Source organism: Ovis aries, chromosome 10, assembly GCF_016772045.2.
Source record: "Ovis aries strain OAR_USU_Benz2616 breed Rambouillet chromosome 10, ARS-UI_Ramb_v3.0, whole genome shotgun sequence".
NCBI lineage: Eukaryota > Metazoa > Chordata > Mammalia > Artiodactyla > Bovidae > Ovis > Ovis aries.
In genome coordinates, this window is record NC_056063.1 from 33345184 (window position 1) to 33489362 (window position 144179).

General features: G+C 41.9%; 2 protein-coding genes and 1 non-coding gene across 14 annotated transcripts; 2 read left to right on the top strand and 1 right to left on the bottom strand.

The window, feature by feature from the left end:
* Positions 1 to 16135: 16135 nt before the first annotated feature.
* Positions 16136 to 94586, bottom strand: CDK8 (cyclin dependent kinase 8). Of its 6 annotated transcripts, none has more exons than XM_042254876.1 (13): positions 93933 to 94586; positions 70121 to 70196; positions 59517 to 59627; positions 55643 to 55783; positions 38103 to 38160; positions 35703 to 35834; positions 27884 to 27997; positions 25342 to 25411; positions 24451 to 24523; positions 20634 to 20731; positions 19898 to 19976; positions 19622 to 19780; positions 16136 to 17416 (listed from the first exon to the last, which is right to left on the bottom strand). In XM_042254876.1, exons 1-13 carry the CDS (start codon positions 94058 to 94060, stop codon positions 17291 to 17293), a joined length of 1365 nt encoding a protein of 454 aa, XP_042110810.1. In that variant the 5' UTR covers positions 94061 to 94586; the 3' UTR covers positions 16136 to 17290. The 6 variants fall into 6 exon arrangements, with proteins under 6 accessions (XP_042110810.1, XP_042110809.1, XP_014953660.2 ...); XM_042254875.1 differs by having other exon boundaries at positions 27884 to 28012; XM_015098174.3 differs by having other exon boundaries at positions 19622 to 19777; positions 27884 to 28027.
* On the top strand, positions 44749 to 44855 carry LOC121820501 (U6 spliceosomal RNA). The gene has a single exon (XR_006061065.1). It is a non-coding gene; the product is annotated as a U6 spliceosomal RNA (small nuclear RNA).
* A 5448-nt stretch (positions 94587 to 100034) lies between the features above and the next one.
* RNF6 (ring finger protein 6) lies at positions 100035 to 117472 on the top strand. 7 transcript variants are annotated; one of them, XM_042254878.2, is made up of 5 exons: positions 100035 to 100256; positions 108543 to 108628; positions 110646 to 110856; positions 111931 to 112026; positions 114662 to 117472. In XM_042254878.2, the coding sequence occupies exons 3-5, from the start codon at positions 110664 to 110666 to the stop codon at positions 116380 to 116382; spliced, it is 2010 nt and encodes a 669-aa protein (XP_042110812.1). In that variant the 5' UTR covers positions 100035 to 100256; positions 108543 to 108628; positions 110646 to 110663; the 3' UTR covers positions 116383 to 117472. The 7 variants fall into 7 exon arrangements, with proteins under 7 accessions (XP_042110812.1, XP_042110813.1, XP_027829449.1 ...); XM_042254879.2 differs by having other exon boundaries at positions 100035 to 100252; XM_027973648.3 differs by lacking the exon at positions 100035 to 100256 and adding an exon at positions 107647 to 107883.
* The last annotated feature ends 26707 nt before the right edge of the window (positions 117473 to 144179 follow it).

Here is a 144179-nt window from a genome sequence, read left to right on the forward strand (position 1 = left end):
TGAGATATGAAACACATGACAACTTCCCTCAGGGACTGACCACCCCCTGCCATTCCTTTAAAAATATCCTTAACTCTCGGTGAATAATAAGAAATTCGGATCTCATGGGAGTCAGATAAATTCATAACAGGAAACAGTTCGGGATTATTTCGTCCAATTTCTTATCTCTAGATCGGAAAACTGAAGTCCTCTGAGGCTGATGACTGCGTCACCACTGTTCCCTGCTCTCCACCCCCAGATGGGGCAGAGCCAGGGTTGGACTCCCCTCAAGGCTCTTTCCACTGCTCTGTGCAGCCTGAGCCATTCACTCACTTGTTTATGGGGCCTGCTGGGTTAAGGGGCTAATTTCTGGGGTGTTAGGACCACTGGCTGGGAAGAGTTGACTCATTAGAAAAGAACCTGATGCTGGGAAAGATTGAGGGCAGGAGGAGAAGGGGACAGAGCTTGAGATGGTTAGATAGCATCACCAACTCAATGGACATGAGTTTGGGCAAACTCCGGGAGATGTTAAAGGACAGGGAAGCCCGGCGTGCTGCAGTCCATGGCGTTGCAGAGAGTCAGATCCAACTGAGTGGCTGAACAACAACAACAAAGGGCCACTGGCTCCCAAGCCTTGGTGCATCTAATCACCGGGGAAGTTAAAATAGAGATTCCTGATAGGGGCGAGACTAGGAATCTGAGTCACACTGTTCCCCACTCTTTCTTTGCTCTTTCTGGGTCTGTTTTAAGTGTTTGTGAATTCCAAGGTCTGCAGGGTCTGACACTGCAGTCCTTGGCAACCCCTGGGTTTAGTGATTACCTGTGAATTCACTTCCCTAGTGGCTCAGACAGAAAAGAGTCCACCTGCAATATGGGAGACCTGGGTTTGATCCCTGGGATGGGAAGATACTTTGGAGGAGGGCATAGCAATCCATTCCAGTATTCTTACCTGGAGAATCCCCATGGACAGAGGAGCCTGGCAGGCTACAGTCCATGGGGTCACAAAGAGTCAGACATGATTGAGCAACTAAGCACAACACTGCCGCCACTGCCATTCAGTCAATTCAGTCACTCAGTCATGTCTGACTCTGCGACCCCAAGCACTGCAGCACGCCAGGCTTCCCTGTCCATCACCAACTCTCTGAGCTTACTTAAACTCATGTCTGTCTAGTTGGTGATAGTCGAGTCACTATCTGCAGTGATTTTAGAGCCCCCCAAATAAAGTCTGTCACTGTTTTCATTGTTTCCCCATCTATTTGCCATGAAGTGATGGGACTGGATGCCAAGATTTTAGTTTTCTGAATGTTGAGTTTTCAACCAACTTTTTCACTCTCCTCTTTCATTTTCATCAAGAGGCCATTGCCATTAGGAGTGAACAACACTAGATTTACAGCCTGATGCAACCAGGATTTTCCCCTCATTTTCACAAGAGCTAAAATACAAACTGAACATGGCAATCATTTTAAGGCCACACAGAAGCTGATGCTGTGACCAGAACTTTGGGCAGCCACAGAAAGGGCAGGCCCTGCCCAGTGCTGTGTATCTGTTTTGCAAGGTGGACGGGTACTGCCCAGATGGTGGGCACCCCCTGCCTCCCAGCTTGAGACTTTTGGGACCACCAACCCCCTTCCAGGCCCCGTGCAGGACTCCCAGCTGGGGCCTGTGGGTGTTCACCCTGGGTTCAAGTCCCCACACTGTAGCTGGTCAGTGGCACCTCTCAGGTCCCCATCTGTGGGGGCCTCGCCTGTAAGAGGGGTGTTGAACTATAGCTGAGCTGTCAGGCTCGGCCATCACAGTGTCCTTGGAGCCTGCTCTTGAAGCCACCTGGCTGAAGGCCCCAGGGCCACAGAAGTAACGCATGCATCCCTCCCCACACCAGGCCTGACCATGGTAGGTCTGAATCCACGTTCTACCCACAGTCTGGGGGGAGACACCATGTTCTACCCACAGTCTGGGGGGAGACAGGTGGGAGTACGATCCATTATAATCCAGTGACCTGGTGCCAAACTAACAGGTTGGAAGATCAACACGTGAGGGGTGGGCATGCTGGACAGGGGGGCCACGTGTGACCCAGGACAGGTTCCTAAGGCGTGGGGGTTGAGAACGCACAGTCCTGGGGCTCAAGGTCCCTGTAGGCTCCGCCGGACCCAACGAGGGTGGCTGGAGAGTGTGCGTACCTGGCAGGCGGTGCTCTGTCATCCCCAGAAAACCAAACAGACAAACGGTTTAGCAGCGGGGCTGGGGGGTGGGGGCGGGCACGGGGTGAGAGACGCTGCGGACTTGGAGGTTAACCAGGGCTGAAACATCACGGGAGCTCTGACTGGGACCTGTTGGTTCGTGGACGTGGATCTTGCCCTGTAACCCCCAGAGTTACAAGAAAGGGTGCTCTCGACAACCAGGTTAACCTAAGGGAAGGCCACCTACACAAGGAAAGCATCCCAAGTGGTTAAAATGGTAACTCTTCTGTTCCATATGTTTAACCACAATGAAAAGGCGCAGGAAGGAGGTGCAGTCTGAGGGAGGCGGAGGCTGGTTCCCCGGCAGGACAGAGGGGAAGGCAGCTGCTTCCAGCCGGCCTGACTCACTGCTGCTCACCCTCCACACTTTCTCAGGGTCACCAGCAAAGCACCCGCAAAGAGGTGCTGCCTGGGACGTGATGGTGAAAAGCCTCGGGTTATTTCCTTGATTCTGCGAGCTTCCTTCCTAGCCTAGAGCAGAGCCTCATCTATGGGGGGAGAGACCTGTGTGCGGCAGCTGAGTCTGGGCCGCCCGGCAGGGTCCTTGCTGTCACGTCCCAGGAGGCACCTCTGTGGGTGCTTTGCTGGTGACCCTGAGCGCGCTGGGCTTTGGGAAGAGAAAATGAAGGGTGAGCAGCAGTGAGTCAGGCCGGCCAGAGAGAGCTGCCTTCCCCTCTGTCCTGCCCACAGACTGCACCTCCTTCCTCCTTCATTGTGGTAAAACATACATAACAGAAAAGTTACCATCTTAACCACTCGGGATGCTTTCCTTGGGTAACCATCACCCGCTCCGTCCCCAGGACTCTCGCCAAACTGTAACTCCATCCCCGATCTCCAGCCCCTAGTGACCACCACCCTACTCTCTCTACATTTGACTTCTAACACAAGAAAGAAAGCAAATTTCTGAAAAATTTTTATTGACAAAATTTACAATGTCCCAGGGTAAACTGGGTATGTATACCCAATATACGAAGTATAATTTCTCAGTGAATGGGGCAGGAGTGACTGGATCTGGGAGCCCAACTCTCCACAGCCTTTGTCTTTCTCTGGTGGGGGTGGGGGCGCTCACACCTTCACTCCAAACAGCGAGCACTCAAAGGGAGTTGCCACTGAGTCCAGACAGGATCTCTTTGAAGTTCAAAAAGGCCAAGCCCATTTCCTTTCTTTTTTTTTTTAAATTAAATCACCTGATATATTTTTTAAAAATGAGGAATGTCAAAACAGTTACAAAAATATTGGCATATTTTAGCATTTCACAGTTTAACAAATTAACGAGTTTGTCATGCCTGCACACATACAATGCATTTAACTGTGCCAGTCATGAAATAATTACTGCATTAAAGAGGGAAGGAAAAAACATTAATTCCTAGGGTCTGGTAGGTGTGAGGAGTGGGGACAGAAGCAATTTTAAGATTGCAGGATGAGCAGTTTCTATCCTTCATCAGTTTCTTCAGGGGCTGGACTTGTGACTTCACTGGGAGAAGGGTGGAAGGGTCTGCACTGGACGCTCCTTGGGCACCAGGGAGCCTGGGGGGTGGGGGTTGCTGCAGGAGCCTGTGCACACCCTTGGTGAGCGAGGCCAAGAGCCCAGAGGCCTGGCTTTCTAGCTGCCCTGGTTCACATACTAGTATCCCCATTTGGAAGCATCTGGAGGCCCTTGTGACCATCACATGTCATGTCTACTTCCTCCAGGAGGTCCTGGCCCTCTTTCACCCGCAGGGGTGTGGGCTGACTCTGGCTTCCGCTGGATGTGGCGGGACTTGTCACAGAGAGCAGGATTCACACGGAAGCCACCAGAGGGGCCAGGGGCCCGTGCGGGTCTGGCCCACACCTGCCGCTCTAGGCAGCCCCTCTGTGGGCCTGTTTCTCAAGCCCCCAGTGTTTAAAAACAGGATGAGTTTGCATCACAAAATTTCTCATTTTAGAAAAATGAATTATGACAACATTTCTATGAGTAAGAAGTTGGTTTAGAAAAACTTAAAATATTATTCAACTTGCAACACAGACCATTTCCCCTCCACCCCCAGATACACACAGGTATTTGCCTTCATCCCGGGAACCTAACTCAACGTCTGGGTGGTCTCAAGGAAAGAATGGGGTTTCAAGAGCAGACCAAGGAGACTCGAACATCATGGATTTTGGCCATCTTCCATCTTCACCCTGCCAACTGCGTGGGAATCGGACCCTCTGAAACCCTCAGGGTGCGGGCACGTCGGGGCCATGGGCAGAGTCATCTCTCTTGGTCAAGACTCCATCAGGATGTCTGTCCCCCGAGCACACCTGTCCAGTTCACTGGCTGTCCTTGTCGCTTGACGAAATCTAAGCCACAGCTTGAGGGGACTTGGTCTTCCGTGCGCCCTGGGGCCTGAGGCACTCCACCCGCAGAACCCGAGGGTGCTGTGAGAACCTTTGTTCACCGTCGTCTGTAGGTCTGTCTTCTCCAGGCCGCCTGCACCCTGGGCACTACCCCCTCACGACTGTCCCCCCTCGCCCACCAGGACAATTAGAGCCACCTCGAGTGTCCCCTTCTGCAAGTGTCCGAGCCCTTTCCTGCCTGCACATGCAGTTTCCCAAGCAGGGTTGAGCAGCCTCCTCAGGAACAGGCTGGCTGGATACCGAAGCTTTTCAGCATTCAAGCCCACCCTCTCCCCAGCCACAGCTCACCTGGCTGTGTGACCACCCTCCGAGAGTGGCTGCCTCCCATCCTCGGGGCGGGGACACAAATCAAGTGCTTCCTGGTGGGCTGAGAAAGCGGGTTGTGTGTGAGGATAACAGCATCATTGAGATGTAATCAGGGATGCAGGGGAGACTTCGGCTGGGAAAAAGACAGACCTTTCTAACCCATGGCTGCTGTCTGGAGTGGCGGACTCTCCGCACAAGGCTGCGATTGTACAGCTTGAGAAGAAATAAATTACTTGGAAGGGACTGTGAGAGGGCTTTGTAACTAGAGAGCACGCTTGTGAGGCACCACCAAGGAATAAACGTTACCTCTTTCTCCACATAGAGCAGGACAGCCTCATAAACACCCAGGGGCAAGAGAGAAACACGGAAGTTAAAAGAGGGGAAAGAAAATATATATTCAAGAAAATAAAAGCGAGTGAACATTTAATCATCTACTGATATAGTTTGATTTTCAACTCATACGTGATAAATATCAGTGAACACTTCATTCATGTATATAACCCTGCAGAAATGAAGCGCATCTGTAAATAGTAAATGGAAGAGGCAGGATGGTAGGAGGGTCCCACACCCAGCTTGCCGGAGGACCCCACGTGCGGCTTGCTGGTGTATTCAGAGTCCTTTCCGCTGCAAATAGCCAAAAACCAACTCAGAAATGGCTTCAGGAGTACATCTGTTTACTGTTTACACATGAACCTCTTTACGAAACAGAAACAGACTCACGGACATAGAGAACAGTCTTGTGGTTGCCCAGGAGGAGGGGGATGAAGGAGGGACGGACTGGGAGGCTGGGGTTCGCAGATGCAAGCTTTTATCTACAGGATGGATAAGCAACAAGGCCCTACTGCATAGGACAGGGAACTATATTCAGTATCCTGTGGTAAATATAATGGAAAAGTGTATTTTAAGGAGTGTATATGTATGTATAACTGAATCATGTTGCTGTACAGCAGAAATTAACATATTGAAAATCAACTATACTTCAATTAAATATAAATAAAATTTTTTAAAAAGCAGGAAAGCAAGAAAGAATTTCCTTGACTCAAAGGGAGAAGAATACTTTTTTTTTCCAACATGAAGGGACACAACATTTTTCTAGGATCGGAGACCAAAGCGACCACACCTAGATCAGGCCCTGAGAACCTGCGTGCTGCGGGCCTTGCGAGGCGACAGGAGCAGGGGGAGTTGTGTCCCTAGTTATCTATTTTGAATGACGTGAGGGAAAATTCTTAACTGTGCTTGGAAATGTCCAATGCTTTTAGTAGATAGCGACAATAGAAAGATTTTTGATATCGAAGCAACGTCCCCCAGGAAGAGAAAAAGCAGTCAAAATCTGTTTCAAATGACTGTAGAAGTGAAGACACTTGACCTCTCAGAATTTTTAGTTGCGTCTGCTACTCCCTGCTGCTTGTGGGGGGAAAAGTCAACCAGAAACTAGCTGTCAACACTGCCGTCACAGATGAACTCGGTTCACTGACAGGTAATCATCCAGTGCCTCTCTTGGCCCGCTGCCATGCGGGTCCCACCCCTCGGGGAGGCACCCCAGGCTGGGTTCCTGCTCCGGTGAAACTCCAGGAGGTAGGCTGGTGATGTGGACTGGGGGTGCTGTGAGCTCGGGAGGGAGACCCGTTCCAGACCCTCTGGAGGCTCGGTTCACCCACACAGATGGTACCAGGGCTCTGGGGAGGTGCCAGCCGCAGCCTGGGATTCGCCCGGCAGCCCTGGAGTTGCGGCGCATGTGTCACTCCCCACGCTCCCTGCTTCACACGGGGAAACCTGAGCCCCTCACCACCCACCCCCCAACACTGCCCCAAGAGCCCAGCCCGGGTCAGAACACAGGTCCACGTTTCTTCCTCTAGAATGTGCCATCCCCTCAGGCACAGAGCTGATGTCCCATTTTCAGCCTGACTCTGGACCACGGGTCATCCCTCAGTATAAAACACTGTGAAAGAAATTAAGTTACAAAGGAGAGAGCCCCGGGCATCATTTCAGGTTGGGCTGATAGTTACTGGATGAGAGGGGACGCTGTGAACACATTGGCCCTGGGTGCACTTTCCCTTAAGGACGGAGAAACCAGAGCCCAAGAAAATGCCATTTGTTAATGTTTCAAAAAATTATTTAAGAATGCTTGGCTCAGCACACATGAAATCTCCTTTCGTATAAAAATGAGTAACTGGTGTGGGAGAGGGTGACAAGGCTGGTTGAGCTCTGGTTAACGTCAGTTTTCTGGCCAGTAGGGAAAGAATTGTGCTGGAGAGCAGAGCAGGGATGTGCTTTAGGGACAGGAATGCGTTGGCAGAAATAACTTTTTAAGCCAGGGCATGAAGACATTCCTGGACCAAGCGCTTGACTGCCCCCACCTTGCACTAGCCTCCAAGGCAGGGAGCTCTCTCAACTTTTCCTCAGGACCAGAGGTGTCCTCTGCCAACAAGACCAGCAGCTGCTTTTCTACATTAAAAGGAGGAGGAGGAAGGGAAGGAGAAGAAGAGAGCAAACAGGGAAGCAAGAGAAGAAACACTGAATTACAGAAGGTGGTGGATATTTTCATAGTGTGGAGAGGATATTTCCAGCACATCTGGGCAAGATCTTAAACTCACAGACGGGTTAATCTAAGATTCTCATGCTTCCTAGGGATGCCTTATTGCATTACTTCCAAGTTTCATCACTTTATTTCCAATTTGCATCCTTGGGGAATGGAACAAAAAAGATCTTCTGAATCACAGGAAATGATTCCAGCTGGGTACAATTTGATATTAACCGAGGGTATCCAGGAGCCACAGATGAACTTGGCACTTTTTCGTGGATTCTAAAACAGGATTCAAAGTGGCAAGCATTATTCTTCCCCCCGCTAATTCAATAAAGTGACAGAATGAGTTAAGTTATTAAAGATCTGACACCCTGCCAGGATTCCACAGTGCTGAGGTGAATTGAATTACTCTTTCTAAATAATATAGTGAAGGGAAATGAAGGCATCATTGTTACCATGCCCAAGAAAAGAGCGAAGGAAACAAGTTTAGTTTTATGAAGAAATTCAGCCCTCTAGACTTCTGTTTTTGTAAATAAATAAATTTAAAAAACTAAAACCCCATCAATTTCATTAAACAGATACTTTAATCCTACATTTCTTCTTGGATCCTAGGACTGCCATTTAAATTGTCTCACAAGCAGGTGTAGCTTAGGAAGGACCTGTACTCTGTGGGTCAGGATGCTGGTGATAAAAATGACATTTGCCTCTGAAAAATGTAGGTGTGCCAAAGACTCAGGGAAAATGAAGCTGAAAATATGAAAAGAAAAATGAACATACTCACCCAGTCCAAACCCATGTTAAGCACATAATGTTTTTATGGGTTCTGGTAGCATATTCAGAGAACTGGTGAATTGAGTCTTCTCAAATTTTATTCTCTGAATTAATTTCCACCTTCCAATGAAGGAAAATGCTTGGAAATACATTTAAGAGGGTTTATGGTTCTATATACTCAGGAAGAAAATGATGGAGGAAATTAAAGCCGAAATATAAAGTGAGACTGTCTCTCAGTCTTATCCCTCAAAATAGAAGGAATCATCTGAAAAGATTAGTTGAGGCAGGCACTGTTCTCAAATAGGGTTGTCAGAGTTAACAAAGAAAAATCGGTATTCTTATTTTAACTGGGCATTTTGTATGCTCAGATAAATCTAAATTTCAGATATACAATATTTTTTTTAGTATGTTTCAAACAATATTCGGGGCATTATTACATTAAAATTTATTGGTTATCTGAAATTCAAGTTTAAGTGGACACCCTATAATTTATCTTGCAAGTCGAGTCTAAAATGACCTTAAAATGATAGTTTTGGATGGTTATAGAGGTCATTTGATGGAATGATTTTTAAAAACAGAGACAAAGAAATTGAACAGGTTTAGTATTTAGTAATTATTCTTGGGGTTGTAACACACTTGATTACAGTTGTCAGGTATACATATTGTAAACAAGCCTTATATAAATCACATATGACCCTGTGGACTGCAGCCCATCAGGCTTCTCTGTCCATGGGATTGCCCAAGCAAGATTACTGCAGTGGGTTGCCATTTCTTTCTCCAGGGGATCTTCCCAGATCAGGGATTGAATCCATGTCTCCGGCACTGGCAGGCAGATTCTTTACCAGTGAGCCACCAGGGAAGCCCCAAGGATATCTATATCAATGTCTGAATCTCCATCTATATATCATCTGTCTGTGCATCTAAGCTCTTCCTTTTGTAACCTTCTCACTCACTGGGAAACTAGAGGATCACATTATATACCAGGTTGCCTTATGTGGCACAAAGTACACAAGTTCTAGGAAAATGTATGGACTGTCTTATCAAGGTCAAACTCACTTATATCACAATACCAATAAATCCAGTCAATCTGCCTAATGTTCTACCTGCCCAACCATCTCCGCGTGCAGACCATGCTTCCAGCCAAGATGGAGTAATGGGACCAGATTTCCCCTTCTCCTTTACACACTCCAAAAATTGGACAAAATACATTTTAAAACTGGTTTTCAGACATCAGTGGACAGCACGGTACTGTTTCCCTGAGAAACGGAAGAGTTTTGCTGGTGCGTGAGAAGCTCCCAGTACAGGAAAGAAGAATCCATGTGAAGTCCAGTGGTCTTGGGGTTCTGAGCAGATAACAGCTACAGTGCATGGAAGCGGAGGAGGAGCGAATTTAAGAGCAATGGACTGGAGAGTGGGAGGGGCAAGGAGAGGATGCTTTGGAGATCTGCATGGAGGGCCACTCAAGCCAGTGCGGGCCTGAGAGGCCTCCGCCAGCTGAGACTTGCACAGGCTGGAAATCGTCTGTGTTCCCACCAGTCAGAGCGGCAGCTGGGCCTTCTGGCAGAATTCTCAGAAGGACATTTCTTTAGTAGTGGGGCCTAATTTGCTCTAGACTGAAAGGCATGCTAGACTTGATATACAAGCTTAGAAACAAGTGTCCAAAAGATACAGTTAATTTAACAGTGTGCCAAAACAAAATTTAACCCTAAGCAAATATAACCCTAGCAACCAACAGAGCAAAATTCAAAACATCCAGCATCCAATGTAAAAAACTACTAGGTTGAGAAATTAAGAAGAAAATTCCATTACAGTGCACCAAAAAGAATAAAACACCTAGGAATAAAGTTAACCAAGGAAGTGAAAGATCTGTATACTGAAAACTATACACAATTTGATGAAAGAAAGTTAAGAAAAAAAATAAATGGAAGGATACTCCATGCTCATGGTTTGAAAGGATTAATATTGTTAACATGTTCATACTACCTGAGGAATCTGCAATCCCTGTCAAAATACCAAAGGCATTTTTTCCCCACAAACAGTGAAAAATAATCCCCAAATTTGTATGGAACCACAAAAGATCCCGAATTGCCAAAGCAATCTTGAGAAAGAAGAGCAAAGGTAAAGGCATCATACATTCTGATACATTGCAAAGCTACAATAATGACAGCAATATGGTGCTGGCATGAAAACAGACATAGAAGTAAATGTAACAGAACTCAGCAATAAACCCGTGCACAGTCAACTGATCTACCACACGGGAGCCCAGAACACAGAATGAACGCGGGAAGGACTGTCTCAACAAATGGGGTCAGGAAAGCTGGACAGCCACATGCAAAAGAATGAAACTGGATCCCTACTGCCCACCAGACACAAACAAATGATCTTGGTGATCATTTTTTGGATTTGACACCCACCAAAAGCAAAGACAACAAAAGAAAATGAAAGTGGACGTATACCACACTAAATAGCTGAAGCTCTGGTATTCTGCCCACCTGATGTGAGGAGCCAACTCATTGGAAAAGACCTTGATGCTGGGGAAGATTGAGGGCAGGAAGAGAAGGGGACAACAGAGGATGAGATGGTTGGATGGCATCACTGACTCAATGGACATGGGTTTGAGCAAGCTCCAGGAGACAGTAAAGGACAGGGAAGCCTGGTGTGTTGCAGTCCGTGGGGTTGCAGAGTCAGACATGACTGAGCGACTGAACAAAAACAAACCCTGTAAGCATCAGCTGCCCCTCCCGAGTTTGGAGGGGGTCCTATGAGCGTTCTGTGCTGATGCATCAGAGAATTCATGGCAGGGAGGGAAGGGGGTCCCAACAGAGCACCTGTCCAAAATGTGGCTGCAGCCCATGTGGCCAGCCACTGTCGCAGTGGCTGGAGGAAGCAGCAGCCCACAAGGGCACAGGGAGTCCAGTATAACTTGGTGCAGTGAGAGCCTCTGACTGCATCAGAGACAAATTGTACTTGTCTGTTTTTGCCTATGTGGAGCCTCTTTTTGCCAATGCAGAAACTCAACTGGAAAAGCAATTACCACTTATTAATCAAGCTGATTTTAGGGCCTATTAATTAAACCTGCCTCAGTTTTTAAAATCCATTATATTGTTGAGTATGCTTTCAAGAGACATTATCAGTAACTAGTAAAATACAAATCCTTTTTGTACTTTGTAATTTAAATGGGAAAGAACACTGAGAAATGACTTTATTTGAGAAAGCTCATTAATTTCATCTCTGGCTCCATGCCAGAGGACATGTTCTGTGCTCTGGACAGAGTGGACACTTCAGCAGCATCCTGGGCTCATCCCTTTCTCTGAGGCCTGGAAGCTGAGATAAAGCAAATCTGACTTTGTCACATAGTTGACTATGAGCAGGGCATGGTCTCTCCAAACTTCATTTTTCTCATTTGCAAAATGCGGGAAATGATACTTAACTCACAAAACTTCTGTGAGTATATAACAGGCTTCACGCAGCACCTGGTACAGGGTGGGCATTGAGTGTTACTTTAGGGTCCAGTTGAGATAATAGAGATAATCGTGCAACTCTGAAGAAGTAGATGTAGTTTGCTTTACACACTGCCTTCCAGCATTTCTACGACAGTGAAAGCATCGCTGTTTCTATGACTATTCTTATTATTGACAGGGGCTTGGGGAAGCTGAATAACTTGACCAAAGCCAGAGCCAAGACCTAGGTCTTCTGACCCCAAGCCCTCTGTTCTGCTGCTTCACACCAATCCTCGCCCGCCAGGACACCCCTCCCGCACGCTGCTTCCCCTCCTTAGGCGAGGACAGTTCGTTCTCGACCCTCCATGCAGCCACTAACGGCTCCCACTGCCGAGTATTCTGACTCCTCGACTAAGGTAAGTTCCCTGAGGATTTGACGACGTCGACTACGGCCTGTTTCAGTTGTTTGGCTCCAAGTCCTCCCAGGCTACCAAACGTTCAAAAAATGTCTAATGAGTTCCATACTTCTGACCCCTCAAAGAACATCTGGTTATGAGAGAGCACACAGCTGTCCCCACATGAGAGAAAGACTATTAACTGTTCAGTGACATTTTTTAGTGTTTTGGCTGTGCTGTGTGGCATGTGGGATCTTAGTTCCCTGACCAGGGATGGAACCTGTGCCCCTGCATTGCAAGTGTAGAGTCTTAACCACTGGACTGCCGGGTAAGTCTTGTTCAGTAGTATTTCAGAAAAGTTGGAGCCCTAGCCTTTGCAGACTTAAAAAAGAAAACTTAATAAAAACTGAATTCAGGGGGATCTTTATATAATTTTGGCCTTGGGATTGTTGAACTAACTCCACGTCTGCTCATTTAAACACTCTACTCTGATCATGAGAGGTGAGGAAATGATTGGTCATGAAAGGACTTCAGATTTAACTTACCTGTGAGAACTAGGTCATATTATAAGTCTTAAGAAAAAAATATTTCCATATGGAGAGGACACTAATAATAATTAACATTTAACATATGCTTATAAATTTGGTATGTGTTAAAAGGTTTACAAATACTGGGTTTTAAGTCAAGTTTAAGGTGGAATTGATATACAAATCACCAATTTAAACTGTATTTTGATGTGTTTTGAAAAATGTATAATGTGTACACAGAATCACCATACAGTCAAGATTCTACCAAATGCTCACTTTTATTGCTGAATATTTTATTTCACTGAATTTATCTTGTTGTTGTTCAGTCGCTAAATCGTGTCTGACTCTTTGCAACCTGATGGACTGCAGCGCAACAGGCTTCCCTATCCTTCACTATCTCCTGGAGTTTACTCGGATTCATGTCTATTGAGTTGGTGATGTTACCTAACCATTTTATCCTCTGCCACCCGGTTCTTCTCCTGCCCTCAATCTTTGAAAGCATCAGGGTCTTTTCCAATGAGTCGGTTCTTTGCATGAGGTGGCCAGAGTATTAAAGCTTCAGCATCAGTCCTTCCAACGAATATTCAGGGTTGATTTCCTTTAGGATTGGCTGGTTTTTTTCTCCTTGGTGTCCAAGGGACTCTCAAGAGTCTTCTCCAGCACTATAATTCAAAAGCATCAATTCTGTACTCAGCCTTCTTTATGGTCCAGCTCTCACATCTGTACACAACTACTGGCAAAGCCACAGCTTTCACTATGTGGACCTTTGCAGGCAACGTGATGTCTCTGCTTTTGAATACACTGTCTAGGTCAGTCGTAGTTTTCCTTCCAAGGAGCAAGTGTCTTTTAATTTCATGGCTGCAGTCACTGTCTGCAGTGATTTTGGAGGCCAAGAAAATAAAATCTGTCAGTGTTTACACTTTACCCCCATTTATTTATCTATTCCTCTATAAACAGACATCCATTTGTGGGCTATAATATAAAGGTGTTTTGAACATGTATCTACAGGCTACTGTGGACATGCTTTGATTTCTGTTGGTTAAATAACTAAAGTGCGACTCCAAGGTCATATGGTAAGTATATGTTTAACTTTATAAGGAACCATTAAATTGTTTTCCAGAGTGACTGTTCTAGTTTATATTCCTACCAGTAATGTATGAGAATTCCAGTTGTTTCTTATCCTTGCCAACACTAGATTTGTTGGTCTTTTTTTCCCTCTTCTATTTAATTTTTATTAAGGAAAAATTTAAAACCACTAAGATGCACCTGCTCAGTTCTGCAGGTTTTCACATTCACTTGTGCTGCAGAAATCAGGACACAGAACAGTTTCATCACCCAAAGAAACCCCCACATGTCCTTTTGTGGTCCATCCCAATCTTGCCTGGTGGTCCTGTGGTTAAGACTCGTGCCTCCAAGGCAGGGATTGTGGGTTCAATCCCTAGTTGGGGAACTGAGATCCCACATGTGGCAGCCAAAAGTTAAACGAAAAAACCCCCAAAACACAAATCCCTTTCTCACTCTTGTCCCTGCTGACCAGTTTTGTTTTCTGACCTCGTGCTTCTGCCTCTTCCATTATGTCATACAGGCGTGCTCATGGGCATCCAATCAAAAGACTGTACACTTCAATTTTACAGTGTGTGTGTTGATTATACTTCTATTGGAAAAAAAAAAAAAAGCTGTCTTTGTAGAGTTTATCTTCAAGGAGTAGAAAAAGCATGACACAAGTATGTGTTGGTGACAATAAGTGCTATGCAGGAAAACAAAGCCACGCCAAGGGGTTGGGATGCTGGCTGGTGGGGAAGGCAGGGACAGGCTGAGTTTTACAGAGAGAGCAATCTGGGGGGTGTTGGGGGTGGGGGAGAGGGGAACCTCTGATAAGGTACAATTCGAGCTGACCTCAGAGAGGTGAGGGAGAAAGCCAAGAAGCTGGGGAAAGACAGATGCAGTGGAACAGAAGGTGTCAAAGTCTCGAGACGACCCCTGTGAGGCAGGCTCCAGGGACAGCCAGGACTGCACTGGAGCTGGAGCAGGCAGGTGAGAGGCAGGGGGCACGCGGGAGGACGTGCAGGGCCTGGTGGGGAGTTAGGGGTCTGGCTGTCTTGAGGTGGTGAGCAGAGAAGACGGGGTGCAGGGAAGGGGAGGAGGTGTTGGCTAGGAGTCCCTTCAGGAAAAGTCACATGTGGGGTGGACAGGGCTCACAAGTGGGCATGTGCGTGCGTGAAGATGCGCCAAGGCTGCCGTGCTGCCCAGACAGCTGGGCGGGAGGATCTGTCATGGAGGTGCAGGCGGGACAGTTGGAGGCGGGAGTCTGCACTTGGATGTGCTCAGTCCAGAGAGAACCTAGTAACAGCTCAGATGTGCTGGTGAGGTCTAGGGTGGAAACCTGGGCATCACAGCCAGGGAGCAAGTGTGAAGAGGGGAGGCCTGGGATGGAGGGGAAAGGGACAGAAAACAGCTATGTGTCAGAGGTGCTCTACAGAGACACGGGGCCAGGGGGCCAGCCAGAGAACCACGGCGGGCGTGTGTGTGTGTCATCTGTCACAGATGCAACAAAGTACAGGAATCTGCAGCCTGGGGAGGACACTGGCAAGCCTGGGCAGCACCACCCAGAGAACCAAGGTTGATAAAGAAATAAAGGCATCTGAGAACTGTGTCCACGGAGTTTCCAGCACCCAGAGAGGAACCTGTTGTCATGGGTTTGGCTTTTTGAAGTTCATGCAGGAGGAAAAGACAGCGGAGCTGCCTTCTCTCCAAGTCACTTAGCTGCTACATTTGCTCAGGCTTTAGGGCAGTCTGGGGGCATTCTTCTTTCTGTGCAACCCTCAACAAGGGCATCAGAACCAACTGGGGTCCTGGTTAAAATCAAAGACTCCGTGTTCCACCCAAGCCTACCGAATCAACCTCAGATACCAGCCCTGAGAAGACAGAAAGCTCTCAATGATTCTCGTGTGCATGAGTTTCAAAAGCACAGCACTGAGGGCAGGGAGAAAAAAACAGACCATGAGAGTAGAAGGGAAATTCAGGTACAAGGTCTATGGAAGTGACCCAGAGAAGGGGGCCCTGCTCTCAGATCTGTGCCTTGTGTGAGTGAAGAACTAACAGGGAAACACAAACTTAGCTTCCAAAAATTATCCATCCTGTGAGAGTCAGGCCACTCAGTTTTAGGATCCCTCAGTTCTTAAAATGTTCTAGAATGTTTTTATTTCAATGCATTCAGTTTTAAATAAAAGAATGTTAGTTTTTTAATCTTCTGTATTTTGTGAAGGAGGTACTCCCTCTCAAATAATTATCTGGGATAAAACAAAATGGGCTCAGCATAACATAGATTCTGGCATTATTCTAGAAAGGGAAGGCTCATGGTAATATCTTTCAGTTAGAAAAGTGTCTATTTCTCATCTTATATTATTGCACTAAGTGTATAGAGAAACTAATTTGTATCTAAACCTTAGGCCACCACTTCACTGTGGAGGCAGAAGGTATTATCAATGAAAACACCTGAAAAGGTTTCCTCAGGGGCCACTTGTTAGGGCACATTTTAAAATAAAACACCTGTGTGTACATAAAAATACTTGACTCCATATTTTGATTTATGAAAAATAAATTTATTACATAACACCTTGTTTTTAACAATGTTCAATTTTTTTAAATTCAGAATACTTGTGTCATTCATGTAAAATAGTTTGATACAGTACATTGTATGTTATAGGTTTTCTTTTTTCCTCAAAAACTCTAAGGCTCTCCTACTCCTTCTCCTTTGCTGAAGTAAGGGCACCCTAAACAACGTGCGAACAAGTTTTAAAAAAAGAAAATGAACTGAACGAAATTTTAGTAGCACTACACCAACCAGCTTTAAAATCAGGACAAAATATCTGAATCGGATGCCGCACCTTTTTAAGGAAGTTATCACTCATGCTTTTTTCATCTTAAAGCATGCTCACAAATCAGCAACACCAACAGGAAAATAAAACACTGTCTATGACAATCATTTTAGTTTGTTTGCTGAACCAAACAGGTTTATATCAATGACAACATATTTCATTACTATCAATAGCAGCTTTAATACCAGTCAAGTCATAGATTGAAAATAAAAACAAACTCAGAAGTTGGAAATTAATCTTTGGGAGTTTTGAAACCTTCCTGGAAAAGCTATGTGGCTTCTTGTACTTTCCAAAACAATCCAAGCAATATTCTTGGTCAAAGAACACTGATTAATGTAGAAAATGAATCAACCCACTGATAAGACATTGAAATGAAAGGTGTACCGAAATAATCTCATGTTGAGTCTTGGTTACTTCGTTAATGTATACTGCATGTTTCAAGTACCAGTTAAACTTCTGTGTGTGTGTGTGTGTACTATTGGTCAGATAATGTTGTTACACTGGAAGAATTCACCACATACGACGACAAATGCTTGCCCCTAGCACGTTTCACAGCTTCAACTGCTACAGACTGTCACTGAAAAAAATGCATTGGTCAGTCTGAACCATGTCAAGTAAACTATGGAAGTAGCAAACCCACAACACAAACTGTGCTAGCACTTTCTTCTCAAGCCTAACTCCAGACAGCGACAACGTGGAAGCCACTACCCCAATCTGCGAAAAGCGGTGGAACTCGGCTACCGGACATCTGACTGCGTGGCTGCACAGTACATTCTCACGGCCCATCCCAGGCTCCCGCCGAGAGCTGCAGGCGGCCTGCGGCACCGCGACAGTGCATGGACGGTGTCCGACGCAGCTCAGTACCGATGTGTCTGGTGGGAGTACTGTGGAGGCTGCTGGGAGGTAGTTGAGTACCCCATGCTGCTCTGCGGCTGTGATGTGCTTGGTCCGGGGTTGGGGTAGGCAGCATGCGGATTGGAACGCTGCGAAAGCAGAGGAAGAGGAGACGTGACTCGGTGTTGCTGTGGGCTGGCTGCACCCCAGGCCAGCAAGGCTTCTGTGTGTTTGAAATGTCACTTATTTTATTGCAGTAATGTCACTTATTTTATGCTAATAAGAACTTTAAAGGTCTTGTGCTAGGTATTGGCTTTAGAATTAAAATGACAAAACCCTCAAAATTTTTTAGTGTCAGTCTTTCTCTATGAAGGTCAGAAGTACTGCTGATAAAATAACACTAAAGTGAGTCTTACTCCTGTGCTGTGTGGTTCATTCTATTAACAGGAACGCCCTTTCATGCTATTTGTATCTACCTCATAAATAAGCTGTCTGGGACACATACTCTTGAACTCAATGATGTATACATAGAAGAAATTCAAAGCTAATCTACATACTTGTTTTTTCAGTAGAAAACTCCCAACACCCATGCATGACTGAGGAATAAATAATGAGTAAGACAAGAAACTATAGAATTATTTCTTCAGCATTAGATATTTTTATGCTCTATAAATTAATGAACCTTGTTTTTCAGCTACAAGCGACACACAAAGGTAAAGCTACAGTCATTGAAATGCAGGAAGAGTGGTATTCTCAATTCTAGAAGCAGCACAAGAGATAGAGTCAAATACCTCTAGTTTCAATCAGTTATATTCTTATTCTCAGCCCTGCATGTCTCTCTCATGCTATTAGCTCCCCAAAACACACACTATGGAAGATTAACTATAATTTAATACTTTCCTCTTTCAAAGATATCTAATAAATCATATAACTCGAAATTCCGCCAACCCTAGCAAAAACATTTTAAAGAGAGTGGACATGTAAAACTAGGCAGAAATACTATTTTTGAAATCACTCATAAAAACCACCACAATAACGTCAACAAAAACACACACAGCAGCATTTCCTTGGTTTCAGTGGCAAAGGTTAGAGCCTGCCTGCCCTGCCCCGCTCAGGACGCACACCTTGTGTGCAAACACACCCGTGTGCCAGAGATGTGCTCGTGGCTCGTGTCCCAGGTGGGGAGGGAAGCAGCAACCATGAGCTCGCAAGACGCCTGCCTTGGAGCCCCTGCTCGCTGAGCTCATCGCAGGACAGCCACCACACAGCAGTGGTCCCCAGGGCTTGCTAGGCTGCACCTGCCATGAACCATGCAAAGAGTTCTGATCTAATTCCTGACGTGGAGTCACAGGCTCTGGGAGCCTTATCCATTTATTACAATCTCTCTCTTTCAGTAGGCAAATAATTCTCATGGGTCAAGTTTTCAGGACACTTCCTCAGTGAATCCAGACCACATGGGAACAGGATCAGAACAAGGTATAGTTATCAGAACGGGTCTGTCTGTGAAGGAACTGCTGTTGTCACTGGAGAGAATGCACAGGGAGCCGCCTAGCAGGTCTGAGTCTGCGTCCTGAGTCCACCCTGGCTTGAGGGGTGAACGAGGGAAGGGGCTCAACCTCCATGAACCCCAGTTTCCTGCCAATAGCGCTTACCTCACAGCTATCATACTGCCTGAAGAAAGGAAGGTCTGTCCCACACTGACAGAAGAGCTGGCACACGTAAGTCCTGACAAGCTCTTCCTATGATCGCATCACCCCCAGCACCACCTCTGACACTCAGCAAGTACTCACTGCACACTGTGAACGCTACTAAGAGTTTTAAGGAAGATAATAATGAACACAGTGACTGGTGTCATCTATCAAACGACTGTTGGTCCGGCTGGCCATTGCCATTAGCTCACACTGTCTCATTTCATCCTGACTGCAGCCTCACACTGACCATCACCCACACCCAACAAATGAAGACACTGAGAAGATCTGAACCACCCCCTTGAGGCTGGATGGGGCTGCAGAAATGAGACCCACCACTTCCTGAGCACCCCCGTGGGTCAGATGCTGAGGGTCACCACAGTTGCCCCACGGCAGCGGCAGGGTAGGTATGCCCGGCTCATGATACAGATAAGAAACTCGAGCAGTGTCCAGGGTCACAGAGCCAACCAGCGGCACAATTTAGGTCCAATCACCCCAAGTCTGGCTAAGCCCCTCTACTGTACCACCGGGCACCTTCCACGCCCATAGCTCTTCCCATCAATGTGTTGACATACACGGGCAGGTCTTAGCTACATCGCATTTCCCAGCGCTCACAAGCCCACAGGCAGTACTGAAACGCAGGTCACTGAGAGACAGCCTGAGTACCTGATAGTCTGAGGTCATGATCAGTCCACCTGAGGTAGTGGTAGGAGGGACGACTCTCACTTTCTTCAACGGGGGTCCCTGGGTGTGACTGCTGTCTTGGTTCCCTGGGTGGCCGGTCCCATTCGTGTGGTTATTGCCCGGCTGCTGCTGCTGGTTCTTCTCAATTGGTTAAACAGAGAGACACAGCTCAACTCAGAGGGAGAACCAAAGATGTTCATGCCAGAAGTCATGGGAGCACCAAACAAAGCCAGATGCCAAATGTACTTTAACACTTACTTTGTCTCCTTTGTCATCAGGTTCTTCTTCTGTTAAAAATTCTCGTTTGGGGTAAGGGATCTGACAACCGGCGAAAACACTGATCACAAGAGAAAAGGAAAAGGAAAATGATTCCTGGGATGCTAACCAGTATTTCAAACGCTGTAAGTAGTTTCTTGCTTTCCTCTTTTAGTCTGGACTCTACCCCCCATCTGTGATGTAATAAGCATCTTTCGTGCAGCTGTGACACAGCAAGTCCCTTCTTCTAACCACTGCCATGAGGGCAGGCCACGGAGGGCGGCTCCCTGTATAAATAATAACACTCCGATAGGACTCTGCTTTCTTCTTTGATCACAGTGGTCCTTTTTTATCATCACAAACAAGAGATAGATTCTGGCAGGAATGTGATTAGTCAAACAAAAATTTCTCTTTTACTCTCCATGCTACATTTAAAAGGAAAGAAAGAATGGAAACATAAATGTACTTGGGATGGAGTTTGCAACCGTAACTGCAAGCAGTGAGGCAGACAGTGTGTGGAACCAACCCATCACTAACCAAATGACAGAGGCAAATGATGCCAGCACCATGCCAGCTGTAAAACCTGAGGACACTTCCGTCATCAGAGCTCACTTTCTGCCTCTCATAAGGATTCCCCTGGGTCCCCATAAGAGCGATGGTGACTTAGAGCTGACAATTAGAGGAAAGCAGGCACCAAAAATGTCTATACAGCTGGTGAGTGAACAAACTGATCACTTACTCTGATGTAGGAAGTGGGTCTTCTAGGAAATAGGGATCCTGCATAGCCTGTTCTGAGGTAATTCGCTTTATTGGGTCCATGGTAAGCAACTTCTGAAGCTGAAACCACAAGTCATAAACACATCACTGTTTTACTTCTCATAGTCACACCTGTGGCACACTGTGGGATGCATTTTTTTAAATTAATAATACCTCAAAATAGGGAGAGCATTTATTGCCCCAAATTACTACCCCCTCCAAGCTCCCCAATTATTCCACTTAATGTAATAATTCACACTTTAGTCATTCTAATATTCATTATCTCAGTTGGTTCTCCTGTAAGAACTAACTAAACTCATGTCTTCTTATTCTAAACCAATGATCTTTTCCCTATGTTATCTAAATTGCTATATCCAATTTAGAACAGGACTAAAATTCTTCAAGTTATTATTTTTCTATTAAAGGGAAAACTTATAATATAAATACACTAGTCACATGTGGCTATTCAGATGTAAATCCAAATGAATCAAAACTATATTAAATTTTAAGTCAGTTTCTCAGTCCTATCAGGTCCATTTCTAGAGCTTGGCAGCCGCGCACGGCTCAGGACTGCACTACTGGACAGCATGGATGGTCGGACAGTGCTCTCCTGCAGTGCACACCAGTCTACAGACAGACGCGGGGACTGGCACAGAACCACAGAGTACAGGGGTGTGCTTATGAGTGGAGCCTCTAAGGAGACCATATGGCTTCAAATCCTGACCTTACGTTTATTAGCTGAGTGACTCTGAAACAAGTTACTTAACCGCTTTGTAGCCCGGTTTGTCAAAGAGGGGTTAAAAACAGTACCTTTTATCGATAAGTTTATTTTCAGAATTAAATGAGTTAACATGTAGAAAGCAACTATAATGGTGCTGGGCACAAAGAAAGCACTATATAAGTCTTAGCCATTACTATCATCATCATCATAACTAATATTACTTATAGAAATGTCACACTAATATGAAAATTCAGTATCTTCTGGTTGAAAAATAATTTACTGAAGGCTCTATGAAGTAGAATATTTGATGTAACATGTTATTTAAGACAGTATCTAAATGGTGGTCTCTTTGGCTTATAATCTCTGACCTCACACCATGATTTCCAGGCTTCAGAGCATTCCAGAATCAGCCCGGGAGCACTTCCTAACAGCCCCAGATGACTCTGGTGCTGCTGGACTAGGACATACTCTGAAAACCATGGAACATGTGGAGACGGTGGGAGATGAGACAATCGAGAACAAAATGGCAGAAGGTATGTTTAAATGCAGATGAAATGCTGGGATGGTGAGAGTTTAATTTCAATGAGCTGATATTTCAGTAGAAGCATAATTTTATTTTGAGACTGAAAGGAAAAGCATGGATTTGCTACTTAAAACACTCAACAGGTTTAATGAAATTACATTAGAGCTTTCAGATGGGACTGTGCAAGACAGTTACCCTAGTAAAGACAAGCAGGTGAGTGGAAAAGAAAGCTGGTCTCCGGAGTGTCAGTGGTGCAGGTGGTGAGAGTCCTCAGGCTAGAAGGAGCAGCAGTGAGCAGCGGGGTGGTAAGGCAATCCCCCTGAAGCGGGACTTCTGCTCTACCACTGTCACCACTATTTTGTTAGAATAAATAAGGCCGTAACTTTGAAGGATCTAACTTACCTTCCAATTGGGGCACTAATATGGTCAGTTGAGCACTGTCTTTTAAGTTGCTGATTAGATATGAAATGTATGATAGAGGACATGATAAAACATTACTGCAGAAGTAGAACAGTAGAAGGAGAAGAAAAAGCAGAAATGGAAGAAGTATTTGCCAAGTGGCCTGGTATTAAAGGAAATTTTAATCCTTTCAAAGTAGAAATTCCTGTTTAATGAACTCACTTAAATATACTGGGAAAAAAGGATTAAAAGAATTTTAAGCCAAGCAAAATACAACTTGTTTCCCTCAATCCTCCTTTATATTACTTTCTTTTGAAAAACATAAAACTGAAAAACATTTTTAATTGCTATAATGTTAAAAATGGAAATGTCAATAAATCACAGCAGGATCCTCTATGATCAAAAATAAAACAAAATGGGATCTAATTAAAATTAAAAGCTTCTGCACAACAAAGGAAAATATAAGCAAGGTGAAAAGACAGCCTTCTGAATGGGAGAAAATAATAGCAAATGAAGCAACTGACAAACAACTAATCTCAAAATATACAAGCAACTTATGCAGCTCAATTCCAGAAAATAAACGACCCAATCAAAAAATGGGCCAAAGAACTAAATAGACATTTCTCCAAAGAAGACATACGGATGGCTAACAAACACATGAAAAGATGCTCAACATCACTCATTATTAGAGAAATGCAAATCAAAACCACAATGAGGTACTACTTCACACCAGTCAGAATGGCTGCAATCCAAAAATCTGCAAGCAATAAATGCTGGAGAGGGTGTGGAAAAGGAACCCTCCTACACTGTTGGTGGGAATGCAAACTAGTACAGCCACTATGGAGAACAGTGTGGAGATTCCTTAAAAATTGCAAATAGAACTACCTTATGACCCAGCAATCCCACTTCTGGGCATACACACCGAGAAACCAGAATTGAAAGAGACACATGTACCCCAATGTTCATCGCAGCACTGTTTATAATAGCCAGGACATGGAAACAACCTAGATGTCCATCAGCAGATGAATGGATAAGAAAGCTGTGGTACATATACACAATGGAGTATTACTCAGCCATTAAAAGAATTCATTTGAATCAGTTCTGATGAGATGGATGAAACTGGAGCCGATTATACAGAGTGAAGTAAGCCAGAAAGAAAAACACCAATACAGTATACTAACACATATATATGGAATTTAGGAAGATGGCAATGACGACCCTGTATGCAAGACAGGAAAGAGACACAGATGTGTATAACGGACTTTTGGACTCAGAGGGAGAGGAGAGGGTGGGATGATTTGGGAGAATGACATTCTAACATGTATACTATCATGTGAATTGAATCGCCAGTCTATGTCTGACGCAGGATGCAGCATGCTTGGGGCTGGTGCATGGGGATGACCCAGAAAGATGTTATGGGGAGGGAGGTGGAGGGGGGTTCATGTTTGGGAATGCATGTAAGAATTAAAGATTTTAAAATTTAAAAAATAAAAACTAAAATTAAAAAAAAAAAACTCTATTAAAAAAAAATTGAAGATTAAAAAAAAAAAAATGGAAATGTCATTGTAAACAAATTTGACAATAGTTGACTATAATGTCAAAAGTCACCTTGAGAGTGCACAGCTAGATCCTAGCTCAAATCATGTTTCTACTATGCACTATCTACACATGCATCTCTCATACTCTTCCAGAAAAAGCACACGATGCACAGCGTCCCTGAAGGACCTTTAACAGCCAAGTTTATACGTGGCACCTTGGGAATTAAAATTCTATAAACAAACTTTCAAAGGACTGCAATAAAAAATAATCTCTAAACCTTATTTCTCAACAGTAAGACTGTTTTCATTTTGATTCTTTGAAATTTTAAAATAACTGATGAAAACCAATAAACAGAATTTTTAAAAAGTGACAGACTTGGTTCAATGACCGTCTATAGAAAATTAAATGTAACCAAACATTAAGGCTGTCAAACCTGGGTTTGGAAAAACCTGGGTTTTGATATCATTACTAGTAGGCACCGACAAGAACTCTCCGTTAGTATTACTATTAAAGAACTCTAAGAATACTGAGTAACCACAGAAATTGAGTCAAAAAAGTCAGGTTGGGTTAAACAGGTGGGAAAAATATAGTTCATTAGTGCTGTTCTCTAAAACTTACCAAGTGGAATGCTTTACTATCTGGTTTAACTTTATGTTTTTCCATATACTTGATAAGGCTGCAGTTGGTATACCTGAAAGAGAAACACTATGAAATATCTATATAAGATTTGAGATTGATTTTACATTGGGTGAAATTCTCTGAACAGAATTATTTTAATCATAACCAACACAGAACATACACTGAAAATGGTATTAAATCAATTTTACACTTCATTCAGGACTCCCACGAGTCACTTTTAAGTGGACACCACTGATTAAATGCCAAGATAATTTCATGAATAACATACAGACTGCTTAGCTTTTGTTCACATGAATGCTATCGCAACAATGATCTTAAATAACATATGGGTCAAGAGTTGAACTCAGCCTTACTAGTAAGCTTAAAATAAATACAAAATTTTAAAACACTGTCACATGTCATATAGGTCTGTAAACTGCATGTCCCAATCCCCTGATCCTGCTGTAAAAATAGATGAACTATTCCTCCTTCTCTATTAAAAAACTTGTTTAAATTTACAACCCAACCCAGGAGAAGGAGGCAGGTGGCTACTAGCAAAGGTTGGTTTCTTTCAGTCTCTTACTGCTTCAGTTGTGATACCCTTCACAGACGCAAGCTTCCAGAAAGTAACAAATATGCAAAGAAATGAACTGACTTTTTTCCTCATAGCCAAATCAGCTGCTGATATTAGATATTCACCTTCTTGTATCACCATTCAAACATCTTAAGAAATGAAGACTACCACAATGCAAAAACATTTATTAGAGTAAATAAGTAAAATTATTTAACAGACTAGTCTTCTGTCAACTATTCTATCATGCTGAGTATTCAATCTTATCCTGAGTATTCTAGAAAAGCAAAAATCAACAGTCTATTTTCTTGCCAACTTACGTATTTCTTCTGAAATCTTTCATTAATGTTGAATGTTCAGGCATCTTTTTTATATCTTCCCAATCTTTATCTGTGAAACACATTGATACAATTTTATATTGTCTAGGTTCCTATTATTAAGAACTTTAATAAAGGTGACTTCACTTCTCATTACATGTCCTACATTTTAACCTCCCTGAAAGCACAGACTTCGAATAAATGGTGAGCTGCAATAAACATCTTTAACTGTAAATGCATTCTCCATATGCTGTTTTTAAATGTCTATTTTCTCTATGTTTTACTATAAGTTATCTCAGTTTTTATACTAAGACACCAACAAGTTATAAACAAATATTTCCATTATTAAATACTTTTATTTTTATCTGTAAAACCACTTTTGTCCCACCATGTCTTGGTTAATCCAGCAACCAATCTTTTCAACAATAAATGCAGTATCTTCCCCCTCAGCAGCTGTAAGCTGTCCTTTTTATACGGCCCTCCTTACGCTCCCCTTATTAAATACACTGCTTTACATGGTAATCAAGGTAAGCAGTTACAGCTGTCTGAAACACAGAGTCGGATGTACTAGCATATGAACAAGTCAGCTAGTATCTGGGCTAGTTTCAATAATAATAACAAAAGCAATCCCAGCTACCAGACCCATCAGGTGGAAACATCTTGGTCAGTTTTGCTGACATTAGAGTTACTCAAACACCACACGCGGTTTGAGAAGCTTGCTGTGTCCATTGGAGGAGTTACTGAGAGTCCACAGGTGCCCACATTCTCTACCAGGTAGCTTCATGGCACCTCAGCTTTTAAATGACCTCCAGAGGTTAGCTTCTCTCTCAACTGGCTTATAAAAATATCTGCTATCTAGCCTCCAGATACCACATATTGTAAACTAAATACATACTTTAAACTCCTAAGAGGAATTTTCTCCTTGACTACTTCCTTGTTCCAATTTCTTTATTTCTGTCAATTTCTCAAGTAGAAATCCTAAGATAATCTTTTATTTTTTTCTCCCAATTACAGGCTTACTCTAAAAAATTATACCATTATCCTTTCTTCTCCATCCAAATCACTTTACACGTGGAGTACTGCTGCAGGTAAAAGATGGTTTCCTGACTTCAGTTACCCCTCTTAAATTTTTACATACCCCTGCCATAGAAACCATTCTAAAGTAGAACACAAATCACAGCACTAGTTCTCAAGAACTTATCACAGATTCTCCTTCTTTAGCACATCAAATCTAAATTCTATTGCTTGGTTTTCAGATTCCCTATAAGCAGATCCCAAACGTGGAACCACGCCCTAAGAACCATTTCAGAACCATCTCCTGTGGAGGCCACCCCTCCTCCAAGGCCCTGTAAGTCAGGCTCCTTCCCCGGGGGACCCCTGAATTGATGAGTGCATTCAGAAGTGGGAAGAAAAGGTCATTCTTCTCCATCTACTCAAACTACTCCTATTCTTTCAACATTCTACTTAGAGCAGCTGAGTGTCAACTCCAAGAGGGCAAGAATCACGTCTGTTATATCAACAATATTTTACACTTAACACAGTGCCTGAAACATGGCAGGTGCTCAATAAATCTTTAGTGAATAAATGAAACTCCCATCTCAACAAAGCAATCTTTGTAGAAATGTTGGTCAATTCTGGACAAAGGTAGCTACTTTGCACTTACTGATAATTAAAGGGAATGTGAAATTATAACTCCCAGATATTTCTGTATTAGTTTTGAGCCACTGATCTGAGAAAAATTCCTAATAAGAAACAACGTATTGTTTCTTATTATTATTTCAATAAGTTATTGATATTTTAAATTATTAACATATTTATTAATAATAAACTTATTGTTTATCATTTCAATAAGAAGTACTTGACTAGCCAAAACTATGCAGGCGTTTCAAATGGAGAGTAATGGACTTCTGTTCTGCGGCACAAGGACTGGGCTGGGGCTGGAGCTCTAAAGCCCGTGACGAAATGCCCCAACCACCACCTCCCAGCGGCAGTCAGAGCAGGCTCACTTGCTGTGCAGGGCTGGGCCTTCACTCACATCCTGCCTGTTCTAACTGGAAAGGATGTTCTTACTGACAAGGGTTATAGAGCAAAAAATGCTACGATTCAATACAATGTGTTTCAAGTAGAAACAGTCTTCAAAATCTGTATTCAAATACCAAACAATGACATTATTATTAAGTGCTATCAGACAAAAAGACATGCTCCTGAATTCTATTCAGTTGCCAATGGTGAGAGCTAAAGGCACTTTTTAAACACAGATATTGCAAATATTTTATCATTTTAAATATTAAACAAAACAAAACCAAAAACCAAAATGAAACAAAAATACACTCCTCAAATTCAAGAAACCCATAAATATTTTTATGCTAATATGTGAACTCTACAAATTTTGCTATTTCTAAGGGTCTTTGATTAATGCAAGTCGTAAATATAAAGAACTGAGTAAGAGTAGCTTTCATCAGCTAAAAATACACATCCTTTCAATGAAGACATCTAAGTTCAAACAACAGTGATTTAAAAACAAAAACAAAAATATAATGTGTACCTGCAGGAAATCCCATTACATTGAATATTCTGTCCAGCTGGTCATGGTGATAAGGATTACTAGTTTTGATGTCCTCTTGTCGACAGTGAAATATTGGTTCTGACGTTAGTAGTTCTGCAAATATACACCCTATAGCCCAAATATCTTTAAAACAAAAACAAACAAAAAAAAAGAGAAAAGAAAAAAAAAAAAAAGAAAGGAAAAAAGAAAAAGAAAGGAGGAAAATAAAGTGGTTCTTTCCAAAAGAAAATGCATCTTTATCTTGGCAGGGAGTGTTTTTTCATTCTTTTTCTCCCCTAATAAGTCATATTAAATCCTAAGCAATTATAAATATAAAAAATGTTGTTTGTAAATATATATTCCCACCCCATCCACCCGTATTTCATTCCTTGTTATACCTCCATCCCACCCAGTGGTTTCATTCCAAGTTCAATCAAATTTATTATCTAAAATTTTTGGTGAGTTTAAGTGCTTCAAACATTACCTTATCTGTGAAATACATACAAAGCTGCACACAGGGCACAGGAACCATAAATAAATAAAACTAAACAAACAAACAAAAAAAAACAGAAAACCCAAACAGCCTTGGAAATTGGGCATACTTGCTGAAAACAATCAGCACCGTTTTTTGAGGTAAAAAACATTTTTTATTTTTTATCTAGTTTATGGACTTATTAGCTTGTAAAGTTTAATAATTATCCTCCTGTGTTAGCACTAGTTAGCAAGGTGCTGTTCCAACAGGAAAAAGATGACGCCTGACCTCAAATATTCTAACAAAATAGCATTTCTCCTGAAAGGACTTTCTGTTCAAAGGGTTTCTCCATGCTATAGCAGTGTCAGACTTCGCAAGTTTAGGTGTTTAAAAGACAAGAAAATATGGGGCAAAATACTACCTTTCAACAGGCACAGAGGCTATAACTTCATAAGAATTATTTAAGAGCCAGGCAAATGGATTCCTCTGTATACAACAGTTTTCCTTCACTTACTTTAAGATACAGGCTAACTTTCATTCATATTAAATTCCTACTAACAGAACTATTAGAAGATAAATATGCTAATTTATAATCTGAAGCTGCAGATACTCCATCTCTACCCTTAACAAATCCCTAAACTAGCAATGGCAACTTCCCTACACTCAGGACAGTGCTATGCACACAGCAGACAGTAAACGGTGTCTCACTGATGTAACCAATACCTGTGGCAAACATAAAAACTATGTGCAGTGTTAAGTTGCTCAGTCGTGTCCGACTCTTTGTGACTCCATGGGCTTTACAGTCCTTGGAATTCTCCAGGCCAGAATCCTACAGTGGGTAGCCTTTCCCTTCTCCAAGGGATGTTCCCAACCCAGGGATCAAACCCAGGTCTCCCCACATTGCAGGCGGATTCTTTACCAGCTGAACCACATGGGAAGCCCTAAATAACTATAGGAGGACAGTTAAAACCACTGTTAAAGCTAATTATTCAGACCTGTTAATAATGGTCACTTAAATAGAAAGTGAAGAAAAAAAAATGTCAATTAATAAATAACTGGGAATTCCTAAAATCTAAAACTGGAATATACACATTTCATCTAAAATTGCCACACTTATATTTCAAAATAACTAGTTAAACCTCTATTTACTTTAAGATTACAAGCAAGACTATAAGCAAGTGATTTAAAAAATGACGCTGTCTGCTCATCAGTTTGCTCCCCCATCAGAGAACCAAATCAGGCCACCACCACCTTATGAAAAAGTCTCCTCAAGAAATATAAGCCAGGATATCTTCGTTTTACCATCAGAAAGTAAATGGCAAAGTTAATTATTTTGTGATTATTCTTTTTATGCGGGAACACCACAGAAAGCTGACCTTTGATCATCTCAATCCAAGGGAAGAAGGTAGGCAAGCTAAGGGGGGGTCACCAAGAGGGCCTGTGGGTCAGTGTGCATCTTTAAAACCCTACTCATGGCGCCCAAGAGACACTGTGTCCACTCAGCCTGGTAATGAAAACCCCAACAAAGAAAATAAAACACGTAAAGGAAGATGAACAGTAAGTAAAGAGTTTAGCCACCCTCACTCGACATTGCTTTAAAAGAAAAATCAAGAAAGCAGGAAAAATACTGAAACGTGTTTGACTTTACCCTATATAACTTCTCTCTTCAGGTCTTTTCTATTATTTTTCACCTGTTATCAATTTTACCATCCTTCCCTCCTTCAAATCCTGACCCAGTCAATAATCATGAATTTGAGTTTGCTGATCAGGCTGTTACTTCAGATAAATTTCTGAATCTTTGTCAACAAGTCTCTCCTACCTTGCCTATTTTTTCAGATTGTGCTGAAATCATAAGAAAGTCCTTTCTTGCTCACCTACCTGTCAAATTTCTTCTAGAAAAACTTTTCAAATTAAAAACACACAAACCCCATATACTTCTAAAATTCTGTAATGCTTGTGTGTAGCTACGGAGCTAACCAGGCAAAGTAGACACCAACTGGCAGGCTACGCAGACCCAAATGGGGGAAAGCAGAGATATAGATTAAATTTGTTTTAATCCGTAATTATAAGCCTCTACCTTAATGCAAGAGTAAATTCTCATTCTCCCCGTTTTATTGAAGTTTATGTTATAAAAACTTTTAAGACTGCCCTAGTGACAATTAATTAAAGAGCTGATTCCCCTCTTTCACCCTTCTCCACAAAGTCAATCAAACAAAACCCTCAACACTCAAAACTGAATTAAACTTTGTCCCCATGAGTAACGAGCCTATCTCCATTGACTAATCTATCATTTTCTCTTGGGTTTAATGACTCGGCTGGCAGTCTCCTACAAGGGAGTGAATGACCACGGCACTAAGACCTATTTGCAGCAAGGCTGGGATCAGGCGGGCTCATGTGCTCAGATTTCCCCCACGCTCTCTGGCTGCCTGTTAGTACCTTAGTATTAACACGACCCACCTAACTCCACTGGCAGGTTTAAGCCTTCTCAGTGATGTCACTAAAATGAACATATTCAGCTAATAATATGTAAGTTCAACCACAAAGGTTTCTCTATCTGCTTCAGGAAGTCCAAGTGCTAGGGAAGTGCATTGACAGTGGTCTGGAGGCCCTGCTGAGAACCTCACTGCACCCCTAGGCTACCCACCTGGGGAGCAGGAGGAACCTAAGGGTGCAGGAGAGACTGGAAGCAAGGTAGAAGTTTCTTTTTTCACTTGTGGATTCTAGTCTTTATCCTTAAAATGTATATAAAAGTGATTTATGTATGATTTCTGTCTCTCAAATGAAAAAGCAATCTGTAAGATCTTACATCATTACTTTTTTGATCCAATTTTTTAAATGCAGTTATCACTTTAGTTTTTTATATTACTAAAAAAAATTTTTTTTTATTAAAGGATAATTGCTTTACAGAATTTTGTTGTTTTCTGTCAAACTTCATTGGAAGAAAGCATCCTCTAGAACTGCTCTGGGCCAGGCCAGGCGCTCGTGGGGACTGGCATGGACCTTGGTCTCAGTTACCCGCCCCACGTTAGTCCCCTGTGCTCTTTCCACCCCAGAAGGCAGTGGAGTCTATCCAAGGGCACAGAATGCTTAGAGTTAAAGGGACCCAAGAGATGATTTAGTCTAAATCCTTGTCTTCAGAAAACGAGGCTGTGAAGGACACATTGTCCTCGGACCCCCAGAGTGGCAGAGCTAAGGTGACAAGTCAGAGGGGCTAGGCTTCTGCTGTTCAAAGATGGCAACATATTTTCCACACATATTCAGTTTCTCAAATGCATGGAGATCCCTTAAGAGTAAACGACATAATTTCCATTCATTTTGGTTTCTCTTAAGTTTTAAAAAGCCTAATAGCTATCCAATAACTTTTGATGTTAATGAGGAGGAAGGCCTCTTACGACCCAAAATAGGCACCCATTTGAACAAGGGAATCTATCTAATAGCTGGTGAGTCCAGCTCTGTGATGAATAGCCCTGACCTAGAACTGGTAAACTGCTCTGGAGGGTAACAGCTTGTTCAGATCTCAATGCTCACAATGAAAAATGGGTTTCTTAAGAAAAAAGAAAAAGATAAATGATGAGCCAGAGTCATAAACCTATGTGATAGTTTATTTTTTCTTCAATTTATATCAATGCAGTCTCAAGTTTTCCACTAATAGCAGCTACAAGTTGGTAATTACTTTCTTATTTGTGTAGTCTTTAAATATGTCTTACCAAAAGACATTAAAATATTCATTTTCTAAGTGGAAAAAAACATTTAAATATTCATTTTCTAGGTGGAAAAAATGCTATGTATGATATTAGTTTACATGCTTAAGCATTCAGAATACACTTGTAAAAAAGATAATCAAATGTATGTTTAGGTAGTAATATACATTGAAAAATATGACTAGCTTCAGTAATCTTTACTCTTCCTCCTAACAAGGCTGTGTATTGTCACCCTGCTTATTTAACTTCTATGCAGAGTACATCATGAGAAACGCTGGGCTGGAAGAAACACAAGCTGGAATCAAGATTGCCGGGAGAAATATCAACAACCTCAGATATGCAGATGACACCACCCTTATGGCAGAAAGTGAAGAGGAACTAAAAAGCTCTTGATAAAAGTGCAAGTGGAGAGTGCAAAAGTTGGCTTAAAGCTCAGCATTCAGAAAACGAAGATCATGGCATCTGGTCCCATCACTTCATGGGAAATAGATGGGGAAACAGTGTCAGACTTTATTTTGGGGGGCTTCAAAATCACTGCAGATGGTGATTGCAGCCACAAAATTAAAAGACACTTACTCCTTGGAAGAAAAGTTATGACCAGCCTAGACAGCATATTCAAAAGCAAAGACATTACTTTGCCGACTAAGGTCCGTCTAGTCAAGGCTATGGTTTTTCCTGTGGTCATATATGGATGTGAGAGTTGGACTGTGAAGAAAGCTGAGCGCCGAAGAATTGATGCTTTTGAACTGTGGTGTTGGAGAAGACTCTTGAGAATCCCTTGGACTGCAAGGAGATCCAACCAGTCCATTCTGAAGGAGATCAGCCCTGGGATTTCTTTGGAGGGAATGATGCTGAAGCTGAAACTCCAGTACTTTGGCCACCTCATGCGAAGAGTTGACTCACTGGAAAAGACTCTGATGCTGGGAGGGATTGGGGGCAGGAGGAGAAGGGGACGACCGAGGATGAGATGGCTGGATGGCATCACTGACATCATGACTGGCATCATGGACATGAGTCTGAGTGAACTCCGGGAGTTGGTGATGGACAGGGAGGCCTGGCGTGCTGCGATGCATGGGGTCGCAAAGAGTCGGACACGACTGAGCGACTGAACTGAACTGAACTGACTTTTTAGAAAATAAAATATTTTATTTTGGAATAATTTTAGGTTTGTAGAAAGGTTGCAATAATAGCACAGAAAAGTCCCATATCTAATAATCTACCTTTATTTTTCTATACAGTAAAATGTGATCTCAAAGCAGATACAAAGATTAGTGAACATAAAAGGTTTTATGAAAAACAACACATTGACTTCAAGATTGCTACGAGGGAAAGAGTACAACCATCACTCCTTTCCCCTCTGAATACACACTGAAGTGACAGCAAAGCCCCAGTAACACAAAGCACAGAAAGAGACCATCAGGGATTCCCTTGGCAAGGAACCCCTTCTCACCTGGGCCATGCAGGCTCCAGCGGTGACAGCTGGGCACGGCCCACCGAGTTAGGGGATTTCAGACACTGCATACAGCTACTACCAGGACGGGGAAGGTGGATGGTGTGACCAAGGAAGTTCTCCCTGAAGAGGGAGAATTGTGACTAAGACCTGGATGAAGACACGTGTGCAGATCTGATTGAGCAGAGATACAGATAAAAACATTTCTGGAAACAATTCAGAGAAGGCCCCAGTCCACACTATTATTGTTGGATGGGAAGATGTGTCCTGCACAACTCAGGGAAGATTCTGTACTTGGAAATGTCAAATACAAAGACTATATTTTGAACTGTGGACCACACTCCCCCACCCCCCACTTCCCAAATGCCCTGAGACTACCAGGTATACAAAGATTGGGCTGAAGGTTGGAGGATTCTTCCTAAAGAATCTGGAAGTCCTCAGGGCAAAGACTCGCACATGCTGGCATTTAGGGTTCTCCATTAATGGCTGCTCTTGGCTGGATCACTCTAAAGTAAAGCCTGCCAGCCTCGGAGCTCTCTGATCCATGCATACTAAGTTCCCAAGCAGCGTTCTGTAACCTGAGTCTTCAATGCAAAGAGACATCAAGGGTCAACAAACAGTTGAAGAATACTAGCCACATGAAAGGGAGACTAAGACAAATCAATGAAGAGAGTGACTACAAAGAAAACACAGAGAACAAGAAAGGGTTCTTAGAAATTAAAAAAACAAAGGTAGAAAAACACGAGCAGGAAAGTGGTATAAAGGATACCAGTCCAAGAAATCTGACATCTGCCTACACTCAGGTTCGGAAAGAGAGAACTAAAACACAGAGGAGGAAGTCAAGTCTATTTCAAGAGAATCTTTCACAGGCAGGGGATATAAACTTCGAACTGAGAGGGCCTGTAGGTGGCCAGCAAATCAGTGTGAAACACAAGGATGAGAAATCCTCTGTTTTCAGGAAACACAAAACCCCACAGAATCCACCACCATGTGATACCTTCCATTAGCAACACTGATGCCAGAGCACAGTTGAGAAGCCTCACCAAACTCTGAGGGAAAATCTCTTTGTACCTGTAACTTTAGTCCCTGCCAAACTGTAAAGTATGACAAATGCTTTTTTTTTTCCAGAAATAGAGAACTAGAAAATTTACCTCTAAGACAGGTTACTTGAGAATATTCCGCAACAAAGTAAGGGATGAAATACTGAAATCCAGAAAGAAACAGATCCAACCCAGATGAACAAAAAAGGGAAAAAACAAGACGAAAATCGATCCAGAATAGAGCAAAGTATAAGAGTTGGGGATAGAGTTATCCAATAAAATAAAAATGGGTTTAATACCATTCTGGAGAACGTAGAACAAGTAAGCAATAAAGGCATACAAAAAGAGAGGCACGAAAAAAGGAAAAACAAAATACATAAGAAAAAAACTACTTGATAAAATTCTACCAAATAAAATGAAGCAGAATAAAGATGTCATAAAAGGACTGTGATATAGCTGTGATAAAAGGTGGTAACTGAATATCAAGTCCATTACAATATGTAGTTAAGTATAAACAACAGTGGGCATTATGGTTTGCAAACAGAAAATAAATGCTGTAAACATCAACAAAGTGGTAACGATGATGATGATGATGATGACTGACATTATTAAGAGAGCTTATAAATTTGAGAGGCTGGTGGGGGAACAAGCAGAAGAGCACTCATTTCCTAATTCTTCATACAGGGAGACAATCAATCCTAATAAAAACTGAAAAGTGAATGACCATGTTCTCAGCTCCTACTTATTTTCATAATCTTCTTTTCCTTTATTTTAAGGGAAATCTTTTAGAAGCTAGTATTTCTTTTGGCAAAAGAAATATTTGTCTGAAGTTCAATGATTCAGAAATTTTATTGTGTTTATTTCTTTTTCACCTAAAATTAAACTTAAAATAGTTTTTACTTAGAATTCATAGTATGGGCCCATATATTTAAAAACCTTTTTAGCATCTGTTTATTTATCAGAAATAGATGTCTGGAATGGTATACCCCTAATGCCAATGACGGTATTTCTAGACAGTAGAATTTTATGTTAGTTTTTGCTTTTACTTTTATAATTTTCTGTATCACTTGACCTAAAAAACAGACAGACATATATATATTTCACAACAACAAGGCCACTTTAAAAATGTCATGGAACTTTAATTAGTTCTACTCACCAATAGCTTTGGTATAATGTCTTGCTCCAAGAAGTAATTCTGGGGCTCGGTACCAGAATGTAACTACTACTGGATCCAAATCTGCTAAAGGCTTCAAAGGTGAATTAAATAATCGGGCAAAGCCCATATCAGCTGTAAAAAATAATAATAATAATAATAATAACAATGCTAAGTAAATAGATTTTTACAAATGTAACTGATGACTCTAATTTTACTATTAAGATACAAAAAACGTGAATTCTGTGGGGAGAAAAACCAATAAAACATCTCACCCCTTTCAGAAGTCTAAATATAAGCCAAGGTTGAGATCTTCATTCACTGCAAACTACTGCCACTGGGTTACAGACTCACTCTGCTGCCTGAGGTCCAGGGTGACCCTACTCCTCCAGGCAGATTTCTTTCCATCTGTCTTACCACCAGGGGGACAGGGCTGTGCAGCCAGCCGCACGTTCATTCTTTTCACTGGTCACAAGTACCAGGGAACTAGATCAGTTAGGGTGAGGCTTCCCGTTATCTGCATCAGTAAGCATGCTCACTGGTATAAGCTGATGTACAGTATGACAATACCACTATTTCCCCCCATTTATTTGGGTTGAGTTTTTTAATTTTAAAGAATTGTGTTTGTTTTTTTTTTGAAGCCGGAAAAGACTTTAAAGATCATATAATTCAATCACCTCCTTTTTCAAATGAGGAAACTGAGGGCAGAAGAAACTGCTTTGACAAATGTCAACAACTCGCATCTCAGAGCTGGAGCTGTGCTGAGATACAGTTCACGGCATTTCGCACAGTTTACTATGTAGTGCAGTTATTCAGGCACAGCTGTTTGTCCTAAGGAACCATGATCTTACAGATAAAAACGTTTTTGTCTCACTATCCCTTGGAACATCAAGTACAGTGTCATTACACAGAGCTGCCAAATACACATTGAATGAACAATCACTAGTCATACCACCTATTCAAAAATTTCAAGATTCATCCACCATTTGTTTGATTTTGCTCTCCTAATACACATTCGTAATGAAGCAGGCCTTAATCGATCTACTTATAGAGGTTAAAAAACCAACAAAGAAATGTGGCAAAGAACTAAAACCATGAGTCGGATTACTAAATACTGACTTACAGAAGAATGTACCTTAAGTGTGACTACTTTAAGCTACTGATATCCCCCAAGCCTGTCAACATCATACATGTGACACAGAAATAATTCCAAACGAGATTATTTTTAATATATAAATTTTCCCCAAGTCTTACAGTAGTGAACACATCTGTAAATACTGTCTGGCTGGGTCTTTTAGATTGTGCATGCTTTGAACTTACATTTGAATTTGATGCCACCACACTGGTTGGATGAAATCTGCTAAATGTACACCTAAGGACTTAACAGGCATTTGACGCTACATAAGGACCGACAGGGCCTGGTTCTTAAAGCAAGCCAATTGACTAGGCGCATTCTGAGATGCATCAAATGTTTGTCAAGAATTTTGCAGTTTATATCAAGGGTATTTTCCAAGTCTAATTAGAAGGAGAAAATGGGATTGGAGGATTTAAAGGGGAGGGTAGAAAGAAGGGTTGGGGACACCTGGGTTTTTCTTTGCTGGTGAAGTGGTACAAATCAGTTGATAATCCCAATTTATACTAAATTTGGCAATCAGAAATTTCTATTTATTTTGTTATATACTCCCATACTCCTGCTGCTTTAAAATTAAGATAATTTGGTTACTACATTTCTTCTATCCACACACAAACTAAATAAATGTCACAAACACAACTTGGAAATGACAATGAAAAAACAGGATAAATAAATCTAGCTCTATCCTTATAAGTTATCAGACCAGAAATGGGTAAAATTTTGCACTGATACATAAGAAAACAGAGCTATTAGAAAACATGCAGAGGTACAGAAAGCTCGTTAATTCTTTTCCCTTCAGGCAAAGGCTCGTTAGAACCTACCCAGCCTCAGTGGTATTCTTAGCTTGTAATCCCTGACCTAGATGAGGCTAACAGAAGGATATGTTCGGATTGACCTGGCTCAGGGAAACAGAACTGATGGTATGATTAGTAGTTTGCTGTACGCCCTTAGGACTAAAGGTGAGGTTGGCTTCTAACAGGGATAGAAGCCACTCACCTCTACAGGCTATTTTTAATGAAGGCAAAAAATTTCTAAGAAACTCACATGGCTTATTTTATAATTAGAACACTTCAGTCTCTAAAGATTGTCTGACACCTTTTGAGAGTGTGAAACATTTTTCACTTTTAATGTATACTCTTTAGAAATGGCTTCGATCACATGGAACTATATGAATAAATGCATATTATTACAGCAAAAATTAGAAGTGATAAAGCTGCCTGCAAAAGTTTTAAAAGAGTGCTACACTGTGACTTATCAAAGATATAACATACCAATTTTTACTCTTCCTCGCTCAGGACCTTCACCCATAACTAAAATATTAGCAGGTTTCTGTGGAAACAAAATAGTGTTTTTTTTCAGTAGACAGTAGTGGTTTCTTTTAAATAGACAATACGCCAATATAACATAAATCCACCTTTGAAAAAACCACATTTACTCAAAAATTAAAATCAAACACAGGAAGTCACCAAAGAAGCTTTATGTGTGTGTGTGTGTGTGTGTGTGTGTGTGTGTGTGTATGCCAAGTAATATGCAACTTCATGAAGGCCAAATACGGTAGTGCTTTCTCCAGGCAGAGCGAGGGCTTTTCTTGGCGCTGTTATCAGTCTGCTTCACTACTGTGGAACATCTGGCAGAAAGTTACAACGCTCTGCTTCCTTCTAACTCTTTCAATTATATAAAACACCCTGCAACTTTAAGGGGAAATGCATCTTCAAATATAATATAATACTGTATTATTAAAATGGCAAGGAAATTACAGGGAAGGGGCCACCTGATAGCTTTTTTTGCGGGGAGGGAACCACATAGTATATATCTATGTTTCAAACAAATTATAGAGAAATCAATGTAAGAGCCTTTTCTAAATGAGTTAGCAGAGTAGTAGAAATTTTCCATGACCTGAACAGTTCCCATTTTTAAATAAAAAAGGAAACTAACATATTAAAATGAGATTTTACAAAAGTAATACTTCAAACAGTTTTTAAACGTCTAAAAACAGCAAGATTAACTGTCATCTAAAACCCGTTATGGTGGTGTATCTACCACACTAACATGCAAAGTAAGGGCTGCCCCTCTTGAGGAAAAAGGGAGAAGGGAAGAAGGCAGAGGAGGGAAGGCGGCGGCCACAATCTCTCTCAGCCGCCAGCCTGCTGTCTGCCTGACCTGACTGCAGTTCTATCAGTCTGCCAAATAAGAGCGAAACCCGAGCTCAGTCCCTTTCAAACACGGATCAAAGCAATCTTGAAGATCAAATCAAAGATCTTAATGAAGGCTGTGTACAGTGGGAACCAGGTCACAGGCTCCCCTGACCATATTTAACAACAGCCTCTATGCTATTACTGACAAAATGTGACTTCCAGGACATTACTCTACTAACTACCAAAGATCAAAATTATTTCTTTATCCTCAGTGAAAAGACACTGCTAAAAAGGCAGTGCACACATTTCAAAGGTTGAAAATTCTGCAGCTTTCCAGGTGAGGAAACACGGCACCAGAGAGAGTGACTGGCCTGCTCTGAGTGCGACGGATGAGCTGGGGCAGCAGCAAAGATCCAGCCTGTCCCTGAGCAGAGCCGCCCCCTTCCCAACATGCCCTGCTGAGAGTGATTTATACAGCCAGCTTTAAACGGATGTGTATCACCACAGTCATGATCATTATGTTCTGCTCAAGAAAACATTTCCAGAACCTCTTTCATCATACCCACTCCTGCCCCGAGACAGCAGGGCAAGCACAAGGAAGTGCAGGGCCGATAACACTCCCCATGAGCCACGTGGAACTGCCAACCACAAACAGCACTGCCCATCGCTGACACCAGATGAGGCCCTGCTCCAGAGCAAACCAGGGCTCAGGGACGCTTGTGGAATGTGACGGCAGGGGTGGGCCCTCCCAGAGGCACAGGCAGCCTGTCCACCTGACTGGGGGTGGGGCTCAGGAGGGGACCTGACGTCTGAGCTAGAACTCTCTCCTCATGGGCCATCAGGGCAGGAGCCCCGAGACATCTCTTGAACCCCATTTTGATTCTCCTCCCATCAACTCTGCCTTCTCTACCATCACGAGGGCTCACTTCCTAAGAGACAAAGCTGATCACGTCACCCCCTTGCCTAAAATCTTCCAGAGTAACGGGAAAATTATTAGGAAAACAGTGGAACAGAAAACGATAGACACACTGATTACAACTGGGTTTAAAAAAAAAAAAGTGCCACGAGTAAGGACTAGAAGAACAAAAAAGGTTAGTGACAGGTAGGGATGAACTTTTTCACAAGTTTCTTTGAACCCTTTTCTTGTGCTTTATTATTACTTAAATGCTTCACCTTTCATGGCCCCTCCCCACCTGTGCTGTGAATAGGGAGAAGTCTTCAAGGTGGGACGCCAGGCGCCTGCAAGCTCCGCTCGAGGACGACTCCCCCTACCCCAGGGCTCTGTGCCTAGTCAGACCTTTTTCACAACTACATCAGTGCTGGCCCTGTATTTCTGTCACAACAACTTTCCTTTCCTCTGTGTTACTTGGCAACGTCTGGTTCTCCACTCACCTTTTAAAGATATAATACACGAATACACCCTGATTATAAACAGGCCACATACAGTTAAAAGAATCTAAACAGTCAGAGACTCTTCCACCACCCGTCACTCCTCCACCACATCTCGAACACCACTCCCTCCTCCAGAGTTACCAGCTGATTATCTGGCTTGCTGTGATGGATTCTGCTAGCACTCAAGTGCTCCTAAAAGATTACTTCCATTTCTGGCAAAAGCACAAGCACAAAGGGGCATCTCTTTCTTCCTTCTATTCTAGATAGAGTGAAAGAACTCCCTCTTTTGATTTCTTACTCATTCAGCAGCTGGGTTCAGATCTGAGAAGCCCTGGGGTGGGTGGTACTGGTTAGCCTGCTACTAGGCAAAGGGAGGGGAAAAAACCCCTCTTTTGGTCTTCATTTTACTATACACTCATTGGACTGGCCATATCCCAAGCAGCTTGGTTCTGAGCCTTGGTTGGGAACAGTTTCCCTGTCAAAGTCTTGCCTGGTAGGTATCAGGGTTTGGGGCCAAAGCTCCAGCTAATAATTAGAACTTTTTCTACTAGACAACTCACTGCCTACTGCACAATCTGAAGTAGATCTCAGGGCTGAGGCACTAAGCAGACTTAAATTAGTGGATTTAAGTTCAGCTTTGGCATGCTATATAGTCAGAAACAAAAGAGAACGATGTTCAGTGCTGTTTTAATAACACTAAGCAGTGAGTTGTTCCCCATGGGATCTCCCATGGTGCCATTCCACAGGCCCCAGAGAGTGACAGTCTGATTTAGGAGACAAATTCACACTATATTTCTTTTGAGAATGTAACCTAATGAAAAGTTCAAGAGAAAACGGCAGAAAAACCACAGAGATCATGAATACTCTTGTATTTGTTCAATCAGTATTAAGGAAGACTTCAAAAGACTTGATTTTTGTTTTAGTACTTAATGCCACGGAGACAATACTATATTCTCCAAAAGGCTAATCCCTTTCATCTTTGTCTATCAGTGGGAGAACCTGATAGCCCTAGGGCCAAACCATCCAAGTCACTGATGATCAAACACAACAACAATCATGACTTTAGTAAACTGCAATCAAACGTAATCATCTTAAAGGAACATACAGAACTTTGCTGGTGACATTTTGATGAGGCACATCCCCTCATGAAACTATCTGCTGCTACATACGGCAAAGGTCCAATGCGACTTGAAAGTATTATAGCATCATGACAACATCTTCAAGAATAGTTACCTTACTCACAGAAGTGACTGCAGGATACCTTTATTGCCTGCTGAACAATGAAACAGATGGATGAAATACTTTTCGAAGTCTACTGATTTGATTATTTGAAACTATGCCTTGAAACAAGCTTTCCTCTTGTTTTCTTTCTCCCAGAAGAAAAACTAGTTTTGTATTAGGTTGGTATAGAAAAACTTAAATGAACTTTTTGGCCAACAGGAAATTAAAGAGTGTGCCCTTGTTTTACAGTCTCCTGGCTTTTCTTCTTGTTTTATGTTGTTGTGCTCCAAAAAAGTCTCCACTGCCATTTCCTAAAAAAAGATGTCTGTGTTACAGAGATAACCATTCCTGGTGAGACTTTCTGCTCTCCAGACGCTGTCACATTAGGAAACATCACACTGATGACTCTGGCAAACAGCAGAGATGGTAAACTGGTTTCATTTAAGGGCCCAACTGTGGAAGAAAACTAAGGGCTGCCGGAACTGCATCTTGAGAAAGACAGGACCTGGGCTAGTCAGGAAACTGCCATTATCAATTAGAGGTATCTCACACAGGTACAGAACTGCATAACGCTGGCATCTCTGTCAAGCTAACTGCAAAAACTTTTTATTCTAGGGATGAAGCCAGGGTCTTCATGTGTTCACTGACTTTATCAAGGCAAAACAGAGACTCTGAGTCCGTAAGAAAAGCTGATTTTTAATGGATCTATGAAAAGGAGACAGTGATACACAAGTAACCACTGTCAAGTGCTGCTCTCCAAGATCTGTTTGGAAATAAATTACACACTGTAAACAATACAGCCTGGTGGCACACTTTCTGGACACTTGATAACTCTGAGTTTGGTTGTTAATCATTGTGTGCCATAATACACACCGATGTGTATTTCAAATTACACTTTTCAATTGACGATGTCTAACTGTTAAGAGAATATTTCTGCTTTTACTTCTAGTTTTGTATTCTGAGAGATTAATGCAGAATCCGTATCTTTATGAATACTTATTATGTATATCTTTAACTTATACTACACACTGAATTTTTCTAGACATACATTTTTATTGAATGTTAATTTATATATATATTTTATTTCTAGGCTGTGCTGTGCACATTTCGGGATCTTAGTTCCCCAACCAGATGTTGATTCTGGGCGCTAGGCAGTGGAAGTACAGAATTCTAAGAACTGGACCACCAGGGATTCCTAGGTAATGCATATTTTAAAATATATTCTTTTATATGTCCCTAAATGCCAAGCAATTCTACTGTATCACACTGCTTCATTCTATAGTTTTTGCTTACTTTTTAGTTAAATTTGTCACAATCTGATTTAAAGTATATTAAGGTATATAATTATATATTCCTAATTCCTTCTATACAACTGCCAAATTGAACAAGCCAAGCTTTTTGGTGTATATTTCATTATTTCAATCATTCTGCTGTTATAAAATGTTTCAATCTTTTGAAATAAAACATACTTTTTTTTTTGCCACACCCCATAGCATGTGGGATCTTAGTTCCCTGACCAGAGATCAAACCTGCATCCCCTGTGCTGGAAGGCAGGGTCTTAATCTCTGGACCACCATGGAAATCCCTTTAAATAAAATATATTTTATCTGACACTCTAATTTTTTTCTATATTTGAACAGACACAGACTCTAGACCAGAGTTCTCAACTTTTTTTCTTCCCCTAAACATCTGAGGAATATAACAGACTTCTGAAGATGAGGAATTATGATTAAATGCTTAAGAATAGGCTAAAAAAAAAAAAAAAAAAAAGATCCCATCAACTATTAGCTCCGTGACCTTCACCTCCATTTTCTCACTTATAAAATACGGTTAAAAATAATGACAAGTTAGTGTTGCAAAGATAAATTTTGCTAATGTACATAAAAGACAATATAATGCTTGATACATTAAAAGTCCAAAATATAATGATAGCTAACACTATAATCTGTTAACAGTGACTCACAACTGAAGTGATTTAAGTAGAAACTCCTGGGGGCAGGGTACCCATGTATGATTGGATAAGACCACCAAGATGATTTTCCTGTATCACCCTAAGAGATGCCCCTAATTTGTTTTTATCTAGATGTCAGTCACTTATGCCTTTTACAGATCAAAAAAACTATTTATTATTAGTAATAGCCTCTTAAGAATTAAAGCAATAAAAATACAGATTCCTATAGGAGATTAAAATACAAAAAAGTACAACGAAAGTAAAATTTACCTGAAACTTCACCTCACAGAGTTAGGTCATTACAAACATTTTGGTGGACATAATTCCAGATTTCTCTAAATCTACATTATTACATGTATATAAATATCTTAGAAAAGCCCTTTTGATTCCTGTATTCACTTAACAGTGAACAAATAATAAATAGACGCACAGCACTACTATATTGATCCTACTTTATTTAGCCTCCCCTACCATAGCTCCTTAGGTTATTTTTAGACCAGAAGAGCTCTAGGACATTGTCAGGTAACAGTGAAGTCAGAAGGATAACAGCTGCTGACTTGCTTACACACTTAGAGGTTTCCTTCCTTCCTTATTTTTATAAAGAACTTCAATCAGAAATGAATATTAAATTTTGTCAAACACTGAATTTTGCAAAAGTTTTACATTTACAACTACTGAGATAACCACAGCATTATTCTCCTAGCATTATTAATGTGAATTCTGTCAACAGGTTTCCAAATACTGTATCATGTTCACATTCTTGAAATGAACTTCATTTACTTGGGGTATAGTAATCTTTTAATGTTCCTCTGGATCCTATTCACTAATATCTTATCTAAGATATAAGCAAAAACGTTTATGCGTGACACTGACCGGCTGTATTTATTAGGTTTGTGTTTAGGATAGATTCTGAGTTACCCGTCTCACAGGTTAGAAGGCTGTTGAGGAACTGCAGGAAGGGGAATGACATGGTGTGCTTTGCTTTCTAGAGGTCATTCTGATTGCTATGTAGATACTGGACCACAGAAACGTAAGACTGCAAGGAGGGACGATCACGGGCTTGTTTTTTCAGTAATCCAAGTACCCTGGATTAGAATAGCAGCGATAGAAACGATAAGAAGCAAAGTCAAGAGGCAGGAAATGGACTGCAAAAAACTCAACTGTGTGCACTGGGAGGTCAGGCTACTGTAGGATCAATGAACAGGAATGAGTGAAATGGTGCTCGCTTCGGCAGCACATATACTAAAATTGGAACGATACAGAGAAGATTAGCATGGCCCCTGCGCAAGGATGACACGCAAATTCGTGAAGCGTTCCATATTTTTAAGACAGCCTTCTGAATGGGAGAAAATAATAGCAAATGAAGCAACTGACAAACAACTAATCTCAAAAATATACAAGCAACTTCTGCAGCTCAACTCCAGAAAAATAAACGACCCTATCAAAAAATGGGCCAAAGAACTAAATAGACATTTCTCCAAAGAAGACATACGGATGGCTAACAAACACATGAAAAGATGCTCAACATCACTCATTATTAGAGAAATGCAAATCAAAACCACAATGAGGTACCACTTCACACCAGTCAGAATGGCTGCGATCCAAAAATCTGCAAGCAATAAATGCTGGCGAGGGTGTGGAGAAAAGGAACCCTCCTACACTGTTGGTGGGAATGCAAACTAGTACAGCCACTATGGAGAACAGTGTGGAGATTCCTTAAAAATTGCAAATAGAACTACCTTATGACCCAGCAATCCCACTTCTGGGCATACACACCGAGGAAACCAGAATTGAGAGAGACACATGTACCCCAATGTTCATCGCAGCACTGTTTATAATAGCCAGGACATGGAAACAACCTAGATGTCCATCAGCAGATGAATGGATAAGAAAGCTGTGGTACATATACACAATGGAGTATTACTCAGCCGTTAAAAGAATTCATTTGAATCAGTTCTGATGAGATGGATGAAACTGGAGCCGATTATACAGAGTGAAGTAAGCCAGAAAGAAAAACACCAATACAGTATACTAACACATATATATGGAATTTAGGAAGATGGCAATGACGACCCTGTATGCAAGACAGGGAAAGAGACACAGATGTGTATAACGGACTTTTGGACTCAGAGGGAGAGGGAGAGGGTGGGATGATTTGGGAGAATGACATTCTAACATGTATACTATCATGTGAATTGAATCGCCAGTCTATGTCTGACGCAGGATGCAGCATGCTTGGGGCTGGTGCATGGGGATGACCCAGAAAGATGTTATGGGGAGGGAGGTGGGAGGGGGGTTCATGTTTGGGAATGCATGTAAGAATTAAAGATTTTAAAATTTAAAAAAAAAACTAAAAATTTAAAAAAAAAAAAAGGAATGAGTGAAATGAATGAGCAGACCTGGAAGTTCACTGGGGAAGTCCAAACCCATATCCTGAAAGCAAGGGGGTCTGAAATCTTCCTGTCAGTTTGCACCTGTCCACTGGGCAGACCCAGGGAGACTGAGCTAGGAGGACTGCATCATCGCTGCTCATCTGCCCTTCCCTCCCTTTCTAACTCTTCCCACAGCGTCTTCTCCCTGAAAATAAGCACTACAGTTGACTCTTCTTTGAGAAAAGATGCCGGTCAGATGACTGGGACCAATGGCCAGCTGTGCTACTTCAAATTAGAGTTACAGGGGAGTCTTACTGTACTTCAATCTGAAATGTGTTCTGAAGGGAGCACTGATAAGAATCCAGCTATTCAATCAATATTTATCATGCAACTAATATGTGCTATCCTGGGTGCTAAAGATATACTAGTAAGTGAAATGGATAAAGTTTCTACACCGAAGGTGCAGTCCTAGGGCAACCTAATGATGGACTGGAACTAAAATGCACTGACTGAACATTTATTATGCGCCAGACAATCTAATATTTCACTCTCTATCAAAGAGCAAAAATATGGGTCTGGCTCCATTTTATGTTAAAAAAAAAAAGATATATGTGACTTAAAACTCAGATAATCTTCTACTTCTAGCCAATTTTCAGGATTACTCAAAAATATAATAACACTATTTTTTTTAAGCTCAATTAAATTATTTAGAATATCTGTCTTGTCTGGTGAGAAATGGGACTTTAAAAAGATTTTAGCATCTTGCTGATCAAGGGTCTCAAAAAATTCATCGAGAATCTGCACTATTTAGTAAAACAAAGTGGGCCACTTTTTCATTATTTACAAACAATAGAACACGGTTCATTGTGTGTGCTCAATATCTAAATTACACAAATGTGGCATATATTAAGAAACTAAAGGGACTGTTTATAATCAAACACTTCCAAGAAAGAAAACTGTCCAACTGTCATTTAAGTCAACATACTACAGAATAAACACAATATTCGTGATGTTAACCAAAAGTAATGCAAACCTCATTTTAGTTTGCCTTAACTCATTCTTATCAATAAAACCTATGTTTCATCTTCAAGCCTAAATTTTATGGATACAATTTTGTATGTTTTCCTAGTTATACATTTAGACAAATAAGAAAATTGGAGTAAATCCTTGGAGATTCCATTTATTCCCAGTAAATGAAGCAAATCTCAAGTAATAAGCACTGATTGATCCTGACAATCACAAAGCATTTTTCTTCAAAAAAGCTCTGTTTTAAAGAAACATGCTTAATATATTCCCAACACTCATTTCTAGGAAGCTAAGCACAGAGAAGGAGCAACAACAGCAGTCAGAACAGAGGCCTTGAACACAGTCTCCTTTCTTCCCAGCTGGCCAATCAATTTGTTTCTTTGCTTCTTTCAGCATTTGGACAGTGTCAAGGTCCTTTCTGCTTCCCCTGTCCCCTAAAGAATGTACTGCCCCCTCCTTTTAGGCAGACAAAAAAGTGTATGCATGGCTTTTTTTTCCTTAATAGCAACCATCCTCTACTGACATAAAACAAATACACTAAACAACACTGAATATTATGTGTGAACTTTACTAAAAGACTAAATAAGGTATTTTCTTCTGTTTCCTTCTCTATGATTATAACATGTTAACTGCAAACTATTAGAAAATTCAGGATGGTATTAAAAGAGGAAAGTGAAACTTGCCTGAAATTCTCCCACCTATAATAAACCCTACTTAGAAAAACATATTCCCTACAGGGCTACTGCTATTCAACATGATTTTATTATCAATGTCAACATATTTGCAAAAAATATTAAAGTACTTATAATTAGAACAAAGTATTTTCTACAGACTTGATCTTCTCTTTTCCTAAACATATAAAGTACCTTTCGGGCAACAGTCTAAGACCAGCGGCTTTCAAACCTTCTTGAACACAACCCACAGGAAGAAAATCACTCATTATGGCCATAGTTAAACATATACATACATACACACATACAACTGAAACAAAAGTTTCATGAAGCAACAACCTGCCTCAAGACATATGATGTACTCTGATATTTGCTCTGTTCCACTCTATTCCATTAAAAAATTTTTTAAAAAGGCTGGTTGTGTTGTGTGATTTCCCAACTCATAGCTTACAACCTGCAATTTAAAAATCACTGACCTAGAGGGGAAAATCCCTAAAGTCAGTGATCCAGCTTTGAAAATAATTAGCTAAGTAACCAGAATCAGGCCATTTAATCTCTTTTCTTCTGAGTTTTCCACTTCCTTGTACAGAGCTCACCAGTCAATAGGAAAATGAATCTAAAAATCCCAAGCAAACCAACTAATTATATTACTGTTTGAAGACTTTAGTATTAGTAAGCAAATCTAATAAACCAGGTGATCTTTTACTCAAATAAGAAGAATCAGATCAAAAACACCCCAATAATTCATCATGTTATAATCAGTAATTAGGTGCCTTCATACAGGAGGCCCTATGATACTGAGTCTGAGTCAATGGCTCACTCCGAGATTTTGATCGTACTGAACAGTTGCTAGGAAACCAACTCATCCTTCACCAAGCACAGTTAAACTCTCCCCCAACCACCAAGTGATTCCAAGTCATCCAATATAATCAAAATAAACTTCAAGGCAGCAGCACTATCAGATTTTTTTTTTAATAAGCCAGATTAAATAGCTCTGAAATAGCTCGAGCATTTTACAAACATGTTTATGCAATGGCCCACTGGGCTATTTCACCTCACATACTACACATGACAAGACATCCCCCTGGGATACTTCCAAAGGAAATCTCTGCAGACATTTATTTTCTAGGAAATTTTACTATGGCAAAAAACTGCAAAAAACAAAGAACCTATTTTGCAGTGAATGCTCTGTCACTGAGCTATACCCACCCCCCTCCCTGCCAAAAGAAAATATTCTGAATTGTTTTAGGGCAGGAATGACCAACTTCAGATAGCTGTAATACTCCAAAACACTCCAAATTTCATATACAGCCTTGTAATTCAGCTTAAAGGAAAAAAATTACAAAGGAAAATACAAAAGATATAGTATATCTTACATTATCCATTTGGTGCAAGAGGAGGAAAGTATAGCCTATGTGCCAGGGAGCTCCAAGTTAATTATCACTATGATAAAATCATTAAAGTAGTAATTAAAATGAAATTTGCAGGGATACTATATATTTTTTTAAATGGAACACATTAATGACCATATGAGGACTATATACACCTAATGAAAGTTAACGGCAAACAGGTAAGTCATAGTAACTACTCCTCTACTCTTTATTGAATTCCTTAGGAAACAAGTCAAAAGCACAAGTCTTTAATACTTACTTAAATACAAGTAAATCATTTGACTGACTGTAAATCATTTCTGTTAAGTCTGATATAGCTGAATATTTTCAACAAAAAGCACAAAATTCAGCCAACAATGAATTCACTAGAAAATTTTAAAAGAACTATCAGCTAGAAATTAAAATACTGACATTGTGATTAGAAATGACCTGGTCTGCTAAATGGAGGATTAAAGTGAAACATTGGCGATGCAAGTTCAGAATAGTTGGAACGTACAGAAGAGAGGCATGCCCACCCTCACCCCATTAATGATTAAAGAATAATTCACACAGAAGGGACTTCCAGAAGTTCTGGAAAGAAAAAATCTGTGAGGGATGCAAATCAACAATGATGAAAACGTTCCACCCTTAATATTAAAGGAGAAAAATTGGAAAAAATAAATGACATAAAGTGAACATCAGAACAAACAAAGGGCCAAGAAATAGGTCTCCTTGGGAGGAACAAAAATCTGGGGGAGAGGAAGGGAGCAATGGATGAGATCAACAGATCACTGTCATTAGCTGAATGGTCTCTGAACTAACTGATAAGAGCTGAGTTCTTTTCAGTAGAAAGAAGGCTGCTGAAAGGACTTAAAATGTGGTATGAATAGAATTTTTTCTGCACTGTTTCACTGCACTAAATCATAGCAGAGAAAAGAGGGAGTGAAGAGAAGAAGTGCAGCAGAGTCTGTGTGCGTCCCTAGATACAGAGAAGTGTCAGGTAACATCGGAGATAAGCTATGGCGAATAACCTTGGAGACCACTTTGCTTCTGTTACAGACCGGCTAGTTCGTTCATTCACCCCGTGTAAGCAATACTGTATACATTACTGTGTATTCCAAAGGCACTGGGAAGTCTACAAAGATACAATAAGTCCCAGTCTTTGCCCTCAGGAACTTACCATCAGACAGAGGAGTACAATTACCCAACTAGTAAGCACCCCAGGGGTAGTTCAAAATAATGCTACAGGGTTTAGAAGTAAACAATCTCACTCTCAGCTAGTGTGACTGGGGTGGTGGGTGCTAGGGGCTTTTCTGATGAGGTAGCAGAGCAGAGCTTTAAAGGATGAGTAGATTTCAAATGCAGGAGATGAAGGGAGGAAGGCATTTAGACAGGCAGGACAACCTCTGGGTTGACTGGAAAATAAATATGAAGAATAAGATAAAAGAAAAACAGGAGACTGGAGCCAGACCATAGTGGTGTTTTTAATCTTCAATTTGGCAGCATGCATACTAGTGAGAAGTGTTTTTCAAATTCTTAATCTATCACAGAATTTTTCCTAGGAAGAGAAAAATTACTGAGTTTGAAATTTCACAGTTGCACAAGAAAACGACGACAAAATTTAGAAAGTTTTATTAAAAAAATAATCATTTCCACTGATAGACCCTAGACAGTGAACTGGCTGGACATCCTCAAATAGGTCACAATGGAGTCACTGGTGGTCATACCCTTGCCCATGTGCTCTAACTCAAACGGGAGTTCAGTCACCACTGCTGGATCAAGCCTGGCTTCTACACAAAAAGGATCGAATATGACTTTGGTGCTTCAAGCTTTTTACTAGACTGGGCTCAGGAAAAAAACCACCAACCAATCAGGCTAATGGACTTCAAACTTGTCCTTATTTTGAGTTACTAAAACATATCTTTACTTGAAGCTTTCCTAATATTCACACTTAGTTTCTCTTTATAGTACATATGGCAAAAAAAAAAAAAAACAAAAAAAAAAACAAAAAAAAACACCACACCTTAATATTCCTTAACTCAACAAAACCCTCCTATTTTATGTAAGCAGATAATTGGGGGGCTGGGGTGGGGGAGAATATGGACCACACAACCCTGAAATTCCTTTTCCCACGTTGCACGTGTCTCAGTCGACCTGTTTAAATAGGATGGCTATTCTGGGTGTCACCTTGGCTGGACCATAGTACTCAGAGTATTCTGGATGTTTCTATCAAGGTGTTTTTGAGTGAGATTAACATTTAAATTTGTGGCCTCTGAGTTAAGTGGGATCACCCTCCATAACATCGGTGGGCCTCACTCCGAAACAAGAAGGAATTCTGCCAGTGGACGGACTCTGGACTCAACTGCAACTCTTGCCTTGGGTCTGCCAAACCTGCCAGCCTGACCTGCAGCTTCTGGACTGACCCTGCCTCCACAACGGCAGGACGGAAGTGCTTAGGAGAAACCTTACTCTCTCCACACAGACCCAACTCTCTCTACACAGACCCATTCTCTCTCTCTGGAGAACAATGATTAATACAGGTGGTAATGCCAGAACCAGGACTACAGACTGCTAGTCAAACAACTTTCATTTCCAAGGAGAGGAGAATACGAGAGGGGAAGGACGTAGTCCCAAAGAAAGAGTAAAGTCACCTTACACACACCACTGTTTTTATTTCTCTCTCTAGTTTACTTTGAATTCATAAATTATCTCATAAATACTGCATAGCTTTCCTTTCCAGCCCATTTCTTAGAACATCTGCACATGTGTACTTATTACTACATTCAGCCCAACAAGAGTTCCAGAATTACCAAGTCTCTATTTCCTGTGGAGGATGACAGACCTCAGTTACTGATTTGCTACTACATAATAGAACTGGACATGGAACAACAGACTGGTTCCAAATAGGAAAAGGAGTATGTCAAGGTTGTATACTGTCACCCTGCTTATTTAACTTCTATGCAGAGTACATCATGAGAAACGCTGGGCTGGAAGAAGCACAAGCTGGAATCAAGATTGCCAGGAGAAATATCAATAACCTCAGCTATGCAGATGACACCACCCTTATGGCAGAAAGTGAAGAGGAACTAAAAAGCCTCTTGATGAAAGTGAAAGAGGAGAGTGAAAAAGTTGGCTTAAAGCTCAACATTCAGAAAACAAAGATCATGGCATCTGGTCCCATCACTTCATGGCAAATAGATGGGGAAACAGTGGAAACAGTGGCAGACTTTATCTTTTTGGGCTCCCAAATCACTGCAGATGGTGACTGTAGCCATGAAATTAAAAGATGCTTACTCCTTGGAAGAAAAGTTATGACCAACCTAGATAGCATATTAAAAAGCAGAGATATTACTTTGTCAACAAAGGTCCGTTTAGTCAAGGCTATGGTTTTTCCAGTGGTCATGTATGGATGTGAGAGTTGGACTGTGAAGAAGGCTGAGTGCCGAAGAATTGATACTTTTGAACTGTGGTGTTGGAGAAGACTCTTGAGAGTCCCTTGGACTAACCAGTCCAAGGAGATCTAACCAGTCCATTCTAAAGGAGATCAGCCCTAGTTTTCTTTGGAAGGAATGATGCTAAAGCTGAAACTCCAGTACTTTGGCCACCTCATGCAAAGAGCTGACTCACTGGAAAAGACGCTGATGCTGGGAGGGATTGGGAGCAGGGGGAAAAGGGGACGACAGAGGATGAGATGGCTGGATGGCATCACCAACTCGATGGACGTGAGTTTGAGTGAATTCCGGGAGATGGTGATGGACAGGGAGGCCTTGCGTGCTACGATTCATGGGGTCGCAAAGAGTCGGACATGACTGAGCGACTAAACTGAACTGAACTGAATGATCAGTAGTGACAAAATTAACTTTTATTTATTAAATGGTAAAGTTAACTATACATATCAACCAAAGAACTCCATAACTCTATCAACTGAAATCAGTATTTCTATTAACAATAAAGCTAATTTTATTAAGCAAAAGCTTCAGTAACACTCTGGACTATTTTCAAATGGTGTTTTTAGGAGGTCTATGTTAATTTTCTACCTTGATATGAAGCTTCATGTGGCAAGTCAGCACCTAAACCAACTTATGCAATTCTTAACATTAGAAATCTACACAAATCGGCTAAGGTTGGTATCACCTCATTTTGTCTAAACCTGACTGAAAAGGAGCAAAGAACATAATTAACTAGTAATTATACTGCAAATAATAATAATTGCTTGAGGTAAGATTTTTAAAAAAAGGTCATGTCATACAGCTTCTAAAGAATAGTTTTCAGAGTAAATACTTTTAATACTACATATATGAATATCTTGTGTAGCTGTAGTTGAAAAATTATATACTATCAAACTCCAAAATTTGATTTTCAGTTGGCAGGAAGGTAGGCACAATTTTAATAAAAACCATAATTATGAATCTTTCCTTCAAGAACAAGAATAATTCAAGAGGCAGGGACCTGAACCAGTAAGATCCAGCCTAGGGGAGGAGTTTATCACTTCAATGAGAGAATGGTTCAGTGGGCCTGCAATGCACAGAAGGATCAGGCGTTTGGAAAGAGCACTAAGAAGCCAAGCACAGACATTACAGGAAATCATGCTTCAGACGAGAAAGTCAAAGGAGGCAGCAGCAAATAATCGATTACAGTTTAGAGAAGGTTGTGAATGAACACACTTCTAAACAGATGGCAGTGGCCTAGCAAGAGGGGTACAGCACCAGGAGGGATTTGCTTCAGTGAACAGGAATATTTTACCCCGATACTGTTCAGAATTGCCAGTATCTGGTAATAATAAAGTGTCACTACTTTTAGTTTGTTTCATTATTATTTTTAAGTCAGCTGCAGACAGTGCGTTCCTTTGTTACCTGCACCTGGGTACAGTGCTCCACGCCCCGTCTCCCAGGGCACCACCAACACAGACTTCTGAAATGACCTGCTTGACAGTGTCTCTATGCCAACAACAACTGTTCAGGCTGTGTCAACAGAAAGAACTCTCCTCAAAGAAATCAGACTTTAAAACTATTTTCATTACTTTCATTATTTCATAGTGTAGTTAACGCTAATGTAAGCAGTTCAGGTATATTTTGGGGCTTCCCTGGTGGCTCAGATGGTAAAGAATCCACCTGCCAATGCAGGAGACCCAGGTTTGATCCATGGATTGCGAAGATACCCTGGAGAAGGGAATGGCAACCCACTCCAGTGTTCTCGCCTGGAGAATCCCATGAACAGAGAAGGTACATTATACATTAGATTTTTGCATAGAGAATTCCATGGACAGAGGAGGTATATTACATATTAATATAAAAATTAAATACTGGTTTAAAAATCAGTTTGTGTTCATCTAATGAACTAATATTTTAGTGATGAGAAAATATTTAAATTAAAAATACAACATTATCTTAGCATAATTAACTCTACATGAGAAAAATACCCTTTAACCAGATTCTATTCTTTTAAAATCATGAAAAGTGCCAGGAGCTCAAAAGTAGTAACAGTTTTCCCCTAAGCTGACTCTTCTAAAAGCTGAAATTTATTTTCATTTTCATAAAGAGACAAAGGATTTTTCACATTTATGTTCTGTAAATTCACTGCTTGTAAATATCCTAATTCTATTAAAAATAAAGTTTGCATAAGAGAAAAAGTTATTTCAACCAAACTTCTGATGTGTTACTGGTCCTACTGTAAATGCTTTTTCTAGGCTTGAGAACTGGAGATAAAATAACTGCCACCAAATGTATTTCAAGGAGATTTACTGAAGACAGATGAAAGAGCCAGAAGCTAAAACACCTGACTGACGACAGAGACGAATGCATTAAACACAGAGCACCCGGCAAAGAGCACAGCACGCACGTGAGGGCAGAGCGGCTCCACCTTATCAGGATGGAGACTTCGCCTATGTACACATGTGATCAGAGACCATGCCATAGCTTCCAGCACTGTGTCTATAACTGCTTGAAATGAAGGCACTGCTACAAACCTCACTAGAGTCACTACATTTACAAAGAAAAGAATAAAAGCACAGTGTAATTATGCAATATGAAAGGGGTAAACAGGAATCTGAAATTTAAATGAATTAAATATATAAAGCTTTCATGAACAAGCACAATTTAATCAACAATTTAATGCTATACATTTTTTTAAGGGCATACACTATTCTGCGATGTAAAATAAAAATAAAGTCAATTTCTGAAGTCTTAAGAATTTAGTGTACCTTAATATGGCAAGGCTTCTTAATAATGTATTCAATCATGATTAATAAAGGCTATTGGCTGAGAGACTTCTACTAATATAGTGGGGTTCAAAAAATAAGTAGTTGAACACTCCTAATATTCAATTTAATATGCAGTAGGCTCCAAAGGTTGTATTTTCAAGTTATTCATAAATATACCAACTTCCAGAGTTTGTCTGGCATCTAATAATCAATGTAAAGCAAGCCAACGCTTTATTTACAGACTTAAAAGCTTAGCGAAACCAGTGTGGCCTCTTTCGCCTCTTAAGCACCAGCTAATGTATGTCCCGAAGCAGGAGCCATCACACAGAAGCACAAAGCTGGGCTAGTTTTGAGACCGTGGCATTCCTGCTTCCCCTGTAAGGTCTGCAGGCCTGTACAGCACTAACATCTAGATGCATCGCCCAACTCTTAAGTGCATCTTTCTAGCTTACACCTAACTACATTTCAACTTACCAAATCCCTGTGTAACACCCAGTTAGCATGCAGGTAGTGGATCCCATCTAGAATCTGATATAATAGTGACTTCACCATCCCCCGAGGTAACTGAACTGGCTTCTTGTTTGCTTTAGAAGCTCTGTGAAACTTGATTATATGCTGAAAGAAAGAAAAATATCACCAGAAGCTTAAAAAAGGAAAGAAGGAAAGACAGTTTGATAAATAATATTTTACTAACTGAAAAAAAAAAAAAAACCAACCACTCAGGGATTTCCAAAGATACTGAAAATATCATTTCACATTCTGCTGGATAGCATAAATAACCCTAAATAACTACAGCTAAAATGTCATTTCCTGAGCATGGGATAGGGCCTCAGAAAATAAATGACAACAAAGAAGTAGAAAGTAATGTGATTTTATTTTTAAAGTATAATTAAAAAATTACTTTCAGAGTTACTTGACCTGTTTATCTAGTGAAAATTTTCAAGAAACAAATATCTGTTATTCGGCAGTGAATAAAATGTGTATTAAATGAAAGAAAGAAAAAAAGAACAGAGAGTTTTGGCTGGTTCACATAACATAGGTATGGTACCTATTTACCACTTTATAACTGGGTTATAAAGAAAGCAGATGGAAAAATATTTCAATTAAGTACACAGAAGCACAAAGGAATAATATGTAAATAACCAGTACATATCTCTGGTCATATATAATATTTAGAAATATGAATGCTTCAGACAAGGGGGTAAAAAACAGCCTTGAAACATCCAGCAAAGCTTTCTAGGTATAATGTTAGTGGACATCCAGTAAACAAAATGCCACTTTATAAATAGAAAAATCATTTTACAAATAAGTGTACCTCAACAGAAACAAGATCCAATGTTTCAAACACTCGACAGATGTCTTCATTGTAATGAAAGCACTCAAACTGCAAGAAAATCTAGAAATCGGCTGCAGCCAACTCTGCTGTGCATACCACTGGGCACAGGCCTGAATGTAACACGCACAAGAGCAGATTCCTGGCCAGTATCTGACTGCATATTAGGTGTATTCTTGAACTTAGTAAAAATAATTAAAACAGGAGTGATTATTTTAATAGTATAGCTTTTAACAGTATAGCTATTATTTAACAGTATAACGTAACCTTTTCATTTTCTTAAGATATAGAAGTAGAAAATGGGTAAGAAATAACTAATGACTAATGAGTGAAGGAGTTTTATTTTCCAAAGGAAAAAATATAAAGCAAAGGCCTATATTTGGGAAGGTAAAGGGTATCAGTTAGTGCCTTTAGTAGTATGTAGTATGATTAATGTAGTATGTAGCATGATTACTCAATTTAGCATGATTAATCTATCCTTTAGTAGCAGCATGATATTATTTTAATTTTCTTCTCAGTCATTTTTTTGAAGTACTTAAGAACAGGCAAATAAAACAGAGCTATAGTAAGTCTTAATAATCTAGACTGTTTTGTCACCTATCCAAAGAAATGACAATCAAGTCACATCACCTTAAGAACCAGCAACTCTCAGAGCTTTAAAAAAAAAAATTACAATACATTAAAAAAAGAAAATCAAAACCTACCACAGTAAGAATGAAAGGAACAAACACTCAGGGGAGGTAAGATAATCAGTTGATGCCGTATATGTTTCTTTAGACAGTATTTTCATTAAGGTATTACAAATTACTTTTTTACCAATATTTTATAGCTACCAAAACTAAAGTGGAGAAATTTCTTACCTTCACTTTTATTCCTGGGCTATATAACAAATATGTAATATGCATACCATAAGATTTCACCAACACCTAAGTAATTTTTTTAAATGACTTTTTATTCTTTTTGCCCTTTGCTGCCTTACCCCAGCTAATTCAATATTCCAATTAAAATAAGAAAATAAAATGGATAAAGAGTAGTTTTAGTAAACTGAATCATCATTTGGTTTTTATTAAAATGAGCACTAGAAGTGCTTATTTGGCTTAAATGAATTGATAAAGCCAGTGGTGACTCTATGCACACATTCTGCTGTGCTGCTAAGTCGCGTCAGTCGTGTCCGACTCTGTGCGACCCCATAGATGGCAGCCCACCAGGCTCCTCTGACCCTGGGATTCCCCACGCAAGAATACTAGAGTGGGTTGCCATTTCTTTCTCCATATACACACATTACATGCAGCTTAATTTATTAAAGTATGATTATTATACCTACACATAAAATTAAATATTACATACCAGTTTTGCTAGAAACCATGTTGAATACAATACTATCTCCTATGCTCAACTATGTCTTATTACATATCATGCTAATCAACTAGCCTGGAAATTTTCTCATAAATTTGGATTATATAGTTTGATTTTATATTACATTTGAATATGATGAGTGTTCAATACTGGCCACTCCAATTTAATGAACTTTTATTAACAGAATCCAAATTTGATTTGATTATAGATTTCTTTTACAATAATAGAAGCCAACAAAAACTATCACAAACCTTGGGCAATAGTCTCATAAAAGAGGGAAAACCTATTTTGTTTGAAAATAGTTCTTTCCAGGTAACTTATATAAAAATAAATTGAATCAAATCACATTTAGTCATGTTAAATAGCAATCTACAAACAATACAAAAAAACGTTTTTTAAAAAATAAATCTAAAAACATATGAAACCAAAATAAGTTTCAATTTAAAATAAGTTTCAATTTCTGGAGTCTGTTAAAGTTAAAATGATGGAAATGAGGATTCATCTGGAAATTAGCAAAAGAGTTTGAAACTTTCACTATTTTCAGAAGGTGAATTTCCTTTTACACAGTTTTACTGGGATTTGTGCTAGCTTTATTTCAAAATTTTGTACTTCCATTTATGAACTACAGTTGAATGAAAAGATATATTTTGAAGATTCTGAAATTGAGCCAGGATACTGTAATCCCTTGCATATATTTTCTCTTTTTATTTAGTTCAATAAACACACAGCCATGCTAATTCAGTAAGTATAGACAAGATGTAAAACATAGCAAAATATTTAAAGACCTTATTACGTATTAAATAGCAGAAAAATATATTTCACAAAAGTGAAGTAGTTGTTAATTAATTAACAACACAATACTGGATATTATTTACTTGCAAAAAAGAGCAGTAAAAGTATTATATTTTACAGATGGGGGAAGCTACCCCTTCAGAGTCATTAAGAGATTTGCCCTACGTCATATGACAAACAGGCCCACTAAATCTCAATCTGAGTGAGTGAATCTAAGTTGCTCAATTGTGTGCGACTCTTTGAGACCCCAAGGACTATATCTATCTATCTATCTATCTATCTATCTATCTATCTATCTATCTATCTAGTCCATGGAATTTTCCAGGCCAGAATACTGGAGTGGGTAGCCTTCCCCTTCTTCAGGGGATCTTCCCAACCCAGGGATCAAACTCAGGTCTCCTGCATTGCAGGCAGATTCTTTACCAGCTGAGCCACAAGGGAAGCCCAAATCTCAATCTAGTTCTCCAAATAAATACAACATACTTAGGTCCCAACACAACGTATTATCACCTTCTCATCTTAGATTCTCTTTGCTGCAGAAAAGGAAATACGCTGCTTTTAAATCTTACAACAAAACAGTTATTACTTTTTTTTATGTTGTCAAAATCTACAGCTAGGAAACAATAATGAAGAGCTGTTTATACTCTTCAGATTCTTTTGTTCTCTGCAGCATGTCAAACTGATAAGAACAAAAGTAAAAATACAAAGCAATACTCTAGCCTTCATACTTTCTCAACCACATTCTGAGATCCCTTTTATCTTAAAATAATAACTCTAATACTACAATGAGCTCCCCAAATTGTCTCCAGTTAGTCCTGTTGATACCCGACTGAAACCATGGCCCACATCCATCATGGCGCGCCTTACCCAGAGGTCATGTTCGGCATAGTCAAACAGAAGCCACACTTTCCTGTCTGCATGAGACAGAAACACCTTTTGAAGAGAGATGACATTTGGGTGCTTAAGTTCTCGAAGTAGCTGCAAAACAAAGGGGAGTCATTAAAAATCTCTGTCATAAAAGTAACATGAAAAACCCCACACTGTTTGTAACTCAAAGGCAATACAAACCTAATAGTACTCAATCCTAAAAATCTAATAAATACCCATACAATTTTGAGATGCCCATACAAATGAATACAAATCTGTGGGCAAAAGATACTGAAAAGATATAACTGTGTAAATCTGTCAGTTTTATTGCTATTGTTCAGTCAGCTTCCTTCTTTAATGTTTTTATTATGGTAAAATACATACAATGTAAAAATTACCATTTTATGCTACTGATGAACCTATCTGCAGGGCAGGAATAGACTCAGACATAGAGAACAGATTTATGGACACACTGGGGGCAGGAGAGGGTGGGCGAATTGAAACAGCAGGACTGAAATATATACGCTACCATATGTAAAATAGATAGCTAATGAGAAGCTGCTATACAACACAGGGAATTCAACCTGGTGCTCCCTGATAACCTAGTGGGGTGGGACGGGGTAGGAGTTGGGTTCAAGAGGGAGGGAGCATATGGATACCTATGGTTGATTCACGATGATGTATGGCAGAAACCAACATAATGGTGTAAAGCAATTATCCTTCAATTAAAAATAAATATAATGTTAAAAGATGTTGTAAACATTTTTTAAATAAGTAAATTTTAAAGAAATTACCATTTTAACCATTTTTAAGGGTATAATTCAGTAGCATAAGCACACTCACAATGCTATGCAGCCATCCCCACCATCCATTTTAGAACTGTTTTATCGTCCTAAACAGAAATTCTGTACCTGTTAAACGATAACTCCCCACTTTTCTCTCCCTGTGAGCCCCTGGTAACCTCTATTCTACTTTCTGTCTCTATGAATTTGCCTGTTCTAGGTGCCTCACATAAGCAGAATCACTAAGTATTCGTCCTTTTGTGTCTGGCTTATTTCACTAAGCATAACTTAGTCTTTAAGGTTTATCCATGGTGTAACATATACCAAAATTTCATTGCTTTTTATGGCTGAGTACATTCCATTCCATATATACACATTTTGCTTATTCATTCATCAGCTAACAGTCACTGGTTATTTCCACATTTTGGCTACTGTGAATAATGCTGCTATGAACACTGGTGTATGAGTACTCAAATTCCTCCTTTCAGTTCTTTGAGTAAATACCTAGGAGGGGAATGGCGAGATCATACGATGACTCTATGTTCAACTTTTCCAGGAACCACCAAACTGGTTTTGACAGTAGTTTCACCGTTTACATTCCCATCAGCAATGTCATCAACGTTTATTTACCTTCTAAAATTTTTTATAATAGCCACGTCCTAATAGGTATGATGTGGTATCTGCTGTGGCTTTGATTTGCACTCCCAAATGATTCATGGTGTTAAGTATCTTTTCATGCACTTATTGGTATATCTTCTTTGGAGAAATGTCTATTCAGGTCCACTGCCTATATCTGAACTGGATTTTTTGATGTTGTTATTGAGTTGTATTTTTAATTTAAATTTATTTTAACTGGAGGCTAATTACTTTACAATATTGTATTGGTTTTGCCATACATCAACATGAATCCACCATGAGTGTACACGTGTTCCCCATCCTGAACCCCCCTCCCACCTCCCTCCCTGTACCATCCCTCTGGGTCATCCCAGTGGACCAGCCCCAAGCATCCTGCATCCTGCATCGAACCTGGACTGGTGATTCGTTTCTCATATGATATTATACATGTTTCAATGCCATTCTCCCAAATCATCCCACCCTCTCCTGTTCCCACAGAGTCCAAGACTATTCTATACATCTGTGTCTCTTTTGCTGTCTCACATACAGGGTTATCGTTGCCTTCTTTCTAAATTCCATATATATGCATTAGTATACTGTACTGGTGGAGAAGACAATGGCACCCCACTCCAGTACTCTTGCCAGGAAAATCCCATGGACGGAGCAGCCTGGTGGGCTGCAGTCCATGGGGTCGCTAAGAATCGGACACGACTGAGTGACTTCACTTTCACTTTTCACTTTCATGCATTGGAGAAGGAAATGGCAACCCACTCCAGTGTTCTTGCCTGGAGAATCCCAGGGATGGGGGAGCCTGGTGGGAGGCCGTCTGTGGGGTCACACAGAGTCGGACACAACTGAAGAGACTTAGCAGCAGCAGCATACTGTATTGGTGTTTTTCTTTCTGGCTTACTTCACTCTGTATAAATAGGCTCCAGTTTCATCTATCTTATTAGAACTGATTCAAATGTATTCTTTTTAATGGCTGAGTAATACTCCTTTGTGTATATATACCACAGCTTTCTTATCCATTCATCTGCTGATGGACATCTAGGTTGCTTCCATGTCCTGGCTATTATAAACAGTGTCGCGATGAACATTGGGGTACACGTGTCTCTTTCAATTCTGGTTTCCTAGGTGTGTATGCCCAGAAGTGGGATTGCTGGGTCAAAAGGCAGTTCTATTCATTCTTGTAAAAGAATGAAACTAGAACACTTTCTAACACCATTCACAAAAATAAACTCAAAATGGATTAAAGATCTAAATGTAAGACCAGAAACTATAAAACTCCTAGAGGAGAACATAGGCAAAACACTCTCAGACATAAATCACAGCAGGATCCTCTATGACCCACCTCCCAGAATACTGGAAATAAAAGCAAAAATAAACAAATGGGACCTAATTAAAATTAAAAGCTTCTGCACAATAAAGGAAACTATAAGCAAGGTGAAAAGACAGCCTTCAGGATAGGAGAAAATAACAGCAAATGAAGCAACTGACAAACAACTAATCTCAAAAATATACAAGCAACTCCTGCATCTCAATTCCAGAAAAATAAACAACCCAATCAAAAAATGGGTCAAAGAACTAAATGGACATTTTTCCAAAGAAGACATACAGATAGCTAACAAACACATGAAAAGACGCTGAACGTCACTCATTATCAGAGAAATGCAAATCAAAACCACAATGAGGTACCATTTCACACCAGTCAGAATGGCTGCTATCCAAAAGTCTACAAGCAAGAAATGCTGGAGAGGGTGTGGAGAAAAGGAAACCCTCTTACACTGTTGGTGGGAATGCAAACTAGTACAGCCACTATGGAGAACAGTGTTGAGTTGAATTTCTTTATATAGTGTAGACATTAATCCTTTAGCAGTATATGATTTACAAATATTTTCTCCCATTCCACTAGTTGTCTATGTTTTGACATCACACAACAATACACTTAAATCTGTAGTTTGTAATTCTTTGAAAAACTAACTATAGTTGTCCCTCAATATCAGAGGAGGTCTGATTCCAGGACATCCCAATACCCCACCCCACATGGGTACACAAATGCTCAAGTTCCTTACATAGAATGGTACAATATCTGCATATAACCTATGTACATCCTCCCATATACTTAAAATCATCTTTAGATTACTTAAAATATCTAACACAATGTAAACACTACACAAATAGTTGCTGGAGCATGGTAGATTCAAATTTTGCTTTTTGGAACTTTCTGGAAATTTCTTCCCCCAAATATTTCCTATTTGCAGTTGGTTGAATCCATGGATACAAAGGGACAACTGTAACAGCAACATTAGAAAATACAACAAAACAACATTCATCACCACTGAATACCAGATGAGAATTAAGATCTGTTATTCTATGAGATACAGTACCTATTTACATTACAAAGTTGATTAAAATTTTATAAATGTTTCATTAAATAATAAAGAGCTTATATAAACAGAAACAACCAAGTAGAACACACTTTCAAGGGCTTATTAACCCTTGTCATCTCCTAGAAGGACATTCTTCTATTTAAAACCTTTTATCTCCTTATTTTATCTCCATTTAGCAACCCAAGTGGCCCTAATAAACCATCAGCATTCCCCCTCCACCAAGTAAAAACAAAACAGCAACAATAAGAAAAAACTTCTCATGAAGCGGGATATTCTGTCTTTATCAGGTAGAAATGATTTACACCATGCCCTGCAAATGTGTTCCAAAGACATGACAGATCTGTGAGAAAGTTAAGGTCTTAGAACCTAGGACTTCAATATCTTTTATAAGAATACTGTCACCAAAACAGGTATCAAGTAAATGTAATGTTAATAATGTATCAGGGGCTCTGAAATGAATTCACAAAAGAAAGACTATGAATGGACTATATACGAAGTCATTTAAATGAACAATTATTCTTTGGAAAATGATGATTATTCTATTTAGGAACAAGATTAAATTCAAGTTATATATTTCTACTTTTAGAACGAAACTTCAAACTTATGAAACTCTAGAGATTAAATACAAATTCTCTGAAACTTAAGGCCAATATATAAAACTACTTGCTAATTAACAAACAAGGCCAAGAATTTGATACAGGAAAGCCGGGACTTTGGGGTCACTAGGGACCAGTCAGCTGGCTGGAAGAGGGGACCTAGCGCTAAGTTCATCTCAGTTCTGGGTCAGAGTTTTCTCCATTACCTCACAACTGGAACACACTTCTCAGCTGGGCAGCTATTTCAAATCCTCTCTGGAAACCAGCAGGGTGGAAATTATAACAAACAAACTCCAAAGCTTTGGCAAAAGCTCTCTCAAATTATTACAAACCTACATATAAGTAGGTTATTCTTAGGTGTCGCCTGAATCTCACCTCTGAGATGAGGTTGAGTTCCTGTACTAAAAGACAACAGCAGCAACCATTTTACTGAGCTCTTCTCAGGTGCCAAGAATGGGACTAAGTATGTGGCATGCACTATCTCACTCTATCATGAATTACCCTATGAAATATTTATACTGCTCTTGTTTTACAAAGAGGAAATGGTGGTGTAAGGAGATTAAATAATTTGCTCAAGGTCACATTCATAAGTAGTGGTTAGAATCAGGATTTAAATGCTTTCAAAGTTAATTAATTAATTTCTAAAATACAAATCCAACACTCTGTGGTCTAATACCAACACCTCCTAAGACCTAGCCCCCAGAGGCAGTAATTCTCCTTTACCCAGAGACACAGATATTTTAAATATATACTACGCTGTGAACTGGACAGTGGCAGGCACTGTGTTTTGATTATCACGGGACTGCTAGTTTCAAGCACACTGCCTGGTACTTGAAAGGTACTCATTAAACACCTGGTGAATATATGAATATATAAGTAACTGAATTCATGAATAAACAAAATATATCAGCCAAAGGCATCGTCAACACACCCTTTGGCTTCTGACAGTGCTTTCATCAAAAAAATCAATTCACTTCTATTTTTAAGAAAATCCATCTGATTGGTCAAATATTAAGTCTTTGAGGGCAATGATTTTACTAGTGAGTAAGTATCATTATTATAGTAGTAATAAAAGTGTTAAAGCCTTAACTGAGTTTGTGTCTGCAAATTCTTGTGTTGAAGCCCTAATCCCCGGGCCCTCAGAATGACTCTATTTGGAGATAAGACCCTTAAAGAGGCAATTAAGGTAAAACGAGGTCAGTAGGATGGGCCCTAATCGAATCAGAATGGTGACCTTATAAGAAAAGGAGATCAGAATGCAGAAAGAGATGACCTCATGAAGAGGCCACAAGAGGGTGGCCGTTTGCAAACCAAGGAGAGGTCTCACAGGAAGCCAATTCTGCAGGCACCCTCCACCACTAAGAAAATAAGGTTCTGTTGTTGAAGTCCCCCAGTCTGCAGCATTCTGTTGTGGCAAACTAGTACAGTAAATAGCTATTACTACTGAGTACGTACAACACGCTCTCCTGGGAGCTGGGTCACTGAGGGATTGGAGCTGGCTGGAGCTGAGTCTCTGTGAGGAGCTGCCTCTAAGTAAATATTTACACTCACGCACTTCCAGGGAGCTGCACTCCATTTAGCAGGGCTCATTTACCCAACACCTGCCACACACCAGGCCCTGTGGTAGGTGCTACACAAGATCCCGGGATATAAAATGTGCTGAGACCTTCCACAGAAGTCCTCTGGCAGCAGATAAATTCAAGTGGGCAGGCCATCTGCGCGCTGTGGCTGCTGCAGTGATGACTGGCATCTACTGAGGAGCCAACAGGTACCCAGAGCTCACCGTGCCCTAAGAAGTGACCAATGCTCCTCATGCACAGAAACCCTATGAGATACCACTGCTCTCATTTTACAAAGAGGAAACTAAAACAGGGAAATCAGGTAACCTGCTTTGGGTCCTACAAGCCAGGTAAGTGGTAAAGCCAGGGTAACAAATGAAGTGAAAGTCTCTCAGTTGTGTCCAACTCTTTGCGACCCCATGGACTATACAGTCCATGGAATTCTCCAGGCTGGAATACTGGAGTGGGTAGCCAAACCCTTCTTCAGTGGATCTTCCCAACCCAGGGACTGAACCCAGGTCTCCTGCATTACAGGCGGATTCTTTACCAACTGAGCTATCAGGGAAGTCCAAAGCCAAGATAAGAGCCTGGGTAATCTGGGTAGGGTCTTAACCACTCTCTGCAACCCTGTGAGGCGATGAGCTACGAGAGGAACAAGGAGACCAGTAGTGGGGGGAAAAACTAGTCATCAACAATAAACTATCTGGAAAGCCTCATATATTTAAAAATTAAACCATATATTTCTAAATAACCCATAATAAAAGAAAAAACTCACAAAGAACATGGAAATTATACTAAGTGATGATAATAATACAATGAGACAAAATTTGTCAAGAAAAAATGAAAAACATAGCTTAGGGGCAAATTTATAGTCTTAATCACCTTATTAGAAAACAATAGTTTTTAAAAAAATCAATGACCTAATGGTCCACCTTAAGAAGATAAGAAAGGCAGGCCAAAAGAAATAATAAAGTTTAAGAGCAAAAATCAATGACACAGAGAACACAAATTACCAAGTCCACAATGAAACAGGGACACCACTATAGAAGCTACATTTGTGAAAGACAGTAAGAGGATATTCTTAACCTTGTGCCAGTAAATTCAATAACTTAAAACGAAAAATTACATAAAAAATACAACTTAAACACAAAATACTAAATGTGAAGATATATGGTTTGTGAATTTTGTCAAGCATCTAAGGAAAAATAACTGCTAACTGCACGGAAACTATCAGAATACAGAGGATGAAGAAAGGCTGCCTGACTTGCTCTGTGAGGACGGCACCACTTCAATACCGAAGACAAAGGCAGTACAAGAACAATCATCAGAGACTAACATTCTTCAGAAGACCTAACACTCCTTAACAGCACACTGGTAAATCAAATCAAGTGATATATATAATCAAGCAGGGGTTATTTCAAAACTGTAAAATTGGATAAATATTAGGAAAGTAATCAATGTAGTCAGCCAATATAACAGTAAGAGAAGAACTATACAGTCATTTCAGGACATGCAGAAAAAAAGCATTTGACAAAATTCATTACCATTTACAAAAAAAAAAGAAGGGAACTTCCTAAAGCTTGGCTGATGATATCTATAAAAAGCCTATAGCTAGCATTTAACTTGATGGTGAAACACTGAAAACACTTTCCCCCAAGACTGGGAACAAGTAGTAAGATGCTGGCTCTTACCACTATTCAACATCTTCTGAGAGGTTCTAGCCAATGCAACAGGAAAGGAAAAAAATAAAAGCATACAGACAGAAAGAAGTAAAACTATTCCTATTTATAGATGACATAATTATTTATGTAGGAGATTCCAAGGTATCACCAAACCTACCAGTGAATTCAGAAATATAATTTATATAATATATAGCATTTTAGGGCTTTCTTTGTGACTCGGTGGTAAAGAACCCGCCTACCAATGCAGGAGACATGGGTTTGATCCCTGGCCTGGGAAGATCCCACATGCCGCAGAGCAATTAAACTCGTGCGCCACAACTACGGAGCCTGTGCTCTAGAGCCCGAGAGACCCAACTATTGAGGCCGCGTGATGCACCTACTGAAGCCTGTGTGCCCTAGAGCCTGTGCTGCACAACAAGAGAAGCCACAGAAGTGAGAAGCCCATATACCACAACTAGAGAAAAAGTCCACGCAGCAACGAAGACCCAGCACAACCAAAAGTAAATAAACGAAATTATATATACAAAAAGGATGAAGGAAATACTCAGAAGAGATATACCTAAGTGGGTAAGTCAGATAAATCTAAATAAATCTGATTTAAAAAACATAACATTTGAAAAATCAATTCTAAGTACAGAAGCAAAGAGGTAGAAAATATTTTTAAATAATACATATATAGTACAGAAAACATAAAATCCTTAGGAATGAATTTAACAACTATGTAAAGCCTCCACACTAAAAAACTATAAAACATTGTTGACAGAAAAATTTTAAAAACCTTAAAAATGGAAAATACACCTTCTTAAGATTCATGGCTTGGAAGTTTCAGTATTATTAAGATATCAGTTCTCCCTGAACTCATGTAAACCATAATCTCAGCAGGCATTTTTTAGAAATAAAGATGACTAGCCAGTTCAACAATGTATATGCTAATTCGGAGAACCTAAAATAGCCCAAACAATCCTGAATCAAAAGAATAAAGCTGGTGGCATTATACCACCTCACTTCAAGTCTTGATGTGTGTGATGCAGAGTGATCTGGAATCAGCCATGGAGAGACAAAGAGATCAATGGAACAGAATAGAGCCCAGAAATAGTCCAACACTTACAGTCATTTCAGTTTTTACAAATATGCCACAGGAATTCAATGGGAAAGAGTCTTTTCAAAAAATGAGGCTACAATTGTACATTCACATGGAGAGAGGGGAGGAGACATTCAAGCATTACATCAGACTACAAATAGAAATGAAGTGAACAGATCACAGACTTACAATAAAAGCTAAAATTGCAAGGCTTTAGAAGACAACAAAGGGAAATATCTTCACATTCAGCAAACAGATGAAGATTTCTTCAGCCAGACACAGAAAACAAGTCATAAAAGGAAAAAACTAGCAAATGAGACATCATCAAAATTAAAAATTTCTGCTCACCTTAGGTAGAAGAACCACAATCAAGTACAATAAAAATAAGAAGTATTCCTTATTGTGCTTAACTGCATTTACAGTTATCAACACAGATAAAAAACTAAGAATGTTTCTGAAATGAATGGAGTGTTGATTTAAAAACTTTTTGTTGACGAATAATAAAGACAGAGGAAAGCACATGAATGGTAAATGCACAGCTCAGTGAGTTTTCACATGTGAAACCCGCATGACCAGACCCAGGGCAAAACCAAGAAACAGAACATCACTAGCATCCTGAAAGCTCCCTTGTCTGTCCTGCTCCCTCTCTGCCCCTGCGAAGGTCATCACTATCCTGACGTCCAACACCACTCGCCATATTGCAATGGGTTTTAATTCTTTACAACTGACTGGAACACAGAGAATAGCAGAAGTTGCAGAACTGACAGTTAATGAACAGGTATCTTACCTCAAGATTCAAGAGTACAAGAATTTTATCAATGAAATGAAATACAGTTTTCATTACAGCATACCTTTGGTTAAGAAGCCCTCCATCTCACTCATTCTTTCCTTGTGGGGATAATACTTACATGGCCTCCAAAATCTGAAACCCTCCTTGATTCTCTAGTTATGTATATATACCCTTTTCCCAGTCACTTCTATCATAGTGCCTGTTATATTGTTCCTATAAGAGTTATGAGTGTCCTTTCTCATCAGTGTGTAAACACTTAAGGCCAGGGTTCTTGACTTTTCTAAGTTTCTATACTTTACCTTGGTCTAGCTGCTGTCAACATGACACAAAATAATTGACTATTAGTTGAAAACCCAATGGTATAGAAGCTGTTAAATGAGTAAAATTATTTAAATTAATACCTCCAGGCCATAACAGCCTATATCTGTAGAAAGAAGGCTGAAAGCAATAAAAGTGAAGACTATTATAATACATATTTTAGAATATTCTGACTAGAGACTGAAAAGATAAGTCTGGACCCATAGTTTCCCAATAGTAAAGACTGAAGTAAAATCTCACTTTAAATGTATGAATAATTATTTGGTAATGCATTAACATGAAGAATATTTTCCTTTGGAATCAAAATGAGATTTTAATTACCATATGGCAATGATATGCTTCCAAAAAAGGGGGTATATAATTTCACATATGCAAAAGAACAGACAGAAACAATGAAAATCAAATAATCTCATTTTAAGTTCATAAGTAATGTCAATAATTTCATTTTATTAAAATAGAAACATGAATTTTATGTGAATTAACATATAACAAATACTTTTATTACACACAATGAAATAAGAATAACTGGATCCTTATCTATTTAGTGACATTTTTGGGAAAATATATATATATTTATATAAACAACTGAGACTTAATCCCAAATCAATTAATTTATATAGCAATTTTTGCTAGAACTACATACCATCTTTACACTTTTCTATAAATAGTTGATATGAAAAATACTTCTCAACTTTCAATTAATGTGTGTGACTAGTACAATTCAGTGACTTTTATAATTGATATGCATAAGTCAGTTGATAATAATGATGATAAAAAAGAGCTTCACTTACTGCTATTTCTCTACATGCCGACATAGAGATCCCAGTTCCTTCTATTTGTTTTAAAGCATAGTCTTTATCATCTTTCCTGTGAAAACAAAGTAATTTTAATATACAAATAAATCTAAATGTACATGCATTTTAATATATATAAAGAAATAGGAATTACATACACTTTGACACTCTTCATATATAATCACATAATTTCACATGGGAAAAACTTTTTAGATAATCCAGCACAATTACATTATTTGATGACGGAAGTTATATTCAAAGGAATAAAAAGACCTGTCCAAGGGTCTATGCTTATTTGTACAGAAGAAAAAGAAGATTCTAAAATGAAACTCCTGACTTCCAACAAGTAAGGTTCTTTCTGCTCTAATATGTATACACTTACCTGTGTGTGTGTGTGTGTGTGTGTCCATGTGTGTACATGTACACAATGCATATAAAGTAAAACTTGCTTTCTAAAACCCACTCAGATATTAAGGGGTCAAAAAAGTTAAGAAATGAATGCATCTCTCATGAAGTACAAAATGGTTATGATTTTAAGCATGTTATAAGTTCATATCCCCAAATACCTTCAAAGAGATTCACTCAGCTTGTGTTTGCTTAGCACTCACTGTCTCCAGAACTGGGGACTGACTGGGGTTCCTACCTCCATGGTGGAGCTTTCTGTGTACCAGCGGTGAGAGGTAACTAACCGCCCCACCACAGGATATGTGCTAAGTAAGGCGCAACCTACAGAGGTGACCCAAAAGTCACGCTATGGAGACCCAAGCCAAGTCTCCTCACAGGAAATCCCAACTAACCAAGGCCTGAAAGACAGTCCTCAGACCTTCTGGACTCGGGACCCTTTTTCTCTCTTGGGTGTCACTGAAGATCCTGAAGAGGTTCTATCAATATTAACCCTCTTAGAATTTAAAAACGGGAACTGTTAAAAACACAGCCTACAAAAGCACATACCCACTAGCCACCAGAGCAACAGCATCATCACCTGCCTCGTCACCTTTGAGAAAAAGCCACTGTATACTTGTGAGAATCAGAGTGAGGAAAAGCACAGAATACAGCACTGTTATGAAAACAGTGTTGGCCATGCAGATCCTCTGAAAGGATTTTGGGGACACCTAGGGCTTCCCAGATCACATTCTGAGAACCGTGCTGTGCATGTTAAGGGGGAAACACAGTGTGCCTTATCATCTGAAGGGAGGGAAAAGCATGCGAAAAACAGTCACATTAAATAATCGGAGATGAAGCTGGAGATATAATTAGGAACCCGATCATACGAGTCTTTTTACTCCAAGAACAAGAGGAGGTGCTCCACTCAAGATTTTTAAACAGGAGAACAGCAGTCCTCCTTTGGGGAAAACATCTTTGCCTACCTTTTTTGAATGCTAGGGAGGTGTGTGTTGGGGCAGCGGGTAGCGGGGAGAAGGACAGGAGGCTGAGAGATCAGTTAAGTCCACAGTGTCGGAATGACTCAGGTGAGAGGTGATGCTGGCTGCCACAGAGGAGACGGCTAGAGCCGCATAAGCAGCACCACAGCCTCCAGGATAGAATCCTGGGGGTGAGAAAGGAGGAGACCTCACAGATGATGGCTCCCACCTCAGGGAACAGGCTAACAGCAGCATTCACAGGAGGTCAGAGGGAACAGGAAGATGAGCGATCCGACACATGCAGGCTGAATCTGATACTCGTGAGACACCTACGTGGGTAGGGCAAACTGAACAGACCCAACCAAAGAGAAAACTGAAGATACCATCATCCAAGTCAGGAGAGTACATGAGGGGAGATCAGAGACTAGGAACGGCAAGAAAAAGAATTTCAGAAACGGGCAGAAGAGTAAACAGTATCCAAAGCTGCAGAGAAGCCTAGTAAGGTGAGGACTGAGCAGCATCCACTGAATTTAGCAATGATGAAGTCACCGAGGGATGCTGGACTAGGCAAAAATAGCTGTGGTGATGCAGCAGCAGAGTCTACACTGCAGAAGGCTGAGCAATGACTCGGGCATTAAGTCAACCGAGACGTAGGTGATTCTTTGAAGGTGATAAAATAAGGCAGCAGCTGGAGTAGTACACAAGATTAAACATGTTTTAAGATGCCAGAGACTCGAGTATGTTAAGTACTGAGAGGAAGAACCCAGAGAAAAGGAAATGAGAGGGGAAAACGAGAAAAGCAGAGACTGAAATGCTGGGGGTGCGGCGGCGGTGGGGAGGGGAGGAACTAGACTGCAAGCGAGGCCAAATGCTTCTCCATCGTATCACCAACAGGAAGACCAAGGAGGACACAGGGGCAGAGGGGTGGGTTCAGAGGCAAAAGCCAGGGAGTTCTCATTCTGATGGCTTTCATATTTTTCTGATGTTGGAAATGAGGTCAAATACTAAAAGAAAGGGTAGGGTGATAGAGCTGGTGAAAAGACTGAAGGTTTGACTGAACAAAAGGGTAACTCCTTAGAAAATCAATTAATTTTATTTAACACTTTATTATTTTAAATTATTAAGTTTGCTTGGCTTTATCTTTGCTTACATATTTACACCTTATCTTTAGTTACAAAAACAAATCCCAATGACATTATTTTTCTGAAAAGAAATTTGTTTTATGACAATCAGATCTACAAGTACTTTCTAGCAAAGCACACAAATGGGCACACATTATATTAAAAATACATTAAGAATATCTGTACTTAATGTTCACCAAGTCGGAATGATGTCTGAAAACTTAAAGGGGGCATTAAAGAGAGTGACACAGAAACAAAATAAAATTGGGGTCAGAATAAATCCACCAGGGATGAGACAGTTCATGTGCAAGGTACTAATTTACACAGATGGTCAACCCAGGAGTGTAACCGCTTGTTATATCTACTGCTGAGGATGACTTCTAAACTAGAGCCCTCTGTGGAGAGAATGAGCAGCGGGGAAGGAAAAAAAAACAAAGACTAACTCATTCACCCCCTTAACAACCACCTCTGGACTTTCTCGTCTTTAAAAACCGCGTTGTGAAAACTTCTTCAAAATGAACTAAAAATTTTGAATCTGCAATCAGTTCTCTCCCTCACCCCAAGTAGTTACATGTTTTATCTTTTAAAAAAGTTATCAGAAAGGTAAATGGGAGAATTTAAAAAAAAAACACCTTAAAAGATATGTGATTATCAAAAAGGCAACAACCTCTTAAAACTCACCTAATTACCATCATAACATAACAGTACTTGGTGATGTGCGGGGCACACTTCTCTAACCACAAAGGCACACTAGAGAGGAAAAGGAGCCACAATCTGGTCGTAGTAGTCAGACTGTCAATAATAGCTGCAGTGCAGGGCTCTACACACAGTACTAGAAACACAGGGGATGTTCAGCTACACCTGAAGGGGTGAAGGAAAGCTTCTCCAAGAGTATACTTAACCAGAAGGTCTTAAGACTAAAGAAGCTTGTCAGGAAAGGAAAGAGGGGTTGGGGAAAGAAATGAGTAGTTACATGAGACACCCCAGGAAGGCGGAACAGCATGAACAAAAATACTGGCTGGCTGCTTGGAGAAGAGCAAAGCTGAGCAGCAGCTGCGTAAAATCATGGAAACACGCGGACAGCCCTGAGGTCTGCCTGCTTTCAGAGGCGGGGTGGGAGCAGAACTTCCATGTCAGCTGTCTCCAAAGGGTGCAGAGTATGTGTGCCTCACCTCAAGGAGTGTACAAAACAAATGAGGATGACAAGAAAACATTATTACATTTAAAGATAAGCAAACAAAGCTAGAGAGAGTGTGTCATGTGACATGACCAAAAAGAGGAGGGTACAGCCATGATGAACACTCGCCTTTAACAGATTAGGTGGGGTGGGCGGCGGGGGGTGGGGGTGGGGGGCGGGGGGTAAGTTAATGGCTGCAAAGGAGTGCTTACAAAAATGAGCAGTGTTTTGGTAAAATAGAGTACTGAACACACATATCAAACTTGACTCCCCTCCTACGCCCTACTAAAACTACGGAAAAGGCACAAACTTATAAGGAAGAAAAATGGGAGAGAAGATGGCACAGAAGTTTGGAAACTAAAACTAAAGTGGACAAACAGTAAAGGATGACAAGGATCCAAAAAAACGGAAGAAGCTTATAGAAAGCTGAGCACCAACTGGATTTTCAGAGTCAAATCCTCAAAGCTGAGACCTGAGAGGACAATATCCCTCTGGAAGCAGAGCTGGCTAGGCAGAAGATAAACTGAGGAGAGAGCCTAAGAAACAGCAGTAAAACACAGAGAAATGCAAAAGAAAAACAGAAATCAGAGAACCAGTCCAGGGAATCTGAATAATTAGGAGTTTCAGAAAAAAAGAACAGAGAAGAGAGGCAGAAAACTTACAAAGTAATTCAAGAAAACTCGGCAACTGAAGGACAGGATTTGTAACAGTGCAAGGGTTCAATGAGTTCCCATCACAAATGAATGAAAGCCCACCCACATCAAGACACGATATTTAGGTATTTCAGAAAAGTGGAGACAAGTGGCAGATTTTACAAGCATCCAGTGAAGACAGGTAATGGGCCACCTAAAAAGGATCAATGTTATTCAGCCACGAGAAAGAAGGAAATCCTGCCACTTGTGATAATTCGGATTACGTGTGGATCTTGAAGACACTATGCTGCTGCTGCTGCTGCTGCTGCTGCTGCTGCTGCTGCTAAGTTGCTTCAGTCGTGTCCAACTCTGTGCTACCCCAGAGACGGCAGCCCACCAGGCTCCCCCGTCCCTGAGATTCTCCAGGCAAGAACACTGGAGTGGGTTGCCATTTCCTTCTCCAATGCATGAAAGTGAAAAGTGAAAGTGAAGTCGCTCAGTCGTGTCCGACTCCTAGCGACCCCATGGACTGCAGCCTACCAGGCTCCTCCGTCCATGGGATTTGCCAGGCAAGAGTACTGGAGTGGGGTGCCATTGCCTTCTCCAGACACTGCTAGGTGAGATAAATCAGACAGAGAATATCACTTATATGTGCAGTCTCTTACATGTGTAAATAGAGAAAGCAGAAGAGTGGTTACCAGGGGCTCAGGGACTGGGCAGGTATTGTTTAAGGGTAAAACTTGCAACCAGCATATAAAAAAAATCCTGGAGATCTATGCACAGCACAGTGTACTATAAACTTCAAAGTTGCTAAGAGACTATATCTTAATTATTTCCATCACAAAAAAAGAAATTATGTGATGTAATAATTCTGGTTAACATAATAATTTTCCAGAGCTGTTCAACCTTATCACTGATGTAAACAACTATCTTCCCTTGCCAGATACTTAACCAGCTCTGCATGCTCTCAGATTAAGTGTTTGGCTCTTTCTGAAGCAACATTAGGGAAAGACTGCACTTGAGCTCCCGTGGAAATGGCCTTGCCATGTTCTGCAGTAAAACTTCTTGGATCCACAGCTCTCAATAACAATGACAGACCACTTCCTCAAATTACTAGAAGACTGTCCAGCTACAGACCCCAAATTGAGGATTCCTAAGAATCGTCAAGAAGACAATCTCAAAATGAGAAAACTTCTGCCTGAGACCTTTAGATCAAGTGGCCTGAGAGAGACAGCTTCCATCCTCAGGAATTACAGAACAAAATCTAAATAGTTAGAACCAAAGATTGTCAGGCTTTAATCTGCATGCTCTCTTTTTTTAGTTCTTTCCCTTCCTCTCTGCTGCTTTAAACTTCTTAATTGTTAACAGACACTGTTTCTAACAATGATAACCATAATATTGCTCTTTGCACCCCGAGTCACTCCTGGCATGAGTCTTATTCCTGGCTACAATTTGCTCAGAAGTTCACTAAAATTTGCAAATAGGCCAACTGTTGAAATTGTAGCCATTCTTTTGGGTGCAACTCAGCTCACTCTAGTTCTTGGGTACTCAAGTACTAAGCAATTCTTTCAAACAGCCAACTAAACACAGTAAACAAGACAAACAGCCACTATGATGTCAAACCTAGGATAGTTTGTCTATGCCCAAACCACACTTGGGACCCTGGTGCTTGGATTACAAACGGTTAACAATCTCTCAGCATTTGCCAGTGCGCTAGCACTTAGATGCCATCTCCAGAGTCTTTCAGTGCACAGCCACTTAAGCTTCAGAGGGCTCAATAACTAACCTTACAACAGAAAGTATTCATAAAATACTGACTTCGGTTAACAGTAACTGAGGCTTTCCGAACAGTCTCCTGGTCAGCAGAATCCCAGCACAGAGGAGAGCTGGATTTCACAGAACAATGTACCCTGGGGCTGAATCTAGCCAAAAAGAAGGCCTGAGAAAGTGAAAATAAACCCCACTGATAATCAATCTCTGATATCCCTCAGAAATTAGTAGCAAGGCCAGTAGAAAAGGCAAGCAGGAAATGGAGTTTTGCCCAAGGCTACAGCAGAATGGCCAAAGGACTAGAACGGCCCTTTTCTGAGCAATGACTGCTGACTGATGATGCCCAGCTCTGCTTCACTCCTCCTGCCTTGAGCAAGATATCGAGGCACCCAATTACCAAACAACCCGCCCCACGACAGGACCCAGCCCATAGTGGTCTCCTCCTCAGTTCTTCCTTAGAATCATTCCACCCACATTCACCTAGGAAGACCCCTGCTCTGGGAGCCAAGTGTGCGCCCACCCTTGCTGCAGCAGACCAATAAACTCTAGCACTGGCGCATTCCTGCGGCCTGTATCATACAGGATGCCCAATTATCTTACATGAAGTTACAATGCATTAAAGCAAACTGAAACAACAGTCCCTTTCATTTAAATCGGGTCAGCTCTCAGAGAACACATTCTAGCTAGCCATGCTAAGTTTTACTTAAAATTCCTTTTCAGGTTAACATGTTGGCTCTTTCAATCATTCTGACAAACAGAATCTGCAACTTTTTGGTTAATTACATTAGTTTAAGATGATTAGAACTACTAACTTGATTTGGGGGGGGGGGGGCGCGTTCCTGCGCTTGGCACTGTTATAGTTCCTAAGATACACCAGTGAACAAGACAGACCCAACAGGAGTTACTTCCACGTTTCTCGGCAGCTCCAGATGCCAAGCTCCAGGAAGTTACAAAGCTTCTTGTAAACTGAGCTATGAATCTCTCTCCTCTGCATTATCGTGAGCGATTCAAGCTCAGTTTGTTAGCTCTCATACTTCGAATGCATTTTTATCTTGTTTGGAAAAAAGCTACGTAAACTTTAAAAAGTATTTCTAAGCTTGGAGACTAGAAAGAAACTCCTGGTCCTTTCTGTCTGTTTAGTTACGAGATTACAGTAAAAGGATCAGATACCACTAAATGCATACTTGGAGTACAAAAGGTGACTATTTTTTAAATGTTCAGGTGTATTCATATGCCTGATGTGATGCTACTTTTAAGAAGAAAATCTTTAGGGCCAAGCAGAAATAAATTGGGCAGATATGCAAAATAGCAGGAAAGACCAGTCATTAGGGAGGAAAGGATTACACATTAATTTCTCTTTTCAGTGTTGCTCATTTCTTCTAGGATGAATATTAAGGAGAAAAAGAAGGATTATAAATTACCAGTGCCAAAATATAGTTCTTAAAGTCAAGATGCCATGATTATAACTTTATTCTTCAGAGCTGTGTTCAAAAAAATGACTCTGGGAAGAGGATTTAAGAAACATGGGTTGGTTGTTTACTTTGATGGAAACCCCCACATTTAGTGATATCCGATCACATTACTGTCGATATATTTAAAACGCATATTTAAACACATGCACATATATATACATGTGCACCTACATAGATAAAAACTTTCACGTACATGAGACAGATAGACATATATACATCCCAAAATACATGTGTCTATGTATATGCAGAGGAAGAAGAAAATCATTTTTTAGTTAAATTACTGACTGGCCATAGTACTGTTTTAACTTAAACAACTATGAGAACAATTATACAGGTGCTTCATAAAGAAAAAATGCATTGTGGTTATTATATAGTTTACATAGCTATGACAGATTATCCTTTATATGGCAAGTGTTGTTTAATAATGACTCAAGCTGTTGTTACATACTCTATGAACAACCAAGAAAACAGGTGATACCTTAAAACAAAAGACTACTTGAACTTTCAAGCTTTATTTGTAGCATTCACAGATCTACAACCTTTTAATTATGCAAAACTGAAATAGAGTGAAGAGGTAAAAAAACTTAACTGTGTGTAAAAACTATGATTTAACAAATTAACATTCTGAGTGGCTGGAAATCAAGAGAAAAGACACAATCAACTTCAGGAAAGAAGGAAGGCTATCATAAAAAAATCCACAAACAAAAAATGCTGGAGAGGGTGTGAAGAAAAGGGAGCCCTCTGCACTGTTGGTGGGAATCTAAGTTGGTACGGCCACCATGGAGAACAGTAAGGAAGTTCCCCCAAAACTAAAAACAGAGCTACCATATGACCTAGCAATCCTACTCCTGCTCATACACCTGGAGAAAAGAATAATTCAAAAAGATACACACACCCCAACATCCACTGCAGCACTGTTTAGCCAGGACACAGAAGCAACCTAAATGCTCATCAACAGATGAATGGACAAAGAAGATACGGTACATATATACAATGGAATATGACTCAGCCATGAAAAGGAACAAACTTGGGTCATTTACAGTGATGTGGATGAACCTATATTTTGTCATACAGAGTGAAGTAAGTCAAAAAGAGAAAAACAAATATTGGATATTAATGCATATATATGGAATCTAGAAAAACAGTTCTGATGAACCTACAGGGCAGGAATAGAGGTGCAGACGTAGAGAACAGGCTTGTGGACACAGGGCAGAGAGGACGGGGTGGGATGGACTGAAAGTAGCATTAACATATATATACTATAACGTGCAAAACAGGTAGGGGAAGCAGCTTTATACCACAGGGAGCTCGGCTCAAAGCTCTGTGATGACCCAGAGGGTGGGAAGGGGGAGCGGGAGGGAGGCGTGAGAGGGAGGGGATACGTGTATACACAGCTGATTCACCCTGCTGTACAGTAAAACCTAATGTAACACTGCAAAGCAATTATATTCCAGTTAAAAAATAAAGTATATGGGACGATATGCATAGTTCACGTATGTGTGAATACTACATCATTCTATTTATTTATTTAAAATTTTCATCACACCAAGTGGCATGTGATTGATCTCAGTTCCCCAACCAGAGATTAAACCCCTCACCCTCCACAGCAGAAGCATGGAGTTTTAACCACTTCCCATCATGGAAGTCCCAAAAAGGAAAAGAGTACCCTCAACTTTTTACATCCAAAGGGTCCTAGAAACAATGCCCCTGACCTTCCACTCTGTGCCCAGGGCTGACTATACTTCAAATCTATCCCTTCAATTTCCAAGTTGAAAGACCCAAATCCTTTCAGACCCCAAATCCTATATATTTATATACTATGGTACTTTTCTCTCAATCATTTTATCATATTTGCCTTTCTCCCGAGCTATTCTAGTCCTGTCTTCCTACAACATGACGATGCTTGTCAAAAGCAAAAAGGTCTCATGATTTTGTACAATGGTAGGATTACATTTTCCACTTTGTTTTCAACACACAGTCTAATGATACAGTGAACACAGTAGTCCCCCCCTTACCAGCGTTTTCAGTTACTCGTGGTCAACCACAGTCTGAAAATATTAAACGGAAAATAAACAATTTGTAAGTTTTAAGCTGCATGCCGTCCTGAGCAGCATGATGAAATCTTGCATCTCGCCAAGGATGAGGATCACTTCTCTGTCCAGTGCACCATGCTGTGTACATTTAGAACATGAGAGAACACAGGAAATATGCTACTATCCCAGGTTTCGGGCATCCGCCAGGAAGCTTGGAGTGTATCCCGTCTGGATAAGGAGGGGACTACTATTTCATCTGCTCAACTCCCTGACACGTGTTTTGCTAGGGATAACTTCCCCCTGCAATTCTTTGGAACCCACTCAAACACCTTCAACAAGAACAAATGTATTGGTACAAGCAGATCCTATCAATAAGCACTGTATGCTGAGCTGAGCATCAACACAGCACTGAGTTAGAGCAATGACAAATATCTCAATCTATAGAACGGGTCATCTGGTCACCTGAAACCAACAAATATTTACAGTACTTACTATCTACCCTGTACTGGCAAATACAGGCAACTCTCTTACAGCATGAGTTTTTACAACACAATACGGTTATAACATCACCAATTAATTAGGGGGGGAAAGTCTCCACACAAAGGCATTATTATGATGCAAACTGGAATCAGCACAGAGTAAACAGGAAAAATAACAGTTGCATGCAAAGAACAGGCACACACAGATGCACTGTTTGACTGTCTGGGTGTTCTTCTGGAATGGAATTGTTTTGTTTACCCAAGCATTCTTTTATTCTTTTACCACTGGCAATGGTAGCAGTATTACCAGCAAGACTGCTCAATCAGGGACAAAGGTTGGGGAACCTCAACCTTCTGAGTAGACTAAATGGTAAAGAAGCAAAGTTTATTTCTGTCTTGTTTAGTCAACAGATGTACTCCTCGTAGAATGCAACTATAAAAATACTTATATCACAACCAAGTCCAACAAAAGCCCTCTAGCACCCATACCCCAGTGAAAAAGCTGTTTTTATAAGAGATTTTTTGTAAGAGATTTCTCAGAAACACAATCATGACATCGTAGGCAGAAGTATTGTAAGCTACTATCTGCAAAAAGACATATTTGGGAAAACTGCCTACTAATAAACATCACAAATTCTTCCTGAAAAATACAAATTAGCATAATTGGGCACTGGAGAAATAGTGCAACCACAAACAATAGAACCAGTGAGATTAATTTAACAAATACGTTAAAATATGTATAATTTACATGGCCCTATGAGAGGCCTGAAAACTTTCTTTACATGCTTTATCATATACTATACAAAGGATCTCTGTGGGATGAATCTATTTTTATAGACAAGAAATCCACAGTGCTCAGAAAGATTAAATGATCCAGCTGGTATACTGCATGTCAATCTCATATCTAATACTGCTATAAGAATAAAAATTAGTTAAGTGTTCTCACCCATAAAGATAGCTATATTTAAAAAAAAAAAGGTTGGTGTGAAGAAAGTGTTAACAAAGATGTGGAGAAACTGGAACCCTTATGGGTTGCTAGTGGGAATGTAAAATGGTGTGCCCACTGAGAACAGTCTGGCGGTTACTCACAAGGCCAGCGCTCAGGCTCCGTGTGATCCAGAAATTCCACTCCTAAGTGTATATCCAAATTCCACATTTGTATGTATATCTTAGGCGCATGTATATCCAAGGAACTGAAAGAAGGGACTCAGATGCACACCAATGTTCATAGCTGCCTTACTCATAATAACCAAAAAGTGGAAATGACCCAACTATCCAACAACTGATGAATGACAAACAAAACGTGATACATGCTAAATCATGGATGGGCCTTAAAACCATTACATTAAGTGAAGGAAGCCAGTCACACAAAACCACATATTGTATGATTTCATTTCAATGAAATGTCCAGAACAGGCAAATCCAGACAGAAAGCAGATTAGCGGTTGCCTAAGGCTGGAGGGTTGGAGGGTAAATGGAACGACTGCTAATGGGTCCAGGGTTTCTTTTGGGGGGATGAAAATATTCTAAATTAGAGTGTGGTGACAACCACACAACTCTGTGAATATACTTAAAACAGTGAACTGTACACTTAAAATAGGCGAGCTGTATGGTATGTGAATCATACCTCACTAAAGCTATTAGAAAGCTTTATGAACTAAAAATGTATAACTTCTTGACAGGTTTCACTAATATTTTCTGCATGAAGGCAACTAGTATTGAATTTCCCTACTTAATACATTACAACTAAATCAAAAGTACTTTTTAAACACTTAAAAATGAGCCACTATTTTAACAAATGTTATCTTACATTCCAAAACATTTCAGGGATAATCACAGTACAGAATTTCACCAAGGTAAAATGTAATTGTGCTGCATTCTGATTTGAAAATCAGCAAGCATACTTAAATTCAGTGAGTTCAGTTTTACAAAGTGCAACGGAAATAGAGCAAATGCTACATGATCCAAATCAAATAAAGGCTAAAAAGTGGTAAGGCTGGTTAGTATTTCTGGCTTGCACTGAAAACTTCAAGCATTTAAAGTTAATGTAAGGTTGAATCACCTTTCAGAACTGAATGGTCCCATCCCTTCAAAAACAAAAACCAAAGTGCAGAAGAGCACCAGGTGAAGTAGGAGATGGGTGTGCTACTCTGACAGGCTTCTTCATGTTGTTCACGTATGCACGTCCAAGCACACGTCAAGGCTCTGCGGAGGTTAGCTAGTCTTGGCTAAAAACAGGACAATAGTAACTTTCGGTTCCAGGGTATCTGGTTTAAACTCTCAAGAAGTGCTGGACGCATCTGTACTAAAATAGGTTTTCAGATAAAAAGATGAAATGTTTGCATACTAGTTCAGCTTCTTATCTGTCTATAAGAAGTAAGTACTTTCCAACTTCTGTTGAGCAGATATTATGTACATGAAGAAAATGTTTAGCTGGACTTAAGACTTAAAAAAAAAATCACTTCCAAATTCATAAAACACATCAGAACTGTCTTATAGATAATCAGCTACCTGCCTACCGACATGAACAATTACCACTGCTGACTACACAAAGTTAAGCAATTCCACTGGCAAAAGAAGAGGTTCCAGCTTTCTGTCTACATAGGCAAGCCCAGAGGGCAATACGACTGAGACGAGGACAAGGAACAAGGTCAAAGTCAAAATCAGTACAAAACAGAAAAAAGGCAAGCCAAACAGGGGTGAAAAGGAAAAGACTGGGTCAGTGCTGGTCAGGGAGTGAAAAGACGACCAAAGTCAAGCAACAGGAAACAGAGAGAAAGATCATTCGACCAAGAGAGAAGTACATGCGGTCAGGCTGAATAGGTGGCTGGAGGGAGACACTCCATCAGGAGCTCCCGTCACATGCGACAGGAACAGAGTTCAGCAGCAGTGTTCAGCTGGAACAGAGACATCTCAGGAACGTGAACAAAAGATAACATGTGAACTTCATAATGACTGCAATTTTAAATGTCCACAAGTCTAAATTTGGAGAAGGAAATGGCAGCCCACTCCAGCGTTCTTGCCTGGAGAATCCCAGGGACGGGGGAGCCTGGTGGGCCGCCGTCTACAGGGTCACACAGAGTCGGACACGACTGAAGTGACTTAGTAGTAGCAAGTCTTAATTTCTTTACGCCAACCAGCAATCTAAAATACCTAGGACTACGCAGGGAAAGAAAACGTACAGCAAAGTTTCCAAAAGAACAATTGAAACAATTCTGACTCTACAATGCATTTAACCCCCATGATTCAAGCAAGTTATTATTGTATTTATTCCCATTTCTTCCTTCCGCATTAAGTTTTGTTTTGGGAGTTTGGATGACAGTGTAATTGATGCAATCCTTCTTGAGGACATAAGACTGGATTTCAGGAGAGCCTGAAGCTCAGGCCTGTTAAAGAGATACTCCTGGGAAGCTGACCTACACTGCAGCAGTCTAACAGTGCCGTGCCGGGGTTATGCATCACTTGCGCTCGGCACAGTGATCAGTCTCTAAAACAGTGGACAGAAGCCAGGAGGGAGCTTCCCTTGCTTCATGCACACTTTGCTCCTTGCCAATGGTATCCTCCACAGCAAACCTCCCTTTGGGGAAGGCTCTGGGGACCTGGGCAGTTCTGTCTCCACCTGAGAGAATGCTGTATGCAAAGACTGATATAAAGAACATTTACTGCGGTACTGTTTAAGAGCATTAAAACAAAAAAGAAAACATTCTAAATATCCTCAATTGGATCTGTGTATCACTAATACAGTATGTTCATAAAACAGAATGAATGACGAGCTGCTGAAGTGAACTGTATTATTATGGCTGTTGTGCGCAAGCTCAATCGCTCAGTCATGACCAGCTCTGTGCGACCCCATGGACTGTAGCCATCTTCAAAACATAAAAACTGAGAAAAGCAAGGAACAAAACATACATATACACCATCAAACAATTTGTGTTTAATGATGACATACAGACCTTTCTAATTCCTACATATAACCCAGCAGCCACTGATAAACGTGACTTCATAAAAATAAGAGTTACACATAAAAAATAATACCATAAATAAGTCCAAAGATGTTTGTGTCCACAAGTTGGACAGCATACACAAGAAACACATCTAAGTGGACAGCTCTGAAAGAACGGGTGACTGGAGGAGAAAGAGGTGAGAGGACTCAAGCTTTCACTTCCTCAGCATACTCGCATTTTACACATGAGCAGGCATTATCTGCTCAAATGAATGAAGTATTAAATTTTAAAGTTGACCCAGGCATACACCTGCTTCCACCTGCACACACACAGGAGGCTGACAACGACTGTCCCTAGAGGGGAACTGCTGTCTTCCCGCATAGCCTTACATTCGGCTTGATTATCTATCCTGAGAGCTTATTAATTTTATAATCTAATCTTATAACAGAAATATAGCTGTTGAAAGCATACAGTCTTTGACCCTAAAATTCCACTGCAAGAACTTGATACTATATTGAAGAACTGTAGTCATACTTTCTAGGAGCTTCTTTGCTCACCACAATGGCCAAAATTTAGAGACTACTTAAATTTCATCTATCACTAGAGAACTGGTTAACTGGATACATATTTACATATAAATCTGTGTGTATATCAAAACAATGTGATGCCTGCAATAATTAAAACTAAGGATTTAGAGCTATACTCACAGACACGGAAAGATGCATAATATTCTTGAGTGAAAAAATGCAAAGTCACAGTAGATGTCATTCACTGTTTTCTCCACAACAGCCCTATCCCACTTACTACAAGTAACTGTTTACTTGCTTGTGCCCCTCAAAGTCTTTAAGTTCCCCAAGGACTTCCAACTGTGGCCTGTCCACTGCTGAATCACCTATATCTGGCACAGAACCTGGAACCTGGCATATTACAGACATTCAGTGAATAGCTACCAAATGAACTATAAATACACAAATTTGCCTCCCCCCCATTACAGCTAAAGAGAAACTACAATGGAATGTCAAATATTTAAATGATTTAATTTTAAATTTAAAAGAACCTTCAATGTTAAGTCAGCAGTAGAAAACAAATATTAGTACTCCTTACTGTGTGCTTAACACTTTCTTGGGAACTGTGTATAAATTGAATATTTTGCAAACTGAGTCCCAGGATAAGTATGTTAGAACAGATCCCTTACTTAAAGGGTTTACTTAAAGGGTTTCTTTCATAAAGTGAAAAAACTCCAAACAAATGTATTTATCCTATATGAGCTTAAAATTTTCATGTGATTTATTGGCTTTCCTTAAAACAAGCCACATAAAAATAATTTTTCAATACCTACCTCTTTTCCCCAAAATAATGACTTGTTTAATATAAACTATGATACCACTGTTTGACAAGTTTGGGTTATTTTTTTTTAATCCCTTAGTTCTCTGATGCTGCTGCTGCTGCTAAGTCGCTTCAGTCATGACCGACTCTGTGCGACCCCATAGACGGCAGCCCACCAGGCTCCCCCATCCCTGGGATTCTCCAGGCAAGAACACTGGAGTGGACTGCCATTTCCTTCTCCAATGCAGGAAAGTGAAAAGTGAAAGTGAAGTCATTCAGACGTGCCCGACTCACAGCGACCCCATGGACTACAGCCCACCAGGCTCCTCTGTCCACGGGATTTTCCAGGCAAGAGTACTGGAGTGGGTTGCCACTGCCTTCTCAGCTTAGTTCTCTAGACAACCTATAAAATTCAGGTGTATTGAAACACTCACAGCAGGCATCCTGATGTGAGGAATTCCTCTCCTTAGGATGACTGTTTATTAGAACTCATGGGTTATAACAAAGTTATAGATTTTAAAGAGCTTGTCTAGAAAGATGAGTAACTTGAGTTACCTTGAGTAGTTGTTAAACTACATAATTTTTTATTCACATAACAAAAGAAAATCTCAAATATGAAACAATCACAGAGCTTAAATGAAATTAAATGCCAACTTTAGTTAAGAGACTAATTATATTTTCCTTAAGTTTAGAAATAAAGGTTTGATCCCCATTTAAACTGATACATTGGCAAGGTATACTTTAGAAAATACTTTATTCTTTGTAGTAGCTCAATTTTTTAAATACCTTTTTTCAACTAACAAAGCTTGCATCTGGCTTTTGGTTTTGTTCAAGTTTGTTCCTGGTATCAATTTAGCCAGCCCATCAAACTTAGCTTCTGTGGGTATTTTCACAAGACACTACTTTTTTATTTTGAAATATGCTCAAGTTTTTAAGTTTAGCAACTTTAAAAAGGAAAAATTTCAGATGTCAATTTTAGGTACACCAAAAATAAAATATTAAAATACCTGCCAACATTTGGCAATATGCCAGAAGTAAGGGGAACACAATTACTGCCCTAGAGGAAATCTATAATATCTAACCCATGAATATTCACCAGAAAGACCCCAAGGACATGTAAACAGTAATCACATATACACTGAAGTAGTTACAGAATATATCTATGAAAAGCTAACTATGTATTGTGGGGTGATGAGTGAAGAGAGGGTTATTGGAGTTGTACTTTAAGAAAAAGTAGTTAGGATTTCTGAAGCGATACGACAGAACCGATTTCAGCTGAGGGAAAACAATGCCCAGCAACAGGTGCTGCTTGAGAATAAGTTCAGAAAGGCAGTCTGATTTAATGGAGGAGGAGCAGTTGCATTAATCTGAATTTCAGAATCACTATGATATAGACTAGTGTGTCAACAACGTCCTGAGAATAAGGTGTCCTGGAAATTAAGGTGGTCTTGCGGACAAAGGACAAATCCTGGTTCTAAACCAAAGTCAAGGTAGAGTCATTCAAAGTGGTTCTCAGCTGCTTTCAAACATTTGGCAGTTTCTCAAAAAGCTAAACAGTTACCATATGACTCTGGGTATATGTCTAAGAGAACCCAAAACATGTATCTACACAATAATTCGCACATGAAGTTTCACAGCAGCATTATTCATAACAGCCAAGAAGTAGAAACAATCCAGATGTCCACCAAGTAATAAACGGATACACAAAACGTGGACTATCCATATAAGGCAATAGTTTTCAACCATGAAAAGGAATGAGATACTGATACACGCACAACACAGATGAATACTGAAAACACCAGGCTAAGTAAAAGACACAAATGGCCACATACTGTGTGCTTTCATTTACATGGAATGTTCAGAATAGGCAAATCCATGGAGAAAGGAAGTAGACTAGTGGTTGCCAGGGCCTGGGAAGAAGGGGAACTGTGGAGCAACTACTAACCGATGTGGAGTTCCTTCTAACGGGAGAAAAATGTTCTGGCATAGACAGCAGTGATAATGGCAGAGCTTTCTGAACAGACTAAAAGCCAGTGGGCTGCACACTTTGAAAGGGTGAATTTTATGGTATGTGATATATCTCAGTTTTAAAAAGGGGATTCTCAGCATTTTTTCTGTGATGACACACCTGAACGACATGACATGACTCTATCAGTAAAAGCAGCTTACTGCAGCAGGGGCTGGATTTGTGACTTTGACAATCACTAAAGAATCGAGAAAATTACACTAAAGGGTCTTTAAGTATTAAGATCAAAATAATGAGCGAAAGTCACTTTTCAGTGACAACTTCAAGAACTGCCTTGGGGTGACAAGAGATATTTAAAGACAAAAAGTATCACAGTAGTTTCAAAGAGATGGCAGAGGCCTACTTAAGCTGCTGTGAAGGAAAGCATATACAAACTGTTCTGAAGGAGCTCAGGATTTCCATTCTCTAGCAGCAGCTAAGAACAGAAAAAGCATAAAAAAAAGAAAACCCAGACAATGAGGATTCATTCAACAATGCAAGACATGACAAGAAAGGGGACACCAGCCCCAGGGAAAAATACAAATATTTATAATCAACACTGATTTGGCATATACAGTGCCCTTACATATAAATATAAATATTTATAATCAACACTGATTTGGCATATGCAGTGCATATCCAGTGCCCTTACATATGTATATTTCAGGTGTTTGTAAATCGTAATTCTGGACACAGCTGTCAAGAGAACAAATTTCTGAAAAAGCAGGTAAGTTTGCAAATGACCAACAATAACTTATAATAATACATCATCATTTCTGTTTTCCTGGCTGATATTCAGTATGCCGGAAGCCCCCTCCCTACCACCTCTTCACATGACCAAGAGTCCCAGTTAGAGGAATTCCCCCTCCAATCTACTGCCACCACCATCTCAGCAGCTAGAAAATTCTGGTTCCCTGCTCTTAACAGAGGTGAGGCCAAAGAAGATCATCTCCTATTGGGAGCCGTAAGCCAAAGGTTGTCCAGCCGTGGCAGTTCACACGTGAGAGCTACTCCTAAGCCAGACACTTGGACTTCAGAGGCTGCTTGTGCCCTGATGCACCAATGTTCTTGTGGGGGCAAACTGCCTCAGAGACAATTAAATTGCTCAGTGTGCACGTGTGCTTAGGTGCTCAGTCGTGTCCAACTCTTTGCAACCCCATGGACTGCAGCCCACCAGGCCCCTCTGTCCATGGGACTTTTTCATGCATGAATATTGGGGTGAGTGGCCATTTCCTGCTCCAGGAGATCTTCCCGAGCCAGGCAGGGTTATTTACCGAGCCAGGCGGGAGTTATTTACCACTGCACCACCTACATGCTGGCAAAGTTATCCCTGTGCTGAACTGGGGGCCTCATCAGGTTCAATGCGGACAAGGGAACCTGTGCAGCGCATGCGTGGAGCACTACGCATGCAGCAGGAGCTTGAAGACGCTGGCAACAGACAGATACGAGGAGGAAAGGCATGGGAGGAAAAAATTCAAACCCACAGCCTGTGCCGGGGTCTGTAAGAGCACAACAGAAAGCACTCTTGTTGTCCTCTTGAAACGTCCTTTCTGAGACCTTCCCTGTCCTTTCACAGTCAAGAGAGTGCTGCCCTCTGTGAGGGGCTTCCCTGAAAGCAGAGAAGTTGGGAGCTCCATGTCTGTGTCCCAAGAGCACCTGGTATTGATTATTATAGAGCTTATTAAATTGCTACAGCTTATTTACATGTTTGTTTCCTCAGCAGCTATCTTCTCAAACAACGGAGTATTTTATTCCTCTTTGCACTGTCAATACCTTGGACAGTGCTCGGCAGATGGAAGGATCCAGTAAATATTTGCTGAATGAATGAGGGGATGGATTTCTTCCAATGTTAGAAGAAACTGTAAAACAATCAAACAAATCCATAAGGAATTAATTTGCCAGTCTTGCTATTAAGAAACTGGGATCCAAGAATGACACCTCAGAGTGGCCTAACCTGTGGATCTGAATTCACTGAGTATCTAAGGCAGGTAAGTTCAACAGCCAGCAGGTAAGAAACGCACAGTCAATGTTCTGCCTGTCCCTTTCCATCACAGGTTTTAAATGTTACGAGGAACAGTCCTTACTGGACATGCAAAATCCCCAGTGACAAGGATTATTACATGCTGGATTTGCCACGTCTGACATCTAAAGAAATACTTAAATCAAATGCAAGCTAGATACTGGGTTCAGCGACATTCAGAAGAAAACTATCAGAATCCTTCAGGGGAAGATAAGGTTCCAACCAAGTTCTGATCACAGTTAAGGAATTAAAGCCGACTCACAGTCGACTCGCAGATCAGATGAGTCCCTCATGCTAGCCACCAAACGAGTGGTGCACAAGAGTGGAAGAGCTACACGAACGCAGCACCTTCACAGGTAAACGGAGGGGCTGCTACAGCAGGATAAAAGACATGTTAGGTGTGGGAGCTGACAAGTCTTTGGAAGTTACCTGTCTTCTCACTGGCGGTTGATGAGAATCCACATTAAAGCGTGAGACTAAGAAATATGGAAGTATATTACTGCCTAAAGTAAAATTTTTGTCTTAGTAGTTGTTTACCTGATCTTGCAAAAGTATTTATGGTCATGATTTTTACTTCTTCAAATTGCAGTACTAGGAAGTCCCAAAAAATTATCAGCTGAAATCCTGTAATCTTAGAAATAAGGAAACAAAGGTCTACAAGGACAAATGACTTGCCCAGGGTCACACTGGTGATCAGAGGCAGAGTCTGAACTCACATTCAATTCTCCAGTCTCCCCAACTTAACAGTTCATCCTAACACACACATACACACACAGTAAGTAGAAACACCCACATCGTTATATACTTACTTTTGCAGCACTAGAAAAAACTAAGATTGTTCAGAAACATACTAAGAAAGTATAAGTTAAATGAAAAGACTAGCCCAGGGATAAGGCACTCATGTCTTCTGAAATGACTCCCTAAAACACCAAATCCCCATGCCTATGCTTATATTTATCTTAATACAAAGCATGATGGTTAAGAGCATGGGTCTGGAGTGAGAGACTTGCTTGTAACCCCACAATTCCAGCTCTGAGACTTAATTAGTCATGCAATCATGGACAAATTTGCTTCACCTTTAAACCTCCGTTTCCTCAACTGTAAATCTGAAAAAACACTACTGACTGGTGTGGTACCTATGAGGATTCAACAGATGATGGCTGTCAAGGCTTTGCCCACGTCCTAAGATTCACTCAGTAATTTAGCTATTACTGTTACTATTTCTGCCTACTGACCTCTGTGCGGTCTACAAAAGTCCCCCAACAAATGTATTCTATGTATTTCCCTCCTCCCTTCTACCTTTCTCTCTCTCTCTCTCTCTCTCTCACACACACACACACAAAATCCCAATTATCCAACCCCTAAATCCCAAGCCCAGTTTTTGTTCTTTTGAACATAGAGTACAGAAGACTAAGAACTCTATTCAAGAAATTCTTTTTGCTTTTCTTTTTTGGAGATCAAACTCTTACTCCAAATCAATTTTTAAATTCTACAATGCCCAGTGCCAATGAGAACTTGGAATTTAAACACACAAATTGTTTTCTGGTTCTCACACTTTTCTATTCCTTTGAACAAGACAGGTTTGGTTACCTAAATTCTGCAAAGAGGAAAAGCAATTGACTCAGAAAGAAAACGAATCCCCCTGCTTGCCACTGACTATCCTTTTGGTGTTAAGGCACAAAGGACACGCTCAATCTCATTTATGGTGACAGTGAGAGCAAATTATTCCCAAGATTTATTGTACATTTATGTTTTAACTCTACTAAAACCTAAAATTAACAGAACATAAAAGGTCCCTTTTCCCTGTATGTAATCATGCTTCAAAGGACTCCCCCTTCCCCACACTCTTTAAAATGCCTTGGTATACTTAGTATACTGGCAGGAGAGTGTTACTACTTCTTAATATCAAAGAACTGATCAAGTTGTTTATTTCCTGAAACAATAATTTAAGCAGCTAGCTCCTCTGATATAAATCCCTTTACTAATTAATCATGTCTTAGGATGCTCGCTGGACAACATTAAAGATATATTTACATACGTTCATTTTAATAGCTAAATGACAAAGGGGACACAAGAGATGAAATGGTTGGATGGCATCACCGACTCATGGACATGAGTTTGAGCAAACTCCGGGAGATAGCGAAGGACAGAAAAACCTGGCATGCTGCAGTCCATGGCATCTAAAAGTCGGACACAACTGAGTGACTGAAATGAACTGACATCAAAACAAAATTTGTTTCATTTTATTTAAATCTGAGTACTCTCTTTGAAGGTGTTACTGTCTAGGATCCTAGAGTTCTCTGAAATCTTGGCTGCAGAATATATAACTTCATTTGAAAATAAATCAATACTAGAACCAAATTATCTGATCATCTTTTTATACAAGATTAAATAGCCACAAATTTTATTTTACCTGGACTTAAATGCATTAAATTACATTTCATTGACATAAGATCAAAAAAGCTTCATAAATATAATACTGCATTTTACCAGAGTGAGGTGATAAGAAGCCAAACTGAAAAATATTCCCTCTGGAACACAGAAACTGTTGAAAGCAAGTTTAAAACTCTCTTGACATTTGATCCATTTTTTAAAAAAACACTTCTATGAACAAAATCATTAATGACTACTGAAAAACAAGTCCAAGGAATTATAAACAAGTTAATGTTCCCAAATGCAAGGCTACCTGGCTATCATGAATGACAAAGATATGTTCATATACCATACATCCATCTATTTTTAAATTGTACAGATTAAATTTAAATCTCCTAAAATTTTTCTTAGCCTTAATGAAAACTTGACCACGAGATATAAAATGTGGTCAAAAGTACCTCCTGCCAATAAACAATATTACAGTTTTTAATAAAAATGTTAAGTCAAAGTTAATAAAATTTAGATGTTTTATTAAAATAGTAATTTATGAAAACAGAACTGTTTTTTTCAGAGAGATCAAAAACAATTTAGGGTCACCAGAATTTTATAGAACAGATGACAGACTGGTCAAATGCCCTACAATGTCTAACCTCATTTTTTAACTATGTATTTTATTACAGAGTAATACTTCAATGAGAAACGTAATTAAACAAGAGTCAGCAGTATCTCCAGACACTGATTTCTCAAATGTCACCCAACTATCCATCCCACTTAAAAGTACTTGTGAATACATGCAGCACACACAGGATCAAGTTCTCAACTCCCTATCTTTGCAGATACCAGTACTGCGTTACTGCTGCATATAAGCACTGAAACATATTTCAAATTAGTTAGAATTACTATCTTCTTCCTTAGAGTCCATTTTAAGTTATTTTAGAAAGACACCTCAGCAAATCTAAGAAAAATATTGAATATATAGCTCCTTCCCTTTCCAATATTGAGGATACTGAAGTATTTATAAATATGGCTTCCCCCCAACCCAGGTAACTTCAGCTTTATGAATGGTTTCATTTTTTTAAGCACTAATACAGTTCTGAACATATCCTCCCATCTAAATTGTTGAAAAAAGCAATTATTTTAAACGTTAAACAGCAGCTTAACCAAACTAAGAGTGACATTCAAGTAAACCTACTTGTTTATAATAAAATCTAAAGATTATATAAGCTTTGACGTCCTTTCCAGCGTTTTCCTATAGTGTCAAAGGTGAGAAAGACAACATCCGTTTTTACAAGAGGAAAACTAGGAGTTAATAGATTATATTTCTCATCTAAGAAATGTCTTCTCTTTTGTCAACATTACAAGACATTCATCTAGTGACAAAGGAAAAATGAACAGTTCACTTGCCGGTTTAGGAAACTAAATTGGGAGCATTACCAGTCATAGACTTAATTAAGTTATTTCTAGGTAAGAACATTTAAAGCAAATAGACTATTTAAAGTTCCTTGTCAACTGCTAAAGTGGGGGGGAGGGGGGGTCTGAATAAGACACCCCTATTTTTCATTCGCCTTTCTCCCCACCACCTACCCTGCACCAAACCCCCATTGTTCTAGGTAAAACTCGCAGCTAATGATAGCGAAACAGCAACTGCTACGTTTCTGCCGCAGGTGATCGATCACCAGGAGGAACTCTTCACAACCACCCTGACTTGCTGCTTTCTTCCCCACAAATAAAACCCAAATGGGGTCTTAAATCCATCACCAACCTGTGCGGGGGAAAGGATCCCAGCTTCCCTTCCGGGCTGATGGATGTCGGTCCGGAGGCGGGTGAAGGGTCCCCTAATAAATCGACCCCTCCCTCCAAGATCATTTAAGCTGACGTTTTATAAGGAACATTTAAAGAAATCTGGCACCGAAGCCCTTGAAAAGTACAGAGCCCGTGGATCAGACGCTCCTCCTGCTGACAAGCGGCGCCCGGAGACCACAGGAGCGGCTCGCGGGGTGGGGGTAGGGGTCTCGCGCGGGCTTGGCCCCCCTCGGGCACCACGTCCTCCCGGAGCCCGGCCCGCGGGGGCTGCCCACCTGCCTGCCGACACTCACCCATCCTTCCGCTTGGCTTTGTAGACGTGACCGTAAGTGCCTCGGCCAACTTTGCAGCCCTCGTATTCAAACAGGTCCTCGACCCGCTCCCGCTCGCTGCTCAGCTTCACTTTAAAGTCATAGTCCATTGTCACGGCCGGCGGGGCCGGGGAGCTGGGGTCGCGGCGCCGCGGCGCGGGGGCGGGGGCCCTCCGGGAGGCTCCGGCAGCCGCGGCCCCCGGGAAGCCGCCCGCTCTACGCCCGGCGGCCGCAGCGCCGGCTCGGCCGCGGCGGCAGGAGCAAGAGGAGGCCCCGCGAGGGCGCCGGGGACATCCAGCGGGGCGGCGGGGCGGGGGCCGGCCGGGGTGGGCTGGGGGGACACACGCCGAGGAACCCGGGGGCGCAGGAGGGCGAGGGACGAGGGCTGGGGGTGGGGAGCGCGGTCGCTGCCCTTGTCCCCGCGGGCTCCGGGGCTCTGGCTCCTGCGCTCCGGCCGCGCGCTCGGCCCCCGCGGCGGGCGGCGGCGGCGGCGGCGCAGCGGGCTCTCCCTCGGGCGCTCGCGCCTAGCCGCGGTAACACACGCTCACGCTCGCTCCCTCACTCGCTCTCTCCCTCGCTCGCTCTCCCGTCCACTCAGACAGAAAGGCAGCGCCGCACAACAGCCGGCACCTCCTCAGAGAGCGGAGGGCGGGGACTCGCAGAACGCGGCCGCGCTGTCGCAAAAACGTCGCGAAGACCCTGGCCACTCGGCTTTCCCCGCCGCCCGCGCCGCGCGCCGCTCCAACCGAGCCTCGCTCCCCCGGGGGGCGCGTGAACCCAGCGCCGTAGGCGCTGCCCAGAGCAGCCGCCAACAGCACCACGTGGGCCGTCCCGGTGGCAGCCGGGGCTCCAGACTACAGCACCCAGAATGCACCGGCCGCCTCGGTGGCCGCCCCGCCTTCGGCTCCGCCCCCCGCGAGGTGGGGAGGTGGGAGCGATGCACGATGGGATTCGTAGTCCAGAAAGAGGGGAGTCCTTTCGATGACCACTTGGGAAATTTTTTTTATTTTAACAGCGTTGTCGCTAAAGTCAGATTTGGGCCAGAAACTTAACTAGAGAAATTTAAGCGTGAGGGAGTCTATTCTGTGTTAGAATCACATTTTGTGCCACTTCCGAACTCCAGAGTTTGAAGGGCACTATCGTTATCGAAAAACATAAATCTAATTATTGATCAACGGCTCACAGAGTATCACTCGGGGAATCTTGTAGGTCACGGTCTAATAAGGGCTGCACAGTGACAGCAACGTGCTAACACGCATTACAAATATCAGTAAAAGGGAGTCAGTTGGGAGTGGCCACGCTGCCTCTGGAGAGTGGCACCCTTGTGACAGAGGACTATCCTTTCAGAGGAGATGTTACTTTGAGTACGGCCTTTTGCACCACTGCTCCTAAGAATTGCCATTTTTAGCCATGATTACAGCAATGGGTCTAAATCCATAAAAACTGTTCATAATGTTAAGGGAGGAAAGGTGTCTGCTGGAGGAGTCTTGGTATCTTTATCGTTTTTTAAAAAAACATTTGGCTGCACCAGGTCTTAGTTGTGGCACTCAGGATCTTTAGTTGCAACATATGGGGTCTAATTCCCTGACCAGGGATGGAACCTGCGACCCCTGCATTGGGAGTGTGGAGTCTTAGCCACTGGACCAACAAGGAAGTCCCAGTGCTGATACATTGATAATAATACCTCATTTTGTTTTATCCCCCTTATTTAGATGACTATTTTTCATTATTTTATTTTATATTAATTTTATGTTTATATTTATTTTACTTTTCCCAACTGCTACCATTTTCATGAAAGTTCCCCACGTTGTCTCTCCACTTTTAACATCCTACCAATTTTTTCACCTTTCCCATGGTATTCATCAAATCGTGTTCTTTTATTTCCTCTTCCTTGCTAGATTATTAATTCCTATAGGAAGTCATATTTGCATCTTCCCTGATGCCTAGTATCATGGCTTGATTTTGGTGTGCAGCAATGGCACCCCACTCCAGTAATCTTGTCTGGAAAATCCCATGGACAGAGGAGCCTGATAGGCTTCAGTCCATGGGGTTGCTAAGAGTTGGACACGACTGAGCAACTTCACTTTCGCTTTTCACTTTCATGCGTTGGAGAAGGAAATGGCAACCCACTCCAGTGTTCTTGCCTGGAGAATCCCAGGGACGGGGGAGCCTGGTGGGCTGCCGTCTGTGGGGTCGCACAGAGTCGGACATGACTGAAGTGATTTTGCAGCAAACGTGTTGAGTTAATAAGTAAGGACGTTTGTGTCAAAAACATCTATGTTCATGGGATTCTCCAGCCCAGAATACTGGAGTGGGTAGTTTGTCCCTTCTTCAGCGTATCTTCCCGACCCAGGAATCAAACAGAGGTCTCCTGCATTGCAGGCAGATTCTTTACCAACTGAGCTATCAGGGAAACCAGAAACATGTGTTGAATTAATGAGTAAGGACATTTGTATCAACAATATCTATGTACAAATGATGACCATGATACCATTTTATGAAAAATTCTCAGAAGGGCTCTGAAACAAATTTCCCAGGAGAAAAGAGTGACTTCCCCATTGGTTTAAACAAAGTTGTTTTTCCTAGTACATCAAATACTATTTAGCGTTTAAGTATACTGACTGGTCAGGGGGCCTGGGTTTGAATCTTGATGTACCACTTATTAGCAGTGTGTCCTTGGTCCCTGAATTTCTTTCTTTGCAAAATGGAGATATGAAAAACCTCAGTGACTTCCCTAGTGGTCCAGTGGTTAAGACTCCAGCTTTCACTGCAGGGGGATCAGGTTCAATCCTTGAATGGGGCATTAAGATCTCACATGACTCACAGCGTGGCCAAAAAGTTAAAAAAAGACCTCAGCTTAGAGTAAGTGCTCCAGAAAGGTAAGCATTCATGAGTGGGATGTTAAATGTTTCTATTCAGTGATGTAAATTGGAGGATTTCTAGCAGGACTGTTCCTTTGCATAAAGAATTTAATTTTTTTCCAAAATACAAATTTAGAATAGACTCTTCCTGAAGCTTATACATTTTGTATTTCTCGAATGATGTGGTTTTTTTGTCCAAGTATTTACTCATAGATCCTGAGAAACCAAACCATGATGCTAGAGAAAAGGTTGTGAAGAAGCTTGGGACTGGGCTTGCCCCCACCCTTGCCCTGTACCCACTTCCCACATCCCCTACACATGATATTCCTGAATCCTGAAGGTCCCCAACTTCTTCAAATGACTTTTGACTACTGTTATGACTTCATCCACTTTATGGATGAAGATAAGACAGACATCCCTGTGAAGAAACTGAATTTGTTTTTTTAAATAATTTTATTTATATATTTTACTTTTGGCTGTGTGGGTTCTCCATTGCTGTGCCGTCTTTTCTCTGGTTGTGGTGAATGGGGGTTGCTCACTAGTTGCGGTACCCGGGCTTCTCATTGCAGTGGCTTCTCTTGTTGTGGAGCACGGGCTCTCAAGTTGGAGCTTCAGTAGTTTCTATGCACGGGCTTAGTTGCTCCTTCGATCCCCTGGGATCTTATCAGATCAGGGATCAAACCAGCATTGCTAGGTGGATTCTTTACCACTGAGCCACCAGGGAAGCTCCTGAGTTTTGTTTTGTTTTCATAAAAATAGTTTAGATTTAAGAGGTACAGCATGATGTTTTGATATACATGTACATGGTGAAATGACTCCTGTAGTCAAGCTAGCCATGTTTCTACTGTGAGTAATCCCAGGGTAGAAAAGGAAGGCCGCCTTGGACCAGGATAGAGAAAGGCTTGCTTTTCTCTTTGCAGCTATGGTGTGAGTTAAAGGTCTGGACTCTAGGCTGGGGGCACACAGGGGTGTGAAGCGAGCTGGCCCCTTAGCAGAGCCTCAGGATAGGGAGCAAAGGAAGAGAGAGTCACTAGGGCCTCTGAGGGGAGCTTGGCTAATGTGTCAAGAGCAGTAATAGCTAATATCCAGCTTGAGGTTTTTCTTTTCTGTGTGGTAATTCCCTTCTATCATCCCTAAGACATAAGCCGGTCTTACCTCTGGAGCCTGTGTCCAGGCTTGGAGGAAAGGAAGAGGCAGCAGCTGGAACCTCAATTACAGGAGCGAAGAAGTGACCCACAGAGCCAAAGCAGTGCGCTGGGAAGCCCTTAGGGCTCATGCTTGTATTCCAAAAACTTGAGGGAGGGATCAGAGAAATCAGCTTCAGATTTAACTGTTGTTTGACTGAACTGAACATATCAGGGACCTAAGGGCTCCCATTTCGGTTTGATTTCAGCCTCGGGTCATCCTGATGTCATGTCTCATGGCACCATGATGACTTCCAGTGACACTAGAGCATCTGTGGCCCTCGTTGGTCCATGTTTCAGACAACACACAAACCACACTCGTGCTTCTTGTCTTAAAATGTGGTTCTTTATATTCTAAATTTAACATCTCCAGTCTAAACATGCCTCTCAAACACCAGCCCCACATTTCTACTGCCTCCTGTTCAGCCTCAGGGGATAATGTGCTGTCATCTCAAACTTAGAATTTCTGAAACTGAGCATACCATACGATGCCCTGAACCTCCCAATTCCCCAGCACGGCGGTGCCCATAGACAGACGTTCTGTTGTTTTCCTGCCAACTCTCTGATCTCAGGCCTTCATTTGCTGTTCACTGTCCTTCGTGCTCATGCCAAGTATGCTTTTGTCTCATTCTCAAAGGCTGGATGCTTCCTCATACCATCTCTGACCTTTACAGGCCTACCCATCCTCCAAGGTACAGCTCAAATGCCTAAGTCAGTCATGCAGCCTTTCCTGGTTCTGGCAACTGAATATGACCTTTCTCTCCCATGAACTCCTACCCCAGCCCTGGTACGATAGCACTTGTTTTGTAACTCACATATAAACATCATGGCTCCCTCATATGCGTGCATGCTAAGTTGCATCAGTCATGTCCGATTCTTTGCGACCCCATGGACTATAGCCTGCTAGGCTCCTCTGTCCATGCAATTCTCCAGGCAAGAATACTAGAGTGGGTTGTTCTGTTCTGTAAGATCTGGGGGATCTTACAGACCCAAGGATTGAACCTGGGTTTCCTGCATTGCAGGCAGACTCTTTACTGCCTGAACCACCAGGAAAGCCCGGCTACCTTATATGGTAGTAATTTATTTTGCTGTTGTTGTTTAGTCCCTCAGTTGTGTCTGACTCGTGCAACCCCATGGATTGTATAGCCCACCAGACTCCTCTGTCCATTGAATTTCCCAGCCAAGAATACAGGAGTGGGTTGCCATTTTCTTCTCCGGGGATCTTCCTGACCCAGGGATTAAACTCGAGTCTCCTGCTTGACAGGCACATTCTTTACCACTGAGCCACCAGAAAAGCCCAGCCATTTATTTGATGTACTTAAAATAAAAAAATCTTTCCTTTAATGAACACCTTAATGACCAAGTCACTAACTTATCTTAGGCCTCCACACAGTGCCCAGGACATAGTTTGCATAATTATAAAGAATTAGAATGTGCTGCATTGGCTTGGTTTCTATAAAGATTTAAATGAACCTTAATAATAATATAAAGGGGGGGGCAAGTCATTTTAAAATGTTTGACATTTTTCCCAGCCTTTCCTCTGAGCATGTGCTTTTTGCAGCAAAAGGATTTGGTGCTTTATGATATATGAACGTAAACGTCTTACTAAGTCTTCTCAGCATTGATCACTTGTCTCTGCAGCTTTTAATTCCATTTTCTCAGTCAGTATCTCAATTCCAGTTCTAAGTGATTTAAATGTAAAATATCTACTCTCCCATTCTACAGGTTGAGTGTTCGTTACCTTTATCATCAAAAAGCACAAATTAAGCATCTATATTTGAGTGTAATGTTAGACATGAGAAATAGCAGGTTCAATCTGTCTAGTCTTTTATAATTTTTCAAAGAAAATACTGATGCAAAAAGTTTCTCGACTCTATAAGCATCTCGAATTTAATTTAGACCCTAGAGATCACCAGAACAACAACAACAAAAAACTTTCAAAAATAACTTTCTTCCCTTAATCATGTGAGTGTCATTTGCTCTTACAGAGTCATTTCCTCCACATGACTGGACACATGACCACTAACAGTCCCTGAATTTGATGTAAGATGCCTGTCATTAGAGAAGAATCAGCTCTGCTTCTCAATTCCAGTTCTAAAAATCCCAGGAAAGACACTGGACCAGCTGGATCAGGAGCCCGCTTTGGACCAGTGAAGTGTGGCCGTGGAGGCAGGCTTATATAAGAATACAGTGCTCCTTCATTCAGAGGGATGAGGAAGATGGGGGGAAAAGAGCTCACAGGAGAAGGGGGCACGCTGTAAGTAAGTACCATGAACAAATGGAATAGGGCAATAAGGTGGAAAGTGGGCCCAGGAGGAGATTGCTTAGATCAGGTCAATGGCCAGAGACTCTCTGAGGTGATGCTTAAGGGGAGACCTGAGTGATGAGGAGCAAAAGCTGCCAAGGGGAGGGAGGCAGAGTGGCCCAAATGGATGGATCTGAGGGACAGCAAGTGCAAAGACCTTGAGCCAGGAGCCAAGGAACAGAAAGAAGGCTGTGTGATAGGAGTGTCATGAGGGGAGAGGTTGTGTGAGATGAGGACAATGAGGTAGGCAGGGGCAAGCCTATACAGAACCTTTGGTAGTCGCTCAGTTGTGTCCGACTCAACTCTTTGTAACCCCATGAACTGTAGCTCACCAGGCTCCTCCGTCCATGGGATTCTCCAGGCAAGAATCCTGGAGTGGGTTGCCATTCCTTCTCCAGGGGACCTTCCTGACCCAGGGATGGAACTTGGGTCTACCTGTATTGCAGGCAGATTCTTTACCAACTGAGCCACCAGGGAGGCCTTTTAGGCCATAGGTTTTATTTTGGAGCAACTGGAGGGTTGCAAGCAGATTAGTGACCAGGTGTCTTTACTTTGAAAAGAACAACTTGGCTGCTATGTTAAGAATGGATTGTAGAAGTCAAGACTGAGAGACAGATATATGGATAGATAGGCAGGCAAGTAGATAGATAGATAGATAGATAGATAGATAGATAGATAGATAGATAGATAGATCGGGGACTTGCTGATCGTTGGAAGGGATGTAAAGAAAAAGGAATCAAGATGACTCCTGAAGATGTTGCCGCTTACTGGGATGGGGGAAGACTCTGAAAGAGACAAGTTTAGAGGAAAAATTAAGAACTCCATTTTGGACATGTCAAATAGGAGATGTTGCAGAAATATAAGTGAACATTCCTAGTGGGAAGGGGGATATGGGAGACTAACGCTAAAAAGAGATCATAGATATAAAAGTTTGGAAATCATCCGCTGTACAAATTGACTCGATCACCTGCAAAGTGTTACACTGAGAACAGAGCAGATCCCTGAGCACCTCCAACATTCCACGGCTGGGTAGAGGAGGAGCCAGAAAGGGAGACTGAGAGGAGGCAGCCAGAGGGTTATTTGGGGGAATCAAGGGGAGTGATGTCACAAAAGACAAAGGAAGAACAAGTTTTGGAAAGAAGGGAATGGTCGATAGTGTTGGATGTTGCCAAGAAGTAAAGCAAGATAAGGAGTATAATGTTTAATTTACACAGTGTTTCTCAACCTCTTTTAAAATTACCACCCCCCCCCTCCAAGGAATATTTTTAGACATTTTGCTTCCTAACTGTCCACCCTTATGAAATGTTAACACCACAGATAAACACTGTATATCTGTTTACCATGGCACTTTGAGGACCACAAGCCATTGTAATAGCTAAGAATTTTGGGGCCTCTTAAGAGCCAATTTTTTGGGGGGTCCCCACTACAAGCATGTGACTTATCTATATAGATTGTTTTGGATAATAAGTACAGTTTTGGTGGTAAGATGGGGGCAAAGCCGGTCTACATTGAGTAGAAGAGTTAAGTTTGGAGTAAGGAAATGGAACAGAGTGTAGATGCTTTTATAGCAGAATGGTTAGGAGAACTGACTTTAGCCACGAAATCCGGCTTTTGTATCCAGACCTGAAATCAGGCACCTTGTTTTTCACTTCCTTGTGCCTTTGTTTTCTCAGCTGAGAAATTGGAATTATAGTAGTAACTACCTCCTGAGGCAGTTGTCATGGTTAAGGTACTCAGTAATATATGTATTTAGAATGGTGCCTAGCTATGGTAAGTGTTTGTGTATGTTAGCTATTATTAGTCTCGTTCAGGAGGTTAGGTGTGAAAGGGAGATGAATAGAGCCTACTGCATCAGGGCTAAAACTGGGAGTGAACATAAGATTGAAGGAAGCTTTGTTAGTTGCAAGAGGCTGGAGGTATTTCCTTAATTCAATGGAACCAGTTATAAGGGATTAATGAGAATGATGAATAGTTGTGGACCCCTAAACTAGTGAAAGAGACTGGACCAGAGAGGGGAGACTTGTGCTTGAACATTTCCTCTGTGGTTAAAAGGTAGGAGGAGAAAAGGACACAAACTATTGTCACAGATCTCCTGCTGCCCTACAGTCAACCCCAAAACACAGTGGTGTGAAACAGAAATTGATTGTTTCTCACCTTTCTGGGGGTTGGCTGGGCTCAGCAGTCCAGTCTCACACTTTCCTACATCATCTGGGAGAGCTCTTAAATGGCAGAGGTTAAAGTGTTAAGGTCTCTTGAGGCTGGGGCTCTGGAACTTACATGGCATCACTTCTACCACATTCTGTTGGTGAAAGCAAGACTCAAGATAAGCCCAGTTTCAAAGACTGGGCAAGGAGACCTCACCTCTTGTGAGTAGGAAGTGCAAAAATCATCCATGCCTTTCTGTCTACCCAGTTCAGTTCAGTTGCTCAGTCGTGTCTGACTCTTTGCAACCCCATGAATCGCAGCACGCCAGGCCTCCCTGTCCATCACCAACTCCCGGAGTCCACTCAAACTCGTGTCCATCGAGTCGGTGATGCCATCCAGCCGTCCCATCCTCTGTTGTCCCCTTCTCCTCCTGCCCACAATCCCTCCCAGCATCAGGGTCTTTTCCAATGAGTCAAATCTCCGCATGAGGTGGCCAAAGTATTGGAGTATCAGCTTCAGCATCAGTCCTTCCAATGAATATCCAGGACTGATTTCCTTCAGGATGGACTGGTTGGATCTCCTTGCAGTCCAAGGGACCCTCAAGAGTCTTCTCCAACCAGGCATGGATATATATGACTCTGTAGATTTGGTGAAAGTAGTTCTGTTTCAGATGGCTTTGGTTTTCTCTATATGGTAAACGTTTGCCGGCTGTGAATGAGCAGACAGGTGTGGAAGGAGAGAAAGCAATGAGTTCATACCTGAAAAGACTGCAGGTTGAAAACAACCTTTGGGCGGAATCAGAGAGATAGCTGGCAGACCGTCCTAGGACTTCCAGCCAATGTCAAGGGCCCATCTGCAGGTGCAGCCATGCAGCGTATCAGTATCCGTCTGCCCTGCTGTGAGGTTTTTGACACCAGCACTCAACAGCCCAGGTGGAGACCAGACAAAGACAGATGTTGGATTCACTGGATTAGGGCCCTGCCAGCTGGGTAGGATGAAAAGATGAGGGGTGGCAAGTGAGGATTATTGGCAGCAGTGAGTGAAAAGGACAGACCATGACATTTAAGCTGGGTCAGGAGGGAAATGAAGACAGGATTTCCCCTGTTTATAACATTAGCTTGATGTTTTTAATTTAATGTTTTGCAGAATAATTTTTAAAATGCCTACACTCATCCCTTGCTTCATTAATGTCTATGTATGGTGACAAGACCCTTCCATCAAATACCTACTAAGTAAAAGAGACAGCTGAAAAAATACATATAACAGGTTAAAAAATTACTTTTCTTAGCTAAGAGATTCCCAATACAGTGACCAGTAAGAATGTCCCAAACTGAAAATTTCTCCCATTTGTTGATGATGAATTCTGCTCTCGTGTTCTGTAACTATCAAAGAAAATTTACCTCTTTAAATTGATATTCAGGAATATAATATTGTCCTTTTATCCCTCTGCTGGACACCTTTTTTCTTGAATAAGCATATGACTTTAATTTTCATTTCAAAGTATATTTTGCTACACCACAGTGTAGCAAGTAATCTATAGGAACACCATTTAGTTTCATGTCAGTTTTTCAAGGTTTAACATCTTACTCTGACTTTTCATTCCAATATGTTTCACCCTCCACATAGCTGGACTATGCTACTCAGAAAAGCCCAGTCATTTCTGGCTGGTTCCTGTCTAATCATGAGTCTCCTGTGAGCCACAGAGCTCTCTTTCTATCGAACACAAACATGATTAGGTCACCTTTGCAACCACCTGATACTTGATATGTAAGGTTATTTGTTTCCATGCAGCTCCATGCTCAGAAACTCTGGGGCTTTTTCACCCTTCATAACCCTTCCCCTTACTAGCCCAAGGTCAAGTAAGTTCCATCAGATGATTGTCCTTCTTGCTCTGAAAACCTACATTCCTTTTTAAAACGCTATTTTATTTACATCATTACTCTGCTCAGAAATCTTCAAGGATCCTGTGTGACCTTTCACCGCCTACAGCCTAGCTCCTTTATCTAATATTCCTGCCTTTATTTACTTTAGCCTGACATGATGAAAACACCTCAAGGCAGCTTTCAGTGGATACGTTAGAATTAGATGCATTAGCTCCACATAGCTACATTTCCCACAGTCTGAGTTCTTCCAAGTCTCCACTACGGTTCCTAACCAGTTTCTCCTATGCTGCTTTCCATCCAGTTAAACAGTGGTTTTTGACCTTGGGTGTCCATTGAAAATACCTGGTGAATCACTCTAGCAATTCTGGTGTAATTGATCTGGGCTGCAACTGAGCACTGGGATTTTTAAAGCTCCCTGGTGATACTAATGGGCATTCAAGGCTGAGAATTGCTACATAGGACACGTTTATTGATTCTCTCTAAAACAATCACTATTCCCCTCCTTCCCTCATCCACACTCCCCTTTCTTCTTTACTTCTCTAAATCCTGTCACCTCTTTGAGATTCAACTCAGGTATTGCTGGGATCTTAACTCATTATCCAAAGCCAATACCTTCCCAAAGTAATGCCCTTTTATTGTTGTTGTTTAGTTGCTAATTCATGTCTGACTCTTTGTGACCCCATGAACTGGATTTTAAATTTCAATTAAGGTTGTCATTGTAAGAAGCCAAAATCATTTAAACATTTTCAGTACATAAAACATACAGAAGATCCTTTTAATGATACAGTTTTAATTTTTTTATACCTTTTTATTCCTAATTGTAAAAAGTCTTGGAGTTAAGAGACACACACAACCTAGATGCCCATCGACAGATGAATGGATAAAGAAAGAGGTTGTGGTACATATACACAATGGAATATTACTCATCCATTAAAAGGAACACATTTGAGTCAGTTCTGATGAGGTGGATGAACCTAGAACCTATTATACAGAGTGAAGTGAGCCAGAAACAAAGATAAATATCGTATTCTAACGCACATATATGGAATCTAGAAAATGGTTCTGAAGAATTTATTTACAGGGCAGCAATGGAGAAACAGACATAGAGAATAGACTTATGGACATGGGGAGAGGGGAGGAGAGGATGAGATGTATGGAAAGAATACCATGGAAACTTACATTACCATATGTAAAATAGCCAATGGGAATTTGCTGTATGACTCCAGAAACTCAAACAGGGGCTCTGTATCAACTTAGAGGGGTGGGATGGGGAGGGAAATGGGAGGGAGATTCAAAAGGGAGGGGATATATGTATACCTATGGCTGATTCATGTTGACATTTGACAGAAAACAACAAAATTCTGTAAAGCAGTTATCCTTCAATAAAAAAAATAAATTAAAAAACAGACACAAAAAAGGCCAGGTACTACTACAGTAAATGAGATTAATTAGGGTTAGGGTTTTGGCACATTATGAGACCTAGAAATACAGATATCCAGAGTGATCCATCTCTCTGTCCCAGTTATCATAACTAGAACCCTTGAGGAGTCACTTTATCTTGGGCTACAAAACTGAAGCAAGATACTAGATTCAGGTTCGGTACATTACCTGACTATCTGTCCACAGAAATCTGTAGAAATTTCCACATGGTAAATTACATGGTTAGACTTTATATTTTTTTATTCCTTGGGTAGGGAGTATTATACTCATTAAAACTCATATAGATACTAGAAATGATTTCTGCTTGAATTTTAGATGTCTCACGTGTGATTTTTTCAAACTTGTACTCACAGTTCTTGAGGTCATTGCACTAACATGCATTAATCCTGTTTGTAAAAAGTTTGCATTCTGTTTTTAGTCATGCTGCACAGCATGCAGAATTGTAGTTCCCCAAGAAGGGATCGAACCTGTGCACCCTACAGTGGAAGCGTGGAGATCTAACCACTGGTCTCCCAGGGAAATCTCAAAAGTGCATTTTTCTCTGCTCATTCATGCAGTTGTCTGGCGGGCATGTTATGCCAGGCCCTGTGCTGAGTTCTGGGACTATAAAAATGAATGAAACCATTTGTTCAAAGGAAGGAGTTTGGACCTTAGATAGAAGAGACCTATAAATGAACAGAAAATCACATCATTGTAGGAACTTGCTCAGTGGCTGTCTTTTTCAATTGAAAAGGAGGGCAAGAGGCCTGGTTGGTCTCATTTTCTGCTGTTATCACTAGCACCTAATTCCTAGCGGCACCCAGTAAATATTTGTTATCCTTGGAGAAGGAAATGGCAACCCACTTCGTATTCTTGCTTGGAAATCCCCACGGACAGAGGAGCCTGGTGGGCTACAGTCCATGGGGTGGCAAAGAGTCCGATGAGACTTAGGGATTGAACAGCAAAATGAGTAAATACTAAAACAGAGGAAGTAAATACTAACACACAGGAAGCTATGGGTGCCCCCATAGAAAGGACATGGGCCTAGTTTTATGTGTGTCTGGAGGTTGGCATTACAGTGTCAAGTCAGAGGTATCAGAGAAAAAACCCTTTGACCATGAGATATGAAATGAGTCCTGGGAGATAAAGGAAAGGTAAAAGTAGGGTTGGGGTTGCCTAGGAGTTCCCAGACACCAAGAAGAGTCCAGTCTGTAGCAGTACGCGGCAGAGATGACAGTGAAGGGGCTTGCAGGCGGCATCATTTATACATTTCCATTTTTAGTCTCTATAACTATGCCAATTAAAAAGCAAACCAACAAACGTCCGTAGACCCCTACGACACTGATAGCTCATGGATTCCCAAGCTCACACCGGCTTGTTACCCAGGAGCTCAGCGTGATGGCGGGGATCGACTAGCGGCTTCCCAGTTAAGGCCATGAATGAATGAATGAAGAATCACAGTACTGTGAGCACCGGCGCAATGACTGAGTCCTCTGGACCATAGGGAAGTCAGGGAGCCCCTACCAGACTGAGCGGGGACTCAAGGGTTTAACGAGTGGTGTGAGACGAGTCTGGAAAGCGTCACATCTCAGAAATGAAACCAGAGGCACGACTGTGGGGAGAGTTTCAACGCACTTTCCTAGCGGAAGGTGAAGCAACAGGAGTAAAAGCACTCGAGAGTTGACGAGGGCTGGCAATTTCCGACGAGCGATACGGGAAAGCGGCTGGGTGTTGAGCTACGCGGTACCCAGGCGATCCAGGGATAGGAGCCGACAGCTGGGCTTCACGCCAACCGGGGAGGGCGGCCCGGAGACCGCCAGCGCTGAGGGCCGGAACGCTGGACGCCGCCTCCCGGGCCCCGCCGGACACGGTTTCCGGTCGCACCGGCGTGCGCCCGACAGCGGTGGACGAGCATCTCCAGTCGCGCAGGGGGCGCGGCCCGGCCGTCCCGCCTCCAGAGCCTTGCTGGACTGTCCCGCGGCACAGCAGGAGGCCTCTCCTCAGCACACGCCCACAGAGGGCAGCGGCCTCCAGAGGCGCGGATGCGAACCCCGCCCGTCGTCGGGGTCACTGCCTCCGGGACGCACGCTTCTCCTCTCCTGGCAGCTGGAGGGAAGCGGACCGAACGCGGGCGAGGTGAGGTCCTAGGAACTCTCCAGGCCTCCCGCGAACTTCCGGGAGACGCGGCCCGCCCCCCACTCCCGCCCCCTGCGGCACCGCCCCGAGCCCCGCCTCTTCCCTGATTGGCTACCCGCGCGTCCGCTGCACCGCGCTGGCCGGTGATTGGCGCTGAGGCGCAGTCTGTCAGCCGCCTCCCTTGGGAATCTGGGTCGCTATGGGAAGCGTTCGTTACTCGGGGGCGGCTTGGGAAGAGGTTGGTCGGGCCGCCTGAGCTCGTTTGTTTATTGTTCTGGAGATCCTACCCCCGTCGCGCGCTTCCGTCGCAACGGCCAGGAGAGGAGCCGGTATCGGAGGCGGAGGGCAGGGGTGGCGAGAAAGTGAAGGTTGAGAAGTGAGCCTGAGGCCGACTGTCTCCGAAAGCGAGCGGGGTGGGAAGGAAGGGCCCTGAGAGAGGAACTGTCACTCTGGGAGAGGCCTAGTTTCTGCTACGGGGGAGGGTGGCGGGGGGTTCATGACCTAGTTGTCCGGGCATCTCGTTTTCTAGGTGAGTCTGTCCACAGAATTCACTAGAGATTTTTGCTTCGGCTTTGCAGCCGAGTTTGGAGACGGGTAGCCCGTTTCCTCGCCTTCCCAGAAGCCATTGACTGAATTCATTCACTGTTTTATCGCTTCAGATGAGCAGCCGTCAAAAAAAGCACAGACAATGGAAGGACGGATACCACTGCGTATGTTGTTAAAAGCATGTTGAAAGGAAAATAAGGTATTCACTTGGATTTAATTGTGTTTAATTGTACGAATTACCTTTTTGAGGAGAAGCTCAAAAGTTTTGACTAATACTAATTTAGTTTGGTCTTGTGACAGGTTTGAAATTTTTAAAATCTTTTACTATACAAAAGTCACATTACTGCCGTACCTACCAAATACGCTCTTTGCTAATGATGGGCTAGTCCTGACCATGCTGAACATGAAAAGAAATCGGGAACGTTTGATAATGTTCATTTGCATATGATTACATAGTGCTACAGATCTTTTAAAAATAACGTTATTCCTGTTAAAAAGAAAAAAAAAAAACCCTTGTAATTTAATGTTGGACTGTGTGTGAGATTGGATAGTAGCTAACTCATACAATAAGTTACACTCCTGGGCTAATTTCACTTTGTTTTTAAAGTACCAATTCGTGGTTTGTTACTCAGTTGCTCGGTCATGTCGGACTCTTCTGCGACCCCATGGACTGTAGCTCACCAGGCTCCTCTGTCCATGAGATTTCCCAGGCTAGAATACTGGAGTGGCTTGCCATTTCCTTCTCCAGGGGATCTTCTCGACCCTGGGATCGCACTGGAGTGTCCTGCATTGGCAGGCAGTTCTTTACCACTGAGCCACCGGGGAAGCCCAAAATATCAATAGTTTGCCTGTTAAATACTGAGTCATAGTTATAACAGTTGCTTCATTGGCCACCTAGTCATTTGACCCTCTAGCTTCTATTAAGTTATATGCTGTCTTATACATATCTGTTAGTGACATACTGGAAATTGTCAAGGAATGGTTTATTGCAGCCACATGTATGCATGCTGAGTTGCTTCAGTGATGTCTGACTCTGTGTGACCCTATGGACTGTAGCCCACCAGGCTCTTCTGTCCATGGGATTCTCCAGAACCCACACTCAAGAATACTGGAGTGGGTTGCCATGCCCTCCTCCAGGAGCCTTCCTGACCCAGAGATTGAACCTGTGTCTCCTACATCTCCTGCATTGGCAGGCAGATTCTTTACCACTGGCACCACTCAGGAAGCCCCATTTCAGCCACAGAACACCCAAATTAGCTCTTGCAGTTAGACCTGAGCCCTACCCTGGAAAATTCTGACCTGGATTGGGGGTGAACTCTGGACATCTGTATTCTGGAAAATTTCAAGTGAGTTTGGTATGCATTCCCAGTTGAGAACTGAAGCTTTAACGACTTAGATATGTTTAAGAAATTTTAAGATATTTATGAAATAAATAGTTCTTCCCTTGATTTCCTTATGGTTTAAAAGTAAATTTCTCAGGAATAACATTTCAGGATAATCCAAAAGCAGTGTTTGCCTCAGCAAGGTCAGGAAGTTTCACTGGCACTCAGCAGCCTCTGGACTAACCACTCCAGTCTTAGGAACAAGGTTCTTATAGAGAGGTACAAGAGTTCTGATGTGCTTGCAGGATCCCCAGAGTTGTGCATGTAGTATTGTCTCCTGTGAGGTGTAAGAGAAGTCAACTTCAGGTCTGTTCAGCTAACTTATTTTTACTTCAACAAAATGCAAAGAGGGTAATATTACATTTATGAACTTTATTTTGGGAAGAAAACTCCTACTGGAAATAAATGTAAATGATACCTTCCCAATGCTTATTAAGTAAAGAATGTGCATAATTCAAGGTTAAAATCTGTATGCTAAAATAAAGTATTCAGATATTTGGAATATATTAAACCAACTTTACAGGAGAGTCAAAGAGGTAAAAGTGAGATAATCACTTTGGTTTTCAAGTATGAGAAATGTGTGGTGAAACCAAATCCATTTTGACTTCATGGGCAGCTTTCAGCAAAGCAGTAGGCCCAGTTGTGTTGTATTGCCTAGGAGCTGTTAGTATTGATATTTATTTTACATGTAAGTTTTTCACTGCAAGACTTGGCATACGAAGTATTTGAGTAGTGGGCAGATTTTTAAAATGAAAATGAAAAAAACAAACATGAAGCCATGTGTTTAGTCAGTCCATGACTAATACCTTGAATTTGTGTTTGTTGTTTGAACAGAAAGCCGGGAGTCTCAGCATGAATCGATCTAGATCTCAATCAGATGACGGTGGTGAAGAAACTTCATCCCAAGACCAGCATCACCAAGAAAATGAGAGAAGGTGGCAGCAAGAGCGTCTCCACAGAGAAGAAGCCTATTACCAGTTTATAAACAACCTCAATGATGAAGATTACCGGCTGATGAGAGACCATAATCTTTTAGGCACTCCTGGTAAGGGATAGGTAAAAGAGAAAATACCTTTTTCAGCATTATTAAAAGTTTCAGCATTAGGAGGGGTTTTTACCCCCATCTTCCCTGTTCCAAAATACATTGTACTGTTTTGGTGACTTCAAGAGCTTTGTAACATAACAACATAGAAAAATCACTGGTGTACTTCTTTATGTCATAAGTAGGTTAATATTGGGGCTTCCCTGGTGGCTCAGCAGTAAAGATTCCACCTGCCAATGCAGGAGATTCGCTTTGATCGCTGGTCAGGAAGATCCCCTGGAGGAGGAAATGGCAGCCCACTCCAGTATTCTTTCCTGGGAAATCTCAAGGACAGAGGAGTCTCGTGGGCTACAGTCCACGGGCTTACAAGAGTCAGACATGACTTAGCGACCAAACAAGAATATTGAATATCTAGCACTGTTATACAAGTGTCAAAAAAACCAAGTGGTTCATGTACATGATAGTGTCCAATATTTACATATGTGGTCCTATTTCTCTTAAGTAATATTTGTACAAATACTATTCATTTCAAACCTGATTCTAACTCATGTTACTGTTTATTTATTTACTTGAACTAATAAGTCCTCCAGAGTCAGACTTGCTCCATAATTTTTTTACAAATCAAATTTCACACTGGTTGAAACTTGGAGGTTTGTATGTAATATATTTCTATGTTGCATATTTGCATACTATATAGTGGATTACCCATGTAATGAACTAGGTAAAATTCAAGTAAAGATTTGAAGTTTTCTCTAGAAATATTCCCCTCTTAATTTCTTTTTAACTCTGACAAAAATCCATAGAATTATAGCCTATGGGTTCCTAAGTATATCAACTGGGAGCACTTTATTAATGATTCAAATTAAATCTTATTTTAATTTAAATAAAACATTAATAAATGAAACAACCAAAATGATGTGTATTTGCATCAAGTAAACAGTTTTTACTGTCTTCAGATTACAGAAATGAAAACAGAATGTCTGTCACAGATTGCTGAAGATTAGTCTGACCGTAAGTTTTCATAAAACTTAGTAATTTAAAAATTTGAATTTCAGTGAGCATTTTTCTGTTTTTTAGGAGAAATAACATCAGAAGAATTACAACAGCGGTTAGATGGTGTCAAGGAACAAATAGCATCTCAGCCTGACTTGAGGAATGGGACAAACACCAGAGGTACTATGGACTCCTTTCTATAAGGAACAGGTTTGATTGGAGTAATTGCAGACATGAGCTTCCAGGACCTTGTCTGACGTTGGTTTTTAGTGTTTTTCAGATTTAATGTGATACTCATTCAGGGAGTATTTATGAATTATATGCAAAGGAGTACAGTTTGGCAGTACAGGACAGAGGTTGCATATAAAGATGTCTTATACACCCGTTGCCTTCAGGAGCTCCTGTGTATGAAATAGTATATTAATTGCCAGCAGAATTCTTTTTAATTTTAGAATGTACAGACTAGTTTTTATTTTTAAATTAATATAACTAAGCTTGGCTTTTAAAAAGTTATACAGAGCAACATAGAAAGACTGAGTCAGAAAAACCTGTTTGTTGCTTTGCTGTGTTGTTTTTATGTTTGTTATATCATTTTACTGAACAAACACTAAGTCATAAGTTCTTATAAAAAACAAATTGCTTAAAAAAAATTTCAAACTAAACAGAAGTGTATAGAATTAAAAGTAGAGCCAGCATTAAGGTCTGCCCTACCACTTCCTTCCCCACAAGTATTTGTTAGTAGAAGTTTCACGTATTATATCAAGATCATGGTATAAGTTAGGGTGAAGACTATTAAAAACCCCAGGTGCATTGGCTCGGGAAGATATGTTTACTCCTCTTTCATGTTAACAGTCCAGGGCAGACACACTTTCCTCCATAAAGCCTCCTGGGACCTGCCCAGCCAGCAGAGTGGTTCTACAACTGTGCTGTCCAGTGCAGTAGCTACTGGCCACATGGGCCTATTTAAATTTAATACAATTGAAAACTCAGTTCCTCAGTCATATTAGCCACATTCAGGCGTTTAATAGTCCCATGTGGCCAGTAGCTTCTGTATCAGACAGCACAGAGACAGAGCACCTCCACTGTTGCAGAAAGGTTTACTGGACGTTGACTGCTGCTGCTCCGTGGTGCGGCCTTCATGATCAAGCTAAGTCACCACCACATCTAGGTTCCAACTGACAGTTCTAGGTCCAGAGGGAGGCGCAGGCACCTGCCTGAAAATGAGCTCTCTCACTTCCACTCCAGTTCCATTGATGAGAACTCAGTCCTGTGAACGCCCTGCTTGCCAGGCTGCGCCCAGGACCATCACAGTGCATTTCCAGTGGAAGAAGGGACCACAGATTTTGTGAGATATGAGTTGACCTCTTTCATGCATCATCATCACTGCATCCTAGTAATTAAAGCAGTGGCATTTAGAATGAGTTAATGTTTACCTGCTGTTTACTCATATCTCTTTGCAAATTAAAATGGAAAGTGGAAATTAACTCTTGTTTTCTTTACATTGATATAGACAGATTGTACTCTATGAGTATAGCTGGTAAGACTGGTCCTTTGAGATATGTTTTAATGGAAAATGTACCCATTACAAATGAAATAGCTTATATTTTTAGAATATGGCTAAAGTTGCTTATTTTACTGATAATCAGCAGCTGATTAATAGGTTTAACTTTAATAAAGAACATTTTTTATGAGAGATTGCAGTAATGAAATAAAATCAAAGCAGTCCCATTTAATAGCTGTTTTTGAGTAGAACAGACTTTAAGGGTAAAATCTGTGTAGTTAATACACATTACAATGCCTTTCATTGAATTTTGTACTTTAATAACCCACTGGTTAAAAACAGAAAATGTAAGCTTCCCACAGTAGCACTGTCATAGTCAAAGAAGTCTATCAGGGGTGCAGTTATTTCTAAATTGATTCATTCAGAAGTATTAATTGAGAGTCTGATTTGTACCAAATAGAATAGAGGTTGGGGATTTAACAGTGAACAAAATAAGACAAAACTTGTTTGTCTTCATGCAGCTCACATTCTAAATGAACAGAAAATGTATTTTATTGTATTATATATAATGGCTAACATTTATTGAGTGCTTTCTCACATATTATATCATGCCAGATGTTATGTTAATCATATACCGTGTCTTCTTTTATCCTCATGATAATCCCCTGACATCTATCCTATTATTATATCAAATTTACAGGTAAGGATATAGCCATAGAGAACTGAATTAAATGCTTAAAATTTCCTTTCTTTATATAAAGACATATTATGGTTCTAATATTGTACTCATAAAGCCACAGTTCTTGAGTTATATGTTTTTGGCAGTTTCTAAGAAACAAGATTCTTAAGGTTACCAAAATACCTAGTTGCAAAAAACACTGTTACCTTTCCCAAAAGGATTCTACAAATTCAAGTGAATTATGTATGTTTTCTTGCCATGTTTTATTAATATTACCATATGAATAAAGCAATTTAAATGTACAGTTTTGGTAATGGTTATATTTTTCATTTGCCTTAATATTTTGCCAGTAATAGGCCTATAGAAAGCAAGAGTGAAGATTTCTTCACGCCTCTGCACAAATAGTATTTAAAATTTTATAACGTTAATTCACACTGTGTATTATAGTACACTTGTAGTATACACCTTTCTTTTAGAAAGTTCATTTTCTTTTTGGCTGTTTTTCATTCATTCAAATGCACAGATGTTCCTAAATATAATTTAATTTAATAAAAACTTTATCTTATAAGCTTTCAATGAAAATCCAAAGATGGATTTCAGGAATTGATGTTAAGTTGATTTGGTTTGCTTTCCAGACTCAGGAATCCCTGAAGAGGGTTCGAATGAAGATTCTCTGCTGGAATGGCTGAACACCTTTCTTCGCACAGGAAATGCAACTCGAAGTGGGCAGAATGGGAACCAGACCTGGAGAGCTGTGAGTCGAACCAACCCTCACAGTGGAGAGTTTCGGTTTAGTCTGGAAATCCACATCAACCACGAGAACAGAGGATTTGAAATGGATGGCGAAGACTCTGTGGGCATGCCCTTCTCAGATGTCAGTCAAGATCAGGCTGCAGATGGGCCCCAGAGACCAAGCAGTCCTGTGGCCAGGCGAACCAGGAGCCAGGCTGCGGGGAATCTAAGCCGCCGTGCCCGCATTCCCAGGACACGCCTTGGCTCCGGGGGGCAGAGCTCAGTTGAAGGCTCTCTGTCTCCATTGGGTAGACTAAGAAATAGAATTGGGGGTGCATCTGGCAGTCCTGGACCTGGTGCCCCCCTCACTCATCTCAGCACTCCATCAGGTGGGAGTGAACTCAGGCAGAGGGAGGGGCAGCGGTTTGGAGCAGCCCATGTCTGGGAAAATGGGGCCAGAACCAATGTCACAGTGAGGAATACAAACCAAAGACTAGAGCCCATAAGACTACGGTCTACTTTCAGGAGTCGGAGCCGGTCGCCGATTCAGCGACCGAATGGCACAGTTTACCATAATTCACAGAGAGAGAGCCGGCCTTCCCAGCAGAGCACCAGGCGGTCTGTCAGGAGGAGAGGGGTAACCCGGGTCTTCCTGGAGCAGGACCCAGAAGGCAGAGGGGCTGCGTCCTCACTCTTCTCCAACTCCAGGCTTGTGTCCAGAATCACGGTGGAAGAGGAAGAGGAGGAGCCCAGCAGGCTGCCCGCGGCCGTGCGGCGACACCCGACCATCACCCTGGACCTGCAGGTGAGGAGGATTCGTCCCGGAGAGAGCAGCGACCGCGACAGCATCGCCAACAGGACTCGGTCTCGGGTGGGGCTGGCGGAGAACCGGATCTCCTTGGAGAGAAACAGTGGAGGCTTCCACCGCAGCATCTCACGCCAGGAGCGCTCGGGGATGCGCACCTATGTGAGCACCATCACCGTGCCGCTGCGCAGGGTGTCTGAGCATGAGCTCGCCGAGCCGTCCTCCACGGCGCTGCGATCAATTCTAAGGCAGATCATGACTGGCTTTGGTGAGCTGAGTTCTCTCATGGAGGCTGAGTCAGAGTCAGAGACGCAGAGCGATGGCCCGCACGGGCCAGCGCTGCGCTCAGACGCGGGTCCCCCGGGTGGGGCCGCGGGCCCTCCCGCGGGAGGAGCACCCCGGGGCCGGCTGGCCCGCGTGGAGCTCACCCCACTTCATACCCTAGCCAGCGACCCCGTGGTGGGCCGTCCTGCGCGGAATTCAGGTAACTTAGTGGAGACGGGAACACTACCCATTCTTCGCCTCGCTCACTTCTTCCTGCTTAACGAGGGGGACGATGACGACCCCACGCGTGGTTTAACCAAAGAGCAGATCGACAATCTCTCCACCCGGAACTACGAGCACAGCGGTGCGGACGGCGAGCCGGGCAAGGCCTGCAGTGTGTGCATCAGCGACTACGTGGCCGGAAACAAGCTCAGGCAGTTACCCTGCATGCACGAGTTCCACATCCACTGCATCGACCGTTGGCTCTCAGAGAACTGCACCTGCCCCGTCTGCCGGCAACCTGTCTTAGGGTCCGGCCTAGCCAACAGCGGGTGATGCCCTGAGTTCCTCAGACGCACACCACCGGGGAGCTGTGTTCAGGCATTGTTTTCTTGAATCATTTGTGATGCGCTTACCAGGATGAAAAATAGCAGATGATTATAGTTTGAACTATTTTTTGTGTGTGCTTTTTTAACTTGTTAAAGAGTAAATTTATAGCAAGTTTAAAATGCAAATATTGAATTATTCTAAAGTACAGAATAGTTAATATTTCTAGAACCAAATAACCTTCAAAATATTTTTATTTTGGTAATTTTGTTCATGCTAAGCACTTTTGTATCTGCACAGTTTGGTAGGTTACAAGTCAATATTTGTCCGAAAAGTCCTGCAGGGTTTTGCTTGGACTTTCAGGTCCCATAGGCTTCATACTGTGTCCAGACATTGGTATCTAAATAAGCCTTCCTTTAACTTTTCATTCTAAGGAAAGTGTCTTCATGAAAGAGTCCCTGGCTGAATGTTTGCTTAATGCACTTAAGTTACTTGAAATGTTAAATTTATTATGCAGTACTTAAATTTAATATGTGTATATATAGGTATATAATTTTAAGGTTAAAATATTCAGTCTGAAAACTACTGGTTTGGTTCTTATTTTAAGCTGTTGGGCTATTACTGCATATGGCACAATATTTAATATTTGCAGGATCATCTCGGGGAGGAAGTGGATTAAGATATTTTAAAATAGAGATAATTTATGAAGCGTTTCTGACAATCTGACTTACTAGACAGCAAGCAATATATAACACTGAACAAGTATTTCTTTTTTCAGAAATGGAACATGGACATTTTAGAGCATAGAGGTTATTTGAGTTCTGCCTTTTCGTGACTTTTTTGAAAGTGCAAACCATTTTTTGGATTAAATTAAGTAAAATGTACAACATGCATGGTTTCTCAAATTTAGTTTAAAATCCAAAAAAAAAAAATCTGTAAAGAATCAAATGCATAGATACTATGTTAAGTTCACTTGGAGGCCAAAAAACTCCAAATAAAACGATGACAACAAAAGTAAGAGAATGTAGAATTTATACAAACACAAAGTATGCATTGAAGATCTGTTTCTACCAATAAATATTAAAACATGTCAACTATTTTCTGTTGGTCCACTGTGGTTTATTCACTGAAAGAAATAAATATTTCACATGAGCTGGATGCCAGGCAGTGTTATAGGTGTCAAGGATTCCATAGAGGAGAGACAGAGTCCCTCTCCCCATGGGAAAGACATTTGCTCTTAGAAATGGAAACTCGGTTAATGAGTTACTGTTTGGACTTTCATGTTTGTTCATGTCATTAATAAATGACAGTTTCCTGTGATGACACTGCTTGGACAAAATCACAAGAACAAGCACCTCAAGACCAGTTCTGTGAAATTGAGGTATATCTCAAGACTTAGTTTTTCTTTCCAGTTAGTGAATACATGCATTTTGTTCAGTAAGATACTTGAACAGACGTTGTTAGGGAGAGTATTTCACTCCTGGAGTGAAAGGTTTATGTAAAGGTGGTAACTTTGGAGTAAATGGTTTATATAGGGCTCGAACCCAAGGGAAATGGGACTCGGAAATTGGATCTGAAGACTTTAAATACTAGACTTAAGGACTTTTTACTTTACAGACTTGAGGTGTTTCTTACTAAATTATATTGGTGAAGGGTGAGATCATTTTTCATGTTTTGGGAAAATTGGTGTGGTGCAGAGTGCAGTGGAGTGGGAAAAAATTGGAAGCAAAAAGTCAATAAAGGAACAATTGCTCTAAATTTTTACTATCAATTATCATCATCATCACCAGTTATTATCTAACCCAGGGTAATGGCAGTGATATTGGAAAGAAAGGGTAGAAAAACACTGGGGGAAAGAAGACATTATTTTGTTGTTTCTTGTTCACTGTGAAGAGGTGGGAGGTAAAGCATCTCTGAGGGCAGGAGGGAGGACACGTTATAAGCTTGGCCAGTGTAGACATTTCCCAAAAACAAAACTGTTCACATATCTGCCCCACTCATTTGAGTGTGATCATTTGACCCCAGTATGACAATAGACTATGGGCTTCCTAGGTGATGATAGGGGTAAATAATCTGCCTGCCAAAGCAGGAGACTCAAGACTCAGGTTCGATCCCTGGGTCAGGAAGATCCCCTGGAGAAGAAAATGGCAACCCACTCCAATATTCTTGCCTGGGGAATCCCATGGACAGAGGAGCCTGGTGGGCTACAGTCCAGGGGCCGCAAAGAGACAACTGAGCACGCACACACACATAACAAGAGACTAAATCCAGCAGTTACCGCTCAGATGAAATTTTCCTCAGGAAGTTCTAGCTCCCAAGAGCAGAACAAAGAAATGGGGAAATAAACAAAGTAGGGGTCAGGGAGAAATGAGGGTGCATAGATCTTGGTGCTTTGTGCAAGTTGTGGGAAGACCTGCATACAGAGAGATCCCAGGTAGGCACTGGATGTGAAATTCGATGGTGGGCAGTATGGAAAATTCCATGAAAGCAGCAGGAATGCCTAATGAGTTTGGTAAATTGGTATCCTGGTTGAGAACAAAGAAGTGTTTTCTTTAATAATTTCATTCATCTTCCAGTAAACAAACCCCATGACAAATACAAAGGCTCATTATCTATTTGCAGCATCTACTCAGCAAGGATTGTACCCTTTGTGCTTCCAATGTAGAAAGGAACAGATCATTTAAAATCTTCCATTTGAATCTTAGCTTCCCTGACATGTCCTTAGAGCCTTTTCTGTGGAGTGTTGGCTGTCTTGCAAACTTCTGTCAGCTTTCCAGCCAGCTACCCTGGTGGCTCAGACGGTAAAGAATCTGCCTGCAATGCAGAAGACCTGAGATCAATCCCTGGGTCGGGAAGACCCCCTGGAGGAGGAAATGGCAACCCACTCCAGTATTCTTGCCTGGAAAATTCCACTGATAGAGAAGACTGGCAGGCTACAGTCCATGGGATCATAGAGTTAGACATTACTGAGTGACTTTCACTTTCCTACACATTACATCCTTTTCCCTCTTGTATCGCAGAGTTTTATAATTTTGACTAGCATTGTTGTGACTTGGTTACCTTTCATCCACTCTTAGGTAGTTTTTTTAAAAAATCTTTAATGTGACTTCACAATTTAAATCTCCCGTGAGCCCCTCGAAGTATTATTGCCACTTAACACAGGGATTCCCAATCTCCGGGATCTAATGTCTGATGATCTGAGGTGGAGCTGATGATAATAATAATAGAAATAAAGTGCACAATACATGTAATGCTCTTGAATCATCCTAAAAGCATTGCCCCCCTCACCCTGGTCTGTGGAAAAATCTTCTATGAAAGCAGTCCCAAAAGGATGCCAAAAAGGATGGGGGCCTCTGACAACACAGTAGATGGCAGAGTTACAGGACTATTTGTTTGCCTCCAAACCGGTGCTTTTCCCACACTGCATTCACAGAAGCAGAAATGCCTTGAGACATTTTCCATCTAACTCCTTCCTAAAGACATTTTCTTTCCTTTTTGTGTGTGTGTGTGTGTGGGGGGGGCCACACCCCATGTGTGACACGTGGGCTCTTACTTTCCTCGACCAGGGATCGAATACATGCTCCCTGCCCTGGAAGCTCTGAGTCTGAACCACTGGACCACCAAGGAGGTCCCCTGAAAAAATATTTTTCTATTTTTGTAACTGTTATGTCATGTTTCCATGTGCAAATACATCTTTTCTGTCTCAAGGATGAGAGAAGAACTGCTCCAGAAAGATATCAAGCATAATCTATATTATAAGGATGAATCCAAAAAAGAGATGAATCAGTTCAGTTCAGTCGCTCAGTCGTGTCCGACTCTTTGCAACCCTATGCCACAGCACGCCAGGCCTCCCTGTCCATCACCAACTCCCAGAGTCCACCCAAACCCATGTCCATTGAGTCGGTGATGCCATCCAACCATCTCATCATCTCATCATCTGTCATCCCCTTCTCCTCCTGCCCACAATCTTTCCCAGCATCAGGGTCTTTTCCAGTGAGTCAGCGCTTCACATCAGGTGGCCAAAGTATTGGGGTTTCAGCTTCAGTATCAGTCCTTCCAATGAACACCCAGGACTGATCTCCTTTAGGATAGACTGGTTGGATCTCCTTGCAGTCCAAGGGATTCTCAAAAGTCTCCAACACCACAGTTCAAAAGCATCAATTCTTCAGTGCTCAGCTTTTTTTATAGTCCAACTCTCACATCCGTACATGACCACTGGAAAAACCATAGCCTTGACTAGACGGACATTTGTTGACAAAGTAATGTCTCTGCTTTTTAATATGCTGTTTAGGTTGGCCATAACTTTCCTTCCAAGGAGTAAGCGTCTTTTATTTTCATGGCTGCAATCACCATCTGCAGTGATTTTGGAGCCCAGGAAAATAAAGTCAGCCACTGTTTCCGCTGTTTCCCCATGTATTTGCCATGAAGTGATGGGACCAGATGCCATGATCTTTGTTTTCTGAATGTTGAGCTTTAAGCCAACTTTTTCGCTCTCCTCTTTCACTTTCATCAAGAGGCTTTTTAGTTCCCCTTCACTTTCTGCCATAAGGGTGGTGTCATCTGCATATCTGAGGTTATTGATATTTCTCCCGGCAATCTTGATTCCAGCTTGTGCTTATTCCAGTCCAGCGTTTCTCATGATGTACTCTGCATATAAGTTAAATAAGCAGGGTGATAATACACAGTCTTGACATACTCCTTTTCCTATATGGGACCAGTCTGCTGTTCCATGTCCAGTTCTAACTGTTGCTTCCTGATCTGCATACAGATTTCTCAAGGGGTAGTTCAGGTGGTCTGGTATTCCCATCTCTCTCAGAATTTTCCACAGTTTATTGTGATCCACACAGTCAAAGGCTTTGGCATAGTCAATAAAACAGAAATAGATGTTTTTCTAGAATTCTCTTGCTTTTTCGATGATCCAGCAGATGTTGGCAATTTGACCTCTGGTTCCTCTGCCTTTTCTAAAACCAGCTTGAACATCTGGAAGTTCATGGTTCATGTATTGCTGAAGCCTGGCTTGGAGAAATTTTGAGCATTACTTTACTAGTGTGTGAGATGAGTGGAATTGTGCGGTAGTTTGAGCATTCTTTGGCATTGCCTTTCTTTGGGATTGGAGTGAAAACTGACCTTTTCTAGTCCAGAGGCCACTGCTGAGTTTTCCAAATTTGCTGACACATTGAGTGTAGCACTTTCACAGCATCATCTTTCAGGATTTGAAACAGATCAACTGGAATTCCATCACCTCCAATAGTTTTGTTCGTAGTGATGCTTCCTAAGGCCCACTTGACTTCGCATTCCAGGATGTGTGGCTCTAGGTGAGTGATCACACAATTGTGATTATCTGGGTCGTGAAGATCTTTTTTGTACAGTTCTTCTGTGTATTCTTGCCACCTTTTCTTAATATCTTCTTCTTCTGTTAGGTCCATACCATTTCTGTCCTTTACTGAGCCCATCTTTGCATGAAATGTTCCCTTGGTATCTCTAATTTTCTTGAAGAGATCTCTAGACCTCCCCATTCTATTGTTTCCCTCTATTTCTTTGCATTGATCACTGAGGAAGGCTTTTTTATCTCTCCTTGCCATTCTTTGGAACTCTGCATTCAAATGGGTATATCTTTCCTTTTCTCCTTTGCTTTTTGCTTCTCTTCTTTTAACAGCTATTTGTAAGGCCTTTTCAGACAGCCATTTTGCTTTTTTGCACTTCTTTTTCTTTGGAATGGTCTTGATTCCTGTCTCCTGTACAATGTCATGAACCTCCGTCCATAGTTCATCAGGCACTCTGTCTATCAGATCTAGGCCCTTAAATAAAAGACATCTGAAGATGTTGCGTTAAGGTCAGAGTTAAAAGGCTGCGTCTGAGGCTTTTTACGAATATTATCAATCCTCCCATGCAAGAACTTACCAGGAACTTTTCATCTTCCTGCATCTCTCCATTTGAGTAATCTACAGCCAGAGGAAGAAGACATCATGTAGGAATGGTGCTTCAAATGAAGCAGGTGGTTTTGCTTCCATTGCAGAGTCAGCAGAGTCTCCTCCCCCTCAACCTTGTATAACATTGGAAATCAGAGACCTTGGATATCTGTCAACACAGACGTGGGAGGTGATTTCCTGGGAAACCAGAGCTGTCTTTTGTTGAGAAGGCCAAATGTTCGTGTTTCAGAGGATGTGGCTGTGTGTACCAGTGGTGGTGGTTGCCTTGATGTCTTTAGACAGGTTGAGGGTACTTTTCAGTGACTCTGAGTGTATTAGGCCCTGATGTTTCTGCCCCTGTGATAATTGCAGATCCATAAATACTTTCAGCAAGTATATATATATATATATTTTGGTATGTTTTATTTTCAGCACTACATCTCTGAAGACTGTTGAGTGGGGGAAGTTTGAGCTGGTTCATCACGTTGCTCTCGGGATTCAATTCAGTTCCAAAGCTGGTCCTCAGATCTGTGGCCTTCTGCTGCTGCTAAGTTGCTTCAGATGTGTCCGACTCTGTGCGACCCCATAGATGGCAGCCCACTAGGCTCCTCCATCCATGGGATTTTCCAGGCAAGAGTACTGGAGTGGGGTGCCATTGCCTTCTCCATGTGACCTTCTAGTACAAATGAATATGAGGCTGCATTCACTTCCACAGTAACTTTAACAGCATCTGCTAGAGCCATGCAGGTTTCAGATCAGAGATGGTAACAGGGACAGTGATGATGTCATTCAGGCATTTCTCATCGTTCAGGTAAACATTTTAAGGTCATATTTCTTGGGCTGTATAACACTGAGTATCTTATAAAAATGAAATAAACTAGGAACATTCAACTTCTGTTATATTTAAGCCCCAGAGACAGACTCATAGAATCTGAGGCCTAGGAGAAGATGGACTATCTAACTAAGCACATCCTCTTTGAAACCCCGGGAGGCTGCCCTGCAAATGTCTCAGTTAATCGCAGAGCCTACTTTTAAAGACAAAAGATTACTTTCCTCTCACAACACAACATGATGTTAGTCTAGGTCTCTGAGAAGCAGACACACTTGACAGCTTTATACATTATTGTTTTGTTTTGTCTCTAAGTCATATTCAACTCTTTCGCTACCCTATTGGCTGGAGCCCACCAAGCTCCTCTGTCTATAGGATTTCCCAGGCAAGAATAGTGGAGTGGGTTGTCGTTTCCTCCTCCAAAGATTATACATACAAGAGATTTACTGGGGAAACACCTGTTAAGGATAAAAGGGTCAGAGCAGGAGCAGGTGAGGTGAAGGTCCAGGTTACTTTGCATGACTCACACCTCAGACAAGAGGGAAGGAGGCGCCTTGGCGAGGAGAAGCTTCAGACCACTGGGCGGTTCTGGGAGAGGACCCTCAGTGGGGCATCGTCAGGGCTGGCAGGGGAGTCTCCCACTGGGCAGGGATGGGCCAGCTCTTGTCCCCGCTCAGGTCAGTTATTACCTGGGGCAGCTGAAAGAACTGCAGTCTGGACCTGGAAGCCTTGGCAAGCCCAAAGGGTGACACTTGGAGGCTGTCGTTCAGCTGTGTCCCACTGCAGGCTCTCTTGCATGGTGCGCCCGTATGGTCGCCACAAACACGTAGCATCCTTCACTTCCAGAAACAGTCACAACTGGATCTTCATTTAGTCTGAATCCTGCTTCTCTCCAAAACCACCAATAACCATTTTCTATTGCTTAACCTCAGCTGTCATGAGGTAAGTTAACTTTCCTATGGGTTTCCGCTTAGCTTTCTTTCCCAGTTTTGTGTGTGTGCTCAGTCACTTAAGTTGTATCCGACTCTGCAACTCCATAGACTGTAGCCTGCTGGGCTCCTTTGTCCACAGGATTCTCCAGGCAAGATACTGAAGTGGGTTGCCATTTCCTCCTCCAGGGGATCTTCCTGACACAGCGATCAAACCCTCGTCTCTTAGGTCTCATTGGCAGGTGAACTCTTCACCACTGAGTCACCTGGATAGCCCAGAAAGCAGTAAACCCAGAGGTAATTCATACCAATAGCTCCCAAGTACTAACCTACTGAGCAGTTTCCCACGTTTAAATCGTTTTATTCTTCTCACTTCTACCCACAGGATCCTCTTAAGGTTTGCCAAGTCCCTCTGCCAAAGCCCAGAACTGAGCCCATTGTCCTCCATGAGCAGGATGCTCTCAGAGAGGCAACTGACAGTCTTGATTAGGAACACAGACTTGGGTGACAGATGTCAGCTCAAGGCCCAAATTTGCCACATGATGGCTTGGAGGCCTTGGGCAAGTATTGTAATGCTCTGGGCAACGTTTTCTTGGTTTGTAAAATATGGATACAATGATACCTGCCTAGTGGGGTTAAACAAGATAATGCATGTATACACTAAAAGCACCCCCCCACAACCCCAGAACACGGTCCTCCATAAATATTGTTAACATCGTCCCCAGTCCTGAGCTTAATTAATGAAAGGACTTCTGTTGCTGACTCATATCCAATTTATGAGCCATTTGGCTTAGCCTTGGGGTACTTTTGTTCATTACTTGTTCTGGATCTGCCAGGGTGATACTGACGTCTCTGTTTTTCCTTCCTAATTGTACTCTACTATTTTTATTCTTGCTCACTGACCCTCTTTCTTCCAGCTTTTCTGCAAAGTCTGTGCTTCTGGGAATCAGTTAAAGGTTTTCCTTTTTTGTTTGGGGTGGGTGTTTAGTGATGCTTTGAGGCAGAGATAAGAAGCTGTCTTGTATCATTGTTAAAGCACTCCACCTCTGAGCTCTAACAATGAATGCCTCTTCTGGACTCACAGTGCTTCCTAGGTTTTCAGGAAGTTGGCACAGCCACAAAACTCTTTGATCCTTGTTCCATGAATAACAGTATGGGAAGATCATGGCATCCAGTCCCGTCACTCCTTGGGAAATAGATGGAGAAACAGTGGAAACAGTGTCAGACTTTATTTTGAGGGGCTCCAAAATCACTGCAGATGGTGATCGAAGCCATGAAATTAAAAGACGTTTACTCCTTGGAAGAAAAGTTATGACCAACCTAGATAGTATATTCAAAAGGAGAGACATTACTTTGCCGACTAAGGTCCGTCTAGTCAAGGCTATGGTTTTCCAGTAGTCATGTATGGATGTGAGAGTTGGACTGTGAAGAAGGCTGAGTGCCAAAGAATCGATGCTTTTGAACTGTGGTGTTTGAGAAGACTCTTGAGAGTCCCTTGGACTGCAAGGAGATCCAGCCAGTCCATCCTAAAGGAGCCCGGTCCTGGGTATTCTTTGGAAGGACTGATACTAAAGCTGAAACTCCAGTACTTTGGCCACCTCATGTGAAGAGTTGACTCATTGGAAAAGACTGTGATGCTGGGAGGGATTGGGGGCAGGAGGAGAAGGGGACGACAGAGGATGAGATGGCTGGATGGCATCACTGACTCGATGGACACGAGTCTGAGTAAACTCCGGGAGTTGGTGATGGACAGGGAGGCCTGGCGTGCTGCAATTCATGGGGTCGCAAAGAGTTGGACACGACTGAGCAACTGAACTGACTGAACTGAATGGGAATCCCCATTACGTAATCCCCTGATTACGATATGATGCTCTTTTACTGCCAATAATCTGGAAAGGAAGGATAGGGTGCCAGCCCCACTCTGGAATGCTGGTAATACTATTCATCAGCACATCATCCTGATTTTCTATGACATTTCATCTGCCCAAAGAGGTTTCATGCTTCATGTCTCATTTGATATTCAAACCAAGTTGAGAGTAGGTTAGGTAAGAATTATTTATGTTTATTTTGGAAGAAACTCAAGTACAGAGAAATGAATAATATGCCCAAATCAATCAAAAGGCCCAGTAGCAGTACCAGAAACAGATCTTGGATTTCTGGATTTTTGTTTCATGCTAAGCGACCAAAGAATCTGAATGTTGTAGACAGCAGTGCAAAACCCAGGAACCCCCCAGCCATGCCATCCTCTGGGGAAGAGGTGTGGTGAACAGTGACAAATTGGGTAAAATTGATGGTAGTAAACCATTTTTTACAGTTCTTCTTCATGGGTGATCTCCATTTCTTCTCAAATTCTCCTTGCCACTTCCTGCAAATCTCCCTGGAGGAGTCTCTTGTGTTCTCAGAGGTCCCGCCCATTGTCTGTGGCTACCATATCAGTAATGATGTGATATTGTGGTGGTCATACCTTAAGTCTGTCAACTTTCCTACTGCACCGGAGGAAAGAACTTCCCCTAAGGGCATGCTTTGAGGGTTAGGTTATTGATTATTTTCTACAGTATGTGTGAACATTAAATGGGTAGAGCTTGGTTTGCTTCAACTGTCTTAATCATGTTACATTTTTAAACATCCAAACCTATGTATAAATAAGGAAAGAAACCAAGTCATGGTCACCTGCCCCAGAAAGATTCCATTTTGCCCTAAGGGAAGGGGAACCACTTGATCTTTGCTACTATCAGACCCAAGTTCTATGAGTTGATACAGGTGAGAGGGTGAGCAGAGTTCTCCAGCACCTCACAGAGAACTGAAAAAGAATGATACTAGTATCGTCTCACTGTTTATTCAGACAGCATTATACCATCTTTTAGTTCTCATTTTAGACCCTGCCTTCACTTATAATGCAATTTCAAGTTTTAACTCAGCATACCCCCTTAGGGACCAAACAAAATTTAAAAATAAGAATCACTGAGAATGAGATTATCCTCACAGGATACAAACTTGGTTCCAACCAAAACAATGCCAGAAACACTTCCAGCAATCATTTAGAAGGTCTTTGGAAATATGGCTGAAGTTGACCTAGAGTCAAATAAATCGGAATTGTTCTGAGTCTTACAGGCAAATATGCCTAAAACAAAACAACAACAACAACAAAAAACGATTATTTTGCAACAAAGCATTCAAATAAGAAAGCCGAAGGGGAGACCTCAAATGTTAATTATAAAATGCATCAATCTTTAAGCAATGAAGAGGTGAAGTCAACAGATAATTCAGTCTACCAGTGAACATTCAATGTTATGGTGTCAGCTGCAGAGCCTTGAGAAAACTGAGCTGAAAAGAAAAAAACAACAACCAAATTTTCATTTTCTGTCAGGAAATTGGAGTGAAAATCAGTTACATTTATTTACAATATTTCAGTTCATCTATATTTCAGAAGCAGCAGTATACAGTCTGAATGCAAATTATACTTTCCAGAACGCACATGGTGAGCACGTTTTTCCACCACAGGGAAGAGGGTAGAAGTTAAGTGACTAAGAAAAAACGACCTGATGAACTTCACCCTCCAGAGCATCTCCCAGATTGTACAGGTTGCCAGTGCCTGGAGCTCAGCGGGAGACTCGGATAAACTCAATCACCTAAAGGGTGTTTGAGCTTCTCAGTGGCTCAGAAGGTAAGGAATCCCCCTGCAATGCAGGAGACCTGGGTCAGGAAGATCCCCTGGAGAAGGGAATGGTAAGCCACTCCAGTATTCTGCTTGGAAAATCCCATGGACAGAGGAGCCTGGCAGGCTACAGTCCATAAGATGGCAAAGAATTGGACATGACTGAGCAACTAACACACAAAGAGTGTTTAGCTCTAGAGTTTGTAGCCTGTAGAGATGGTTCTTTCTTGTTTCACAGACTCTTTGCAGAGAGGGAGGTGTTGTGCTACCCTGTCGCCACAGAATTCCTAGTCTTCTCAGTGCCTTTGAGAAGACTTCTATTTAAAAACTCGCAGTAAAATGCTCTGAATATACTTGACCCACAGCCCAAACTGAAAGGATTATCTGCCCAAGTCCTGTCTTCTCTGGCGGCCATGGCGTCCCCAGAAGTTTACAGCATGGCTTCCCCTCTAGCCTTTGTTTATCTAAATCTACTCACGTTGGAAGTCTCAGCTTTTTCCGGGAAATCATCTTGGCTTACTCTAATTGAACCTATTCTCTCTTACTAAAATCTTCTCTCCCTCAGGGCTAGAGTAAGATTTTCAGAGGACTGTGGGAGTGAGAAGGGTCTGATGTTACCCCCATTATAATCCAAAGCAAAAAACAACCCTGAAATATGAAACATATGTACAAAGTTTCTAACTTCTTTCTATGATTGTTATTTACATGATTAAAAACAAAACAAAACAAAACATTCTTTCAGACTTCCCCGGTGGCCCAGATTTTAGGAATCTGCCTGCCAACGCTGGGGACACTGGTTTGATACCTGGTCAGGGAGGATCCCACATGCTGAGGGGCAACTAAGCTGGTGCACCTCAACTACTGAGCCCACTCGCCCTAGAGCCCATACTCTGCAACAAGAGAAGCCACTGCAATGAGAAGCCTGCTCAACTAGACAGTACACCCGGTTCAACGCAGCTAGAGAAAGCCCATGTGCCGCAGGCAGCGCAGACAAAAATAAATACAATTTAAAAATCCATTCTTTCAAGAATTTTTTTGGTACCCTTGATCTGGCGGTACTCAAGGCAATACCAATACTGTTTGTTGGATCATCCACCTGTTTTCTTCACCAGAAGTAATGTGTTATGAGGTTAAGGACCTTGGATGATAAATTTCCCCATCTCTGAAGCCTAGGATAGAACCCACGTATAATAGGCTCTCAGTTTGTTCGACTAAGGAATAACAGCAAAATCTTCTAGCTGTCTTCAAATATTTCAAGAATGTCATGTGGACGTATGTAAGTGGGGATACCAGACTGGGTTTTCTTCTGCATTTCTGAAAGCAAAGACCTGTGCATGGGAACTGCTGGCACCGAACATACTCATCTTCTGACATTTAGAGTTGGTCATCGCTTGTAGTTTAGAGATGATTAGAGTTGAACATGACCCTCGGCGGCCTCATAAAGTATTAACCTCCCCGCTGTCAGTGGAAGTACTCAAAACAGCATGTATCAGGGGATTCCTTCTTGCAGAAAGTAGGCAGAATAACAACCCTCCCCAGCAGATACTCATGTCCTAATCCCTAGAAAGGCAGTGCCAAAAAATGTTCAAACTACCGCACAATTGCACTCATCTCACAAGCTAGCAAAGTAATGCTCAAACCTCTCCAAGCGAGGTTTCAACAGTATGTGAACTTCCAGATGTTCAAGCTGGATTTAGAAAAGGCAGAGGAACCAGAGATCAAATTGCCAACTGCTGGATCATCGAAAAAGCAAGAAAGTTCCAGAAAAACATCTACTTCTGCTTTATTGACCATGTCAAAGCCTTTGACTGTGTGGATCACAACAAACTGTGGAAAATTCTGAAAGAGATGGGAATATCAGACCACCTGACCTGCCTCCTGAGAAATCTGTATGCAGGTCAAGAAGGAACATTTAGAACATGACATGGAACAACACACTGGTTCCAAATCAAGAAAGGAGTATGTCAAGGCTGTACATTGTCACCCTGCTTATTTAACTTACATGCAGAGTACATTATGAGAAATGCCAAGCTGGATGAAGCACAAGCTGGAATCAAATCAATATTTCTCTTGCCGGGAGAAATATCAATAACCTCAGATATACAGGTGACACCACCCTTATGGCAGAAAGCAAAGAAGAACTAAAGAGCCTCTTGATGAAAGTGAAAGAGGAGAGTGAAAAAGTGGCTTAGAACTCAACATTCAGACAACGAAGATCATGGCATTTGGTCCCATCATTTCATGGCAAATAGACGGGAAAACAATGGAAACAGTGAGAGACTTTATTTTTGGGTGGCTCCAGAATCCCTGCAGATGGTGATTGCAGCCATGAAATTAAAAGACGCTTGCTCCTTGGAAGAAAAGCTATGACCAACCTAGACAGTTTATTAAAAATCAGAGACATTACTTTGTCAACAAAGGTCAGTCCAGTCAAAGCTATGGTTTTTCCAGTAGTCATATATGGATGTGAGAGTTGGACTATAAAGAAAGCTGAGCATTGAAGAAGCAATGTTTTTGAACTGTGGTGTTGGAGAAGACTCTTGAGAGTCTCTTGGACTTCAAGGAGATCCAGCCAGTCAATCTTGAAGGAAATCAGTCCTGAATATTCATTGGAAGGACTGATGCTGAAGTTGAATCTCCAATACTTTGGCCATCTGATGCAAAGAACTGACTCTTTGGAAAAGACCCTGATTGAAGACAGGAGGAGAAAGGGATGAGAGAGGATGAGATGGTTGGATGGCATCACCAACGCAATTGGTGAGTTTGAGTAGGCTCTGGGAATTGATGATCGACAGGGAGGCCTGACGTGCTGCAGTCCATGGGGTCACAGAGTCAGCCATGACTGAGCGACTAAACTGAACTGAACTGAATCCCTAGAACCTGTGGATGCTACCTGACGTGGCAAAAGGGACTTCATAGATATGATTAAGATAAGGACTTTAAAGTGGGGAGATGATCCTGGATTATTGGCAGGGAGTTGAAGGTGTTCAGTCTAACCCCATGTCCTTAAAATCAGAAAAGCTTTCCCCATTGAGGTCAGAATCAGAGGATGATGTAAAGAAGGGTCAGAAGAGGCAACATTGCTGGTTTTGAAGAAGGAGAATGGGGGTCACAAACCAAGTAATAGAGTTAGCCTCCAAAGAAGAAAGGCAAGAAAGACCCCACCAACCCAGCAAGAGCCCCCAGAAACAACCACAGCCCTGCTTTCTGATTTTTTGACATGCGTTGAATTTTTTTTTACTCCTGTTGGAATTCTAAATGCATAGAACTGTAAGATAATCAAGTAATGTGTTTCAATCCATCAAATTTGGTGGAAAACTAATACCATGACCTTTAAGGCTTTTTTCCAGATTTAAGGTTCCATAATGCTACCCTGGTAGAGGAGGGATTGGATTAGAACCAGGAAAACTATTACAAAAGTGAGGGGGTTTAAATTTATTTACCTTCTCCATTTTTTTTTTTTTTTAATTTGCCACCCCACACAGCATGTGGGACCTTAGTTCTTCAACCAGGAAGTGTGGAGTCTGTATGATGGGAGGTGGGGTTGGGGTTGGCTGTGGGGGGTGGAGGTGGCAAATGCCCTAATCATCAGCATTTCTCACCATTCTCACCTTGTCCACCAACCATTTATTCTTACAGAATCCAGTTTCCCATTAGTGGTGATGAGGCCACTTCCCTTTGGAGCCACTGCACCATCCCTAGGGTGGGTTACATGCTGGCCTGCCAATGACCAGATATGCTCCCTAGAATTTGTAGACCTTGGACATTAACCTTGTTTCTTTTCTTAATTTTTATTGGCATATAGTTGCTTCACAACCGTTGGGTTAGTTTCTATGGTACAGCAAAGTGAATCTGCTATCCATTTCTTCCAGGGGAAACTGAAATCTTGCTTTAGGCTACCTGCTGACTGCAAGTCCTATTTTCTGATTCCCAGTCCAGTGGGCTTGTAATTCAGGGCACTGTGGTCCCAAGCTGGTGTCAGATATGGCTGAAGCTGAACATTTCAGAGAGAGATCTAGCATGTTGGTTGAGAGCATGGCCTCTGGAATCTGAGTGGTCTGGGTTTGGATCCTGAGGGCCACTTTTGGTAATGGGACCTCAGGTAAGTTACTTAACCATGCGTTTACCCACAAAAATCACTGCTTCCAGAACTTGGCTTAATCCCTGGGAAGGGGAGCCCGACCCCCCGCCCCCCCCAATACAATGTAACTTTAATTTTTTACCCAGTCCATCAGGAGGGGACAGGGAAGGGTGGGTCTCACGTGGCTCAGAGGAGTCATAAAGTGAGATGCAGAAAATTAAGAGGTGCGGTATTTCTTGCACACCAGAGCTGATGTTCACACCAACATCCCAGGCACCCTGAGAATTCTCTTCTGCGATCCCCAAGGTTATAGGCCTGACCACCAAACGTTCACCCCTCCTAGGGCCGGCTCGGTTTTCCAGGCCTTTCCCCATCCCGTGCGTCTCCCGCGGGCTTCCAGTCCGACGACTGGCTCGCACGTCGCAGCCTGGCCCCGGGGAGCCCACGGCGGCGGGACCAGCCGTCCTCGGGCTGTGGTCCGATCACTGTCGCCCGCGAACTTCGGACTTGGCGAGGTCCCCGGGAAGCCCCTGCGCGAGGGTGGCGGGTCGATCCGTACAGCCCACATGCCACCGAAACCCGCCCGAGGGCCTCGCGGGAAGCCGGCTGAAGAGCGCAAGCCCCAGGCGCGGCCTCGTCAGCATCTGCGGCGCTGGGCGTGCGCGCGCGCGCTCGCGCTCGGATAGGCGGGTCTAAAAGGCGCTCTGAACAACTTGCTGGAGCTTTAGCGGTTCAAAGCTGCTCAGGTTCCGGCCGTAAGATTTCCAGAAGTGTCTTGATGGCTTGCTTCCCCGCCCTCCCCGCCCCGCTTGCTTGTTTTGAAATCTCATTCTGCAGTGTGTAATGGCCTGACTCTTGGACCTGCTGTAGACATCCAAGGGCATGAAAAAGGGAAATGGAAGCTTCCCTAAATCAACTTGAATTTCTGCCCTTGATTAAAACCTGTGACTGGCTCCCCCACTGCATTTTTGGATGCAATCTAAAACCCTTACACAGGTTGCAGCCTCTGCGTGACCTGTCCGCAGTGGACCGGTCCAAGTCCACCCGGCCTCACTTCCTCCCCGCAGGCTCCAGGTGCGCGGACCGTGTGCAGTGCTTTAGGGGGAGAAATCTCCGCCCAGATGACACGTCACACTTCTGCATTGTTTCCCCAAAGACCCCTCCTCCTTTCTGCTCATCCTTCAGATTAAAGGCCACGTCCTCGGAAGAACTTTCGCTGATCTTTCGAAACTTTATTCTCCTTGGCACTTAACCCAGTATATCATTTAAAAAATCATTTAATTCCCATATTATTGTAGTTTTGATGGTGAGATATTCTTTACTTTTACATATATGCATGTATATGATATGATAAATTTATATTATATTTATACATAAATATATATGTATTTTAAGCCTTGAGGACTTCTAGAGTAAAAGCAGATTTCTATAAAATAGCATGTCTTTTGGACTTAAATAGTTCAGTATTTGTACAAGTTTTTAAATGCCTTTTTGGAGCAGGTGAAACGGGGAAGAGTAATAATATAGTCTGAGGAATATATTAAAGACCTATGTATGAATTTCCAGCAAAGTCAGATACAGGACTGTGAGATACAGGGCTGAAACATGTAAATCAAAAGAGAAATTGTTCACTAATTGTTTACAATTTCCAGTTTTGTAGATAAATAATTCAGTCACCATTTTTAATTTCTCCAAGGTTTTTAAAACTACTTGTTCAACATATTCAATTTTACTTTCTCATTTCTACTTCTGCAAAAACTAATATGTTTTAGAATCTGTTTAAGCTGCCTGTGTCTTCAAATTGCAGTCTGTTAGGGTTATAGGCAAAGAGATGAATGATCATAAGCATGTAAGTGTCCTGATCCCTCACCCTGATTCCCAAATAACAAACACTAGTAAATATACACAAATGCCCCCAAATGCCTAGGTAGGGTAGGGAAAGGAGAGGAGAAAGACAAGGTAGAATTGCTTTAGATATTCCACCAACCGTGAGCTTCTCACGCCCGATAGAAGCTTCTTTCACTGTACCTTGTAATTTCTCTACTTCACTTCCAGGCCACATGTCAGGCAGGAAGATTATGCGGGCAGCCCATGGTCCAACCACAGTCTCCGAAGGGAACACATCTCTCAGAATTCCTTTGTTAAAGACTACATCCCCACCCAATGTCCCCATCACTTTCCCTATTCAAGGTCACCAAAGGAATTCTTTTTTGGAACTATACTCGGGTCCTGTGGCATATCGAGTTGCATGTTATCTAACAGTAGCATACTGATTAGTTATATATGGAAAAAAGGTGTCATTACTATGGAGAGATTCAGAGGACACTTTTAACTAGATGATCAGTTGATCATCTAGTTCTGCGCCCTGGCTGGGCCTCCTCTAGCCCCAGGCGGGCACCGGGACGTGGCTCTTCCCTCCTGGGGTTGTGGCCCGGTATGGGTGAAAGGACGGAACCACACTAGGTGCTGGGTGATGATGCTGGGACCTCCTCCTGGAGCCACCTGGTCTCGTTCCCTGGAGCTCCTGGCAGCGGGGCGGTGCCCCTACGTGCCAGCAGAGGGCGCGCCGCCGAGGCCCCCCTGGCGCCGACTGCGCAGGCGCAGGCGCAGGCGCAGGGCTGACGCGCGCAGCTCTGTCAAGCTTCTGGGGCTACTGCTCTCGCGTGACAAACAGCTCATCCTGAGGAGCTCGGGGTGCGGGAGGCTGCCGGAGCAACGGCCGCAGACCCGCGGAGGAGCGTACAGGAAGCGCGGGGGAAGCGGAGCGGGCCTTAGTTTCCTCCTTTGTGACCCTGCCTCGAGCGGGCCGTGAAGGAACAGCGTCGGACACGTGGCCGGTGCACCTGAAGAAAACGGTGACAGGAAAAGGGCGCGGCCCGCAGGCTGTGTCCCTGTGTCCCCGGGCCCCCCCCCCCCCCCCGCGCGGGAAAGCCGCCCGCGCTCCCGGTCCCCGCGGCCGCTGATGCTGGGAGTTGGACTGGGGACCCTAGGGATGGCCTTGCTTCCTGTGGAGACAGCTCACCGCTCACGTGACACTCCATCTCAGTCTTCAGTGTCCACGTTGGAATCGAGTGAAGGACGGTCTAGTCCACGTGTGGGTCGAATGAATATTCAGGAATTATTTTAAGAGTGCTGAGGAGAGCGCTTGGCATCTAAAAGCGTCACATTCCTGGTTTAATATCTTAACCTCTCAAGGCCCTTGCTCTTCATCTGTGAGAGTGACTCCTTTGCCCAGGGTCACAGGCCAGGGAGCTGCACTACTGGCTGCGATTTTTTTTTTTTAAGATTTTAAAAATTGAAGTACAGCTAATTTACAATCGTGTTAATTTCTGCTAAACAGCAAAGTGATTCTGTTAATATGTATATATGTGTGTGTGTGTATATATATATATATATATATATATATATATATATTCTTTTAAAAAATTCTTTTCCATTGTGATTTATCACAGGATATTGACTGGTTCCCTGTGCAAAGTGCTGGCTGAAATGTGAAGCAAGGCATTTGACCTCCAGTCTCTGCTCTTCTTAGTCACAACAGTTAGCCGGCACCAAGAAGCACCTTTTAGATGCCTTTTCTATTTTTTTGTTCTTTTAATTTAGGAAATAAATCACTTCAGAGGATATCTATGACCTTTCTGTCCTACATGGATCGTAAACATGCAGTGGCTCACGGTATTGACATTCCTGTGCACGTTTTGCAACTTGACCTATGGCAGAATCCGGCTTCCTGAATTTCTTAAATATGAATGACGTCTGAAATCAAAATACACATGATCACAGAAGGCAATCACAAAACTCACAGGACTCAAACTTTCTATGGTCCACTGGGTCACCATTCACATGAAGGAAATTGTAGTTGTAGTTGCTGGTGAAGCTGAAGGGACCCAGATATTATCTCCCCTAGGAGGCTGGTTGGGCATCTCATAGAAGCTTTACTTACAGAGGTCAGTCGTTTATGAGATTTGCTCTGTTCTTTGAAGCCACGCATTTCAAAAACATTTCTTCTTAAGACCATATGTCTTTCCCAGTACCACTTTCCCAGCAGCACTGAGCATGTGTACTCAGTTGTAGTTGAGTCTTTGTGACCCTGTGGACTGTAGCCTGCCATACTCTTCTGTTCTTGGGATTTCCCCAGGCAAGAATACTGGAGTGGGTTGCCATTTCCTCCTCCAGGGGATCTTTTCAACTCAGGATTGAACCCTGGTCTCCTGTATTGGCAGGCAGATTCTTTACCCCTGAGCCATGAAATTAAAAGACGCTTACTCCTTGGAAGAAAAGTTATGACCAACCTAGATAGCATGTTGAAAAGCAGAGACATTACTTTGCCAACAAAGGTCCGTCTAGTCAAGGCTATGGTTTTCCCAGTGGTCATGTATGGATGTGAGAGTTGGACTGTGAAGAAAGCTGAGTGCCGAAGAATTGATGCTTTTGAACTGTGGTGTTGGAGAAGACTCTTGAGAGTCCCTTGGACTGCAAGGAGATCCAACCAGTCCATTCTGAAGGAGATCAGCCCTGGGATTTCTTTGGAAGGAATGATGCTAAAGCTGAAACTCCAGTACTTAGGCCACCTCATGCGAAGAGTTGACTCATTGGAAAAGACTCTGATGCTGGGAGGGATTGAGGGCAGGAGGAGAAGGGGACGACTGAGGATGAGATGGCTGGATGGCATCACGGACTCGATGGACATGAGTCTGAGTGAACTCCGGGAGTTGGTGATGGACAGGGAGGCCTGGCGTGCTGCGATTCATGGGGTCGCAAAGAGTTGGACACGACTGAGCGACTGAACTAAACTGAACTGAGCCACCTGGGAGGCCTTCTTCTTTCCTGGCACAAAGCTCAATAATATTCCTATAATGTATTCCTTTCGCTAATTTCTATGTTAGAGGAAATGAAGTTAATCAATTGAGTGTATGTGAGAAGACTCCTCAGGGAAATGTAAAATGGTTAGACAGAGGGCAATTTGCCAGACAGCTAGCATTGTTTCATGAAGAGCTGTGGGAGCAAATACTAGACTTTTTAGGGGTCATGGTTGGGTTTTCAGGCATTTCCTGTTAAATCATGGTAAAGAATGCACTTTTGTGCTATTTTACACATTAGAAATAAGACCTTTGGATGGAGTATCGAGTTATGCTTTGGGAAGTGTGAGGCCATGACGATAGGCTGAAAAGTGCCGCCCAAAGATATCCACACCCTACAACAAACTAGGTAGCTCAAAACTACAGGAATGTATTCTCTTACAGTTCTGGAGGCTAGAAGTCTAAGATTGAAGAGTCAGCAGGACTGTTCTCCACCTGAAGTTCTGGGTAGAATCCTGTTTTGCCTCTTGTTAGTTTCTCTTGGTAACCACCTATCCTTGGTGTGCACTGGCTTTTAGACACCTCCAGTTCTCTCCATCACCACATGGTACTGTCTTTACATGACATTTTCCTCTTGTAAGGACACAAGTCATGTTGGATTATGTTCTGCCCTGATGATCTCATCTTAACTTGGTTACATCTGCAAAGACTTTGTTTCCTAATAGTGTCACATCCTCAGGTATCAGGGGTTAGGACATCAGCATGTATTTGGGGGACACAAATCTGTAACAGTCTTTAAAGGGGAGACTGGGAGAGTATGCTTAAAGTGAAAGGAAAAGTAGAGACTAGACAACCCTGAAGACAAGCTTCCCCACATGAAAATGTCTGGTTTGGACTAAAAGGTGGAGTTTCAGTTCAGAGAGTGACCAGCCAACCCCTCTTCCCATCTTCAATCCTCTTCAGCTGTTCCATTGGACCTCACACCTCAGACAACCACCACTGCCTTTTTAGTAGGTTTCGCCTCCTATTGGCCATGTCTTTAAGGTTCACTTCTAAGGCGCTGATGTGGACAACTTTATGTCCCAAGGCTGATAGTTAGGTACGTCCAGAGCATGGCTACTGCTGGCTTTCCATGAAATGTGAAAGTGTGTGTTCCTATCCTTTTCTTGTCAAACACACATACATGTGCACGTGTTCGTGCACACACACACGCAAACACACACACTGCCTTGAGAATTTTGAATTCTATATGAATCTGATAAAATTGTGAAAAAGCAGGCATTTTCATTGTCTTCCTTACACATCTTCCAGTTGGAAACTGCCCTGCATCCTGGTATAACCCGGAGGCATATGCTGCTGCCCCAGGAGTCACTAGAAGCATGAGGAAATTGTCCACCCTCTCTGACTCCCTCTTGGTACCCTCTGCTGCTTCTTCCTCACTGCCCAGTTTTCCTTGCTTTCAGGCGGCTCTTGGTCTGCAACAAGGTGTGTCTGGAATCAATTCCTTAGGATGTCTCTAGCTGTGGTAGTAACCAGGGCACCAAAGACAAGTAAGCCAAGCTTCATCTTAGGGCAATGTGATAGGCCCTCAGAGAGGAGTGCTTAGTGTGCCTGGGTACATGGGGGTTGGAGAGGGAAGTCACTATTCTTTGGGTCAGAGTGTTCTCTTAAAACACACTTGATGGACTTAACCTGGTGGTCCAGCGGTTGGAACTCCCAGCTTCACTGCGGGGGTCATGGGTTCTATCTCCAGCCAGGAAACAGATTCCCACATGCCACTCCATGAGGCCAAAAGGTGAAACAAACAAGCAAAACCCCCAAAACAAACAACAAAAAAGCACCTGACTCAGAGAATGAGCACCTTGGTTGGTAGCGGACTCCTTGGCAAGAATCTTTGGAAATTGTACGAGCTAAACTGTCTGCCCCACCGCCCAGTACCCTAGAATTCAACTGTATTTGGAGATACATTTAAAGAGGCAATTAAATTAAAATGAGGCCTCTAGGGTGGGCCTTAATCCACTGCGACTGGTGGGGTCAGAACCCACAGAGAGACCCCAGGGATGCATGTCCAAGAGCAAGGACCACATGAGGACACAGTGAGAAGGTGGCTGGCTGGGCGCCAAGGAGAGAGGCTTCTGAAGAATTCTCATCTGCTGGTACCTTGCTTGTGCACTTTGAGCTTCCAGAGCTGTGAGAAGTACACTTTAATCACTCAGGTCATGCAGTCTATGGCCTTTTATTATGGCAACCCTTCCAACTCACGTAGGAAGGGTATCCATAAGTCTCCCGGAGGAGTGTCTGGAAGCTGGCCGGCCCTCGGATCGTCCTGCACTGTTCCCACCAGGTGGCAGCACGTCCTGGAGGGCTGGCTGGGGGTGCAGGCTGGGCATGGGGTGGAGGCACAGCCTTGTGCCCTCTCCACCCCCAGGCTCTAGAGGTTGCCTTTTGACCCCTGAGCTTCTGTTGCACTGGGTCCACTTAGCATGTGTGCTGCCTGTGATGTACGACTTTACAGATTTCGGGGAGGGAAGCTGACTCTTCATTCCAGGAAGTGCTGATTTCCTATTTGCAACAAACCCATGGAACACTGGGGGGTTCCCAGGTGGAGCTTAGTAGTAAAGAACCCTCCTGCTAAAGTGGGAGAATAAGAGATGCAGATTCAACCCCTAGGTTGGGAAGATGCCCTGGAGTGGGGCATGGCAACCCACTCCAGTATTCTTGCCTGTAGAATTCCATGGACAGAGGAGCCTGGTGGGCTATTGTTCATGGGGTCGCAAAGAGTCAGACATGACTGAAGCGACTTATCATGCATGCGCATGAAACAGTCCCTTTTAAGATTCATCCAGGGACTCAAAACTTCCTCAGTTGAGGTGATTACAGGGAATCAGAAGCCAGCCTTGTCATAGCACTTGGAACACGGACGTCACTCCACCTGATATTCTAATTCTCAAAGAGCCTGGTACCTGGCAGTGGGAAAACTCTTTTGTGATTACAGGAAGAAATTAAAAGTGTGTGTGCACTCCCAGTTTGCCTAGGAGTCAAGAGGGACAGGAAGGGTTGGACAAAAATAAATTACTTTTTGGAGGGAGGGGGTAAAAGAGCTATCAAAGTCTTCTGTCCCTCTGCAGCAGACAGCTTTACAGATACCCCGATCACTGGTGTGATCTCTCCCTCTCATGAGCCGTACAAGGTCCATATCAGTACTAGCTGTGCTTGTTTGTTCATTAATTCCACAGAGATTTATTGAGCTCCTTTTAATACTTGCTAGATGCAGAAACAAATCTTAAGGCACGATTCCTGCCCTTGAGGAAGCCCAGGTCTGGCCTGGTGAAAAATCCCTCCACTGGGAACACTAATACGTCAAGGTAAGGTGCCAGGAAGGAGAGAGCCGTACAGGATGGCCAGAGGGTCAGGGAAGGCCACCGGGAGGAGGGGGCATCTGAGCAGGAGCTTGCCAAGGGAGGGCAGCGTTAGACAAGGTGGCCTGTGCATGGAGAGGCGTGGGGTGTGGAGGGGCTCTGTGTGCTCCAGGGATGCTGACGGGTCCAGCTTTTGGATTCTGTCCACCACAAACTGGCACTGCCATGGGAGCTTGTCTTCTGCCTCTACAAGGATTAACTCGTGTGCTATGGCAGCTGCTTTCCTCCAACCCCCCCTGAAGGAGTTCAGGGTGGAGAGCAGGAATGAGGTGCTCTGTGTTCCAAGAGGCTGGCAGGAAATATCTTCAGATAGTTAGATATTCTCAGGAGCTCATTTTGTGAGTCCAATTCTTTGTATCGTCTCATATCTAGAAAAGAACTAAAATCCTTCATGGTGACAACTGTTTCTCATGACTATGAGAAGCTTCATGAGACCAGCAGAGACTTTCTATGGAAAAAATATGTGCTTGGTTGCATGCACTCCCCTTTTTACCAAAATCACGTATATACTGTCTTTTCCCCCTATGTCTTTGGAACAGTCTCAGAGCTATCTGAGGTGCTGTCTCCTGGGCTGCAGTTCTCATATTGCCCTGGATAAAACCAGCGCTCATGTTGTCCATTTTTTTTTCATGAATTTATGTTTATGTTTTAAATATTACTTTGATATCAACCTTTTAGTGACAATTACCCTTTAATTCACTTCCTAGTTGTTTTGAAGATTCAGTTCAGTTCAGTTCAGTTCAGTTCAGTCGCTCAGTTGTGTCTGACTCTTTGCGACCCCATGAATCGCAGCACGCCAGGCCTCCCTGCTGCTGCTGCTGCTGCTAAGTCCCTTCAGTTGTGTCTGACTCTGTGCAACCCCAGAGACAGCAACCCACCAAGGTCCCCTGTCCCTGGGATTCTCCAGGCAAGAACACTGGAGTGGGTTGCCATCGTGTTGTACATTTTTTTAGTTGACAGTACTCATGTGAAAAGATGAAGTGACAGGAGAGAAAACCAGATAAGGGGCCAGTTGGTGAAGGGTCATATATATTGTTAAAGATTCTGTCCTTGACACCACAGACCCCTTCACAGGGTGAAGTTTTGAACTGAGAGATTAAATATAGAAACAGACGTGGCCAGACCCATATGTAAAGACAGAACTTCCACCACAGTCTGCAGCAACCAGCCCAGAGATCAATGTATTATGTACAGTAACCATCCCAGGAAGCCAGTCTGCTAGCTACAGATCAGACTTTGAGGAAGTCAGACCTCCATCTCTAGTAATCCTCCAGGAAACCAAACAATAACCTCTTTAACAATTGCCCCCACACAACCAGGACTTGATTCCTAACTAACAGCTTCTCTAATTTTTGTCTCCACTCCCAATTTAGGACCAACTAGAGAAAGTCAAATATACATTCATAACCAACCACATATGAAGCCTTGCTTCTCGCACACATCTGCAGCTTCTCAGTGCCAACAGCCTCCAGTCAGGGTGCACCTGAAGCCTTCTCATTATTCTACTATGAAGCTTTTCCACTCCTCTGCCTGCCTTTCAGTCTCAGCAAAAAATGCCAGTGATGCTGGCTTACTCCCTTCCAGGAGCAAATTCAGAGTAAGTGGCCTTTGTTTGTTCTCATCTGGTTGTGAAAGTTGCTCAGTCGTAGCCAACTCTTTGCAACCCCGTGGAATCCTCCAGGCCAGAATACTGGAGTGGGTAGCCTATCCCTTCTCCAGGGGATATTCCCTACCAGGAATCGAACTGGGGTCTCCTGCATTCCAGGTGAATTGTTTACCAACTGAGCTATGAGGGAAGCTGGTCTTCAGTTATTTCCACAGAACCTGGGGAAGACAAAATAGTGTCGAGAATAGACAGTTGGCTGCTGCTGTCTCCTATGCCTTGGGCTGAACTCTGCTGAACTAGTAACTTACTCTTGTTCATTTGTCTTTCATTGTTTTTTTTTTTTTTTCCTGGCAGGTCCAGAAAATTGGCTAGGGTCCAGAACTTGAGGATAAAGGACAGGACTCAATGACCACCCCCCCGCCCCCACCCGGCCCTTGGGGAGATAAGGGTTCTCAATAGTGGTGCTCCAGGTCAGGGCTAAGAAGAGAGACATCCAGGCAGATCCGGGGCGAAGCTGTGGGTAGAGCACCATCCAAGCAGCTGTGTGTGCGTGTTTTAAATTGGTGTGCGATTGCTTTGCAATGTAGTGTTGGTTTCTGCTCTGCGACAATGTGAATCAGCTGTATGTACACACACAGGCCCTTCCTCTCGAGCCTCCCTCCGGCCCACCATCCTGCTGCTCTGGGCAGTCCCGCAGCGCCGAGCTGAGCTCCCTGTGCTGCACAGCAGCTTCCCGTCAGCTGGTTCACACGTGGCGGTGTGTGTGTGTGTCAGTGCTGTTCTCTCAGTCTGTCCCCTCCTCTCCTTTCCCCTCTGTCCACGAGTCTCTTCTCTTCCTCTGCACCTCTTTTCCTGCCCTGCAAATAGGTTCATCAGTACCATTTTCTAGATTATATATATATGTATGTTAATATACGATGCTTGTTTTTCTCTTCCTGACTTGCTTCACTCTGTATGACAGTCTCCAGGTCCATCCACATCTCTACAAACGAGTTTCAAGTTGTTCCTCACTCCGTTCTAATTTCCCTTTACTGTCCTGAAAAAGCAAAAGTGCTATTTGCTCTGTTGTATCTAACTTTGCCACCCCGTGACTGGAATTCTCCAGGAAAGAAGACGAGTGGGTAGCCATTCCCTCCTCTGCGGGGGGCGGGGGTTGGGGAGCAGGTCTTCCCAACCCAGGGATCGACCCTGGGTCTACCTGCATTGCAGGCAGATTCTTTACCATCTGAGCCACCAGGGAAATGCTTATTAGTCCTGAGCCCTCAGCAAAGCCTATCCCACAAGATAACCTTGTATCACCATTATTGTGGAGAGGAGGAATGTGCCTGTCCTGCTTTGGGAGGTGCTGAGAGCTGCCAGCTTGGTGCAAAAGGCTTGACAGCCCTTCAGCACTTGTGCGCCCACCAAAGCTTGGGGGACTTAATAGCACTCTGGACACTCAGCACTTAGGATGTGCTGCGTCTGTTTCTTTAGTTATTTCAGTCATACGATCTTATATGGGCCAGAAAACCTGTGCTATTACTTCTATGCAATCACTGATTTTGACTATTTCTAGTGGTCACCTCACCTATAGTTAAAATGTGAAGGTGTCTTTTTTTTTGTACTTTAAAAAATATTAACAGCTTGATGAATATACCTATGAATTTGTACTACCTATTATGATATATTTCCTTAATGAAATGTAAGGTGGATGCATTTTAACGTATTTATTTCAAGATTTTGGTCTTTTTGTGGGCAGTGCTCTAGAACCATGGTGGTAGGGGGACCAATGAGTTCAGGACCCTTTATTTCTCATCCTTTCTCTGGATTGTAACCTGTCCATGAGATAGGTTTCTCATCCCTTGTAACCTGTGCTCAGGGGTTACTATCCAGACATGTGACTGGCGCTGGAAGCCAGCATGGAAAAGAATGAAAGACCAGCTGCTGGTGAGTCGCGGGGAGCTGCTCAGCCAAGAGGCTCCTGGAGGTGGCCTAAGAAGCTCTCCTCCCACCTCAGACCAGAAGCTCCCCTGAAGCTGTCACGTTTATCACCTGTGATCAAGTCTAAGCCAGTGGCTCTCATGTTCCAGGTGCTCAATAAGTATGTGTTGAGTGAGTGAGAACTTTCAGGTGCCCTTGTAATCTGCTCTGGTTTCTCTCTCTCCAGTTCTCCCTTAGGACATAGGGTAGTTAAACAGAGCAGAAGAGGTTACCTAATATATAATGTAAATCTGTATGGATGGAATATCATCTCTAATGTCAAGAATAATCAAAAGTAAGATGATATGGCAGTTGTATGTTTTATAAATTTTTCCATGTATTCTCTAGCTTCTTACATCCTGTAAAAAAATTTCAGACTCACACATACCTAATTAGAAATCAAAATTTGTTTACTTGTTCCTTTGCCCAAAATGTATATTAAAATTATTTTGCTGATACAAGGTAACTTAGAAAAACAGGGTATTAGTTCAACACAAGAAATTGTATGTCTTCAGCATTGTCTTGAAGTGCCCTTTTATATTATACAGTTTTTAAAAATCTCATTTTACTTGGGAGAATAAACTGGTCCACTAACTCATGAATCCTGTGGGGCACTTACT

Bases quoted from the DNA above. Each gene is read 5' to 3' on its own strand.
- RNF6 (XM_042254878.2), top strand. From the start codon at position 110,664: ATGAATCGATCTAGATCTCAATCAGATGACGGTGGTGAAGAAACTTCA. The intron at 110,857-111,930 runs GTAAGGGATAGG...TCTGTTTTTTAG, and splicing joins TAATCTTTTAGGCACTCCTG to GAGAAATAACATCAGAAGAA. The intron at 112,027-114,661 runs GTACTATGGACT...TTTGCTTTCCAG, and splicing joins GAATGGGACAAACACCAGAG to ACTCAGGAATCCCTGAAGAG.
- CDK8 (XM_015098173.3), bottom strand. From the start codon at position 94,060: ATGGACTATGACTTTAAAGTGAAGCTGAGCAGCGAGCGGGAGCGGGTC. The intron at 28,028-35,702 runs GTGAGTAGAACT...TTTGTTTTAAAG, and splicing joins ACATTATACCAAAGCTATTG to ATATTTGGGCTATAGGGTGT. The intron at 19,781-19,897 runs GTAAGTGTTAAA...TAACCAATTGAG, and splicing joins CTGATGACAAAGGAGACAAA to AAGAACCAGCAGCAGCAGCC.